Raw genomic sequence first — 120,766 nt, forward strand, 5'->3', positions numbered from 1 at the left:
GGAGCCGAACTCGATCCCAGGACCCCAGGATCACAACCTGAGCCGAAGGCAGACGCTCAACCACTGAGCCACCCAGGCACCCCAAATCTTAACTTTTTAAAATGTGATCTTTACAACTGCTCTGTAAGATTCCTGGCACATAATGTGCCCAATAAATGCTGGGTATTTCTCTGTTTTATAGAGACTGGAGCCTCAGCGAGATTAACTGCTTGTCAAGCAGTTCAAACCCACATCTTCTTCCATCTGCAAAACTCTTCCCACCAGTCCTCAACTGCTGTTTACTTTTCTAGGTCGTAAATAATCTCCTCCTCCTTACCCCAACTTTTTATTTAAACTTCTTCCTCTTTTAAAGTATGTAGCTACAGTCTAATGCTAATGGATTAATAAACATTAGTATATTAATAAATATTATATTAGCAATGTGCTAAAAAAAAGGACTTAAAATATGAAACAAAACCAACCAATTTCCCAAACTCTCCTCTCATTTCTCACTCTTCTTAAATAAATGGCCCAATTCCTCACCACCCCAGAAGTATCCACACACCTTAAAAAAATATTTATAGCTCTTAAAAGCCTTTCCCAGCCCATCTTTCCTTTCCCGCTGGGCACTCTTAATATGACTGCTGGTAGCATCTTTAAATTATCCCATTGAGATATTATTACTTATTAAACGCTAGTGGTGTTTATGCCAGAGAGAGAGAGGGCAATTGGCAGATGGTCAGATGGTTGATTATTTCTGTTCTTGCTGAGATTCCTGTGGTGTTTAATTGGGATGTCTATCAGAAGGAGCCCCCCAAATGTGGGGTGACAATCAGGTGGAAGCCCTCAGCACAGAAGGTGAAAGAATTCACCAGAGGCGGAACAGAGGAGACAGAAGTTTATTGAATCGGGACGCCTAGTGGCTCAGTGGTTAAGCATCTGCCTTCGGCTCAGGGAAGTCAGAGTCCCGGGATCAAGTCCCACATCAGGCTCCCTGCATGGAGCCTGCTTCTCCCCCTGCCTGTATCTCTGCTTCTCTCTCTCTTTCTCTCTCTCTGATGAATAAATAAATAAAATCTTTAAAAAGTAATAAAAATTAAAAAAGAAGTTTATTGAGTATGCCACAAGGGAGCAGGTGGGTAGGACAGCAGAGGAGAGGCAATGAGTGAGGGCTGTTTTTAAAGGGGGAAGATGAGGAGTTATGGCAATATATGGAATTACCCCTTTTTTGATACCTGTGCCTGGTTGGTTAGGGCCTATGAATATTTTGAGGTGGGTCGCGTGATAGACCTGTCTGTGTTCAGCCAGGGGGTCACTGTGGCCCTGTCTACCTTCCATCACTCAAGACTGTTTCCCTAAAAGCAGCTTCTATGATTCCCTTTCTTCTGGATTTCATATGCAAGAGTTATTGAGGGAGTCCCTTCCTTCCCCCACCCACCACCACTGTAATGCCAGTCACTCATACTGGATGTGGACAAAGATTCACGCGAACTCAGAACAGTGGAACTCTTGCCATCTGAGATATATATTAAATGGCTCGAATCTTAAAAGACTCCAGTTGCATTTTGAGGAGGGGCAGCATTACACAGCAACCAGTCACATGAGGTCATTACTGCCTTGGGCAACTCTTCCTCTTGATCACAGCATATTAACATTCATTCCTAGTGGTAGAACAACACTCAAGAAGGTAAATACACATACCTCTACCTATGCCTATAAAATACAAAATGATCTAATTAAAAAATTAAACTCAAAACACCAATGGACACATTTGAAAGGGTTTTTTGCTTTTGCTTCTCTTTTCGTTTTTGTCTCCTGTGGTCTGAAATAAATGTATTAAAATAAAAGCCAAACACCATTTGTCACATGCTTTGTGACACCATGTCTTAAGAGTGTTAAGCCTAATAACAGCCTTTTGAGTGCTATTACTACCACCTTTTTAAAGGTGAGGAAATTGGCTTTTGGGGAGATTCATGAACCAGCTCAAGGCCAGAGTTTTTATTTATTTTTTATTTTTATTTTTTTAAAAGATTTATTTATATATTTATTCATGATAGAGAGAGAGAGAGAGAGAGAGAGAGAGAGAGAGGCAGAGACACAGGAGGAGGGAGAAGCAGGCTCCATGCCAGAAGCCCAATGTGGGACTCGATCCCGGGACTCCAGGATCGCGCCCTGGGCCAAAGGCAGGTGCTAAACCGCTGAGCCACCCAGGGATCCCCAAGGTCAGAGTTTTCAAACCAGGAATTTAGATCCAGGCTGTTGGACTCGAGGCCAACTATTCTTTTATACTATTTCCCAAGATTCCCAGATGTTGTTTGCCTATGAGAACTTAAATATAGACCTACAGCCTCTTTCAATGTGAGAAAGAAAAAGAAACTCCTGTTCAAAGCAGTTTAAATAAAAGGGGGAATTTAATGGCTTCTATGAGTAAGCTGGAGAATGGGCTGGATCAGGGACTCGAACACAGGATTCTCTGTGTTTGTGATGAATGTCAATCTTATTCTTTCAGACTGCCTTGTGGGGGACCACATGTTGGGAACTTCATTGGGGAAGCTTCAGTTTCATACTCTAAGATACGCCCAGAGAGGAAAAAATTCATCCCTGATGGCCACAGTACGAAAAACTACTGCAAAAGATTCTGATTGGCCCAATTTAGGTCATTTACTCATCTCTGGGTCAATTCCAGTGGCAAGGGAAAGAGACGACTGTAATTTGCCCAGTCTGGGCCACTTGACTACCCCTGTGGCCTGGAGGGCTGGGACTATACCCGGAGAGGAAGTTGCTAGAGAGAAAATATAAAATAGCTACTATATTACATAACAAGGGTATACCTCTTTGGAGTTTACAAAGTGCTCTCACAATTTAACCACCTGTCAAGAGGGCACATCAAGTATTACTAAAATAATGGTGATTAATTAAAGATGTCCACAAGTTTTTTGTTACCCTCTCCATTGAGAGATGGAGTTCATTTCCCTTCACCTGAATCTGGGCTTGCCCTATGATATTTAATAAAATGTGGCTGGTCTTACTATAACTGCTTATTAGTTTTGTCTTTAAAAGGCCCTCCACCTTCCACTTTCTTTCTCTGGGAATGCTCACACTTAGAGTACTCCCTCTTAAACTCAACTACTGAGAAGTCAACCCACAAGGAAAGGCCAGATGAAAGCATTCTACTCAACAGTTCCAGCTAAGCTTTGAACTGATAGCCAGAGTCAACTGCCAGCCACAAAGAGTGAGCCATTGTGGACATTCTAGGGTCATTTGGTTGGCAACAATAGAGAACCAAAACAGAAACTAGGGCTCATTGGCTTAGTGTCCTACAGTTAGAAAGGCTCAGCGTTGTAATGCTAAACCAGATGCTCTGACTCTAAGCCCACTGGGCTTGCTTTGATTCCTTACTGCCTTCTATTAAAAACAGAACAAGCCTTAATTCAAAATCTCCAGTTGTAAAATTTCTGTCCAGGGTGCAGGTTGGGGAAGTGGAGCATATCATCCACTCAGCAAACATTTAAGATTTATGTGGTCAGCAACTGAACAAAATGTACTACTAGTTCTTGAGGAACTCAGAGTCTAATCAATAGCGAGCCTCATAAATTATAGTTCATTGCAATAAGAACTGCTAAATGCCATGATGGAAAATGTGCAAGGTGCTTTTGAAAAACATGGTGGGCACTAAACCTAGCCCACAGCATGAAATAATGGGCACATCTTTTGTTGGGTTTAAGAGGGTATCTCTGAGTCTATGTTGAGGATGTTGAAGACTGAGTATATGAATGAATGAATGCAATTCATCAAGATAAACGTGACAGGAAATGGGAAGGGGGGGAGGGAGGAAAAATTCTAGTATTTAGGATAAGGACATGAATTCTAGTCCTAGTTCCAGCCTTCACTTACATGCGCTTTTGGCCAAGTCCCTGAAATTCCCTTAACTTAGCTTCCTCGTTTGCAAAGCTGGGGGTGGGGTGGGGAATCACATTATCTCTTCATGTACTGGTTGGACAGTTCCTTTCTCCTATTTCCTTTAAGTTTTGATGTTCCTTAGAGTTTGGTCCTTAGTCATTGCTCTTCTCACTCTGCAAATCCTTGCTAAATGATCTTATCTACGATAGCTTTGGTTGTCAATTATATGGAAATGAAACCCAAGTCTAAATGCTAGCACGATTCTGTGGGCTGTCTACCATTGTAGTCATCCACTTATTGCAATCACACAATGCAAGAAAAATTCAACACGTCCAGAGCTGAGCTCATCACCTTGCCCACTTCACTGACTTCTGATTTCTCCCTTGGTTGATGGCACCACCATTAACATTGTTGGTGGCCTATGAAGTTACCTTCACTCTCAACTTTTCCTTCAACTTCACATGCAATCTTTAGCCAGCACTACTAATTTTGCCCCCTAAATATTCTACAATTCCTTTGTCTAGATGTCCCATAAATAGCTCAAATTCCAAATATTCAAAGCTTGACTCATTACTTCCCCCCTTGAACCTGCTCCTCTTCCTGAGTTCTAGCAGGACGTTACCCCCATCCACTCAGCGGCCAAACATAAAACTTAGGCGTCATGGTTGATCTCTCCCTCTCCTTTGCTTTCCATAACCAGGTAACCACCAATTTCTGATGTTTGGCCTTCTTTGCCTCTTAAATATACCCACTTGTCTCCATTTCTCGTTGCGATCACCTTTTACTTCCTGTAGTAGTTCCTAATTGGTTTCCCTGCCTTGAGTGTTCAGCCTTCACTCCCTCTGGCCTCTTCTCCACCACGAAGCCAAATCTGATCATGTCAGCAACTTCTGTCTTCCCTACTCCCCATATTCTAATTTTTTTTATTTTTGTTATGTTTTACCTCCAGGCTACAAAATCTACGATAGGGCTTGGATAATCCATTTACCCTCGTCTCCCCTGCACTTCCCACACCGTGCTTGGCACATGATAATTGTTCAATAAATATGAACTTGCACTCATCCCCTTCTGATGCCAGGTTATTTGTAGCAAGTAAACCTGGGACATGTTCTAGATGTACCGGCTCTCCGGAGGCACAGAGTGCCACGATCTGATTCACCGGTGTGCGAGCTGGACCCTTCCTGAGGGCCATGGGACACTAAGTACAGGATAACGGCCCCGAATGAATTGTAGAGTCGGTGCACAAAGGGATACACATGCCGAGGCATCTTCCTAATAGGGCTTAAAATCAAAGGCGTCGCCAACGCTCTGGGCCAATATCCCCCCTTTCTGGACCTCGTCTCCCGATCCGTAACGGAGCACAGCTGAGGCACGGCAGGCAGCACCGCAGCACACCTGAGAGCCCAGCCGGGGAGCTGCGAGGAATAATGGGCCCGCACGTAGGGGTTGGCGCATGCGCGGGTTCCCCCCTCCCCCCCCCCCGGCGCGGCCTTCCCGGCGGCCCTCGCGGGAGGCGGGACCAGGCCGATGCCCGCGGCTCGGCCCCGCCATTGGCGGGCCGTTTGAATGGCGGAAGTGACGGGCGCTCGGCGATGGCTGCCCCGCAGGCGCACAGACGGCGGTTGGGGAGCTGCAGGGCCGCGGGCGCAGGGGCCTTCTCCGTGTGAGCTGCGGTTCCTGACTCCCGGCCCTTGGTACTCGGGTGAGTGGCGGACGCCGGCTGCCAGCGCCGGGGCGTGCACAGGTCCCCGGAGCCAGGAGCTGGGGCTGTGCTCCTCAGGCAGCGGTGCCGAGAGGCCCGCGGTTCTGAGGCCCCGGCCGGCCCCGGCGGGCTGCGGTCGGGGAAGCGTGCGGGGAGGGGAGGCGAGCGCGGACGCACACCGGCCGCTTGCTGCGAGGGGCTGCTCCCGGGCGCAGGCGCGTGTGGCCGTCCGCGCCCTCCCGGGGCGGGGGTGGGGGTCGCGCGAGGCCCTCGCGCTTCCTGACCCGGGGCGGCCCCGCGGGCCTCGGAGGGAGCTCGGCCGCAGGCGCTTCTCGATGCTTCCTGCCTGCCCTTCCCCCGGGACCCCCGCAGACGTGGCCTGAAAGCTGGGAGCCCTTGGAGAGCACTGCCTGGAATTGTTTCTTGCAGAGAGCGTGCTCTTTTTTTGCTGTCTCTCACCTTTAATTTGTCCGGTAGTTAGCCCTGCCGCAAACTGAGCTTTTAAAACATCGGGGTACACTCTGAGTCCTTAATACTTAGAGAGTATTTGGCAGTTTCACATTAAGCCACGTGATCATCAGGACAACCTGTTGGGGACGGTGTTATGATTCCCATTATGTAGTTTAAGAAAATGAGGCCATAGTAATTTGAGACTTCTCCAGTGTCTTCCTGCTTGTCGGTGGTCATGATGAGTCTTGAACACACATCTTCTTAGTATTTTGTGGTTACGAAATGCCAAGTGCCATTTAATCCTCAGGACAAAAAATCTTGAAAGATAAGTTAGTATTCTCTGTTATTGGATAATATTAATACACGGAACTTAAAATGATTTAACAAATAAGAGAGGAGCCGGGGAAATGCTTCCCTAACAGTAGGATTCCAGTTGATAAATGTAAAAGGGATAATGGAAATAGAAAATGCTTTTTTTTTTTTTTTTAAGAAAATGCTTTTTGGTAAACGCTGTAGTTAATGCTTCAGACAACCCTCAGTGGATACGAAGGAGCAAAGGTATAATCAGAAACATGATATTTATATATAGCCTCAACTGTCTCTCTGGGTACTTATAAAAGTGGAGAGAACTGTGGACACCACTTAACCACGGTTCAAAATAAACATCACCAGTGTAGTAAGACACCTTAACATAATTTAATGTGCCGAGAAAGGGTGCATCATCACATCTTCACTTCTGTGGTGTTTTTGCCAAAAATGTGTAATCTTAGTCTAACCATGTGAAAAGATTAAGCAAATCCCAGTGGAGGGACATTCTACAAAATAACTGGGTGACAATTTCAACAACCATGAGAATGTAATTCACAGACCTCAGCTTCTGTATATTCTGAAACCCATTTGCATGGATGCTTCCCAAAGGCTGTTTCTGGCCAATGACTGAGAATGGCATGGGCACTGAGGCGGACCTCTTCCTGAGAAGCAAGGGACTTTCCTTTAAGAACTCCGCCATCTTACCGAATCTTCTTTAGACTGCATGGCAGTCATCTACCCAACCTTCCCTGACATTGACATTCAGTGACTGAATGACACTGACATTCATTCAGTGTCAGATTTGCATGGAAATCTGAAAAGCTTCCAGCGTTTATTCCCTCCCATTTTCCCTCACACAGACCTTTCTCTTAATAAAATTTTTGTAGGCTTAATCCTATCTTGTCTTCTGCTTCTTGGAAGACCCAGAGTAATACAGCAGTGGAAAGCAATGGATTGTCCTTGGATGGATCTTAGTTCAGAAAATGGGTGTTAGTGGGATACTTAAAATCTGAATAAGGTCTGTAGATTAGTTAAACTATTGAGCTCGTGTCCATTTCTTGGTTTTGATCATTGTGCTGTGATTGTCGTCTAGAGAAGCTAGGGAGAGTATGTGGGAATTCTAAGTCTGAAATTATTTCCAAATAAGTTTAACAATTAAGAAAGTTATATGCAAGAGAAAAGTTACTCTACCGCATCTCAGGAGGTAAAAGTAACAAATGTGTGTTTTTGTATCATCCTCAAGCTAATGAGATGATAGATACTCAAAACAATATGAAATTTTTTCCCCTTTTTTATTGACTGTAACTTTAAAATACACAACTCTCTGGCAGCCTGCGTGGCTCAGCGGTTTAGCGCCTCCTTTAGCGCCTCCTTTGGCCTGGGGTGTGTGATCCTGGAGACCCAGGATCGAGTCCCGTGTCGGGCTCCCTGCATGGAGCCTGCTTTTCCCTCTGCCTGTGTCTCTGCCTCTCTCTCTCTCTGTCATGGATAAATAAATAAAATCTTAAATAAATAAAATAAAATACACAACTCTAGGGGTGCCTGGGTGGCTCCGTCGATTCAGCATCTGCCTTTGGCTCAGGTCATGGTCCTGGGATCAAGCCCCACATCAGACTCCCTGATCAATGAGGAGCCTGCTTCTCCCTCTGCTGCTCCCCCTACTTGTGCTCTCACTCTCTCTTTCTCTCTCAAATAAATAAAATCTTTAAAAAAGTTCACAAATCTATCATTTGAAGAATATTTACATATGTATATACCTGTGTAATCATTACACAGATCAAAATACAGGCCATCTCTAGCATCCCTGCAGGCTCCTTTGTGCTGCCTCCTAGTCATTAACCTACAGAAAAGTGAGCCCTGTTTTAATGTCTGTCATCATGGAGTAATCTTGCTTGTTTTTGAACTTCATATAAATGGAATTTTACAGTATGTTCTTATTTTTCCTTTTTTCCCCCATGACATTTGGTCTATGAGATTTATCAGGAATTAGTTTTGATAGTCTGAATATGAATTTTCAGAGACCGTCAGAAAAACTGTGAAGACTGAATTTAATCTTGCTCATTTTTTCTCCTTTGTTCAGTCCTTCCTTATTCATCAGTCCCGACTAGCAAAAAATAGCAATTTAAACAAAAATTTCCTCATTCCACATGTTTTAGCATATCAGAAAGTTAGGAGCCATATGGAACAAGGAAACCAGATTCTTCCTTTGGATCTACTAGTAGATCCTATTAGGTTAAGACCTATAACCCAAAAGGCCTTTGATTCTTCATTTATAAAATGAGGAAGACAGTCAGCACTTGACCTACTGTTACTTTACCTACTGGAAAATATTTTCAAATGCAAGCAATTGCATTTCTGTTTGGCATCAGAGACCTGTAGTCCCCATTAGATTACTTTAAATGCTCCTAGCCCAAAACAGTATCCATCCATAGTATGTGGACAACTATACTGCCCAATAGTTGTCATTTGTTAAATTAATTTGAGTTTAAAGTAAAACTATAACCTCTGTCCTTCAGTTATTAGGAATCTAGCTAGAAAAGGCATGCTGTAATTGATGAAAAACTAGAGGAAGGTAATAACAAGACATTAGATTCGTCCCTCTTTGAGTGTAAAGGTTAACACATTATAGGTGGGCAAGTCAGGAATGAGGTGGTGGAACGTAAACAAAGATTAGTAGAGGACAGTTTCATGAAGAAGTGGGGTTTAAACTAACTTCAGAAAGATGTATCCATGTTACAGCCTAGGGAGGAGAGAGAACACCAGAATGTCAATGGCATTAAAAGAATAAATCTAAGAACCTAAACACCTGACTCATACAAACAACAGAATTGTTCTCAGAGAAATTTTTTCAAGTCATTGACTTTAAAAAATCACACCATTGTAATTGTTAAAGAATTGTTGAGGAAAAAAAAAAAAAAAAAAAAAGTTGAGGAGTTGGTGTGATTCCATATTATACGGTGACCACTTGGTGACCAAGTGTTACACAACAGACTGGGAATTGAAACTAGGTTCCAGGAGGCTTTTGCAATGACAGCAGCCCTGCTGGTTATGAACAAGTTATCAGAGTTCTAAAGTGTAAAATTGTAAACATTTATTCTCTGCTAACACTTAAAAAAAAATTTATTTGAGAGAGCATGAGCAGAAGGGAGGACAGAAGGAGAGGGAGAAGCAGACTCTCCACTGAGCAGGAAACCTGATGTGGGGCTCCATCCCAGGACCCTGAGATCATGACCTAATCTGACGTCTTTGTACCTTTTTACATTTAAGCTGGGTAAATTCTGGAAATCCCAATCAGAAATAAGCCAGGTTCCAAATACCCTAGGTAAGCAACACTGCTCTCATGTGGCGGGCGACTTCTGATTCACCCTCTACTTAACCCCTTCTCTCCATTCAAGAGTCACTGATTTAAGTGTTGAATTTAATTGCTATTTGTAAATATAAGTTGGATTCAGTTTACCCACATTATTTGTGCGTATATAACCTTTTAAATGCCATGTTAAATGTATTTTAAAAATTGCTCTAATCTTTGCTGCTAGTTTTAATAGACATTTTTCTTGTCTTTCTCTTTTTAAATTCAGAACCTTTATATTTAAAGTATCCAGAAATGAAAAGAAAGGTAGTGAACGCTGGCAAGCTGAGATTGAGTCCTAATGAGGAAGCTCACGTTTTAAAGGAAGATTATGAAAGACGACGAAAACTAAGATTGTTGCAGGTAAGATTCATCTGGAACAAGGTTTCATATTTTTCGTCTTCCCCAAATTATTAGTGTTTTTTACAGTAGAATTTTAAAACCCTTTTCTGGCTCTATAAGAATCCTGGTTCTTGTATATTAACTAGTTTAGGAAAATTTGAAAAATAAGTTGAAAATAGGCTGAAATGGTAAATAGATGAATAATTTGAGAATAGGGATTAGTTGACTGTATAATTATTGGAAAATGGTTTTTTAAACATTTTTCAAACTATGCTGTATAACTGATGAAGATTAGATTAGAAAGATTCAAATGGGGCAGCCCCAGTGGCTCAGCGGTTTAGCGCCGCCTTTGGCCTGGGGCATGGTCCTGGAGATCCGGGATTGAGTCCCGCATCGGGCACCGTGCATGGAGCCTGCTTCTCCCTCTGCCTATGTCTCTGCCTCTTTCTGTGTATCTGTCATGAATGAATGGATGGAATCGTTAAAAAAAAAAAAAAAAAAAAAAAGAAAGAAAGATTAAAATGGCTTTGAAGAAAACTTACTGGAATTAGCTGCTGAAACAAATTTATTTAGCAGTTGTAGATTATTTTCTAGAAGTCTTTTCAGAGTAAGATAATTAAGCCCTTGTGAAGTGTGTTTTAGGTGCCATTCTGTCTAGAATTGGGGATGATGTATCACATATATGAACTTCTCATCTAATGCTATCTATATACAACTGGGCTATAAATTTTACTGATCTCCTTAATATCTTAATGTCATAGGTTATTAAAATGATAATGGTAGTCCTGTTAATGCTTGGGTTGGGGAGGAGAAGATAATAGCTAATAAGTTAAAGAACTTTAGAAGTAGTCTTGAGGTTTTGACTTTTTTACTATGTAGACCTCATCTAATACCTGAATATTCAGGAGAATTGATCTACCTGAGGAGAATTCACTTAAGTTTCTATTTACAAAAAGCTTTTCAAAAAACTTGAAGTAAGCTTCTTTTCATATAATTTGTTAAATATGCATTCCTTAGGTTCGAGAACAAGAAAGAGATATTGCTTTACAGATAAGAGAGGATATAAAACAGAGGAGAAGTCAGCAATTAACTCGTTTGGCAGAGGAACTAAGGACAGAATGGAAAGAATCACAAACTCAGAAAATAAAGAACTTGGAAAGACTGTATTTGGCAAGTTTAAGAACTATGGGTGAAGGACACCAACAGGCCAAAGAAAATGTAAGTGAATGCTTATTTGACTACCTGTCTGGTAGTGGCATTGGTAAAAAGTAAATTACATTTATTAAATGTATATTTAGTATACATGCATGTATAGAACTTGTTTTGGCCAGCCTGAACTTCTTTTTGTTTTCTACAGTTATTTTTTTTAAATTAAAGTATAGTTGACATACATAATATTAGTTTCAGGTATACAACATAGTGATTTAACAATTACATACATTATGCAGTGCTCGACCTGATAGGTGTAGTTACCATCTGTCAGCATACAAAGTTACTATAATAATATTGACTATATTCCCTATGCTATACTTTTCATTCCCACGACTTATTTATTTTATGAGAAGTTTGTATCTCTTAATCCCCTTCACCTTTTTCCCTTGTCTCACACCAACTCACGTGGGCAACCACCAATTTATTCTGTTTATTAGTTGGTTTACTAGATGATTTCTATTTTTTGAATGTTCATGTTTTGCTTTTTAGATTACACATACAAGTCTTTGAATTATTTTAGCACATTATGCATAAGTTCCATCCATACTGCTACAGATGGCAGGATATTATTATTATTATTATTATTGTTAATGATTGAGTGATACTCCATTGTGTATATACACCATATCTTTACCCATGTATCTGTCAGTGAATACTTGGGCTGCTTCCATACATTGGCTATTGTAAATAATGATGCAGTAAACATGGGGTTGCTTATATCTTTTTGAATTGGAGTTTTCATTTTCTTTGAGTGAATATCCAGCAGTTGAATTACTGGATTGCTTGGTATTTTTATTTTGAATTTTTTCAAGAACCTCTGTACTGTTTTCCACAGTGGCTATACCAGTTTACATTTCCATCAACAGTGCATTAGGATTCCCTTTTTCCTATAACCTCATTTCTTTTTGATACTAGCCATTATGACTGTGTGAGATGGTAGCTCATTGTGGTTCTGTTTTGCTTTCCTCTAATTAGTGATGTTGAGCATCTTTTCATGCGTCTGTTGGCCAGCTATGTCTTCTTTGGAAAACTGTCTATTCAGGTCCTCTGCCTATTTTTAAATTGGATTATTTGATTTTTGTTGTTTTGAGTTGTATGAGTTACTTATATATTTTGGATAATAATGCTTTATCTGATGGATCATTTGCAGATATTTTCTCCCATTCAGTAGGTTGCCTTTTCATCTTATTGTTGGTTTCCTTTGCTATGACAAAACTTTTTAGTTTGATGTAATCCCAGTTGTCTTATTTTTGCTTTGTTTCTCTTGCCTGAGGAGACAAATCCAGAAAAACAATGCCAAGGCTGATTCCCAAGAAATTACTACTTATGTTTTCTTTTACAAGTTTAATGGTTTCAGGGCTTACACTTAGGTCTTTAATTCATCTTGGTTTAATTTTGTGTGTGGTATAAGAAAGTGGTCCAGTTTTATTCTTTTGCATATAGCTGTCCAATTTTTCTGACACTATTTATTGAAGAGCCTATCTTTTCTCCATTGAATATTCTTCCTCCTTTGTCGCAGATTAATTGACCATATAAATGTTGCAGTTTATTTCTTGGCTCTATTCTGTTCCATTGATCTATCTGTTTTTGTGCTGGTACCATACTGTTTTGATTACTGTAGTTTTTTAGTATAGTTTGAAATGTGTAATGCCTCCAGTTTTTTTGTTCTTTCTTAAGATTGTTTTGGCTATTTGGGGTCTTTGTGGTTCCATGCAGATTTTAGGATTATTTGTTCTAGTTCTGTGGAAAATACTACTGATATTTTGATAGGGATTGTATTGACTGTGTAGATTGCTTTATTTTATTTTATTTTTTTAATTTTTATTTATTTATGATAGAGAGAGAGAGGCAGAGACACAGGCAGAGAGAGAAGCAGGCTCCATGCAGGGAGCCCGACGCGGGACTTGATCCCGGGTCTCCAGGATCACACCCCGAGCTGCAGGCGGCACTAAACCGCTGCGCCACCGGGGCTGCCCTGTAGGTTGCTTTAGATAGTATGGACATTTTAACAATATTCCAATCTGTGAACATTTGATTATCTTTCCATTTATTTGTATCATCTTCAATTTCTTTCATCGGTGTTTTTTAATTTTCAGAGTACAGGTCTTTTCGCCTTGGGTAAATTTATTCCTGAGTATTTTTATTCCTTGTGGTGTAATTGTAAATGGGATTGTTTCTTAATTTCTCTTTCTGCTTTGTTATTAATGTATAGAAGTGCTACAGATTTCTTCTGCATATTAATTTTGTGTCTGCAACTTTACTGAATTTATTGTAATAGCTTTTTGGTTGAGTCTTCAGGGTTTTCTGTATGTAAAGCCATGTCGTCTGCAAATAGTAACAGTTTTACCTCTTCCTTTCCAGTTTGGATGCCTTTTATTTCTTGTGTGATTTGTTGCTAGGAATTCCAGTACTATGTTGAATAATAGAGGAGACGTCCTTGTCTTGTTTCTGATCTCAGGGGAAGAGCTTTCAACTTTTCACCATTGAGTATGATGTTAACTGTGGGTTTCTCATAAATGCCTAATTTTTTTGAGATATGTTCCCTCTGCACTCATTTTGTTGAGGGTTTTTATCATGAATGGTTGTTGTTGAGTCAAATGCTTTTCCTTCATCTGTTGAAATCGATCATATGGTTTTTGCCCTTCGTTTTGTTAATGTGTGTCTCATTAATTGAGTTGTGGTTTCTGAACCATCCTTGCATTCGTAGACTAAATTGTAGTTGATTGTGGTAAGTGATCCTTTTAATATATTGTTGAATTCAGTTTGCTCACTATTTTGTTGAGGATTTTTGCATCTATGTTCATCAGGGATATTGGCCTGTGATTTTCCTTTTTTTTTTTTTTTTGATTTTCTTTTTCTGCAATTTCTCTATGGTTGTGGTATCAGGGTTATTATGGCCTTGTAGAATGAATTTAGAAACATTCCTCCCTCTTCTATTTTATGAGATAGCTTAAGAAAGGGTCAGTATTAACTTTTTTTTTAATGTTTGGTAGAATTCACTGGAAGCCATCTGGTCCTGGACCTCTATTTGTTGGGAGTTTTTTTTATTATTGACTCAATTTTATTATGAGTAATCAATCTGTTCATATTTTCTATTTCTTCCTGATTCAGTCTTGGACAATTGATTGTTTCTGGGAATTTATCCATTTTTTCTAGGTTGCCCAGTTTGTTGGTGTATCATTTTTCATAGCAATCTCTTCTAATCCTTTGTTTTTCTGTGGTGTAACTTCTCTTTCAAATTTTATTTGAATGATCTTTCTTTTTTCTTGATGAGTCTACCAAGCTGTTTTTCAAAGAACCTGCTTGGTTCATTGATACAGGTTTTTTTTTTTTTTTTTTAATCTCTATTTCATTTATTTCCACTCTGATCTTTATTTCTTTTACTAACTTTGGGCTTTGCTGCTTTTGGTTTTTTAGTTCTTTAGGTGTAAAATTGGTTATTTATATGAAATTTTTCTTGTTTCTTTTTTTTTTTTTTTTTTTTATTTTTCTTGTTTCTTGATAGAGGCCTATATTGCTATAAACTTTCCTTTTAGAACTGCTTTTGCTGCATCCCAAAGAATTTGAACCATTGTTTCCATTTTCATTTGTTTCTAGTATTTTTTTTATTTCTTCTTTGATTTCTTTGTTACCCACTTGTTGTTGATAGCATGTTGTTTTTCCATGTGTTTGTTTTTTGTCATTTTTTCTCTTGTAATTGATTTCTAGTTTCATACTGTTGTGGTCAGAAAAGCTCTTGATATGGTTTGACTTACTGTGTTTATTGAAACTGTTTTGTGGCCTAACATGTAATCTATCCTGGGGGATGTTCCATGTGCACTCAAAAAGAATGTATTCTGCTTTTGTTTTCTGTTTTTTTGTTTTGTTTTGGTTTGGTTTTTTTGATGGAATGTAATCACTGTATATTTTGAGTCCATCTATCTGAATGATCTGTGGATGTAAGTGGCTGTTAGAGTCCCCTACTGTTATTGTATTAGTGTCACTTTCTCCCCATATGTCTGTTAATATTTGCTTTATATATTTAGGTGTTCCTATGTTAGGTGCCTCGATATTTACCATTGTTATAGCCTCTTGTCAGATTGATCCCTTTCTATCATGTAGTGCCTTTGTCTCTTGGTATAGTCTGTTTTAAGGTCTGTTTTGTTTGATAATAGATATTGTTACCCTGGCTTAGACACATTCTAATTCTGTGTCTTGGGGTGAGCCTCCTTGGTTTCATGGTGTTAGGTCCTCCCTGTCCTTCCTGGACCGGGAAGTCTGTTTACTTTCCTAGGTTAGGAAAGTTTTCAGCTGTTGTTTCTTCACATTTTCTGCGCCTTTATTCTTCTCTGGGATCCCTATAACACGAATGCTATTAAACTTGGTAGTGTCTTAGGTCCCTTAATCTATTCGTTTTTAAAATTATTATCGGGGGATCCCTGGGTGGCTCCGCAGTTTGGCACCTGCCTTTGGCCCAGGGAGCAATCCTGGAGTCCCAGGATCGAGTCCTGTGTCGGGCTCCCGGCATGGAGCCTGCTTCTCCATCTGCCTGTGTCTCTGCCTCTCTCTCTCTCTTTCTCTCTCTCTGTCTCTCTATGTCTATGAATAAATAATAAATAAAAATCTTTAAAAAAAATAAAAAATAAAATAAAATAAAATTATTATCATTATATTTTATTTTTGCTGTTTAGCTTGGGTGCTTTCCACCACCCTGTTTTCCAGCTCAGTAATTCATTCTTCTGTATCCTTCCACTTACTATTGACTCCCTCTAGTGTAGTTTTCATTTCAGTTATTGTATTCTTCAACTCTGACTGGTTCTTTTTTATATTTTCTCTCTCTTTGTCTTAGTTCTAACTGAATTCATCCACTCTTAAATTTGGTGAGCATCTTTCTCATCATTACTTATAACTCTTTACCAGATATATTGCCTAACTCCATTTTGTTTAGTTCCTTTACTGTGGTTTTGCCTTGTTCTTTCATTTGGAACATATTCCTCTGTCTCCTCATTTTGTCTGACTTTCTATGTTTATTTCTGAGAGTTAAGTGGAACAGCTCCCTCTCCTGGTCTTGAGGGAGTGGCCTTATGTAGGAATGTCCCTATTGTAGACTGAGTGTGCCTGGTAGCTTTGGCTAGCCAGCAGGGGCTGGTACAGTTGTGGGACAGGACCCTGGTGTGCTACACTAAGGGATCACCCTGGTGGGACAACCAGATTGGGCTTGGGCATGGACCAGAGGTCTCAGATGTCTCTGCTGGGGCCATATTGGCAAGATGACTAAACTGGAACAGGCTGGAGTTCAGGGATGCTCCAAGTCAGGATTGTCTGGCAGACCTGCCTCAATTTTTTTTGTATATTAATATAATTCAATAGTGCTGCTAGATGTATTTCCTAGTAAGAGTCATGTCAGGTAAAATCTGCGTTCATATGGTGTTTAAACTGCAGTTATTCTCTTCCAGTCCTTAACTATCTGGGTAAATAAAATAACCTTCTGAATCAGAAGTTGATTGTTTTGGGCAAGCTGGGTGGCTCGGCGGTTTAGCACTGCCTTCAGCGCAGGGCGTGATCCTGGAGACCTAGTATCGAGTCCCATGTCAGGCTTCCTGCATGAAGCCTGCTCCTCCCTCTGCCTATGTCTCTGCCTCTTTCTCTCTGTGTTTCTCATGAATGAATAAATAAAGTATTTTTTTAAAAAGTTGATTGTTTCAAGCATTTTGGACAGGTCCATTGGGGTGAATCACTATCTGGGTAAATAAAATAATTTTCTGAATTAGAAGTTGTTTGTTTCAAGCATTTGGGACAGATCCATTGGGGTGAATTCAGATTTCCCATTTTATTATAATTCCTCATAACTCTAAAACATGTATAGTTGAATGTGTATATATTTGGACTTTGTTCACAAATAGTAAAAATTCTTTGATGACTTTCAGAGAGACAAAATAGAACTTTAAGACTGTTCACTGACCATGTGTTGTTTATTGTGAATTATGTTTGGAAAAGACTAGATTGTGGACCCAGGGATAGTCGCACAAAACAAATAACCTGGTTCCAGAGAAGGCAGGTCTTTGATATCAACAATTAGTGAGGAAAATAAATATTTTTAAAGTATGTGACAATGAAATATGTTCCTTGATTCCTGGGTTTAATCTGTATTTTTAGTAATAGCCTTAGGTTGTGACATTTGATTTTTTATGCCACCATTAACTTTATGCTTTAATGCAGCTTTTCCCAAACCTGTCATTTGAATATCTTCATGATTGTGCCTTGACTGGAGAGGCACATTTTATTATTTCTATGTTAGGCATTTTAATCTTGTTTAATATAACATTTTAAATAATATGCATTTTTAGGAACCTGATTTGAATGCTCTGGCCCGACGGGCAGCAGAAAGAAAAAGAAAAGCCGAAATGAGGCACAAAGAGGCTCTGAAATTACAGAAAAATAAAAAAGAAGAACTAATGAAACAAAAAACCTGGTAAAGTCATAATGATTTTTTACCACATTTTCCACTGAAATTTGATATGGCTAGAAGTAGAGAGTACATTGGATTCTGTTTAAGCAGGTTTAAATATAAGTCATATGGTATATCCATTGGTTTGTTAAACTTGGTTTAGTAATAATGTGGTAGAGGTGTGGTTTACCTAGGTGCACAAAGTAACACATAAACTTTCTCTTCTCCTATGACTTCAGCAATTACTTAGTTTCTGTAGAAATATATGGCTAGTTCAAAATGCACGTCCCCCCCAAATCTGTCTGCCTTAGGTGTGAAAAAAAAGAAAGAATAATCAGTGCAATTAAGAACATGAAAAGAGGTTTAGGCTCTTGGCAAATCATTTTTGCATGTTGTAAAGATGATGGAGCCTGTTACTAGTCAGCAGTGCTCATTCTGTACAGTGGCCCATCTTTATCAACATTTCTAGTTTTTTACCTATACTATTCTAAATAAAGAAATGTTAGTGTTGGGTCAATTTCACTGTAGGGCTTTATGTCTTTAAAGATATACTTCTTTTACTTGGTAAACATTTTCTTTTGTGTTCAGTGTATGTAGACTGTTATTAAACAGCATTTTGAGCTTGTGGGATCAAACTGGAGCATTTCTTAGATCCTGTGGCTTCTGTATTTCAGACCCTGAGGGTTGTGCTATAATATTACTTGAGGGACTAATTTAGGACATCTCTTGTTTTTCAAGGCATATAGCAGCTCGAAAGGAAGCACTGATTGTGGAAAAAAAGAGATCTGCCAAAATTACAAGTCTGCCACCACCACCTCCAAGTCTTTTTGAGGTGAATTTCTTTGAGTGTTGAGAAGAACTAGATTGTAATAATTCCTCTTTACTATTAGAATTCAGAGTGCAGGTCAAAATATCATTTGTTTAAACTTAATTTTTAAGTTTATAGGTAACACATGAATATGTCTGGAGTACTTAAAAATAATGCTAGAAAAAAAAATAATGCTAGGTATCATTTTGCCCATTCTTTAATATGTATTTTTGATGTATAAGTACTTTTTCTTTAAAGCCCAGCACTAATATTCCTGATGTCTAATAGTCTATTTTCAGTTTTCACCAATTGTCTTAGTGTTTTTTAGGTTCAAAAACTATGTTTTTTATTTTTAAAAAATTAGAAATGGCCTTTTTTATCTTTATCTCTTGGGGGAAAAAAATCTAGTTTATTTGCCCTATCAACTTTTTCCACTTTCAAGATTTGAGTGTTGTAAATTGTTACTATTTTGTAGGTAAAGAAGTTAGGTTCAGATAAATTTATACCAGGTTATACATAAAGTGTATGAGAAATCTATTTCTCTATGTGAGTAATTTGTGTGCTTTTGTGACCTGGGGCTTATTTTTTGGGAAAACATTAAGTAAAGTGGAAATTATTTTTAAAAGGTGTTCTTTTGTTTTACAGTAGCTTGTTGTAGTTATTGAAATGGCTGTTTGGGTGATTATCACAATTACATAATTGTTTTATTTATTTTATTTTTAAAAATTTTTTTTTAATTGTTTTAATCTAAAAAGTAGAAGTGAAAAAAAAACCATAAACAGGGGATATCTAATTTCATTATATATACAAGTATATTTTATGTATGTAAGATCAACATAAGTACCAGATATTGCCCTCTTAAGCCTTTGATTTTATCAGCCTTCCCTTTTATGTGGAGCCATCTGCCACGCCACATTTGATCCAACAAGATTCAAATGGGAGAGTCAGATTTCAGTCAGTCCCTCACTATGGTGTTAAAAGGCAAGCAGTAGTTTATCCATGATGCTTTTTGGTGACCTTTATTGTAATTCCTAATGTTCCTAACAAGTCAAGTCAAATATTTACATAAAGCAGAGTATTATCTGTGTAAGTGATTTGGCAAATATGAATTATGTGCAAATGTGTAGTTGTAGGTTTTTTATTGTGAAGAATTTTAAAATACAGAGAAGTTAAAAGGAAAGTACAATGAGTAGCTGCTTACATCTCTACATGTGTATAGATTTCAAATAGTTATATGACTGTATATATTTGAATGTAAATTGTAGAGATGACATTTCATCCTGAGTGCTTCATTATGCTCCTTATAAGGATTTTCTCTTATGCAACCACAGTACCACACTAAGGAAATTAACATTGGTTTCTTTATATACAGTCCATAATCAAGATTCCCCAGTTGTCCCTAAACTGTTTTATTTTACAACTTCTTTCTTTTTTAAACCAGAATCCAGTCGGGCTTCACCCATTGTGTCTGCTTGTTTTTGTCTTACTCTCTCTCAGTATAGAACGATGTAATAAACTGTACAGCATCACGGAGTTAGTATTCTTGTATACTCTAGCTTTTAAACCTGTATTCCAGAGTAATGGGAATATAACATGTGATGCTGTAGAGAAAAATGAATAAGGATAATTGATTAAATACAAAATTCCTTTTTTTATCCGGTCAAGCTTTAATTGAAAATTAATACTGTTAACCTAATAATCCATTGTCTATATCCTTTTTCAGAACATTGATCTAAAGACAACATCTAATGTGAAAACTGGTAGTTCCACCTATCATCATCTTTGCACTTTTGTGAATAGAGAGATGGACACAAAGCAGGTGATTGACTTACTGTTGTTCACAATCCTCACTTTATTTCTCTGTTCATTGAAGTCAGTTATATCTATACGTGTTCTTTGTGAAAAATTTAAAACTATACACATAAACTATAGGAAAAACAACTAAAGTTCCATCACCAAAAAGTAATGTGATTAATCCATTAATGAATTCATTATAGCCTTTATATGTAAAAATATATGCATAATTTTCAAAGCATAATTTTTTATAGGCACTTAATATTTCATCATAGATTTAACCATTGTTATCTTGTTCATTTCTTTTTTCTTCTGTAAATAATGCAAACATGATAATCTTGTACATTTTTGTCTGCAACTCTGAGGTATGTTTAGAGTGGACTTCTAGAAGAGAAAGTACTGGTTCCAGACTATGTAACATTCGATACAGATACTTGATATGGATTGTTAAATTGCCTTTAAAAAGTATCGGAAACTGTGGAAGGAACCTCGGTGTCCATCGAAAGATGAATGGATAAAGAAGATGTGGTTTATGTATACAATGGAATATTACTCAGCCATTAGAAATGACAAATACCCACCATTTGCTTCAACGTGGATGGAACTGGAGGGTATTATGCTGAGTGAAATAAGTCAATCGGAGAAGGACAAACATTATATGGTCTCATTCATTTGGGGAATATAAAAAATAGTGAAAGGGAATAAAGGGAAAGGGAATAAAGAAAAAATTAGTCGGAAATATCAGAAAGGGAGACAGAACATGAGAGACTCCTAACTCTGGGGAACGAACTAGGGGTGGTAGAAGGGGAGGTGGGCGGGGGGTGGGGGTGACTGGGTGACAGGCACTGAGGGGGGCACTTGACGGGATGAGCACTGGGTGTTATTCTATATGTTGGCAGATTGAACACCAATAAAAAATAAATTTATAAAAAATAAAATAAAATAAGAATTCTCCAAAAAAATAAAAAGTATCGGCAACATATGAGAATGGCCATCTTATTATACCCTTATCCATTCCCTTGTATGGATTATTATGGTTTAGAAATTACTGCCAGTCTCAAGAGTGATAAATGATCTTTGTTATTGAAGTTGCTATTTCTTTGTAATTGGATTTTAATTTCTTTTCATATTGGGTATATTTGACTACTAGGAAAACAAACAATATAGTTTTCCTGTGGAGTTTAGAATGCAGCAAATACACATTTTTGTTAACTGCTTAATGGCAGTTGTTAAAATCACTCTTCAGTCAAGACCTAAGATGAGTATTCTTAACCGTAGAATTAACTTCTAAGAAATAAGAATAAATCTTGATTTGTTTAAAATTGTAAATTATTATTACAAATTATTATTATAACATACAAATAATAACTTCAGTCTGTGGCTAACTTGCTTTTGTGGTTACTGCACTATAGTTTGCACTACCAAACAGATGTTCTCTCTCAAGTAACATTGGTGAACAAAAACTTGTTTTTACCTAGCCATAGTATAGGGTACCACGCATGGTCCTATAGTAAGATATTAAACTTTTATCTTTGATAGTAACTGAAGACCTCTCTCCTCTTCTGTCTCTGAAATGAAGATTAGATCAGTTGTCAGAATGCAGTTTTATAAAAACAGTCCCACAAACTAAAGCATTTTGGTATTTTCTTTATACTATTACTTAAGAAAAATCTGCCCCTTTTAAGCCTCAGGTTTAAAATGTGACAGTGGAGCAATGTGTTTGGTTTCCAGATAACAAAATTACCTCTGAATTTTAATCTGCATCTAGGCTTATATCACGTGCACAATAATTTAGCTTCTTTTCTGCGTAGAACGATAGGATCTTTACAGCAGGTATTATATAAAAAATACTTGCACACTTGGCATACATGGTTGGTGATTTCTTTAGCAGCTTTCTGCAAATGAACTATCTTTACGTTTCGGTCAGCCTTTTTAACGTGTACAAGTACTGTCGTGTTTTGCTTGAATATCTTGATAAAGTAGTTCTAAAATCTCATAAAATTTGTCTTTGGCTGAAGGATAATCAGTCAGCCTGCTATATCCCCACTTAGAGCCACTTATTCTCTGAATTATGTTTAGTTATGTTTACTTTCTAAACACAACTAATAGACTATGCTTGCAATTTCTAGATTACTCATGGCCTTCTTTGTGTTTGTTCCTTTGTCAATGACAGTTGCATAGAACTTGTTAAAATGGATTTTTTGGGGATCCCTGGGTGGCTCAGTGGTTTGGTACCTGCCTTTGGCCCAGGGCGTGATCCTGGAGTCCCAGGATCGAGTCCCACATCGGGCTCCCGGCATGGAGCCTGCTTCTCTCTCTGCCTGTGTCTCTGCCTCTCTCTCTCTCTCTCTCTCTCTATCATGAATAAATAAAAAATTAAAATCTTTTTAAAAAATGGATTTTTTATCCTAGATATATTTTTCCAATCAGATGCACTGTATTGTTTGCTGTGAGACCCACTGAAGTAGACAAGTAAAGCAGAAACTTTACTGTAGACAAGTAAAGCAGAAACTTTACTGTAGACAAGTAAAGGAGAAACAGTTCATCAGTTTACTCTGCTGTCATACTTAAAAAGATTTCTGTCCAAATGTCTGATGTACAGGATGCAGAAATAGCATATTTAATAATATCACTTACTGTTTCATGAACTGCAGAGTGTAATTCATGGAAAAGTTTTTTTAGAAACATGTTTTCTAAAAAGAATTTTTGCTTGGGATTGATTCACAGTTTTTGCAAATTTCATATACCTTTTGAGTTCAACTATAAAATATAACATTTAACAACATAATAAATATAACATTTATTTCAACTAGATTTTTATCTGAATTTTTAGATAAACACAAATCTATGAAGGGTTGTCTTCCTAAAAAATTCTTGTAAAATCTTGTTTTCAAGTTTGGGCAGTCATTCTAACCCTTTACCTTCTTCATATCCTTAATATACATCATTGTGTTTGAAGTGAATATGTTTATTGTGAATTATATTTTGAAGTTTTTCTCTTCTTTAAAATTTTGGTTAAGCAGAGTTGACATTCTGCTATTACTTCACCCTAAAATGATGTGACGAATTTCTAAACAATTTTTTTCTTAAAAATTTCATGGCATAAATGAAATATTGTTCCTAAGAGTTATTTCATTTATAAATATTTTGGAGACCATAGTATTGATTTAATCTAGCTTTTGTTTTTCTGCCTGGTGTTACGTAGATTTGCATAAATATTGGCTCAACAGGGATATAATATTGAAGGTGTTGAAGTGGTCTACCTGCTCCCAAACACAACGTCTCTAATTTAGCCTCCAGATCAAGGGCCATAAGGTACTACGTGACATGAGGGACAAAGCACCTATAGAACCAATCTAGAAAAAGGGTTCTAGTTGTCCAGGCCTTCTTGTACAACCAAAGGACTGGCAGCTGAGGTTTATCGTTTCCCTTCTGAGGGCTCGAGGGTTACAGCTTTATAGATAAGGTCAGTCTTGATCATAAATCTGTGTGCGTGTGCACAAAACAAGAGTTAACCCATCCCTCTGCCTTAAACCCCTGGTGCTCGTCTCTTTTCCTTACTAATAAATGCCTTTTGTGGCTGCCCCCACCCCGACCCTATAGAGTATTTTCCTCTGCAGTAGAAACCTATTCAGGCTGCTATCTATCCTTTCCCTTCATTGATTTTCTTAATTACACCTCAGAAACTGCTGCTGTTTGGTCAGCAGAAGCTGTAGCTCCTGTTATCTTGATGTTTTTTAAGCTAAATCTCTTAAAATTGTCAAGCCATCTTATACTTGTTTTAAATTTTCCAGCTTTAAATCTTTCACCTTCCTTTTGCTTTAAGGCTTCCTTTTTCTTGAATCATATTAGAGTTTATACGTGTCTGTCTTGTAGCAATTGTGCACCGACAGAAAAGCTGGGTTTTCAGTATGAGATAAAAACTTATTTTGTAAAAAGTGCAAAGTTTTCATATCTGTTGTTGTAACTACAGCTATAAATGTCTTTTTTTTTTTTTTTAATTTCCTTAACACTGGATTCATGTATCTTGAAATGGCAGGCAATCACAGCTGCCAACCACAATCCATAGTATATAACAAGCAATGCAACTTTTTCTTGTATTGTAATGACTTATTTCTGCTTCTTGGGAGCACTTCCAGCATTGCTAGTGGTACTTTGTATGGGTCCCATGATGTCATTCAGAGTATTGCACTAACACAATGAAAAATACACAAGAACCACAAGACACCACTTTTTACCACTATATGCAATTTATGGAGAGATGAATTGTGACACTAGGCTGATGAAATACTTGTGCTCACTGCAATAGCAACAAGACATGGCTAAAAGATTTTAACAGTAGTACAGTAGGTACTATAGTGAATTTTATGGAGTTATGACTTTGAATCTTTGTGCTTGTGTAAGTTTTGATCAATTTTAACTTTATAATTTCTATGTATTTATGGCAGTAAATGATAAAATAGGTTAATAACTTACATATATTTTATGCATTCATGACATATCCAACTTTTCTTAATTTTTTTCAATATAGTTTTAAAGACTTCATTTATTCATTTGAGAGAGAGAGCACAAGCAGGGGGAGGGGCAGGGGAAGAAGCAGGATCTCCACTGAGCAGGGAGCCTGATGTGGGGCTCAATCACAGGACCTTGGAATCATGACCTGAGCTGAAGGCAGACACTTAACCAACTGAGTCACCCAGGCACCCTAATATTTTTCAATATTTCCAGGCTACATGATTCATCTGTGAGTTTTTTCAGATTGTTGCAAATCTCCAAATATTTCCCAATGTATTTATTGGAGAAAAAAAAATGTATAAGTGGATTCACAGTTTAAACCCATATTCAGGGTCAACTATGATAGCTTTCATAGTCATCATTATTTCACCTAAGAATTTCAACATATAAAGTACATAAGAAGAAGTTTACTTAAAGTTACTTTTGGAATGCTTACTCACATTTGAAAGTGAACATTCAGGCATAATAGGAAATCTAGGTTATGTGCCCTTCTCCCGCTTACTTGCTATTATTAGCTTGGTGAAATGACAGCTGACCGTACAGCCACTAATTGTTGATTATGCACAAGTTTTAGAAGTCATAAATTGTATTAAAGTAGTTGGTGATTTGGCCTTCCTGAATTTGAAGTCAAAAAGCAGCAGATGTTGACTGAAAACCAAAGACAAATCTCACTGCTTCCCTGAATGACCTTTGATGTCTGTGGTTTCTTAAACTACAAGCTTTGTGCTTATGGCACTGTTGTTTTACTGAGGTTTCTTAAAACGATGGAGAAATGTGACTGGGTATGAATAATCTGGTATAAAATGAACTAACTTCTCAAACTTCCACTAACAGTTTGATATTTTTCATAATATCTGCATTTGGTAATTGTGGGCATTTACAAATACAACTCTTCTTATTTAATTTTATAGAAGTAGGAAAGCATGATTTTAAAGTCGTTTCTTAGTTAACCACATTGTTTCACAATTTTTAAAACTGTCTAAAATGTTATTAATTGACTGCTAGCCAGATCCTCATTTGGCTGCTGAAGAAGAAGCGAAAAGAAGAGAAGAATGGCAAAAACAAGTGGCGCAGGAGAGAATGGAACAGCATGAAAAGGCACACACACGGGGTTTCCAAGCAATGAAGAAGATACATTTGGCTCAAGTAAGAATTCTGGCTGGGACCACTATTGGTAGATGGAGTGATAGACTTTAGAACTTACTGATGAGTAACTAGTTTCAAAGTACAGAGGTTACAAAGAATGTGAAAATAACAGTCTTTGACTCATGCCATTTCAAATTTCCTAACTTTTACTTCCAGTTTCAAATTCAGACTGAGTGAATCAGTTCTCACATTGTCTGTTACTGTTCTAAAAGTTTTTATAGTGATGAATTTGTTAAAAGTTAGATATCTTAATCAGCCAGAAATGACCTGAAAAGAAATTACTTCTCTCTTTTAATGAATTGCATTTCTGGGCAGCCCCAATGGCGCAGCGGTTTAGCGCCGCCTACAGCCCAGGGTGTGATCCTGGAGACCCTGGATCAAGTCCCACGTCAGGCTCTCTGCATGGAGCCTGCTTCTCCCTCTGCCTGTGTCTCTGCCTCTCATTCTCTCTGCGTTTCTATGAATAAATAAATAAAATCTTTTGAAAAAAATGAATTGCATTTGTGCTCTGCAAATTTTAGGATTCTGTTTATTAAATATTTACTAAGCAGAGCATTTGTTGGCTTTGCAGAGTCTTGATTCAAAGGTAGAGTCATGATCCTAGCTCTCAGGAAGCTTTGAAAAACTGTCCCAGAGCTATACAATGTATATGGCTTTATACTTTTAGCTTCATTTCTCTCATGTTTATCCTGAAAGATAACATAAAAATGATTCATTTTTGAAGTCAAATTATTTCTTCTGTATTTTACTAATACATGTGAATGTTTCAAACACTCATGTGAAGAGTGAGCTTTTAAGTATTTCTGTGGGAATTTAAAAGCCTTAAAGTTCCTTGGTATAGTTTTAACTAATTTATACATGACCTCCCTTAAAGTTTTAGATTTTATAAACTGGGAGTAAATTATGACTAAAATAGCTGATTGTCTGAATTATTACCAGTAATTCTTACCTAAGACTTAAATTGATAGGAAAAAAATGTGAAAAGCAATCATAAACTGAACACATTGTTCCATAAATCAGTATGTGTAGTGGTTAAGAAGGTAGACTCCACAAGCTGCCTGGTATTTTCTCCCTTCCTCACTGCTTAACTGATTGATCTCAGGCAATTTACCTAACATCTCTGAATTCTGTTTTATAGTCTGTTTTTGAGGACAAACGAATTTAATAAAGCCCTTAGAATTATGCCTGGAATTACATAAACTAACAGCAAATGTCAATGGTGATAGTAGTTGTTATTATAAAATAATTTAAGTAGAATAATATGTCATACTTTCAGTGAGCCAGAAATAGTATATTTATTCAAATAACTTTGAAGTAAATTCAGTGAAATCATTTGAATCTTATTGTAAAAGAAATGACTTTGTAAAACTTAACAGAAGACTAAGTAATGTGTGTATTATCACTTGGCAAACACTATTACACAGGCTTTCTGCCCTTTTTGTAGACTTAGTGTCTCTTACATGAGAATGGTAATCAAAACCTGCAGTCTCACCACTGGTAGGGGATTTCCTTTTCCCTGTGGAGCCTTTTTGCTACAGACCCCATTGTGCCTTGGGATCTTATTTCCTGCTAGTGTCTGTTGTAACTAGTATTTGGCCTCTACCTGCTTCTCCAGTAATATCTTTTTTTCTTAATCATCCTCCGCACCCTTTCTACCCGTATCCTAGAGCAGTGTACTCTTCTCAGTGCCCCATGCCTTCATCTCCATGCCTCTTGCTCCAGTTATTGTTTCTTACTTGAACTCCATCCTCTTCACCCCCGTCTATCTCATCCTCAATTCAGGAGAGGAGAGGTCTTCTCTTATCTTCCTTCACTATCCTGCACCACCAGAATTTAATTAGATAACCTCACTAAAACACTGTACTTATTAAACTTTCATATTAACCAGACTTTTTAAGCTTAAAGAGGTACATACAGATCCCTTTTCATCATGGGGAATTCATAAGAGTGTGAAGTAACAAGAAATATCTGTTAAGCCACAGTCACTCTGGGTCTTGGTGCTTACCTGGGACTGTTACATACTGGTGGCTGCAGAGAGAACTGGAACAGAGAACATTGCAGGAGCCCCAGCAGCTTATATAGACTGTCACTTCACAACCATCCTGAGAAGGGAGATTTGTAAGCAGCAGACAATTTTGAAGCTTTGTGGTTTAAACATACTATCCTTTTGTAATACTAATACTTTTGTAATTAGTATTTTACTAATTACCTGTTTGTTGATCTCTAGGCTAGGAGTGAGACCGTGTTCTTAGCATCTCACATGGCATCTGGCTTTCAATTCATTTTTTTTGAACATATAATTAATGTCTTTATGACAGAATACGGGGGAGGGGCTGGGAGGGAACTCTAGTCCCTGTTTCTCATGATTTCCCCACTTCTCCCTTACTGTAAATGTTACTGTCTGCAGTCTGTGACTGAACTGTTGTTGACTAAGTCCCTCTCTTCTTGAAGACTCAGGAGAAACTAATGAAAGAACTCCAACGGCTACAACAAGAGGACCTAGCTCATCGGAGGCAGAATGTAGCACAGATGCCACCACAACTAGTTGAACTTCCGTACAAACGCAGTGAGATGAAAGAAGATTGGCAGAGAGAGCTGGAATTTGCCTTTGAAGACATGTACAATGCAGACAGGAGTAAGACACTTTTAATAAACTTTCAACAATGCTTTTAAGTGTTTTTGTGGGAAAATACATTTGTATTGATGAAGCCGTTTCTATGTTGGGATAAGTTCCCAGGTTGAAAGTGGTCCTAATATTTTAGACTTAGAAATTGTAATGGCCTTTAAAATCTTATGCTGAAGTTCTTTTTAGTCATTTCAGAATGGAAACCTATCTCTGTTTCTTTATTGAAAAGTGAAAGGAAACCTGATTTTGCGTCTTGAACCAGAACCTTTGCCCACTGTGACTGATCAGATCCAAGATGAAGAACTGGACCTTTCAATGGAACAAGAAAAGTTAGGAGAAACTGAAAGCATTCCGGTGACAGAAGCCGAAACAATATGTTCTAGTGAAGCAGACGGTAAAAACTCCTCCTGACCTGAATATTACCATATTTCATAGAAAAATGCTAGTAATTTGCCAATAGGAAAATCTGATCTAATTTAATCCAAACAAATGACTAATACTAGGGGGAGTGATGGAAGAAAAAAAGCCATGTTTTTAGATTTCCATCATTAAAATCCTTTTCATATACATAGGAGGAAAGTCATTTGTTTTTTTTTTTTTTTTATTTTGGTTGTTTTTTTTGTTAAGATTTTATTTATTCATGAGAGGCAGAGACACAGGCAGAGGGAGAAGCAGGCTCCATGCAGAGAGCTCGATGTAGGCCTCGATCCCGGGCCTCCAGGATCACACCCTGAGCCAAAGGCAGGCGCTTAACCGCCAAGCCACCCAGTTGTCCCAGAAAAGTCATTTTGTTCACATGAACATATAATTGAAGGTTTTTAGGCTGAGTTAGATGCTCAATTCTGAATTCCTGTGAAGGCTCAGCATTATCTTTAGACTTTAATCAAATCACCAAAGATACTTTTACTGTTTCACCCACCTTTTTTAATTTTTTAATTGGGAATATTATTCAAATCTCTAGTTTGTCAGAATTGCAATTCTTGCCTTATCCAAAGGAACAGTTACTTTCTGGCTCCTGCTGATCCCATTTGGAATTGTTCGCTTGATCTTGCCAGCTCTCTTGATTTTTCAAAAGAATCTAAGAATCCCATTGATTTTTAAAAATCCTTTTTTTAAAATATTGGCAACAAATTTCTTAAATATGAGTGAGTCACAGACTAATGATGATTGAAAGAAGCCAGGCAGAAAAGAATACCTAAGTATAATCCCATATTTATATGAAGTTTAAAAAAAAGTAAATAGACAAAACTAAACTGGTTTTGAGATTAGAACAGTGGTTATCTTTAGGGGTGTATTGAGTAGGAAGGGGCCTGAGGGAGCCTAGTAGGTGCTGGTAATGTTCTACATAATGATCTGGATGGTGTTACGTAGGTATATGTAAAATTTTTCAAGCTGTACACTTAGATTTTGTGTATTTTATTGTTTGTAAGTTAAAATTAGAAAGTATTTTTTAAGAAGTATGTCAGACAAAACTAGAATTTACCAGTTTTCAACTTAAGTGGATTTCTTAAATTTTATTCCTTGATTAAACCAGAGAACTATGTATTTTCAACACAGTTTTTGTCCTTTTAGAGAGTTGTTTGTACTATGCTGAATTTTGGTGTTGTATTATCAACCCATGGTGGGGGATGTTTGGGAAATAACTTAAAAGATTTTTTTTTAACTGAAGATATCTCTTTATGGAGATAGGTGGGAGAAATTTTTTCCAGATAGAATAATTTGGGAGTACCTGACTGGCTTTAAGGTTATAACTAGTAATGTTTTCCTCTGTAGCCTACTAAGAAGTGCAGAACCATATTTGGGACCCCTTTCTAGGATAGAGTATAAAACCTTACAGAACATATTTTGTTTGTTTGTTTAAGATTTTATTTATTTATTCATGAGTGATACACAGAGGCAGAGACACAGGCAAAGGGAGAAGCAGGCTCCATGCAGGGAGCCTGATGTGGGACTCGATCCCGGGACTCCATGATCACGCCCTGGGCTGAAGGCAGGCACTAAACAGCTGAGCCACCCAAGGACCAGAACATATTTTGAATGCTAATCTTGCATCAGTTAATTATGTGATATGCATTCTGTCATCATTAGCAAGCAGAATAAACATTCTCTGTGATAAATTTTTAAGCTTGAAATTGGTGTTGCATATTGTTGAGAAATAGTTGAATTTTGGTGCCTTTATTTAAATTTAAATTGAAAATTATTCCTAGTTGTAAAATTGCAGTTGGGGTCAAATATAATTGTATGTGCTGTTAAATTATAAGTGAAAAATAGAGAGATATAAAGTGCTTTTATCTTAACTAGTGTTTGTGGTGGTTACTAAGTATAATAGAATAATTTGCTTAGTATACAACAGGTCCTAAATAAGGTTTTTTTTCTTTTCTTTTAGTTCCCTTGGCAGTAAAGACCCACCAAGTCCCTTCAAAAATTCTTTTTAAAAAATTACTAAATAAGATCCGAAGCCAAAAATCTCTCTGGACTATTAAATCCATGTCTGAGGATGAAAGTGAAGTGACTACAACTGTTAGTGAAACAGAGAGTAAAGCACCAACAGTCGAATCAGGAGCGACTTTTGGCGAAGAGAGAACATTATCCTCTGTGCAGGAACAAGGTGGTTCTCTCCAAGAGTCTCATAACACACAGACCCTTTCTGAGTTGTTAAAAAATACGTTCATTCCTGAAAAATCAAAGAATGGTGGTCAAAAGGAAGAAAATGCTTAAAGCCCATAGTGCTGCTACTTCAAAGGCAGTAAATGTTAAAAACCTTCATTAACCTTCTTCCAGACACTTTAACATAGTAGTATTTTGTATATATGATTGACCCTTGAACAAAATGAGTTTGAACTACATAGGTCCAATTATAGGCAGGATTTTCTGCATAAATAGAAGATTTTTGGAGCTTGTGACAATTTGAAAAAACAGAGAAACTGCATAGCCTAGAATTACAGAAAAAATTAAAAAGTAACGTATTTTAAGAGTATCATATGTAATACATATAAGATACAAAATATGTATTAATCAACTGACATTGTCATTGGTAAGGCTCCTAGCCAGCCATAGGCTATTAGTTTTTGTTTTTTAAAGATTTTTATTTATTTACTCATGAGAAACAGAGGCAGAGACACAGGCAGAGGGAGAAGCAGGTTCCTCACAGGGAGCCCGATGCGGGACTCAATCCCAGAACCCCGGATCACGCCCTGAGCCAAAGACAAACGCTCAACCGCTGAGCCACCCAGGCGTCCCACCATAGGCTATTAGTAGTTAAGTGGGGAGTTAAAAGTCGTAAGTGCGGGGTTTGGCTTCTAACTGACATTTTCCAAGGGTCGGCTATATAAAGTCCAATGTAACTGAGGAACCAAAATTAACCAGTTTTAGTTTATTTTTTGTGCTATAGTGAGCATCCATTTAGCAGTCAGCCTACATCTTTATTTCCTTAAGAAGAACTCTTAAAAGAATTACTGAATCAAAGAATAGGAACATGTTAACAGCTTTTGAATACATTGTATTATTTGTTTCTTTCACAATACCACCAGATATTTGGTTTCTTTGTTACTCTTAAAGAAGGTTTTTTTGGGTAGACAAAAAAGCTGTTAAATAAATTTCCAGAAGTTATAAAGGTCAAGGCAGAACATTATCTGGAGGTACAGACTAACAAATGAGTTGTGATGACATAATTCCTCTTTGATTTTTCTTTTTAGAGTTTTGTTCTCTGTATTTTTTTTTTTTTTTTTAATGTGATTGGACTTGTATGGAAGTATTTTGCTACCAGCTTCTGAAAGAAGTGACTTATAGTCTGTGTCCAGTTTCTGGACTCTATCCTAAGTACAACAGGAAACCTTCTGGAACTAATTTCTTCACTTGACATCTTGACACCACCCTCAGTTTTCCTGACTTAATGGCTCCTCCTTCATGATTTCCTTTGCTGCTATTCTCATCTCTATAACCACTAGTCATTGTACCCTGAGCTTGTTTCTCAGATCTTTTCACTCTCCCTAGTTAAATGCTCATGTCATGACTTTACATTACCATCTTTATTTTGATGACCTCAGGTGTTTATAGCCTTGACCTATTTGAACTCCACTCATTTAGATTTCTATTTGACACCTTCCCTTGTAGTTACATCTTAAACTTTTCCAAAAGTGGACTCTTAATATCCCTCCCCTACCCCACTTTTCCCACATCCTTCCACATTTCAGCAAGTGGCAATAACATTCTCTTGCTCAAGTCAAAAAGCTTGTCATTTTAGTTCCCCTTTTTTATATCCTACATCCAAATCATCACAAATCATGTTGGCCTCACCCTTAAAACCTATCCACATTCCAACTAATTCTCAACACCTACCATCCTAGCTTAAGCTACGTTTCTTGTCCAGTGTAGACCCTTGCAGTAACCTCCTGACTGGTCTGTCTTCAGATTTTTTTTTTAAGATTTTATTTATTTATACATGAGAGACACACAGAGAGAGAGAGAGACATAGGCAGAGGGAGTAGCAGGCTCCATGCAGGGAGCCTGACATGGGACTCGATCCTAGCTCCCCAGGATCACAACCTGGGCTGAAGGTGGCGCTAAACTGCTGAGCCAACCAAGGCTGCCCCTATCTTCAGATTTTGCACCTCCCTGCTGCATTCTAATCCCAGAGTCATCCTATTAATCCCTCATGTCATTCCTCTGGGGGAAGCCCTCCAACAACTACCCAATTCATTTGGTTAAAACCAAAGTGCTTATGGGGCATCAAAGCCTTATATAATCTATGCCCACACACACTGCCTCCCACCATTTCTTTCAACTTCCGTTTCCCTAACTTCATTTTGATTTTTTTTTTTTTTAAGATTTTATTTATTTGAGAGAAAGCATGTATAAATGAGAGGACACAAGCCGAGGGAGAGGGAGCAGCAGGCTCCCCACTGAGCAGGGAGTCCCAGTGCAGGGCTAGCAGAGCTTGATCTCAGGACCTGAGGTCATGACCTGAGTCAAAGGCAGCCATTTAACTGACTGAACCATCCGGGTGCCTCTCTGACTTCATTTTCAACCACACCTTCCTCCCAAACCTCTCTCCATAGGCGCTGGCTTCCTGGCTATTCCTCAAACATAGCAAACGTGACTTACATGATTTTACAAATTGCTGGTCTTTTTGGCCTGAATGCTCTTGCATATTTCTATGCAGTACTCCCACTTCCTTCAGATACTTGCTGAGACCTAGCTTTCTAAGCAAAGCCTTCTCTATTCACTCTGTATAAAATGGCAAGTTTCTGCACTCCCCTTCTCCCATACCCCTCACTCCCCATCCCTTTTACCCTTCTTTTTCTCCATTGCTCTTAACGTCCACTCCTTCCATAGCTCTTACCAGCATCTCCTGGACCGTAAATTTACTTTCTTGGCTTATTTGCTGCTTGTCTTGACACGACACTGTATATCCTCTAATTCCAGTATAATTGCCATTGAAGTTAGGAATTAGGCTTTGTTCATTGCTGTATCCCCAGGGCCTGGACCAGTGCTTTATACATAACAGATGCTCAGTTAGTATTTGTTGGATTGAGTAGCTTAAAACAAGAGAGGTAAGTTAGGAACTCAGATGTAAATATGATATTTAAAGCCATGAACATAGAAGAACTCTTAGGGGGAAGAATTTGGTGAGAGAGGGCTTATGAGACCATTTGAAAGACTCCAGTATTTAGAAGATGACTAAAGAAGGAGCAGACAGCAAAGGCAGTATAAAAGGAGTGGCCAACAAAGTAGGAGAGAATATGGTTTCAGAATTCAGTAAAACAAGGCTCTTTCATTGTCAATCCATAACCAAGTCTTTTTTTTTTTTTTTTTTTTTTTAAGTCTCTGTATGAATAGGCTTTCTCCAGCTTCATCTTGCTTCATTCATTCTCTCCCTTGTCTGGCCACACCTCATACTCATTCCTGTGCATCCCCACATTCTTTACCTGGCTGATTCCTCCTTGCCTTTCAGATGTCTGCCTAAATGTCATTTCCTGAAACAAATCTCACCTGAGCCCTTAGTCTAATTCAGATTCTCCTGTGATACTCTACTGTCTAATCCTTTATTTCTTTTATATAGCACTTAGCAGTTTCTTGTTTTGTAATTTTTTCTTAAGATGATTATTTAATGTTTCTGTCATCCCACTTGCCCTGTAAAACCTCCTTTTAGGGCTTTTTAAAATTTGTCAGTGTATCCCCGGTGTGTACCACATAAGTAGAATAAGTGAGTGAGTGAGTGAGTGAATGCTTGATGCAGAGTTCCTGACTACCCTGATACGATCCAAGAAACTGTTTTAACTTCCTTCTCTGATCTCAGAAATAAGAAAAATCCTTATATCCAAAAATGGCAGGGATGCATTGCCAGTCCTTAAGCTTCTCTTTTTGAACTTAGGTACCTTGTTTATTCTATTCCTCTGTGCTTTTCCCTTGTGTTTGAAACTATCAGTAAACCTTTTTAATCAATTCTTCATTTTTTTCCTTTTGGTTCACAATTTTAGTCTCCCATCTGTCTTCTTAAATGAGGCTTAAGTTTAATGGATAAGTATGTGGTCATCTGGAACATGACTGGATCTTAACTACATGACTGGATCTTAACTAAATGTGACAGATGGACCAAAATTGAATTGTTAATCTGAATGCAGGTTTTTGTTGCTTTGTTCACATTTAAGGTTACAGTGATAATATGTTTGTAATAATGTATCCATTACAGTTGCTGAAAGTGATACTTTAACAGTTGATTCTGGACCACTTACTAGTGAAGAGAAACCACTTTCATTGGATACAGACTCTGAAAGGGAACAAGGTATTTCTTTTTATCACATTTTTAAATTAAGCTTGCTTACCTTAACATTTTTTTCCTAATAAAATTACATTTGTGATAAATGAGTAAAGAGAATTATGGCAGTGTCAGAATTCTAAATTATTTAATTTTTGATTTGGGAATTCTCTTAGAAATAAAGGAAGTTCAGCCTATCCCAGCTGTAGCTCAGAGTTCAATTCTACTTCATCCTCAAGAAGAAGCAGTCAGAATTAGAATGGCAGCAAGGCAGAAACAGGTAATCTGAAATTCTTATTTTTAGAGATTTCTTTCTTCTAGGTTCTATAATTTTGTTTGATCAGTGAAATTTGTCTTACTGTCTGGCTACTTTTGGTACTACTTATTCTGTCTTGTCTTATGCATTCAGCTGATAGAGAATACTTCATCTTTGCTTACACTATTCATTTGATCCTTACTGCATTTTGTTTTGTATTTGTATTTGTATATACTTTTTGTTAAAGACAGACGGTCTTTTCGAAAATTCTGTTTACGTAGGTTCTGGTGCAATGCTTTATACATACTAAGGGCTCTATAAATATTTGGTGAAATCAGCTAGACTTTATAAACTCAAAAGCTTTTTTTTTTTTTTTAAATATTATTTCAGAAGAAAAATTGTTGATTCAGCCTTCTTAACTGTAATTATGGTCTGCTTTTTTTTTTTTTTTTTTTTTTTTTTTTTTTTTTTATGGTCTGCTTTAATACCAGACTTTTTTTTTTTTTTTTTTAACACAGATTACCTTGAAAGAGGTTAATTGCTACTAAGCCAGTCGATTTATAGTCCTAGTTTTTATGAAAAAACAGCTCGGGAGTAAGAATTCTATAGACCAGTATTTCTTCTCAGATAAGTTGTTTTCTAATCTGTATTCTAAAGTAGTATTATCCAATAGAGCTTTCACTGGTTATGGAAATGTTCCATATTTATGTCCAGTATGGTAACTGCTAGCTGCATGGGCTATTGAATACTTGAAATATGACTAGTGCAACTGAGTGACTGAGTTTTCAGTTTTATTTAATTTTAATTCATTTGAGTTTTATTTTTTTATTTTTTATTTATTTTTTTATTTTTTAATTTTTATTTATTTATGATAGTCACAGAGAGAGAAAGAGAGGCAGAGAGAAGCAGGCTCCATGCACCGGGAGCCCGACGTGGGAATCGATCCTGGGTCTCCAGGATCGTGCCCTAGGCCAAAGGCAGGCGCCAAACCGCTGCGCCACCCAGGGATCCCTCATTTGAGTTTTAATAGTCACATGCAGCTATTGACTATTAACATTGTAGTTCTAGAGATAATACAGAACTGTAAATGGTCTAAGTTCAGTGGCTCCTATGAGTAAGGCAAAGTAAGGAAGTTGCAGACAAGAACTCAGCTGTAGCCACTCTTGCTTGATTAGAAATAGGTAAAATACCAGATTGAGACATTTTTTTATTTTAAAAACAAGATCGTTCTTCATTATCTCTTGTAGAAGTGTTCCTCTTAATAAAACTTCTATACATTCTTTGGTCTACTTACTCAGTAAATATTTATGTGTTGTTATGTATGTTCCAGGGATTGTACTAGGTGCTGGATTTAGCACGTAACCAGTCAGACTCAATCCTGTCCTCACGAAACTTGGAGCTCTTCTGACATATTCTAATACTTGGTTGGATCTCTGTGTGTGTGTGTGTGTGTGTAATACTAGAGTTTATGTGTCATCCCTGTGCCATTGTCTTCCCGTCAGTTTCACACCTGACAGAAGATGCAGAATGTTGCTCATGTATTATTTGGCCTCTAGATAACCACACCTCTTGATGGGTATTCCTAAGAAGTCAAAATATTTGTAAGGCCTTGAGAGTTTAATTTATTCAGTCAATTTTTCTTACTGAGAACTCTGTAAAATTAAAGATGAGAGCATAGGATTTGGCTGAGCATCATCTGCTGCTTCTCTGGAGGTGGGAGTCTTCAGTGCTGAGCAAGCTTTCTCTGTGCTCTCACAAGAAGCAGTGTTTGTTTTCTCCTTCCCTTTCTCTCCTTTCCCCTTTTCCCCCTTTCCCCTTTTCCCATCTCACCCTCTTCCTCCCTCTGGTAGTGGCAATAACATAAAACATTACTACCTCCTTCTCAGATAACTGGCATTCTTGGTGAGGAGATCTGTTTCTTTTCAATGTTATACATAAAAACTTTTCTTTGTATGAGTTTATTGATAATAGAGTGGTAGTACTTTTTTTACTTAGATAATGGAAATAGAAGAGCAGAAGCAAAAGCAGTTGGAGTTACTTGAACAGATTGAACAACAGAAGTTACGATTAGAAACTGATCGCTTCAGGGCTCAGCTGGAAGAAGAAAAAAGGAGAATGCAACAGACTGGGGTAGGATACAGGAAATCTCATTCCTACATAGATTGTCGGGGGATACGAACATATGAGCAGTCATAGCATTCAGGAAAGTAAAATGTATTTCTAATTTTTCTTTGGTAATTTTTTTCTGTATGTGTGTATGTGTGTATCTGTATAGATACACTGTAACACTGTGTGTATCTGTATAGATAGACATAGGTATATGTATATACCTTATAAGCTTATACAAATCTAATGGCTTTCATCTTTCAGTTTCTGGAGGGTCCCAGGTCTCCAGGATCATGCCCCGGGCTGAAGGCGGCACTAAACCGCTGAGCCACCAGGGCTGCCTGATCACTTCATTTCTGAATAATGGATGTACCAGTCTTTCTTGTAAAAAAAAAATAAAGCTATACAAAAGTTTATAATTATAGAACTTCAGTTTGCACAAAATACTTTAGTACTTGTTTCTGGATTTGCCTTTTAATTAGTAGCTTTGTCTTTTAGGTTGGTATTGCTCCAGGACCATGCACTATAAATTCCGATGAAGAGAATCATAGGCAGATGATTCGTAACTATCAACATCAGCTTTTACAACAAAACAGGTAATTGCTAGGATATAATTTATATGTGATACAGAGTGTGACTGCATCTTCCAGAAATCACTATGAATGTTGTTCCTTTTGCATCATGATAATGGCCAATCCTAAATTGCTGTTTGTTAATTTTAATGCATAGACACTTGAGAATATAGGGCATTTTTTCCATCAAGAAAGAATAATGGTTTTTTTTTTTTATGTTTGTTTTTGGTAGGTTTCATAGACAATCTGTTGAAACAGCCAGGAAACGATTACTCGAATATCAGACCATGTTAAAAGGAAAGTACCCATCTGTGTTAGCTACTTCATCAATAACTGATTCTCTTATATCAGTATTACCACGGAAACCTGAAAGACCCACTGTTACATCAGAGCATTGGGATCAAGATCAGAGACCCAAGTTGAGTCCTAATAAATATCAACCTATACCATCCTCACAGATCTCCGAATTAGAACCAGATTATTTTCAGGTTCCAAGACAGAGTCTCTTTCCACAAAGACAGGCAGAAACAACAACAGACACATTAATCACTTCAGATGTTTTAGCCAAGCAGTCTTTGGAATCACAGGAACAGCCTAAGCAAAGTACCGTTTCTATAAGTCATTCTGTATTCAGCCAAATGCAGGATAAATCCTTGCCATCTTCAGAGAGTATTATAGCCCAGCAGGGTAATTTGAAGGCTCTCCAAGAACAGTTAGACCTACAAAAGGAAGTTCTTCAGTCAAGACTGGAAGCCCAGGAACAATTGCTTTTGTACAAACAGAAAGAACTGGAAGGACAGACTGGCCTCTCTATATCCCTTCCAGTAAGATCTCTGGATTCATTTGCTACACTACCTTCTGCCAGAGCTGAATCAGGGAGAATCCAGGCATCTTCTCCAACCTGGGGTGATACTGCAGTTCCCGCAGGCCATCTTGGGGTCCCACAACTTCCAGATAGGCTTTTGAGTTTTTCACAGCCGGTCTTATCACAGCAAGATAATTTTACATTTCTCCAAGGACAGTTAAATACTCAGAGAGATAGCCTTCAGGCTAGGCGAGAAGCCCAGGAAGTATTACATGTACATAAACAGAGTGAACTGGGTAGAAGAATAGGGTCTGGACAGACTGAACCCCCTTCTCTCCCTTCTCAGGTAGCTCAGCACCTATTTACTTCACTACCTTCTGCTGGCACTCATTCTGGAAAGATCCAGGAGCAGTATTCATCCGAGAGTGAGAAGGGACTTCTCTCAAGCCAGTCTGAAAACCAAAAATCTCAGGATGGGTCTTTGAGTTTCCTACAGCACTTCCTACCTTTGCATGATAGTTTGAAGTTGCTCCAAGAACAGCTGACTACACAGAGGGATGCTCTTCAGGCTAGGCATGAACCCAAGACAGAATTGCTTTTGCATAGACAAAGGGATTTGGGAAACGGTAAGTCTGGACAGAGGAGTTTGTTATTTTCACCAGTGGTTGCTCAGCGTTTAGTTGCTTCACAAACTCCTGCTAAAACTGAGCCTAGAAGAATTCAGAACTTTTATTTATCTGAAAAGGAGAGTGTTACTCCCTCCAGTCATCCAGTAACCCCGGCATTTCAGAATGTTTCTCATAGTTTTCCACAGCATAACCTGCCACAGCAAGAAAATTTGACACTTCAAGAACAGTCACACATGCAGAGGGTAATGCTTGGTGAACAAGAAACTCAGGAATTTGTACACAAACAACAACATGAATTAGAAAAAATAATTTCTCCTGAACAGACTGGCACCTCTTTATCCCTGTCCCAGGTAGCTGAGTCTGAAAGATGCCAGGAATTTATGTCAGTCAATAGTGATGGTACAGTCCCCTTAAGCCATTTAAAGATCCTGAGATTTCAGGAAAGACTTCTGGGATATTCACCACATACTCGACCTCTACAAGATAGCTTGGAGGGACACCAAGAATGGCCAGACAGAGTGAAGGCGGCACTTCATTTTAGCCAGAACACCCAAGGAAATATATCTTCGGAACAAACTGACTCCTCATTCGGACCCCAGTTAGGACAGCCTTCATTTACTTCGTTCCCTTCTGCTGAGTCTGGTACAACACAGGAACCTCTTTCAACAGAGAGTGATAGTAAAAGCCATCTTCAGATCCCACAGTTGCAGGATAGGCTTTTGAGGTTATCCCAACTTATCCAGCCTCAACAAGACAATTTGAAGGCGCTTGGAGAAAGATTAGCTACACAGAGAGAAGCTATCATTCAATCTAGACAGGAAGCTCAGGAGGAATTACTTTTGCACAAACGGAAGGAAGGAATATCTCCTGAGCAGGTTGGCACCTCTTCCTTCCTACCCTCAGTTGTACAGCATTCATTTGCTTCATTACGTCTTAGTGAATCTGGAAGAATCCAAGAACCTTGTTCAACTAAGAGTGATAATACAGCTTCCTCAAGACATTCTGAGATACCAAGATTAACTGATAGAGGTTTATCACAGCCTGTTTTACCTCAAAGAGATTACCTGATTGCACTCCAACAAGAACACTTGGATCCAAAAGGAAATGCCCTTCCGTGTGGCAAGAATACCCAAAAAGAATTGGTTTTGCCCAGCCAATATAAATTTGAGGAAGAGTTACCTTCTGAGCATTTTATCCAACCTCACCATGATGATTTGAAGGTACTTCAACAGCAGTTAGAGATACAGAGGAAAACTATTCGATCTAGACAGGAAGTCCAAGAAGAATTAATTATGCAAAGACTAAGTCAATTGGAGAAAAGGGTATCATCTGCGCCGACTGGCTCTTCATCATTATCCCAGGTAGCACTGCCTGTTGCTGACTCTGAAAGAATCCAAAAGCCTCTTACAGCCAGAAGTAACAATACTGTTCCCTCGAGTCATCCTGAGACCCCAATATCCCAGGATAGACTTTCGAGTTTATCACAGACTGTTCTGCCTCAGCAAGATATTTTGACAGCACAATTGGATTTGCAGAGGGAAGTGATACAGTCTAATGAGAAGAGTGGGGAAGAACTGTCAGACAGACAAACACAGTTGACTGAAAGTGAATCTTCTGAGCATGCTATTCCCTCTTTGTTTTTACCCATGGAAAGAGACCATTCATTTATTCCACTGCCTTTTGCTGAAGTTAAATCTAAAAACAATTGTGAATTGTATTCATCTAAGAGTGAACATGCAGCTCCTTCAAGCAATTCTGGGATCCCCAAATTTCAAGATAGACTCCTGTGTCTTTCACAACCTGTCTTAACTCAGCAAGATAATATAGAACTTCAGAAGCAGTTGGATCTACAGAAGAAAGTTCTGCAGTATAGCCAGAAAGCCCAAGAAGAATTGCTTGTACAGAGACAAGCAGCACTACAGCAGCAGATACAGAAACATCAACAGACTTTGAAAGAGTTCTTTAAATCCAGTCAGGTATGTGTTAAATTTAAATACCTAGGAATTAAATAATGGAGATAACATGACTCAGACAAACTAGATGTTTGTTTTTTTAATATTGAGACTAAGTGGTTTGACCTTAACTGCTTTAATTTTCTACCTTAAACAATGTAAATTAAAATATAAAAATTGGTCTGCCTTACCTTGTGTTTATAAGGTTAATACTTGCTTGAAGCTCAACTGATTTTGAGCAGTAGTTTGACATAGCCAAATGCAAACACCATCGAAAACGTAGATTATCAAGGCACCTGGGTGGCTCAGTCCATGAAGTGTCTTCCTTCGGCTCAAGTCATGATCCCAGGGACCTGGGGTCGAGCCCCAAAATCGGCTCTCTGCTCAGCAGGGTAGCCTGCTTGTGCATACTCTCTCCCCCCCCCCACCCCCCGTCGAATAAATAAATAAAATCTTAAAAAAAACCACATAGATTATCATTTGAAGTTTTATTATAAGGGGTTGTGAGCTTACCATACCGTAAAATGAAATTGCAAAATGACTAGTTAGCAGAATTTCTTTTATGCAAATAGCACATCTTGTGCTTTCTGTTACCACTTGCTTGACGTTTGTATTTGAATCAAAATTAGTCCCATCTTTTTCCTTAAGTAACAGTATCACCCACCTTTTCTGAACAACTGGCATGATTTTAGACTGATGGGCAGTTAGACCTGCTGTTTGTTACTGAATTGATAAGAAGACTCTGGCTCGGTCACATTGACATTCATGGTTTCATTGTAGGGGAGAGGCATATATTCTGAATATGAATGTGTCCATTTTATTTTAAAAGGCCCACTTCCTAAATCTCAGATTTAGCCTAAATAAAATTCTGTAAATCCTTTGGCTTTCAAGAGAAGCTTGAGTTGAACTCAGAGAACTTAAGTTCTAGGGATTTCCTGGTCTTTTTATGGAAAAGTAATGGGGAAAGAAAAGCGGGGGGAAACGGGGTGTACCCAAGTGTAATGTCTTTTTTTTTTTTTCTTCATTACTTTTTAGACAAGTGTAATGTCTTACTGAAAGATACAGTGGAGGCTAAGTTTTCAAGTTCAATCCCTGTGAAAGGTTATACTTTTCTTTTTTTTTTTTTTAATGTTTTATTTTTGTTTATTTATTTAATTTTTATTTATTTGTGATAGTCACACAGAGAGAGAGAGAGAGAGGGGCAGAGACACAGGCAGAGGGAGAAGCAGGCTCCATGCACCGGGAGCCCGATGTGGGATTCGATCCCAGGTCCCCAGGATCGCGCCCTGGGCCAAAGGCAGGCGCCAAACCGCTGCGCCACCCAGGGATCCCTATACTTTTCAATGGAAGTATCACTTTCAGTATTAGAAGCATTTCTCATTTTTTAATCTCTAAAGTTGTAATAGTGTGATTGATGGAACTGTTTATTTGGTTGAGGTTCTAATTTAAGAAGAGCAATACACATCTAATGAATTCTTCACATGATCCTTGTCCTATGCCATCCCCACCCTTAATTGTCCACTTTTTCAGATAAGTAAGCCCAAAGCCGAAAATGACACAGAAACTCAGAAGCTCAGAGAGTGGCTTCCTCAACTCCAAGACCTAGCAGAAGGTGATCAGGGAAGCATTAGTCCTGCAAGTAGGAGCAACTCTGGTGATAATCAGCTGCTTTCAGGAGAGAGTGATACCAAGCAGAGTGGTAAGATAATTGCATACTATTGTAACTATCCTGATTATTTTTTTGCTTTCGCCTCCCTCAACTTGCTGCCTGAGGAAAAGTTTGTAGTATGTTAACAGATTTGTACTATGCCTGACTTTGTCACTGACTTGATAGGCGAGCTTCTGGACAAGCAACTGGGCAGGAGATCCTCAAAGCCCCCTGTAGCAAAAGTTAAATGTGGATTGGACTTGAACCAACATGAACTTAGTGCTATACCAGAGGTAGAATCACCAGCAAGTGGCAGAACTTCTGTACTAGGTAATATATGGTTTGATAAAATTTTTTCACGATGTTAATTTTTTTGTCTTGAAGAAACAGGCTGTGAGTATTCAGGAAAGAAAAAAATGGTTTACATGAATAGTATTTAAACTTTGGACTTAAATGTGACATTAGGTAACTAGTTTCTCGTAGATGGTGAAAACCTGTTTCCTGTAGACAAAAGTTCTTCAGTATCCTCTGCTTCTGACACTTTTGCTTCCCTCTACTTCCTTTCATATCTGCCTCCTAAACCTGTTTCTTGGGGCACCTGGGTGGCTCAGTAGGTTAAGCATCTGCCTGGAGTCCCAGGATCCAGCCCCAGGTCAGGCTTTCTGCTCAGCAAGGAGCCTGCTTCTCCTACACTCTCTGTAGGCCGCCTATCTGCCCTCCCCAATCATGTTCACATGCTCTCTCTCTCTCTCTCTCTCTCTAATAAATAAAATATTTATAAATAAACCTGTTTCTTTAGGAGGAACTTTGTATTTTCTTTCCTGCTTTTCAACTTGAATACCTTCACTGCTCTTGTATCTTTTATAGGATGATTATGCTTTAAGGATAGTTATAAGCAGGAATATTTCTTCTCTGTACTTCTCCCTGAATGTAGTTATCTAGGAAAATTCTTCCCTGCGATCTTTAGTAAATATCTCCATTTGAATTTCATAATTATTTTTAGGTTTCAGACTCAAGTAAATAACTCATCAAATTTATCAAAGCAATTTTTTTAAAGATTTTATGTATTTATTCATGAGAGATACAAAGAGAGAGAGAGAGAGATAGGCAGAGACACAGGCAGGGGGAGAAGCAGGATCCATGCAGGAGCCCGACGTGGGACTTGATCCCAGGTCTCCAGGATCAGGCCCTGGGCTGAAGGCGGCGCTAAACCATTGAGCCACCTGGGCTGCCCCAAAGCAAATTTTTTTAAGGGGGAGAATTAGTTTTGTCACTAGAAAGGTATCTAGAAGTGTATTATTAACAGCTGCTTTGGTCTTACGCCATAAAATATTGTGCCTTTGTTTCTGACTGAAAAAATTAAGAAAGGTAGATTCAGAGTAACTCTTAAGAATCAGTCCCCTTTCTTATCTTATGGAGGTTATAATAATTTTATTTATTACTCAGCTTTGATAGCTTTTCTCCTATTTTGCATTTTTTGGCAAACCACAGCTGTATGGGAATTAGTCCTTTTCCCTGCTTTAGAATATGCGTTGGGAAATTCTCAGCATTGATTCCTATGATTTATCGAATCATGTTTGAGATTGCAAAAATGTCATCTTGTCTAAAAGGAAAAGCTATATATTCGCTCACCACTTTATCCTTGAGCCTTTTTTCAGGGACAAGCAATTACATGTAAATCTTAACATTCCCCTTGTCTTTCTCTCTCTGACACCCCATAAAAATCACCAATTCTTAGTTCTCCTTGTTCAGTTCTGTCATCTGTCTGCTTGTTGCCACTCCTACTCATTAATGCAGGCTATCATTTCTCTCTCGAGTGGCTACTATAGCTTCCCAAGTCTTCCTGCTTCTAGTCTAGCTGTACTCTCCTTTCTCCATGGTACATTCGGAGTAATCTCCCTAATCTCCCTTGCATCTCCCTGTTTGAGACTCTTCATTGGTCTTCTCTTTGATTTGAGGAATAAGTCTGCATTAAGTCTCAGTCTCCAGCTTCACCTTCCAGGCCTTTCATGATCTTAAGAGTGAGGTTCAGTGTCCCTTTTCTGGTGAACGTGGCCTGAATGATCAAGTGTCCCTCTCATGAGCCTTTGGAGCTTTTATCCTAGCCCTTATCACACGTTGGGTAAAACTTTTAGTCAAAATATTACAGGCAAGTAGTTTTAAAAGACAAACAGTGCTAAAAGGTTATTCCTGCCCCTTCCCACCCATTACCCCTGAACCTTACCAGCCACTTTTCAGTCTTTTATGTGTTTCGTATATTTACCGTAGTGCTTGGCAATGAGTTTTTAAAAATCAAGTTAAATTACCCTCATGCTAATGTGTAATTATTTTTCACTGCTAAAAAAAATTAGTGTACTATAATACTCTTTCTGTTTTGTAAAACTTCTTTTCTATAGTAAATTCTCTCCTTTTTTTATTAGCTTAAAGTTTCTGTTGGATGTTTTCTCACACTAATACTTCTATCACATACCTCTAATAGAAGGTGAGATCACACCAGTTTCTCTGAAACATCTTCCTGTTAAAATTGGGGGACCTATGTCAGTTCTTGGGGCGGTGAAAAAGTCTTTCTTTATATATTAAAGCACAGGTATACATAAAAAGATAAACAGTATATCTGTGGTTATTAAAATTTCATAGAGGTAGGAGGCATTTAGACCAAAAATAATGGCTACAGACTCCTTAGGCAGCTGATGATAAAGCCATGTTGAAAGGCACTGATCTGTGGCTAGGTGGAGCCTGGTGGCCCAGTCAGTTAAAGCATCTGCCTTCAGCTCAGGTCATGATCCCAGGGTGCTGGGGTGGAGCTCCCTGTTGGGCTCCCTGCTCAGTGGGGAGTCTGCTTCTTGTTCTCCCTCTCCCCCTCCCCCTGCTCATTTTCTCTCCTCTCTCTCTCTCAAATAAATAAAATCTTAGGGATCCCTGGGTGGCGCAGCGGTTTGGCGCCTGCCTTTGGCCCAGGGCGCGATCCTGGAGACCCGGGATCGAATCCCACGTCGGGCTCCCGGTGCATGGAGCCTGCTTCTCCCTCTGCCTATGTCTCTGCCTCTCTCTCTCTCTCTGTGACTATCATAAATAAATAAAGAAAAAAATATTTAAAAAAATAAATAAAATCTTAAAAAAAAAAAAAAAAGACACGGATCTATATTGATCCTCCGATTTTCTTCTCTAGTTTCTTTTGTTTTTGGTTTTTATTCTGGAAGAATTTCCTCAATTTTTTTCTAACTTACGCATTTTCAATTTGACTATCAAATTGTGTTTTCTAAAAGCTTACTCTTTTCCTGTTTGGGGATTTTTTTTTTTTCTTTTTCATAGCATCCTGCTGTTGTCTCACAAATACAACATATTACCTACCCTGAATATATATAGTATTTTGTTTGGGTTCCTATATTTCTCCATTTGTCTGAATTCTTTTGTTCCTTTTTTGTTTCCCATTTTTAAGGAGCATTTCTCTAATGTCTTGCATATTTGAGTGGGATGCTAAAGGCGAATTAGAAATTCTGTAAGGGGCGGGACCTGTTTCCTGCTGAATTTCATTAGGAAAGGGGGTTTCTCATTGGGTACCCTCCATTTAGTATCTGGGATTCTTTTCCTGGAGTCTGTTCACAGTTTAGTTTCTTTAAGAGAAGATCCTCACAAGCTTGATCCAAGTCTGGCTGTTGCTATGTTGAGGTGCAGACTTGAGAACCCTTGATTTCCTTCTGGCATTTTCACTTCCTCCCACCCTTGCTTCCTTTCAGTTCCAAGGCCCCTATTTTCAGAGTGTATTAGGTTCCATTTCTCCAGAGAATAAATAAACCTTTAGTATCCTGTAGGGATGATGTTGAGGGACAGGGACCTTTGGAGATGGGATGGATGTGTTCCACGTACATATTTCTAAACATTCTCCCTGTTTTCAATTCCCTGTTGCACACTTTCCTTATGTAATACCTGGTATCCTAAGTGTTATATTTCAGTGATTACCACTATAATAGCCATCCCCATGTTGCCACCACTCGGGTCAAGAACTAAAACCTTAGAGAACTCCACATACATGTCCTCCTAATTCCTGTCTCTCCATTCTCTCAGGATAAACCTCTATCTTGATTTCTTATACCACAGATTAGCTCTGGCTATTTTTTACTTTATTGTGTGAACACATTATACCTTACAGTACTATTAATGGTTAGTGAATTCTCCAGGCATTTTTTTCCTGTGCTTGGTCAATACTGAAGTATTATTTGGTGTTGGAAGTGGGACTATCATTAAAAAGTTAGTAAAATCAAAATGAAATAATTTAAAGGCCTGAGTGAAAGATAAGTGGTTATTATTTTTCTTGCTACATAGATTTTTACCTGTGATCTAAATTGCTATTTTCATTTGAACTAACTCTAGAAACATAAGTGAAAATCTAATGAGTCCATATTTTCTTTCTCCCAGGTAAACCAGATTTTTATCAAGACAGGGACCCCCTAAGGGTCTCAATAAGCCGAGAACAAAGTTTATTTGGCAGCCCACTGGACTGTGATGCATTTGGTTGTCTTTACCCAATTGCCCAGGAGAACATCTGTGGTGATGACCCCAATGAAGCAGGTGAGAGAAATAGGAAGTAGAATTGCTGTGTGCAAGGAGATGTAGACAAAAGATATTTATTATAGTGTAATTTGTAATAAGAAATGGTGAATAACTCTAGTGATGGTTGGTAATAGAATCATTATAGTGTATCTATACTGTGTAGTCCTTTGTACTTTTTAAATGAAGGTGGTAAAACTGTCTTTATGCATTGAGAATTGTCTGGAATGATAATCACCAAAGGTACAGTACCTTTGTTGGAGTCTGGATTTCACTTTCTCGTTCATATGTTCATGTATTATAGGTTTTTTTGTTTTGGGGTTTTGTTTTGTTTGTATGTTTTTTACAAAAAGCATGTATTTCTTTACACAAATAGTAGAATGAGGTAAGTGAAGACTAGTAATTTATTTAGAGACTAGTAATTTGGTTTTAAATTATTTTACTAAATAAATGCTAGTAGGAAATATAGGAGAGTATGAGGTTTTCAGTTGGCAACCTCTACAAATTATGTATTTAATCTATTTGTAACAGTCCATATTTAATACTACTAAATATTATGTTTAAAATATTCTGTGGCATTCTAAATGGCATGCTTTGTGTTTAAAATATTTGGAAAAGAGTTATAAGGGAAAAAATGTTAAATCACTTAATCCTGCCTCCCAAGCACGACCAGTATTAATTTTTTAATCTCTTTGAATTTCTGCATGTGTAAAACTTTTATATGTGTAATATTGCTTACCCTACAAAGCGTAGTTCTAGTTCATACTGCCGCATTAGTTCCAAGGTATCTTAAGTAGTTATCTTTTCTAACCAGAGTTTTTTATTTTAGCTGTCACTATAGTTCAATAGAATGAGAGATGAGAGAGAGCCAACATTTTAAAATAAAACTGTTAACTTTCTTTTAGATTTAGCCAATGAATACCTTTATTTCCTTTTTACTCTACCTGTCATTGTCTACTAGCTAAAGGGGATAGGAACATACCTATAGTTGAACAAAGCTGAGTGTTCTGACTTGGTGCAGTGAGGTAGAATGCTTGGGACAGGGAGCTCTGAAGTGTCTTGGTACAGGTATTAGAAGATTTGGGCTTGTATTAGGTGATTTGGGGGAGGCTTCAAGGAGGTGGGGCATTGCTTATGAGTAACGGAACAGGGGCAGTTCCATTACTGGAATTATCCAGGAGGTAGGAATAATGGAATGAACTTTATGAAAGCTATAACTGGTAAAGAAGCAGCCATTACTCTTACCAAAAAAGGCAAGAAAAACACCAAAGTGCAATAAGTGGTTGGTTATGAATAGCAGGAAAAGAAGGAATTTTCCTTCTTTCTAATTTTTGGTGCTTTCTGAAATGCTAATGAGTACATACTGCTTTTATTATAAATTATCATTCTTTGGGTGCCTGGGTGGTGCAGTCAGTTAAGCATTCAACTCTTGGGGCAGCCCAGGTGGCTCAGCGGTTTAGCACCGCCTTCAGCCCAGGGCGTGATCCTGGAGTCCCAGGATCGAGTCCCACGTCAGGCTCCCTACATGGAGCCTGCTTCTCCCTCTGCCTGTATCTCTGCCTCTCTCTCTCAACCTCTCTCTCCCTGTGTGTGTGTGTGTGTGTGTGTGTGTCTCATGAATAAATAAATAAAATCTTTTAAAAAAATAATATAAAAAATAAAGCGTTCAACTCTTGGATTGGGCTCAGGTCATGATTTTGGGGTCACGGGATCAAGCCCTGCATTGGACTCCCTGCTTAGCACAGAATCTGCTTGGAATTCTCTCTCACTTTCTCTTTCTCTCAAATAAATCATCTTTTTTGAAAATTATTATCCTTAATTATATTTGACATATTAAAAATATATAAAAATTAAACTTTCTGTCTCAGTTCAGGCCAGGATAAGGAGACGCTTGGTCATTTTTGTGATAATACTCATCGTTTTGTCTACAATCAGACATGAGTACTGGTAGCCTGATTTCCATCTTGATCCATCATGGTCACAAAATAACCTTTTAGGTATTGGTATTTTGTGAAATTTTCATGTTTAATGGGAGAACACCAAGGACAGGTCAGCTCTTAGCTCTCAGGCTGCTTTTCTCTTTCTTATAATCATCCCTACATTCATATTATCTCGTATTTAAAAGGAAGGTATCAGCTTTGTTACTTCTCTGTTCCCTTCCTTCCTCTTTATTCAGGTCCTCATTACCTCACCTTGATTTCTTAGTAGCTTTATAAAGGTGGTATCACTAAATTCAAGCTCTGTACCCTTTGCTTTTGTAGGAAGGCAGGAAATGGTGCTTTGCTTCTGAAGGAAAGCAGGAAATTCTTCAATATCATAGGAAGATGGCTGTTCAAGGCTTTGCTTTCATGACACTGCTTCCCCTTTTCAGTAATCTCATACTGGTGATACTTGTTTCTCTTTCAGCAACCTCTCCACTGAATTCTGCAACGTTTTAAATAACTCTGACCTTATTCCTTTCTCATTTTTATTTTTCACCTCTTACTCTACCCAAATCCTCCCCCTGGGAGGGTATCTGTTACAGATAACAGTATAGTTATGATTATTAATTGATAAACCCTAGATTAGCTTCTTATCTCCCAACTAGCTTTTGGAATGAACTGCCTAAAAAAAATAACTACTGTAAAATTGCACCATATCTTAGTTTCTTTACTGAAAATTTTAGCATGTATAGAAGAAACCAAGTAACAGTTTATTGGTTATATCAGGTCAGAATAATATATTTTTAATGAAAAAGAAGATAGTAAAAAAAACGTTTAAAAACAAGTTGTACTTATAATATTCAGTATTACTTTTATTTCTGCCTCATTATCCATAATATAGATATTATTTTATAAATACAGATACATTATGTGTGTGTCCTGGGTTATCTTTGAAAAAACATTTCTTACAAAAACATTTAAAAAACATACTTCTAATGTGTGTGATATCTCTTAAAGTCATGGTGATAATGAGACACATGTTTTTAGTTTATATATTTGGTGGCACAGTTTTAATTTTATTCTATCTCAGAGCCACAGATAGCTATACACTTTGACCAGCTTTCTCTCATAAATGTTGGCTCTTGGAGTAAGGGAAAAATTAACTCAGATACCTGAATTATTATTAAGTGAGACAAAATAATTTCTATATATTGTGGTTTTTGGTCTTTTTTTATATGCATTTTTCTCAACTTTGAGATCATACTGTATTAATAGAATATTCTTGCTTCACTTAATAGCAAAAGCATTTCCCATCATACTGGTAATTTTCTATTTGTAGAGTAATAAGTACAGTTTTTCCAGGGAAAAGCATATTGTGCTGACTAGGACATTTTAATGAATAATAAAATGAATGTTTTTGTTTCTTTTTTGGTCTAGGATAAGGCAATTCTACAAAGCAAAATATGAAAGAAAATAGAAATGATACCCTCTGGTGCTAGGAATTTGACTTGTAATAATCTAAACTCTTCCCCCCTCCCTCCAATTTCAGTCAGGGTCAAGGAGACTGTGGCTGAGAATCATGCTGTATTAAGTTATGCTGTGGAGGAAGAACATACATATCTGAGTCCAGCTGTGAAGCCAGATAATGTTAGTAGTGTCTTAATGTGTACTCCATGGTTAGAGCTGTTTGGTTTCATGTTTTAGTTTATAGAAGTTGTAAAATATTGAAGTCTGTGTTCTCTGAGATCTGCTCTTACTGTAGTGGATCAATGATGAAAATAGCCAAATCTGAGCATCAGAAGACCTTCCAGTCTACCTGATGCATGATCTCTCTAGTTCTGAGAAGCAAAAGTAATTTAGAACAATAAGGGCTTATGTCTGGAGGTGTGTATGTGCGTACGTGCATGCGTGCGTGTGTGTGTGTGTGTGTGTGTGTATGTGTTTAAAGGTGACCGTGTATAACTGAGGACTTGATGAATGAGATTGGGGGGTGGGGAGGGAATCTGTGTGTAGATTTCTGAGCAATGATGAAAAGGTTTTACTACTGATCTTTACAACTATGAAGGTTTCTACACTTGATCTGAGCTCAGAGTTCATCATTACTAATGTCGCTGATTTGGGTTTTTTCTAGCTATTACTTCTTACATTGTGGTGTAACGTTCCTCTTCATTTTTAGGCTGAAACAGAAGAGATTTATCATGAGCCATTATTGTCAATAACTATTTCTACTGGAAGCTTTTTAAGTTATGAGAACACAGATCTGAGCCTTACAGATCCAGGTAATAACATCAGCATGCTTGTAAATAAATTGAAAGGCCAGCATCAGCTGAGATCAATACAGTGGTGAGCAAACACTGAGAGCTTGTCACAGTATGCTGAAAAATTGTTTCTTTAAATCTCAGAAATAAACTGTTCATGCCTGAGAGAATAGTGGACAGTATGATACTCCGTAAACATGACTGGACGTCACAGGCCTGTAGACCCACAGGGATGCTCTGTGGATCTCCAGCAACATTTTGAAAATTATCTGCTATTATCACCTTTTCCCATTCAGTGGGAATCTTTCTGAGCAGATTTCTTAGTTCCTCTGATCCCTCGTCAGTGTATCTTGGCTCTGCCTCTCTGCCAAAGTGTGTCTCTAAGGAACTTTGTGGCCAGCCATTAAGTATTTTCATTAAACTGAATTTTCAGGGTCATTTTCAGAGCATGTGGACCACAGGGAACAAGAATCTGCCACTGGTAAAGAAAAGGAAACCAATATTTTAAGTTCTATAGTTCCCTCATCACAAGTTATTTATCAACGGCAGGACTCTGGGGAAGTTCATCAACCTGTGCTGCCTGCATTGGAAAAATTTACATCTGGTAAGACACACATGCAGCAGATGATGGACAAGCACATAAATGAAGCAAATTTGATGACTGAAAAAACAGACCTGTGGGCTAAAATTATTTTGAACAGTACTTTTGTATAACTTTCCATCCTTTTAGTTCTAAAGAGTGTTTGAGCTTCGTGTTTTTATGGACTGCTGCAGCAATTATGACATAGAAAGTGGAAGACAGTTGAGGGCATTTGTGAGAGAGGGGATCTGGAACCAATTAGACTGAAGAACCTGTAGAAGAGATGAGAAAATCTTCCTCTACCAGTGCAAACTTAACTCTGACAACCAAGGCAGTATTGCCAATAGAGAATAAGAGTTCACAGATCAGACCTTGAGGCCCTAGTTTGATCATTGATTAGCTGTGAGACCATGGGCAGGTTACTTACTCCATCTTCTATTAAAAGGGGGATGTTGGAGATTAAATGAGATAATACACATGAAGCACAATTCCTGGCCCATTATAACATCCTATACAGTGAACTTTTCTTCTTTTTTTCTCCTCTGAAATCATTGATCCTAAAATGAAATAAGTAAGAATAACAAAGCTTATAGTAAAGCAGTGATCATATAGCTTCTTCTAATTAACCTCATAAGATTTTGGAGCTAGTAAAAATGGAAACTTTGTCAAAGGTTTTGGTCACTGAGAGTAGCCTTATTTTTTGAATGTGGGGTGTAATGATAGGACTTAATTGAAAGGATCTGCTGGCAGTGAAAAAATAGAAGTAATTTTGTTAAATTGCAGTTACCTAAAATTAAATTTTTTCTTTTTTTCTCAAAATTACAACAGTTGACCTTGACTTTCCAGAATTGGAACACACTTTTCCAAATTTGCATCGTCAGCTATTTAAACCCTTAGAACCACATCCAGATTTTGACATATCATCATCATACTCTGGGATTTCTCAAGACAGCAGAGACTTTTACCAGGTATATTAATGTAGATGCTTCATTGCTGTGAATTTTCAAAAATACTTTATCTTTCCTTCTGTTAGAACAGAACAATGGTTCTTAACCTTCACTGCTAATTAGAATCATGTGGAAAGCTTTTAAAACTCCCAATGTCCAGGCGGTGCCCAGGCTGTACCCAGGCCAGTTAAATCAGAGTCTCAGGCAGCCCGAGAAGGTTTAGCACCACCTTCAGCCCAGGGCGTGATGCTGGAGACCCAAGATTGAGTCCCACGTTGGGCTCCCTGCATGGAGCTTGCTTCTCCCTCTGCCTGTGTCTCTGCCTCTCTCTCTCTCTCTTTCTGTCTCTAACGAATAAATAAATAAAATCTTTAAAAAAAAAAAAAAATCAAGGTCTCTAGGAGTGCCTAGGTTATCAGGAATTTTTTTTAAGCTCCCCAAGCAATTCTAATGTGGAACCAAGATTGAAAACCAGCTGTACTAGAATTTTATCCTGTAAGCCGTATCTCCAGCGGCTTACAGGCTCATTGTATCTCCATATACAAGGAGTATAATCCATAAAAGGCTTGAGAACATTTTTATTATTATTAATTTTATGAAATTTAAAGCCTCTTCCTGTATCAGGCAGCTGATATTCAAACCTGGGTCTTTCTGCTTCCATAGCCTAACATCTCAGGCTGTCGTACATAATAGTTCCCGCTTTTCAAAAATGATCTCCTCATATTCTAAACTATCTGATTAATTTGCAGTTTGTTTTCTAAATAATTTTTTAATTTTTAAAATCCATCTATATATATCTGTGTATTTTTAAAGATTTATTTGAGAGAGAGCAGGATCCCAAGGGAAGGGGCAGAGGGAAAGGCAGATTCCTTGCTGAGCAATGAGTCTGATGCCTCGATCCCAGGACCCCAGGATCATGACCTGAGCTGAAGGCAGACAGTTAACCAAATGAGCCACCCACACCCCTAAATAATTTTTTTTTTTAATTTTTTTTTTTTTTTTTTTTTTTATGATAGTCACAGAGAGAGAGAGAGGCAGAGACATAGGCAGAGGGAGAAGCAGGCTCCATGTACCGGGAGCCCGACGTGGGATTCGATCCTGGATCTCCAGGATCGGCCCTGAGCCAAAGGCAGGCGCTAAACCGCTGCACCACCCAGGGATCCCAATTTTTTTAAGTCTCTTTCATATTAACTGAAATGGAAGAATTGGGTTTAAATAGCAAATTATTGTGAAAGTTATGTGGTTATTAAGGTATCATAGGAACAGGATTATTGACTCAATTGATAATACATAATCCATATTCTCTATTGTTTTTCCATCAGAACTCAGATTCTTCATGTGAAAGCCACCATGCTGTTCTATCATCCAAAAGTACTGTTTCCTTTACAGCACTGAGGAGAACCAGCCTGAATTCTTCTAATATAAGCTTGAACCAGCAGCCTGATCCTCACTTGGCTCATGCTGCAGCTCAGATTTTTGCTACAGATACTGAGGGTATGATTAAGTTTATAATCTATTTTCCTTGGAAATTGTGCCTATCAGCTCCTGGTGTGTCTCTGCTCCTGTCCTCACCCATCTCCAGTGTTACAACTTCTGTCTCTCTGTGTATTCATCTCGATAACAGAAATAATAATGCTGTTTGCATCTTACAGTTCTGAACTTGATAAAATAAAAAGCAAAAGTGCTGCCTCTTGTTACTCAACTTCCTTACCTCAACCCTTATGGTTAAGTTTTAAGTATCCTTCTAAAACTTCTTGTACAGATTTTATATATACACACATATATGTACATATTTTTCGAAACATGTACATTTTAGTTTAAGTTCTATTATTAAAATCAAAATTCTTAGGGAAGAATCCTCATCATGTCTAACAACTATATTTTCTTTATTAGACTAGGAGAAGATAACATGGTGGGAGCGGTAGTTATTTGAAAATCACTGTGACCATCCTCTTAGTTTTTTATTCATGTATACATACATCAGCTTTCACTCCTCAAATTGTAGGAAGTAATCTTATTTCATTACTTGCAATTTAGTCAACTATCAGAGATTGTATCTGTATCCAGATTTCACATCCTGTAATTATGATTATTTCTTGCAGGATCTGAACAATCTTTTCAACAGCTTCTGCCAGAATTTTCTTCACAGGAGGGGAGTCAGCATGCTGATCTACCAGTTATTTTTAGCATTGAAGCAAGAGATTCTTCCCAAAGCATGGAAAATCACTACTCTGAAATAATGCAAAATAAGAAAAAAAGTGTTCATTTCCAGCTTTCTGTAGGAAATGTGCAGAATTCAGTCTTCAGTTCCTCTGATGAAGTTAATGTATTTCTTCCCTTAAGTCAACAGCATAGCACTCCATGTGGGTCTACCTCTAGTGAGTGCTCAATAAAAACCCAACCAGAAGGCAGAAAAGAAAGACTGGATTTTGAAGAACTATCAGAAAGAGGGATTGATACAATGTTAGAAAGTCGGGGATTCAGTGGAAACAAAAATGAACCCCATGAGGTTTTAAATATAAAATCACATGTGGAAGAAATTGATTGTCCCTACAGAACAGTGGAGATGGGAACTTCAGTCCAGGCACCATATTCTATTCAGAATGAAAAATATTTTGAGAACTCAACTAAGGCAGAAACTCCAAAAATCAAAAATCTTTCTCAAGTAGCACAATCAGAGCTTGCTTTAAGTTCTGGATCATTACAGAGCTCTATTCCAGTGTGGGTAAGTGAAATCTGTTGTATGTAAATAAATTCATTTCCAGGAAAGACTTTTGAAACAAAATTCAAGGGAAGCAATAAAGCAACTTGTTAACACTCCTGCTCCCAGTGGACACACCCATCTTCAAGCAGCTTGGCCTGTGCTTCAGCCTCTTTGCACTGCATTGGATTAATGTGCTTGGTTTCAACTAGTCGCCTGAATATGCTTTTTACCTTCTAGTATTGTTTGCCCTTTCACAGATAAACAGAGGATAGAAATTATATTGAGACCAACAAGAGTGACCTCTAGGCCACAGAGGTGGCCTTTTTGCAGTTTTTGTTCAGTAATTAAATTCCCTCTAAAAATGTAGTCTTGCAGCAGTGGCCTCTGTGTGGCTGCAGCCCACCAGCTACTGCTCTCATTAGATAGGTTACCCTCACAGGTTCTGCAGAGCCCCACCAATCTGCATTTGTAGTATCTGCATAGCCCTACAGTAAAGCATTTGGGCTTATAATAATCATTGCACGTATCCCCAAAGTCTTAATTATTTCTAAAAAGGGGGTGGGAGAGGCACCACCTTGGTCTTCAGAGACCTTCCTCTGTAACCTGTATTTTTACATTTCTAATGTCTTAAGGCTGTTTTTGGATACGGTTTCCTTTTGAATTTTATTGCACAGGAGACAGAGTCTGGCCATGGTATAATGGAAGAACCAGAGCTTACATTAGTAAGCACCAGTGATATCAGTATTGCTGAAATGGATTTTGCAAACTTAACCCTTGAAGAAAAGGAAGGAAATGAGGCAAAAAGCAATTCTCAGGTAAATTTTAGAGCTCCCTTTAATATGAACACACCTCATTTATACAGCAACCTATAGCTGAGAATAAGGAAACAAGTTTTTTCCACATGGCATTTTTTACATTTTTGCTTGCAGACAGTATCTTTCCCTTATTAAGTGCAAATGCAATCAACTACAAAGTGAACAGGAAAAGGGGACAGGCTCTTAAACTGCCCAATAGCACTGTTCTGTGCCACTTAATAATAGTCCTAAAGACATTTATCTTATGCTATAGACTTCATCTCAGAACTTGGAAGGGTTGGGACTCATGAATGAACGGATTCAATAAAAGATGAATTTGTTCCAAAAATGTTCTAAGGCAGCAGAGCTCTGGAAGATAGGCAGTGAAGGCAGTAGAACAGGAGATAAAGTCTGTTGGACATGGGATTAAGAGTAGGCACTCATCTACCTCCCCCTAAGACCTCATCTTTGTCTACCAAAGGGAACCAGGGGTTTGAAACTATTAAAGGTCTAGAACCTATGCTTGTGATTCTGTTCAATGAGGTGAACAGTGCTAAATTTATCTACAATTTTTTTGCAATTAGGTGAGTACAGCAACCTCAGATTACCCAGACTTATCAGAACACCACTTGGAGGAGCCAGTAATCCTGTGCGCAGGTATGCCTTAGGGGGTCTGAGATGCTTAGTGTTAACAGAGGGGCCAGCGGGAGTTCCCTATTCAGTTCCAGTGTCCACATTGCCCACAATCTTTTTTTTAAAACAGAAACCCCTCCAAACATCACAGCTCTTCCTGGGAGCTTACAAGAAGCATTTTTAAAGAGGAAAAAGCCATTTATGGAGAGATCCTCCCAGAGACAGAAAGAAATAAAGAATAAATTTCGTGTTTCTGAAAATTCTCAAATCAAAACAGTTAAGGAGAAACCTATAGGTATGTTCCACACCACCTCCATCAGTTCTCAAGAGAATGTAGCATTGCAATGTTTGCCAAGTCCCTTGTTCTCTGCTCAGGCTCAGCTGTGAGTCGCCTGAAGGGTGTGAATAAGATTAAGGTTAGAGTGTCACTTCCTGAAGACAGAAAGACTGCACAAGCCCTCATGCATCAAAGAGCCCTAAGGTAGAGGTGTATGTATGTGTGTATGAATAGTAATTCACATTCCTAAGGTGTGTGTCCTAAATTTGTGAACTTTTTACAGTCAGTTAGCTGAAGTCAAACAGAAAAGGGAAGAGAAAGCAAAGCAAGATGCATATGCCCAAAACAGAGCAAGGGCAAAAGAATTTCATAAGGTGAGCTAGGTCCTCTACAGGTATTTTTCCACGTCTAGGGTATACTGCAGCTGTTAACTGCATTTAATTTTTGTTCCTCTACAGAAAACACTAGAGAGACTTCGAGCCAAAAATACGTGCTGACTTTCTACTAAAGGTGTAAAGTTTTTTTTTAAATTATGTATGGTATAGGCAAAATTATTTAAAATTAATAAATTTTTATTTAAGATATTTGACAAAGTTAATAAAATTTTTATTTAAGATATTTGACATGTGATTCCTTCTGCCGCCAATCACCATAGTTCCACCAAAGCCAGAGTGATGATCTTCAAAATAGCACTGAGGACGAAAGCAGACACTGGTTAAATTTGGGAGTCATTTCTTAATCCCACTTGACTAGTCATAGAAGCAGCTAAATCCTGTATCTCCTCAGGAAAAAACATAGCACTATTGAGTAACTATTACATCCTATGGAGAACTCCAATATTTGGTCACAGCGTTAAGAGCTCTTGGTTTTAGTCCCACAAGCCCTCTTTGAAATGACCTACTGCAAGGTATTTTTTCAAATGTGCACATACCTTTTAAAACAAACTTTTGTTCAATCCACAGCTGTCACTGTCCTATGTAACAGGAACATGCATGATTGTTAACAGAAGGATTAAGCAAAAGACATCTGCAAGAGTAGAGATCTAGGCATGCACTGTTCAATAAACTAGCCATGTAATCAGATGAGAATTTGAAATATAGCTACTACCAAATCACATTATGGCCTGTGTTAATTTGTACTGGACAATGCTGATCTAGGCAGTGGAAACAGAATGAGGTTGGTAAAAATGTTCCCAATAGGCTGAATGCTAGCAAACTAGCAAAAAGGAAGAAAACCTAACGGGAAAATTTTTTTATGGTCATGTCCACAGCAAATGAGAAACTGCATTCTCAAAGCCTTGGTAATGACCATTATATGGTTAAAATACAGAATAAACTTGCCAGAGGTCTTCTCGGATCTCCACTTGAATATGGACATACTTCAAAAACTCCCCACTATGGAAAATTTTAAAGTTTAAATTTTTCAAAATGCAGTTAATTACATACAGGTTCCAAAGTATCCCAAAACTCAGTTCTGTATTACTTATGTGCTGAAAATTCCACACTAAAAATTACAGTTGGAATAATTGTTTAATTCAGTTCATTTAAATGTGGGAACAAATTAAGACTATCTACATCTGCATTCATACCCTGACACAAAACGCCCTGTAATAATTAACACCAAAAGTAGCTATTCATGGTTAACTTTTACATTTAGATGGATGTTCAGAAAGGCTACTTTCATTCAGCCCATTCAGAGCAGTTGAACATTTTGCCTGTCATCATAACATCACAAATCACTGGTAACCATATAAACACTCACTGTGTCCTTTTAATAACATCTAGGTTTTGTTTTGTTTTTTTTTTAAAGTGGTGAGATAATGAACCACTAGAATTAGCTGCTGCAAAATTAAGTAAGTAAATGGATTCCATCTCCTATAACAAAGGGCTTTTGAAGGGAAATCTCACCTGTAATCTTTGAGGTCCAATTTCTTTAGAGCCCTAGAAAATTGCAGACGTACAGATTGCTATTTTGGCAAATGACCTAAAATACTGAAAGGTCTCACTTCTACTCTACCCCATGAGCCTAACAAAATGTTACAGGCCTCATTGTCACCACAGCAATAAACTTACTGTGATGGAAGCATAACCTGTGTCTCAATGTAGCCACATTAACAATTTCTGGACACCATGAAGGACAGTGCCCATTACCATCTAGAATGAGGCTTTATAAAAATTCTCAAGTTTATAATCTATACAAAGGCTTCTACATCTTTATAGAAGTCCTGCTGTTTTCCCAACCAAAAGAAAGCAGCCACTAGAAGCAAGAGATAGAAAGCCTTACCCATTTAGGGTCTAAATAGATAAATGATCTTCCTGGTTCTCAAACATCCTAGAAAAAGAGAAGCATTAGTTCCTCTTGAAGAGTACCTCAAAACTGAACATAATGAAAAACTATAGGAATACTGTTTCAATAAAAATACCAGGTTTAACATGCACGAAGCCAAGAAAACCAACGATGCCAGATACTGAATTTCTATTGCACTGTCTTTTGAACACCCAGCAGGACCTGAGCTGCTAAGTGCAGATACCATGCAGTGCAATCCTGACTAAACTGTAAACCCCTCTACCTCAAGACTGCAATGCTACTACCTGAGAAACTTCAAGAAACTTTAGTTCTTATAAAGTATTTTGACCTTTATTCCTAATTATCATTCCATCTTATGTGCATCTTAATTTGTAAACCTAGTTCCTGTTATCTTTCCTATCTTTATATAATGTACATACAGAACTATTAAGTCAAATCACTAGAAGAAATCATGCATTAGAAATCAGGATCACAGTTGCTCAGATTGCTATTAGGCAAAATAAGAAAATCCAATATATCCCTATTTGCAACGTATCCAGATATTCATTATTAGGATGAACCACAAAACTTGCTTAATAAAGATTCAAAGAGAGGGGCATTTTCATGTTATTCTCTATACATAAGCAGTCTTTTCAGTTTGTCCAATTCTGTATAAGATCTAGATACTTCTGTTGCATATCAAATTAACTCCTGCATAACACTAGACTATGCTACTCACTTGTTACTTTTTCAGAACTTTTGGATCCTTAATAAACTTCAACAGAAAAAAAAATTTCAACAGAAATTATACATTCCACCTACCTCTAAACATGAATGAGTTCAAATCGTATTCACCCCTAAAGATAAAATACCAAATAAAAGATTAAAGACAATTTAAGTTTGATTAAAATCTAAAAATATGTTAGTATCCAAATTATTTTTTTAGCTATGATCAGCTCTGTCAGAATTAAGTTTTAGTTCATGTCTGTATCATTCAGCAGTTGAACAGTTAAATTCATCATGTGAACTGTAATGGTACCCCAAAGATTACACTGTCCCCAATGAAAACTTACCTAAACTATCACACCCTAGAACTGTACAGATTGTTGGGATACGCCAATACCTAAGATTTAAAAGATGCGATTAGGTCTTTCACAGAGTTTTAGCAGATAGATGTCTTGTAGTTCTTTCCCACAGATCTAACATATAGTTCTGTGAATAAAGGAAACCACACATATACTCTATGAGGCGTTTCCAACGATGTAGGTCTACAGAAAAAGCCCCATCGGGATAGACCTCAAACCCTTTACATTTTTTAAAGATTCTACAACAAAAATAACTGTGATCTGCTCTGAGTTCGAAATTGTACAAGAAGCCAAGCACCATCCACTGATGACAAATTTAAAGAAATCATTCCATAAACTAATTACATAAGGATTTTTTTAAATGTTTACAGAAAGGAGTCTGAGTCTGTACGGAGATGGAACACCAAGTACTAAAGGTGAAGTACCAAGTAGTTACTATAGAGAACCAACAAAGGAAAAAGATTTCCACATCTTAAAGTCTTGATTTTGCAAACTCTACTAACATCATGTTTTATCTAGAACATTCCAGATTATACCAATTTAATTTTCTGCCTCATCTGAGAGCTATAGTTATTTGATATCACTTATTAAAAATACAGGAAAATATTAATGTGGCTGTATTTATGTTTTTCCCATTTAGGAAGTTATTGGAAGATAAATTGAGTGCTTTCTAATTAACCTTTGCATCATTCAGATTTAGGAAATCTTGTGTCCTCTATCATTTCTAACATCACACTATTAAATCCTACACTTCATTTTAGATGATGCATTAGTTTTATTTTTTTGATGCATTAGTTTTAAAATAAAATAAATGCATAAAACAGGTATCCAGTATTCTGATTTCTATAAACTTAATTCATAGACACCTTTTCCTGCAAGTAAACTGAAGCTTGCACTTATCACTAGAAAATGTGTGAACCCTAAAATTCATTTTTCTGGAATCATGTTATAAACAGAAATTTAAAACTGGAAAAATGTCTTTCAGGAATGAAACCTGTGGAAGGGGGATCCCTGGGTAGCTCAGCGGTTTAGCACCTGCTTTCAGCCCAGAGCGTGATCCTGGAGTCCGGGGATCGAATCCCACATCAGGCTCCCTGCATGGAGCCTGCTTCTCCCTATGCCTATGTCTCTCATGAATAAATAAAATATTAAAAAAAAAAAAAAAAAAACTGTGGAGGTTTTAGGTTGTCTGACAAAGTACATTTAAACAAATGCGATACAAAAGCTCACCTAAAGCATAAGACATACCTTTAAGTCCAGACACTGTTTTCAAGTGAAAAGCCTAAAAAAAGAAGGCATCTTTGTTTCATGTCAATGTTAAAATTAGAATACCAATTCAACATAGTTGACATTAACCTTTTATCTATGCCATTAGTAGTTCTACAGCCTAGGAACTACCTTCAGTTTGTCAATACCCCTACCATCACTTTAATCTGTTTGAGGGATGTTGTTCCTTCTTATCTGTATCAAAACTCATACTGAGCCATGAGTTCTGGGTTGCAAAAGAGGATTTATTTTTTGCACTTAGTCTAAGTCTTTGTTCACAGCTAAACAAAAACATGTACAAGTGCGATCCTAAAATACCTAGACATTTAGTGGCATAATTTAATTAGCAATATACAGTAGTGATAAGAAAGTAGTAGTTGAGATAGTCTAACTAGTTCTTATAAGTTAAGTGCTTATTACAGTACTATACATTCGACTCTAAAGGTCTCTGTTGTCTGAATAACCGTGATCAAAATGGTCTCAGTCGTGCCTGCCTGGCTCAGGTCATGATCCTGGGAGTCCTGGGATTGGACCCTGTGTCAGATTCCCTGCTCGGTAAGGAATCTGCTTCTCCCCACGTTCATGCTCTTACTCTAATAAGTAAAATGTTAAAACAAACAAACAAAACATAAAAGGCTTTAAGTACTTGGAGGAATCGATTGTTGTGGTTGTTTGTCCATCATTAGTGATTACCATAATAAAGGTTTCCAGGATTACAGTCTCTAATTTCTTTAATTTGAATGCTCAAATATCCTTCCATTTACAACAGATTGAAAGAAGTCACTGTAAATTATAAGAATTTTTAAAATGCTTACAAAGAATGAGTCTGTATGGAGATAAAGACCAAGTATTAAAGTAGCAAGTAGCTACTATAGAACCACAAAGGAAAAAACTTCCATATCTTAAAGTCTGGATTTTTGCAAACTCTGAAATAAATAAATATAGACAAAACAGTAAGATCTTCTACTTATTATTTGGTGCTAGGCAAGTCTCAATTTTTTCTACATGTATAATTTCACTGTTTTAAAATATTTTTTCTAATAATTCTTTTGTAGGAGTTTCATAAACTTGTTCAGAGATTTTTTTCTCCTTAACCAGGTTCTATCACTACACCAACATAGGTAATTTGCATCTATCACCTTTACTTTCTATGAAAAGTTGTTTCCCATTTACCTTAATATTCATATTCCTATCTCTTCCTTTTCAGACCATTCTATCCTCTGTCCCATGTTTTTGGATTTTGATGCTCTCTTTTTAGACGAAGCAGCTTCTTCAGTATATTCCTCTTGTCCTAAATACAGACTCATTTTCTTTGGTATTTCAGAACTTACTATGAATTCATTATTGTCCTGCATAAAAAAGATCAGTATTAATTACTAAATTTTACTGCTTTAGTAGTTACACATTAACAACTCTAGGTGACTTAAATCACTTGGTGACTAAGACCTGATGTTAAAAACCTAAATTCAGCTTATTTTTTCATTAGAAAATCCTAATTAGACATCCTAACAGCAAAACTTAACCTATTAACTTATTAACACTACTGAAAAGCCTGTGTTCTCATCAAGTATCCAAATAACCCCTATTTTTATTTTTACATTCCCTGCAACAAATCCATGGCACCTTTCAAGAACTAAATTCAGACAATAATGGATTAGATTATTCCCACAGAACTGCTATCCTCCAAAAATGAAATGGGACAAAAATGTCACTTACCACCAATTTGATATCACATCCATCATCATGTTCAAGAGTTGTTGCAGCCTCTTCCACTGTTCTGTAACATTAAAATATATCTTCACTCATCTGACAAAATATTCTACAACCCAATTAGTAGTATACAGTCCTAATATACAATTGAAGCAGCAATACTAGTAAGGAGAATAATTATGTTGTCATGTATATAACATCCCAAAATAGATGGCTCAAGCACCAAGCTCAACTACAGCCCACATGGCTTACTGTATGTGCTCACATCACGATTCAAGTACAGACAAATCCCTAACAGTATGGAACAATTAGCATTCAAATTTATTTTTCTTTTTAAAGATTTTATGTATTCATGACACAGAGAGACAGGCACAGACATAGGCCGAGGGAAAAGCAGGCTCCCCACAGGAACCGAATGTGGGGCTCAATCCCCAGACCCCAGGATCAGAATCTGAGCCAAAGGCAGATGCTCAACCACTGAGTCACCCAGGTGCGCCAACATTCAAATTTAAAAACAGATTTAATTCAATAAAATCTAGACCAACAAAATATGTCACATGATTAAACTTACTCTGACTCTTCAATAGGAGAGAGAGATCCATCATCATCCAAGTATTTGTATCTACGACTGTCAAAATCTTCCCTTTCTAAATCTTCACCAACATTCATTTGTTTCAAGGATTCCTTGAGATAGTATTCATACTTCAATTTTTCAAGGTAGTTGAAAAATCCTCTTGCCACCGCTTGCTGAATATCAAACAGTTTTAATAGTCTTACAAAATATAAAATTTTCTCTCATGTCTCAAGATCACCAAACTCTGTAAGTGATCTTAATTTACTCGCTCTTCCATATGTGGGTCACATATACCAGATGCTGGTTGTAAAAGGAATCCACTATCTACCCAGCACATTACCAAATTTATCTAAATTGGTATACCAAGAAAAACTAAGCACAAATCTGGTTTGGGAATTTCTAAAAACATTTTCAATGCAAACAAATCTTTAATGTTCATATAATCAGCTTAAAACATAAAAGGCTAGAGAGTATTCTTTGAAATCACCAATTCTAGAGCAAATGTTATAAACTATGCAAGCATTTAACTCAAATACTTGAATTTACTGCTAAGTTATGAGGCAATTCTGTCAAAAATCGAATATTCAGTATAAGATGACCTCTACTAAAGCCACTGCACATGGAAGATATGGGTGGGTTTGACTTAGGTTACTATAGAACACCTGGAATCACTTGAGTTTGAGGGATGTTTATAATGACCTGATGAGACCAAGGGATTTTATATAAACAGCCTTGAGGCACCTCATATATGGGTATATTCACTGAATATACCAGCTAACAATCCACCCAGAAACCCAGGTGAAGTCTGTGCTAAAGGATGGGTTGGTCTTGAAGTGGCAGTTAAGTCACTACAGAAGAATATTATCAAAGTCACAGATTCAATTTTTGGCATACCTAAACTCTTAAAGTGGCCAACAAGTCAGATTAGACTTTTAGCTATGTGTATCTACATATAAAATACTGACTCACCTCAAAGCTTAAAATCTTTCTCCATGGTAATGGCTTTTTTACATTCTCAGATTCTAAAAATGGGAACCCAGATCCTTTGTCTTTAACTTGTTTCTTATTTATTTGGGAGCGTCTAGTGGTTTTTCTTCCTTCTGGTCTTCCCCTTGGTCTTTCTTTTGGCTTATATTTCCTCTTTTTACGTTTCTTTTTTTTGAATCTTTCAAAAATAGCTTTTAAAGTCAGTGGTCTTGGTTCAAAAGAGGAGTCACTAGATGAATCCCTTGCTTCAACACCTCCAGATGAACGAACAAACTTTCTAATAGGGTTTCTTTGCCCCTGTTTTGGTGAGTAAGGGACACACTGAGTCTTAAATAAGCTGCTACCAGAAGAATTATCACTAGGAAAAAAAAGGGGGAAAATTAATTGCACCCTTTTATATTACCAAATGCTTATTACCATAATGTAGTTTTCTCCCACAGACCAAAAGCAGGAAAACATGTTCAGAATAATTTTTAAAAATATGGGCTCAGTACTAACTAAGCCAACTCCTTAGTTCTGGCTACTTAAAATAGTAACACCATGTGCCATATGCCATAGCACTTACCAAAAAATGATCTTCCAAGAGAAATAATGTTAACTTTAATTTCCAAAGACAGTCTTGTTTACTGCTAGAGCTTGCTTGATATAATGCAAGAGTAGCCTAGCAGATAGATTCTGACTTGAAAACAGGAGGAATGCTGATTTGATTTCCCAGTAACTAGGTATTTCCATCATGTATATATTACCTGCGACCACTATTATAATGTGCATTATCACCAGTTGATTTTTAAGCAATATTCCCCACTGATGTCCATTTTCCTGTTTTAAGATTAGGAGTGATTTAGTCAGAAAGAGAGATCAAATTAGCCCAGAGAATATTCTTCTGTTTCCCTGGGTTAAGAACGTGTCCTACTGTTAACTATATAAATAAACTGAAGACCTGTGTAAAACTGAAGACCTTCCTTTTCTTTCCTAATTCTTGAAAAACATCTTTACTGCTTACCCAGTAATACAAAGGTTATCGTCAAATTTAGTCAGTTTTGCAGTAAAAAAATCTAGTGGTGGTGGTGAATTAAAAAAAAAAGGCACTTACCTTTCATTGTCAATTTCTACAGCTGAATTAGATGCCATTATAGGTTGAGAAAATTCGTTACTTATTCTCCCAAGTCCTCTCCAAATTGTATTCACCACTTGTTTGCTTCAGAGTTCTGAAAATTCAGTAAATGTAGTCTCTGAACAAATGCCAACAGAATCAGCTAGCATCCCAGTAATACAAAATTTAATGTAGTTGTATTATGCCATTTTATGTAAATTAAGGCAAAATTATATACAAAGCCCATAACATTTTTACATAAGAATTATCATTTTGCAATCAAATTCTAAAATCTGGAAATTGAATTGCTTCCCTATTTCAGTTGTCTTCTAAATCTATCCAGTGGATTAAGATTCCAGAACGATACTGTCATTTCCATAAAGAGTATTAAACATCTTCTCATAAAACAAAATGTAATTTTACTAACCATGTATGTACAAGTATTCACGTACAATTAATGGCCAAAGGCAGCAGCAGACGTAAACTCCTTGGAATAACTCAAAGCCAGAAGGCAGTGTTGCCTCAGCATACCAGGAAAAATAATTACGATTTACCACCTCAATCAAAAATCCTGGATATCCATTTGTAGCCTCTTCTCATTCACCCTATGCACGATTCATCAATGTCACCGTGCAACCTCTTCCTTGGCATATTACTTTTTAAGTCCTGAATTCTCAAACTTTTCAGTGTAATGCTCACAGACCACACAATGGTGCCCTATGTTTCCCTTTTCAAAATCTCCTTGGGAGATCTTAAGAGTAATGGGCAAAAAAAACCCCAAAGAAGTCTTGTTTCACTACCGCATCTCCCTTATAGAGGATGCCGGCGTTCTTCCGTTTTTGTGTTTAGTCTTTAGTACGCTTGAGAAGGACAAGTGAGTGATGAAGAAAGAAACCCTAGGATAAAAGGGCAAAATACCTCAAATACGGAAAAACATCAAGGTCAACGCAAATCTTGGAGATTTGCAAACTGTCCGACGGACTCACAGTAATCTTAGGATTGGTTGGTAGTGTTTTAAAATGCAAAGATCTAAGAATTAATGAGATAAATGCTCAAACACGAAATTTAACAAATATCGGGGGCAATGGCACTGATGGTATACTGGAGGTTAGATCTGTCTTCCTATTGCTGATCTTTAAGACAGATCGCATTATTACAACACAGTTGACTCAAAAACCGTTTTCCCGGAAACCGTTCACAAAACATTCCCCAAGAAACGCGCCTTATTCCAAGACCCGGCAGGAGGCCACGTGTACCTGTCCGTAGTCCCGACCACCTGCATCCCGACCCTAGGCAGCACGCCCATCACCCTGGGGCCTGCCCTCGGCGGCTCCAGCGTCCGGAGCAGCGCAGGGCCCCTGCCTAGCTCACCAGCCCGACGGTCGGGTCTTCCTCCCCACCCACCCCGGCCAACGGCCTGCGCCTCAAGCGCCGGCGCAGCACGGGCCTCTGCGGCGTAGTCGCGCCTCGCAACCCTGGCCTCGGAGGCCCGCATTCAGCACCCCCAACCCGTCCCGAGCACCCCAACGCGCCACGACCGCCTACCTCAACGACCACGCGGAAGGAAAGGAAGGCCTTCCCCGCGACCCAGCTAATAGTGGGCCCGAAATCTCGCGAGAACAATCGGACGCCGCGAGGATCGTGAAAAATGGGAGGAGGCGAGGCCCGGGGCGCCATTTTGGCGTTGCGGGGGCGGGGCGAGCGGCGGGGGGCGGGGCCTGAGCGCCGTCAGGAGGAGGGGCCCGCTCCGCGGCTCCAAGGGTTCGGGGGCGTGGCCACGCCCGTCTCCGCAGGTGACCGGAACACGCGCGGGGCCGAGTCAGCTGGGTGGGCGAGAGCTGCGGGGAGACGGCGACTGAGCTGTTGCCCGGGTCTCACGTCTGCCGAGCCGGCGGGTTTTCGGAGCCTTCGGGCGCGGCGTGCGCGGCGGGGAGTGCGGCGCCGGCTGGGTCTCGCGGCGGCTACGTCGCCCTCCCTCTAGTGTGCGCGTCGGTGGCGGCGTCCGGCGTGCGCTGACTGGACGCCGGCGTCTCCGTGGCTCACCGCACGCCCCCCGCCCCCGTGCGCGTCGTGCTCGCTCGCTCGCTCGCTCTCCCCACCGGAGCCTGTGGCGAGGCACCGGCGGAGGGCTTTTTTTCCCTCAGAGTTTTTGACTCCGTAGTCCCCTGAATGGCTGCCGGGCGTTGAAACGGCTTAAACGAGGTTAGTTTGGGTGGGTGTTTACCCTGCAGGACTTAAAAAGGAACGAGCTGGTTCGCTGTGTCCACTCTCAGACCTCGGGTCAGTGGTAGGCCTGGAAAGCTGCCTCCCCCTGCGTGGTCGGTCTCCATCCCAGGATTGAAGGAACCTTCAAAGTGATCTGGTCTCTTCACTCCGTTTCACTCTAAATATTGAAAACATTCCAGGCATAAAGGTCGAGTCCTCTGGGCATCTGCACAGTCTGTGAAACACTTGGAAGCGCCTGGCCCGGGAGGGCATGTCTGACGCCTGCCCTATGAGGGAGCAGGCCTGGCTCTGTTATTTCTGAGCCTCAGTACGAAATGAAAATCCAGGCCCTCAAATAGGTCCTAATCCCTAAAGGTCCTAAAATGAAGCTACCTCCTTTCTTCTCTAGGATCTCCTTTGACTTGTCATGGTGTTTCAACCAATAACACTATTGATTTATTATTATGCTATTATTAATAGAAACTTGCTATTTATTTTTTTTAAGATTTTATTTATTTATTCATAGAGACACACACAGAGAGGGGCAGAGACACAGACAGAGGGAGAAGCAGGCTCCATGCTGGGACCCCGACGTGGGACCGGATCCTGGGTGTCCAGGATCACGCCCTGGGCTGAAGGCGGCACTAAGCCGCTGCTCCACCGGGGCTGCCCCATGTATTTTGTTCTTACTAGGACAATGGAAACTGCACAAAACCAAATCATCTCTCCTTTTTTTTTTTTCTTCTTGATGTATTCACGTTCTACCAACACTATGGAATCTCTGGCCTTTGAGTCTCACAGAACTCCCACAGATGGTGGGTCCACCAGATTCCTGTGCTTATGGGGTTTCACAAATGCTTTATGTGAATGAGGTAGCAAGGGATAGTAGTGGACATGCACTTTGCCCCCCTGGCCTCTGATCCTGCACATCCTCCCTTATCCCATTTGGTCCTAAAAGTTCAATATAGGAGTGCCTGGGTGGCTCAGACTGTTAAGCCTCTGCCTTCTGCTCAGATCATGGTCAGAGTCCTTGGATCAAACCCTGAATTGGGCTCCCTGCTCCACGGGGTGGGGGCCTGCTTCTCCCTCTGCCTCTACCTGCTTGTTCTCTCTGTCAAATTAATAATGTCTTTTTTTTTAATTCATATATAAAGTTAAGAATTTCAGGGTGGTGACAACATTAAACCAAATGGCATTCTGAGCACATTATGCTACTTGCATACCCCTGAAGCCAGTCCTATCCCAGAGACTTATGAGTCTGATAAATTGTAAATTTTCGATAAATAATTAAGGCTGCACTGGTGCCCACTAGGAAGGCACTTGGAAGACAGAACCACAGTCCTGTCTTCAAAGAGATCACAGCCTAGGTGAAAGAAACAAAGTGAACAGATGATAACTCTGAGAGCTCTAAGATGGTACTGTACAAATTCTGTCTTCTAGGAGTTGAAATGTGTCATTTTATCACAGGCTAACCCACAGATAATAATGTATAATGTGAGGAGTTCTGGATTTAGAGTGGGCTACGTTTGGTTTTTAATTATTCCTGCCACTTTTAACAGCTGAAGGATCTCAAGTAAATAGTATATTCTCTCTGGCCTATTTCTCTTTTGTAAAAGAAATATAATATCTATTCAGTGCGAGAGGTTCTGAGAGAATGTAAAATGCCTAACATAGTATGGGTTATATAGCGTGCTGTCAGTAGTTATCAGCTTGGTTGCTACAGTTGGTCTACCCATTAGGCATTGTCTATTCAGCTCCACTTATCCAACTGCGTCCCATTTATATTCTTCCATTCTCCAGACCCAACTTCTGGGCCACTGACTCCCAGTAACTGAAGCTGGAGGGTGAATATCCTGTACCTCCTTACAGCCCAAAGCCGTCCTCCTAGAGCCACTTTTGAGTTTACATTAGAACTTTTTTTTAAGGTTTTACTTATATATTTATTACTTACTTGAGAGAGAGAGAGTGAGCTTGAGCAAAGGCAGAGGGAGAAGCAGGCTCCTCACCAAGCAGGAAGCCCAATGCTGAGCTTGATCCCAGGATGCTGGGATCATGACCTGAGCGGAAGACAGACGCTTAACCAACTGAACCACCCAGGTGCCCCATATAGTAGAACCTTCTACTAACTCCCTTCTCTCATCACTCCAACTCCAACCTCCTTCCCTCCCTCCTACATAAACACATTTATACACACATTACCACACTGCCTTCTGGGATGTTGGCTTGCCTGAAGGTCTACATTTCCAAACCAGTTCTCCAAATGTAGCCTCCCAGGTTTGGACTTTGTTTCTATTTTCGTGGGGGAAAAACCAAACAAACAAACAAATCTAACCTTTAAAAATGGCAAAGAATTGTATTTAACTTAAACTTGTCTTTATTATTTCTACTAGAAACAGAAATACCTAGAGTGCTTTTATTTTCCTTATATATATAGTATTGAGCAGATGTTGACATGTTCTTAATTAGTACCTTTTTATAAAGAAAATATAAGATGCTAACATTTGGAAAATCTAGGTGAAGAATATGTAAGAATATTTATATTTTCTGTCCATCTGAAACTAATTTCAAAAAAATTAAAATGTTTCATTCCTGAACAGTTATAGATTATTTAACTGAAAGATATACTTGAGATCATTGAAATATGATTATATAGGACTTGGGACCCATTATCAACAGTAGATATTTTATTTGGGAGACTAGATTGTGCATATCATGTAATTAAAAGTTGGTATTTGGTGAAGTTCTTACGTAAATGTTAAGTCCTAAATGTATAGGTAGTATGTTTGTGGAGGATGTGTTTAAAATTGTCATCAAAACCAGAAAACCAGTTTCTAAGAAACCTGTGAATCTTTGGAAAATTAAAAAAAGCCGGGGTGGGGGGACTTTCTAAGTGATATTGAAAGACCACCTTTCAGTTGGTAAATAAGCTTGTATCAGAGACTATTGAAATTAATAATTAATTTTTTGGGTTAAAATATTTATTTATTTTTGTATATTTTTTTATTAGAGTTCGATTTGCCAACATATAGTATAACACCCAATGCTCATCCTGTCAAGTGCCTCCCTCAGTGCCCATCACCCAGTCACCCCATCCCCTGCCCACCTCCCCTTCCACTACCCCATGTTCGTTTTTTTATAAATTTATTTATTTATTCATGAGAGACAGAGAGAAGGAGGGGGGGGCAGAGACATAAGCAGAGGGAGAAGCAGGCTCTCTGCAAGAGCCTGACGATCCCAGACTGCATTATCATGCCCGGAGTCAAAGGTATGCATGCTCAAACTCTGAGCCACCCAGGTGTCCCTAGATTAATAATTAATAAGGTATTCCATTAACAATGTTAATGAGAATCAGAATAATGCTCTTAGAAACACTCTTAAAAAAGTTTTACCTGCAGTTTTTGTTGCAGTTTATTGAGTGGGATTCCCTGCCCATCTCACATTATTTTTGCGTGAGTTTTTTTTTTTTTTTTAAGATTTTTTTTTTTTTTTAATTCACGATAGAGAGAGAGGCAGAGACACAGGCAGAGGGAGAAGCAGGCTCCATGCAGGGAGCCCAACGCGGGACTAGATCCCAGGACTTCAGGATCGTGCCATGGGCCAAAGGCAGGCGCTAAACCGCTGAGCCACCCAGGGATCCCCCTGAGTTTTTTTTTTTCTTCATTTTATTTACTTCTCTCTGCTTGCATATCTTCTCACCTGAACACTTAAGGTAAGGTACTAATCTCTGTGTATATATGTCTACTTATTGTAAAATATGCTTAGCCTATATTTTTGACACTATAATTGGTTAGGTTATCAGAATAATTGGACGTGAAAGCTGCTTACCAAGAAAGTATATTTATTTATTTGTAAATAAAAGTAATAATTTAAATTTCAATAGCTATTCATTTGTAGAAGTGTGCATTTCTGTTAGTCATTTAAATTTTCTTTTGTAAAATATATAGTCTAAGAAACTTGTGTGTTAGCCCAAATGTCATATATAGAAGAGAAAACACAAATTATCTATGAGCGAATTATTTGAGTGTCCTATACTACTATCAACAACCATTTAAACAGTTACTTATAAACCCTTAAAACTATCTTTTGCTTCAGGACCTACATTCCTTAGACCAACCATCAGACAACTGCATGTTCAATCCACATATACCACCAAAGAAAATGAATTGTGCCTTCTTAGCTTGACGTTTCCTTTTGTCTGTTTGAAGTGTTGACTTTAAAATATCAGTATTAAAAAAGGTTACTTGGGCATTTCTCACTTAGAATATTAAATACAGGAAACACTGGTTGCCTTTCCATGAGGAAAGAAAAGTAAATGCCCTTTTGCCCTTTTTATATAACTAAACTCTCAGTGTTCCTTTCCAGAGAAACAACTGTTCATGCATGGTGCACGACCAACTCTTGTGATCACTGACCTGCCATAGCTTTATGGGTATAGTCTTGCACCTAAAGAAGAAAGAAATGGCTTGTGTTGAGTATTCTTTTCATGTGCCAAGTCTTGAGGAGCTTGTCGTAGGTAAATAAATTATTAACTTTAAGTATTTTGAGATTGTTCTAAGGAAAAAATTTAAAAATATAAACATTCTAAGATATGATTTGTGCAATAATATTTTCAATGCAGAACTCACTTTCCTGAGGCACTCGGGTGGCTTCGGTTAAGCGTCTGCCTTTGGTTCAGGTCAGGATCCCAGGATAAAGCCCTGCTTTGGGCTCCCTGCTCAGTGGGGAGTCTGCTTCTCCCTCTCCCTCTGCCCTTGCTCTTTCTCGCTCTAGCTCATTCTCACTCAAAAAAATAAAATCTTTTTTTTTTAAGAACTCATTTTCCTTTTCCTCTTTGTCCTTTTTTAAAAAAAAAAAAAAGTTTATTCATTTATTTCAGAGAGAGAGAAAAAGAGAATATGAGTAGGTCTCCACCTGGAAGAGGAAAAGAATCCCAAGCTGACTCTGCCTTAAGTGGCGCTGAGCCTCAGGCGCCATCCCATGACCCATGAGATCCTGACCTGAGCCAAAACCAAGATCAGATGCCCAACTGTCAGAGCCACACATGTGCCCCTCTTTGTACTATTTTTGTTCAGAGTCCAAAATTATCCCCCCCAAAAAAACTAAACTCACCATTTGAAGATTCTTGTTAAGATACCAACTTTACAGAATGAAAATGAATATAGTAATCGAAGATTTAAGTATATGTGATGCCCAAAAAGTCACACAATTTTAACTTCTTACCAGTCACAGTATTCTTTAAATATATAATCTACTGTGGCATATTAATCATTTTCCTAACATTACTACTTTTTCTCTATGATAGACTGTCTCTGATAGACTGCCAGTGAACTTGCTTAGATTTCTCTGTGTATATTTTTATGCATTTCCCCTTGTTCAAACAAGAACTTAAGGCAGCTTCACAAAATTAGTTAGAGGGGTGATAGATAAGAAAAAGTAAATAAAAATAGGAATATGAAATGAAACCAGGATACTTTGGGTTAGTACTAACCCAAAACTATGTATGTAGCCCGTCAGAAAGCTAACATTTGTTTGACAACCTTTTGGTTCTATTCTGACGGTAACTATAAAACCCACCCTTTGCAAAGTGCACCCATCCTGACAGTTCATCTGTATGTCTGATAGGTCAAGAAGTATACTCAGGTTTTGCTTGGTTATGGCTCTCTGCTTCTGACCTTCCTATTTTTTCTTTAATTTGGATGGCAGCTCAACAATCTGTATTACTAGTATTCTTTGCCTGTATCTCTTTTTTGTCTTTCTGTTTTCCCTGATATGACAGGACAGCTAGGAATCATTTCTTTGAGGGCCTTTCTACATCTATCTTCTCTTAAGTGTTTATGTTTTATGTTCCTTCTATATGTACAGGACATATTCAGAACAAAGTAGAAACGGAATCTGAGTTTCTTGGCTTAAAATTTATTTTCAGTTTTACAGAAAATACTATAGCTAGAATTTTGTCTCTTTGTAACTGATTAAAAAAATAGATTTTACTGTATTTCTACATGCTGAAATCTTTATATATTCATAAGTTTGCAGTCATCAGTTTAGGGAGGAGAATTTTCCAGGCAACTTGGTTTCTGTTTTCGTGTAGATAATGTTTTAACTCAAACATCTGGAATGGGATGTCTACATGGCTAGATTTAGGACGGCTTCATGTTTTGGAGAATCTGATTCTATAAAACCTAAACTAATGGCTAACTACTCTCAGAGAAATTTTTGTGAAAACTTATCACCCTTAGAAATACATTGCTCTGGGCAGCCCCGGTGGCGCAGCGGTTTGGCGCCGCCTGCAGCCTGGGTTGTGATCCTGGAGACCCCGGGATCAAGTCCCACGTCAGGCTCCCTGCATGGAGCCTGCTTCTCCCTTTGCCTGTGTCTCTGCCTCTCTCTCTCTCTCTCTCTCTCTGTCTCTATGAATGAATGAATGAATGAATGAATGAATGAATGAAATCTTAAAAAGAAATACATTGCTCTTAGGGGCTTCTGGGTGGCTCAGTTAAGCATCTAACTCTTGGTTTCTGCTCTGATCATGATCTCAGGGTCATGAGATAGAGTCCTATGTTGGCCTCTGCACTGGGTTGGAGCCTGCTTAAGATTCTCTTTCCTCCTCCTCCTCTCTCCATCTCAAAAAAGAAAGAGAGAAGTTCATTGCTCCTAGATTTATAACTTTGAAATATGTTTGCTTTTTCTGCTTTTTTTTAATTGAGTTATAACATATCTCCAATAACACAAACTGATCTTTAAGTGTACAGCTTGATGAATTTTAACATGTTCATACCCATGTCACTGCCATCCAGATTGAGATATAAAATATTTCCAGCATCCCAGAAGACTCCTTCCTGTATTTACTTTTCCAGTCAATATCTCTACCCTAAGAGGTAACACTGTTCTGACTTTTATCACCTTAGATTAGTTGCCTGATTTTGAAGCACATATAAGTGAAGTCATATATATTCTTTTGTGTCTTACTCCTTTTGCTCAACATTTCGTCTTCAAGTGTCAGTGAAGTTGTTACATGTAATTGCTTACTTTCTAACAGTTTATTTTTTTAAAAGATTTATTTATTTATTTATTTATTTATTCATGAGAGACGCAGAGAGAGAGAAGCAGAGACATAGGCAGAGGGAGAAGCAGGCTCTCTCCTGGGAGCCCAGATCCCAAGGATCACGCCCTGAGCCAAAGGCAGCCACTGAGCCACCAGGGTCCCTCTAACAGTTTAAATATATACATTTCTGTAGGTCTTTGGAATTCTCTCCCCAAAAGGGAGGTAATACCCACTTTACTGTTTATCTTCAGTGGTTTAAATCTCTACAGATTTACAGAGATTTTTATGGAGGTATTGTATGGAGGTATTTGATATAACACATGTGATTAATTGTTTATCTAATGTTTAATTCTATTCATTAAGAAGACCATTTCCCCCTCTCTCTCCTTTTTTTAAAATATTTTATCTATTTATTCATGAGAGAGAGAGAAAGAGAGAGAGGCAGAGACACAGGCAGAAGGAGAAGCAGGCACCATGCAGGAAGCCTGATATGGGGCTTGATCCCAGGTCTCCAAGATTACACCCCAGGCTGAAGGTGGCGCTAAACCGCTGGGCCACAGGGGCTGCCCTCTCTTTTGTTTTTTGTTTTTTTTTTAAAGTAAGCTCTACATTCAACTTGGGGCTTGAACCAAGATAAGTGAGTCTCTTGCTCTACCAACTGAGCTAGCTAGATGCACATCACCCCCACCCCAACATTTATAAATACAAGTTTAGATTGGGAGCATGATACCCAAAATGTTGAGGGAAGATTTGATATATGGTGGCAAATTTTCACCTAATTTTTTTTTTTTTTTAATTTATGATAGTCACAGAGAGAGAGAGAGAGAGAGAGAGAGAGAGGCAGAGACATAGGCAGAGGGAGAAGCAGGCTCCATGCACCGGGAGCCCGATGTGGGATTCGATTCCGGGTCTCCAGGATCGCGCCCTGGGCCAAAGGCAGGCGCCAAACCGCTGCGCCACCCAGGGATCCCTTAAGATTTTATTTATTCATGAGAGACACACAGAAAGCAGAGACATGGGCAGCATGTCTCCTGCAGGGAGCCCGATGTGGAACTTGATCCTGGAACTCCAGGGCATGGCCTGAGCCCAAGGCAGACGCCCAACCGCTGAGCCACTCAGGTGTCCCTCACCTAATGTTTAATAACCTTTTTCCTTGTCTTTACCAGTTCTGCAGAAGGGGCTAAAGGGTAACTTTGCTGATGTCCAGGTCTCTGTGGTTGATTGCCCTGATCTGACTAAGGAGCCATTTACCTTTCCTGTAAAAGGTAAACGATTTTTGCAGTTTACTGTTTTTGGTCCTAATCTCTTTCTGAAAACCAATTATAAAAGTAACCTATTCTCCTCACTAAATAACTAATAAATTAGTTAAAATTAAGAAATCAGAAAACACAGTAGAAGGCAAAAAAAGGTTAATCTTAATTCTTGTCATCCAAAGAGTTTTCTAATAAATAATTTGTAAGCCTTTAAATTGCAACACTAAGGAAGCTATATATGTATGTTTATATATGAATGATGTCTTATAAATGTTGTTAGGTAGCTTCTAAATGAACTGGTATTATTGAAGTCACCAACGATTTTGGTTTGTTTACTAGTATTATCTGATCTCTAACATATTACATAGTATCTGGCTGTTGCTGCCTGACATTCTCTCTCCTTGGTTCTTTTGCCTGTACTTCCTGGGTACCTTTCCTACTTCTATGTTCTTCATTTTCCTTGATTCCTTTTCTTTCTGGCAGGCTCTGAAATCCTGACATTTTCTAGAATCTTTGCTCAGCCTCTTCTTACTCTACAATCTCTGCATTTTTTCATATAATCCGCTGGTTTTAAATTACTATTTGGCTACAAGAATTTGAAATCTGCACATCTCACCTAGGTCTCTCATTTTCTTAGTTACAGATCAGTAATTCCAGCTGTCCACAGGACATTTCCATCTATATATTCCTCCCTGCGGGGAACCCAATGCAGGACTCGATCCCAGGACCCCGGGATCACGACCTGAGCCAAAGGCAGATGCTTAACCACTGAGCCACCCAGGCACCCCTAAAAGCACAGATTTTTAAAGGAATAGGTCATTATAGACTAATTCTGGAAATTTCATCCTATCCAAACTTTGGCTTCAATTCTAGCCTTGCTCTATTATCAACTTTCTATTGCCTTTATGCTACCAACTATATCAAGCCAGGCTTGGTTATGACAATATTGGAAACACAAGTAATTAGAATAGGATAGGGATCATAACTACTTTCATCTTCCAATCTCTGCTATTTGTAAAACCGAGGGAATGGAGAAGTTACATACTCTTAATAAATTAAATTAGTGTCTCTTGACATTTTATACTTAAGTTAGATGTTTGCCTATTTTTAAGATGACTTCTTTTTTTTTAGGCATCTGTGGGAAAACTAGAATTGCAGAAGTAGGAGGTGTGCCTTACTTATTGCCTCTTGTAAATAAAGAAAAAGTAAGTATACTTTAACTCCTCACATTCACATGAAGATTATAAGAAGTTGGGTTGATTCTCTTTACATTATTAGAAGATCCATTGACCAGTGTGTCAAGGAAGGGTTAGTGGACTCATTCAAAAATAATAAACCAAGAGATTTAAGTTATTTAAATAATATTTTTTCTTCTTATATAGGTTTATGATCTAAATAAGATTGCAAAAGAAATCAAGCTTCCTGGAGCTTTTATTCTTGGAGCAGGAGCAGGCCCATTTCAGACTCTTGGGTTCAACGCTGAGGTCCGCATTCATATAATTATTTTATTTTATTGATTTGACATTTGGTTTATCTTTTTTCTTTTATTGCCCTATCAGAAAGTCTGCTTTCTGAATGTATTATAAATGGTCGATGTCATCTTTCTTTACAGATTCAGTACTGTGTGATACAGATTTTGACTATAGCATAGCACTAACCTCTAATTTCACATTTTCTCAGGGTATGCACTCAGTGTTAAATGAGACCTAATATAGTCTGCTGAGAACCCTGGATTGTGAAAAATTTTAATCCTTACACATCAGAGAATTCCTAGCTTCACTATAGTTCTTTTTCTTTTGATACAAGAGGAGCTTTTGATGAAATGAATGGAATAATTAATGATCTCATCAGTTCCCTCTTTCAGACTTAGTAAAGCCCTACCCCAGTGGTATGATGATTATTTACAAAAGGTACTATCTATTACTCTGTATGTTAGTATGTTTACAACATAAAAAAAAAGTTTCTTCACATCTCTTAAATAGAAGAATGAAGGACCTCTTCATTCTGCCTATCCCCTCACCTCTTCTGATGTAACCATTAGTCAATAATCATACAAGTTCTTTTGTAGAAAGATGAATATAATTTACCCAGTGTTCAATATAGAAAAAAAAGTTTAAAATCTAAAGACAGACATTTTAAAGCACAATTTACAATGTTCTAGAAACTAAGAAATACTGTGAACATTTTATAAGATATTTTTTCAATTTTTTGTTGTTTATAAATCTTTAACATCTTGAATCTAAAATTAAATATTTCATGCTTCATGCTTTCTTACTAGATTCTGATATAAAATATCTAAAGTCAAGGATAAGATCCTTTGTTATGTTACTCAATATACTCTCTTTGCATATTGATGCCAGGGTTGACCAATTTACTTTCTTATTTTACTTTTCAGTTTATGCCAGTTATTCAAATAGGAAGTGAACATAAACCTGCAATGAATGGAAGTTACTTTGCCCATATTAACCCTGCAGATGGAGGGTGCCTGCTAGAGAAATACAGTGAGAAATACCATGATTTTGGGTGTGCATTACTGGCTAATCTTTTTGCCAGTGAGGGCCAACCTGGAAAGGTGACTTTTTTTGTTGTTGTTCACAAAACACAGTATTCTCCAGAAGTTCTCAGATAGCTAAAAAAAAGTTGAATTTTTATTGGCACAAATATGGTTTTCTTAATTCAAAACTAGCTAAGTCAAATTTCTTTAACCCAGTTATGAAAGATTACTATAGTACTACAGGCAAGGTGGAAGTCTTATTTAAAACTGAGGTTAGGAATACTTAGTAAGCAATACCTTTTTTTCTGAGGAATAAAAGGTAACAATATTCATGGGGGAGTGAGTCAAACATATGAGCTGTGCAGTTGAAGTAAATAGATAATGCCAGTCCCTAGTTAGTCTGTAGGTAGTTTGTCATTCCTGATGGATCGGATGTTGGTTGATCTAGACTGAAATGGTGGTAGCAAAATATAGCAAGGAGCTTAGGAAACTTCGTATTTACTTCCTATTAGAACACCAAAAGATGATAACAGTGTTAGCAATTGTGAGAACTCTCAGATTTTTAAATAGAGTAGCTACTTTAGCTACTTTGAGAAATGAGGTAGTGAATTAAAAAGATATGTTTAAGGGGTACCTGGGTAGCTCAGTTGGTTAAACATCTGATTCTTGATCTCAGCTCAGGTCTTGATTATATGCTTCACTTTGATAGTTATCCACATAATATTTTGCAGCTTAGAACAATGGTGTGCATATTTATATCCTCTCTAGGTCATTGAGGTGAAAGCCAAAAGAAGAACTGGAAAACTTAACTTCGTGACTTGTATGAGACAGACTCTTGAAAAACATTATGGAGATAAACCTGTAGGGATGGGAGGGACTTTTGTAATTGAGAAGGGAAAAGCAAAGACTCACATAATGGTAAGGGCCTTCGTGTCTATCCTTGCATGCGTATGTGGGTATGTATGTGCACATACTTAAGATCTTAGGATTTATAATAGAATTTAGTAGAATGGAGAATTCTACCCTTAAAGACACCCTGAATACTTTTCTTATTGTATTACTTTAAAACTTAAATAACAAACAATACTGTAAATCATATTGTGAGATAATGTCTAACTAGGCCCCTTTTTCATGTTAATATATTAGAAGTTTCTTTTCACTGTGTTTGCTTTTAAGATCTAGATAGACTTGAATATAAGCCTTAGAAATGGATAATCATTTTTATTGCCAGAATCCCAAACTCCATACATAGACTTTGCTATTAAGATGGTTGTGGTGGGGTGCCTGGTGGCTCAGTCATTTGGATGTCCGACTCTTGTTATCGGCTCAGGTTGCGATCTGAGGGTTGTGAGATCAAGCCCAGCATCAGGCTTTGTGCTGGGTGGAGCCTGTTTGGGATTCTCTCTCTCTCCACCCCTCTCCCCCTCTCCCCCTCTCCTCCTCTCCCCCTCTCCTCCTCTCCTCCCTCTCTTTCTCATTCTCCTTGCACTCAAAAAACAAAACAAACAAAAAAACATGATGGTTTTGGGGAAAGGACTCATTATGAAAATTATAATCTTACAGGCTGATTATACAAGTTTATAAGACATCAAGGATGGAATACTATATGAAGCAAGACCTAGGGCATTCAGGTTTTAAAATCATTTTTTTGGAGGTGAATAAATGAATAGTATAAAAGTAATTACAACTCAATTTCCTTTTCATTTTATCAATAAAATCATCAAAAAAGTGATTTTAATGTTTTTTATCCTGATAATTTGATTTTTTATTGTATTTTTTAAAAGATTTTATTTATTTATTTTAGAGAGAGAAAGTGAGAGACAGTGTGTTCATGAGCAGGGGGAGGGGCAGAGGGAGAAGGAGAGAGAGAATCCCTAGCAGACTCTGTCCTGAGTGTGGAGCCCAACATGGGGCTCAGTCCTATGACCTGAGATCAGGTCAGATGCTTAACTGACTGAGCCACCCTGATGCCCCATCCTGATAATTCTAAATGGCAAGCCAGCTAATTTTGCAAAGAAAAACACAACATTGTGAAAATACTTAATTTTCCAAATTATTAAAAACAGAATTATAGATAAATTTATTTGTAAATACCAAATAATTATAGGATTTTTTTTAAATGCGAGTACATAATATTTCATTACTAACCATGGGCATATCTTGTTTTATTGTGTTTCACATTATTGCATTCCACAAATACTGCATTTTTTTTTTATAAATTGAAGGTTTGTGGCAACACTGCATCATGTAAGCCTTTTGCCACCAATTTTCCAACAACTTTTGCTCCCTTCCTGTCTCTGTATTACATTTTGGTAATTCTTGCAATATTTGAAACTTTTCCATTATTATATTTGTTATAGTGGTCTGTGATCAGTGATCTTTGATGTAACTATCATAATTGTTTTGGGGCACCATAAACTGTGTCCATATCAGATGAATAATTTAATGAGTAAATGTTGGTATGTTTTGACAGTTCCACCAACTGGCCATTCCCCTATCTCTCTCCCTCTCCTTGGGCCTCTCTATTCCCTAAGACACAACAATATTGAAATTAGGCCAGTTAATAATGCTACAATGGCCTCTAAATGTTCAAGGGAGAGGAAGAGTCAACTTCTCTCACTTTAAATTAAAACCTAGAAATTACTAAGTTTAGTGAGGAAGGCATGTCAAAAGTCAAGTAAGGCCAAAAACTAGACTTCCTTCCAAATAGTGAAGTTATAAAGACAAAGGAAAAAGTTCTTAAAGGAAAATTAGACATGTTAGTCCAGTGAATACCCAAATGATAAGAAAGCAAAAACAGCCTTATTGATGATTTGGGTAAAGTTTTAGTGGCCTGAATAGAAGATCAAATTAGCCACAACGTTCCCTTAAACCAAAGCCTAATCCAGAGCAATTCCATGAAGGCTGTAAGAGGTGAGGAAGCTGCAGAAGAATAGTTCATGGGTTTGAAGGAAAAAGCTATCTCCCTAACATACAATTAATTGCAAGAGGAAGCAGAGCGTGTTGTGGAAGCTGTGACAAGTGATCCAGAGGTCGAGCTAAGATAATTAATGAAGGTGGCTACACTAAACAACAGATTTTCAATGTAGACAAAAGAGCCTGCTATTAGAAAAAGATATCATGTAGGACTTTCACAGGTAAAGAGAAGTTAGTGCCTACCTTCAAAGCTTCAAAGGACAGGGTGACTTTCTTGTTAGGGGTTAATGCAACTGGTATCTTTCAGTTGAAGCCAGTGCTCATTTACCATGCTGAAAATCTTAGGGCCCTTAAAAATTATGCTAAATCTACGCTCCCTGTGTTCTATCAATGGACCAACAAAGCCTGGATGGTAGCACATCTGTTTACAACATGGTTTACTGAATATTTTTGGCACACTGTTGAGACCTACTGCTCAGAAAAAAATATTCCTTTCATGCGCATGGACAATGCACCTGGTCACCCAAGAGCTCTGATGGAGATGTGCAATGAGATGAATGTTTTCATGCCCACTAACACAGCATGCATTCTGCAGCCCATGGCTCAAGGAGTAATTTCAACTTTGAAGTCTTACTATTTAAGAAATATATTTCATAAGGTTATAGCTGGCTATAGCTATATGGCAGCTCAGGGCGAAGTCAATTGAAAACATTCTGGAAGAGGATTCACCATTCTAGATGCTGTTAAAAACATTTGTGATTCATGAGAAGTCAAAATAACAAGTAGAAGTTTGGAAGTTAACTCTCATGGATAACTTTAAGGGGTTCAAGACTTGAGTGGAGGAAGTCATTTCAGATGTGGTGGAAACAGTGAGAGAACTAGAATTAGAAGTGGAGCTTGAAGATGGGACTGGATTGCTGCCATCTCATGATAAAACTTTAATGGATGAGGAGTTGTTTCTTATGGATGAGCAAAGAAAGTGGTTTCTTAAGATGAAATCTGCTCCTAGTGAAGATGCTATGGAGATTATTGAAATGACAACAAGGGATTTAGAATATTATATAAATGTAGTTGCTAAAGCAGCTATAAGGGTTTGAGAGGATTGAATCCAATTTTGAAAGTTCTACTATGGGTAAAATGCTATCAAACAGCATTGCATGCAACAGAGAAATCATTCATGAAAGGAAGAGTCAATTGGTATGGCCGACTTCACTGTGCCTTATTTTTAGACATTACCAGAGCCATCCCAATTTTCAGCAACCACCACCCTGAGCACCCAGCAGCCATCAACACTGAGGTAAGACCCTCCACCAGCAAAAAGTTTATGATTCACTGAAAGTTCAGATGATTGCTTGCATTTCTTAGCAATAAAGAGTTTTTAAATAAGGTGTGTACTTTTTTTAGACATAATGCTACTGCACACTTAAAAGTCTACAGTATAATGTAAACATCACTTTTACATGCACTAGGAAACCAAAAAAATTGTTTGACTTGCTCTATTACAATATTCACTTTATTGCAATGGTCTGGAACTGAACCTAAAGTATCTCCAAGGTATGCCTGTAGTTACCATAATGTACATTATATCTCTGAAACTTATCCACCTTATAACTGAAAAGTTTTTGTACCCTTTGACCAACACCTCATCTTCCCCACTCTCAGCCCCTGGCAACCATTCTAGTCTCTGTTTCTCTAAGTTGGCCTCTTTAGATTACAATAAATGATGTAATGCAGTATTTATCTACGTGTGGTTTATTTCACCTTAGCATAAAGTCCTCCAAGTTCGTCCATGTTGTCACAAACTGTGGGATTTCCTTCCTTTTCAAGCCTGAATAACATTAGTTATATATATATATATATATATATCTCACAATTTTATATACATGCACACACAATTATATATATATTAAATCACACGCAAGGTGTGTGTGTGTATGTTCTTAAGAGTTAGGTCTGATTCATTTTAAGTTACTTTTTGTATACATGTATAATTTGTATATATATATTTTGTATATATATATTATATATAAATTAAGAGTCCAGTTTCATTCTTTTATACATCAGCACCATTTTTTGAAAAGACTATCCTTTTTCCACTGAATGGTCTTGATACCCTTATTGAAAATTATTTGACTGTCTATGCAAGGGTTTATTTCTGGGATCTCTATTCCACTGATCTTTATGTCTGTCTTTATGCCAGTGTCACTGTTTTGATTTCTTGTAATCAGTTTGATATCAGGGAGTATTAGACTTTGAACTTCCTTTTTTCCCCAAAAATTGGTTTGGCTCTTTGGGGTCCTGTGTGATTCCATATGAAATTTACAATGGATTCTTCTACTTCTGTAAAACACTTTATTGAGATTTTGATAGGGATAGTGTTGAATCTTTACATCACTTTTGGTAGTATTAACATCTTAACAATATCAAGTTCAATCCATAAACAGGATATTTTTCCATTTATTGGAATTTTTATTTTTTAATCTTTTTTTTTTAAGATTAATTTTAGAGAGTGCACATGTGTGTGCATGCACATGAGCGGGAGCTGGGGGCAAAGGGAGAGGGGGAGAAGGAGACTCCTTGCTGTTCCTCAGGGCTCCTTGTGGCACTCTGCAGAGCCCTCCTTGTGGGGCTCCATGGGGGAAGATCAAGGAGGGGTGTTGATGGGGAGCTGCATGTGGGTTTGAATTCCAGACCCTGAGATCATGACCTTAGCCGAAATCCAGTTGGTTGCCCAACGGACTAGGCCACCCAGGTGCTCCTATTGGAGTCTTTAAATTTTTCAGTAATGCTTTGTAGTATAAGTTTTTTGCCTCCTTGATTAAGTTTATTCCTTACTATTTTATTCTTTTTGATGCTTCTGCCAATTTCAAATGCCTTGCTTCTCCCTCCCCCTACCCATCTACCAGTAGTAGTAATGAGACTTAAAATTAGGATGAGGATGTATTTCCAATAAAACTAAGAAGCTATGAAAAATTAAAAGATAGTAATATACCCATTCCTTCGTTTATTCATTCATACATTTTAGCTTATACACTTAGTTGATGATCATTTTGAAAACTAGGATGTGTAACTTGTTTTGATTCTAAAAATAACCAAATCTATGGGAAGGCTTAAATTTTTAACTTCATGAAGTTATATATAATTTAAAATTTTAACTCTCCATAATATTCTATATATTTCAAATGATCTTTTTTTGTAGCCTGCAGAATTTTCTTCCTGCCCATTGAACTCTGATGAAGAGGTGAATAAATGGTTGCACTTTTATGAGATGAGAGCGCCTTTGGTTTGTCTGCCAGTTTTTGTCTCCAAAGACCCGGTAAGTTTATGTCCATCTTTTATATTGCAGTATAATAGAGTGATAATGCTTAATTTTTAGGATATTCTTTTAAAATAAGGTACTTTTTGTGTTCTTGTTTAAGAACTAGGGCAGTCTCTAGGATTATCTTGGAAGATAAGACAGCAGGTGGCTAACGACCCTATGAGTTAGGGCAGGGTTGATTCTACCTTTGAGCAAATGAAAGTACATGTATTTTAACTAACACCCAAAGTCATGTTATTAAACAGTAGAATTAGGACCAGGATTCATGTCTTCTATCCTATTTGTTGCTTATTATACTATTCATTATATTTTAATACTACATACTAGAAAAAGATATGATATAGACCAATTCATAGAAAGTATCTACCAGAATAATGACTAGTCATATTTTTTTATCTAGCAATTACAGATATGTCTAGGACTTTGTTCTTAAATATATGCATAAGTATGTAAAATTATTAGTTAAAACATTAGTCATGATAGCATTAATGTGATAGAATTGGAAATAATCTAAACGTCAGTTGGGAAGTGGTGTGTACATAAAATAGAATGCCATGCAGGTATAAAAGAAAAAGGAAGCTCTTTTATAATCTGATCTCAAGCTATATTGTTAAATGAAAAAAAAAAATACTTGCACAGTACATACAAGGTGCTACCATTTGAGTAAAAATGATAAAAGTAAATATTTCTGGAAGGATACATAAGAAACTGTTTACATTGGTTGCCTGCAAGGAAAGGGAGTAAGTAGTAAAGGCAGGAGATGGATAGACACATTTTAAGGTGTTAATATCCCTTTCCACCCTCTGAATTTTGAATTAAGTGAATATATTATTTACTTAAAAATAAAATATAAACCATGGTAATATTAATAAAAAGGTCTCCCTCCCCCTTAAATGAATCCTATCCAAAATATTTTGAAAACTGACCAATAGCTTGTCTGTTGTCCTAGGGGTTTGATTTGCGTTTGGAGCACACTCACTGTTTTAGTCATCATGGGGAAGGTGGACACTACCATCAAGATACAACCCCAGACACAGTGGAATATCTTGGATACTTCTTGCCTGCAGAGTTTCTGTATCGCATTGATCAACCAAAAGAGACTCATTTATTTGGGCGAGATTAAATCAAATGAAAGAGAAATAATTCACTAAGGTTAACTTATTACTCACCAATTGATGCTAATATAAAACTCGATAGAAATTATCTCACTACTGAAATTCCATTTTTCTGGCCTTTAACTGGAAGGTATGTTGACATTTATACTCTGTATTATTTCATGGATATATCTTAGAAGTTATTGGGAACAAAGATACATAATGAAAATGTTCTTCGTTTTTATTCTTTAATAACAGCAAAATCAGTTTTATGTTTATACCTTAAATAAAAACATAGTCAGGAATTGTGATTATTCCTACCATCTACTGGTAATCACTTACATTATTAAATTCTTCAAATTAGTCTCAAACTCCCAAGTGGATGTTTCTGGGTATTAGAAAAATCAGGGTTGCAAATGTTGATAGTTGTTGAATCTTAGTACTGAACTTTAAAAAATCCATTTCAGAAATCAGAGTATACTCTTTTTCATGGAATAAGGTGGGCAAAGGAAGCAACTTTACCCCTTTTGGTGGGGTTGAATCATACTCAGAAGTTTGCAGTTTGCCTTTCACAAACATTGGCAACTAGGGAGTTAGCCATGATGCCTCCTTTGTTCGGCTTACCAATTGGAAGCATTGTACCATATCAATTATTTGCCAGAAGTAAAGGGAAAAGAAACAGCATCAAAATACAGCACTGAAGTGAGTATACTTTAATTTATAAGTGAGGTTATTGCTAAACATAATCGTCCTTTGTAAAATAAAAAGTTATGTTCTTTTACTGATGGTAATTGTTGAAATTTTCCTGAATATTTGTCTATAATAATCATTAGCCAGAAATCTACTGTCTAATCTTAATCTTGCTAATGCCAACCTTGTGTAGATTTAGTAACAAAATTTAGTTTTAATACTAAACATATACTAAATCTTCAAAAAAATGTGTTTTGATTATCTTCTTTGGATATTACCTATAACAGGACCTGTGAATATAAATTCCTAAATGTTATTTTTAAATAAGCCTCAATTTGAAAATAAAAATTTTATATGCACAGTGATGTTTCTTTTTAATATCTTACCTCCAGACAGAAAAAAATATTACTGTTTATTGGTTTAACAAAAGCGTATTGAACACCTCCCCTGCCCACTGGAATGTAAGCTCCATAAGGGTAAGGGCTTTGTTTACTAGTGTAGTACTAATGCCTTTAACAGTGCCTGGACAAAGTAAAAACTCAATAAATAATTGTTGAATGAATGAGTGTGTAGAAGATAATGCCAGACACTTCACCAGATGCTGAGCTCTATCATTCAGACATTTATATAGTGGGGGGAAAACTAACAATCAACAAATATATAATATGACAGGTCGTATTAAGTCCTGTGAAGAAAAAGCACAGGACAGGCTGTAAAGGAGGAGACTCTTTTGTTGTTTCCATCTCACATGAAACAGGATGGACTTACCACCCAAAACTCAATTTGGATGTCAAGATGGATAAAGGCACACCCTGCAGGGTGTCTGAAAGGGATTACTGCTCAAATAATGAGGCTTTCTGGGGAAAGCAGGACAGCTACCAAGTAGGTCCAAAAATGGCTTGAGAAAACAGGGAAAGGAGACTGGTTTGAGGTTTTTATGGTGGTGAAGGATTAGGGCTAGGGTTATGGTTCCACATGGAGTTTAAGTTTCCCACAAGTGTCAGAGAAGGAGCAGCTGGCTTATCAGCTTGCTCATCAAACATGGAACAGAATGGGAAAAGGGAGGAATGAGGCTTAAAAGATGTCCACAGTCAAACGTAAAAAATGGAATCCGACTCTTTATTACACCTTTTATATTAGGAAGATCAGGAAAAGACTCTGATAAAGAGACATTTTAGCAGAGACCTAAAAGAAATGAAAGTGAGCCATGAAGTTATTTGGAGAAACATCTCTCCTGGCAGATTTAAAAGTGCACAGGCAGGAGGAGATTTAGTATGTTGATGAAACAAGAAGGAGGTTGTTTTGAACAAAATACGATCACCTGACTCTATGCAGCTAACACCTAGTGCATGCTCTAAGAAGCAGTTTTGTTGATGCTATATGTATTTACAGTCCTATGTTAATGCCATATTCACTTTAAAATTAGAAATGTGATAGGGCTCCTGGCTGGTTTGGTTGGTAGAGCATGTAACTCTTGATCTTGGAGTTGTAAGTTTGAGCCCCATGTTGGGTGTACAGATTACTTGAAAAAATAAAATCTTAAAAAAATATAACAAGTATGCCTAATAACATCAACTATTGGAGGTTCTAGCCAGGAAAAGGAAGCAAGAAAGAATTATAACTGAAAAGGAAGAAAAACACAATTTTTTGGCAGAAAACATGACTGATTCTTTGAAAACCCGAGAGAAATTATAGTGAAATTACTAGACTGAATTTAAGAAGATTCCAAAATCTAAATCAATGTATAATAATGAGTTGCATTTCTTCATACCAGTAAGAAATTGTTAAAAATGTAAATCTTAAAAAAATATCAATTACAATGTTATCAAAAGTACATAGCAGGGACGCATAACTGCGTAAGTAGCTCAGTGGTTGAGCATCTGCCTTTGGCTCAGGGCGTGATCCTAGAGTCGCAGGATGGAGTCCCACATCAGATCAGGATCGGTGCATGGAGCCTGCTTCTCCCTCTGCCTGTGTCTCTGCCTCTGTGTGTGTGTGTGTGTGTGTGTGTGTGTGTGTGTGTGTGTGTGTGTCTTTCATGAATAAACAAAAATTAAAAAAAAAAAAAGTACATAGCAATATTTTCATTTAACAAAGATTATAGGGGCAGCCCCGGTGGCTCAGCGCTTTAGCGCCACCTTCAGCCCAGGGCATGATCCTGGAGACCCAGGCTGGAGTCCTATGTCGGGCTCCCTGCATGGAGCCTGCTTCTCCCTCTGCCTGTGTCTCTGCCTCTCTCTCTGTGTGTCTCTCACGAATAAATAAATAAAATCTTTATTTAAAATCTTTTTAAAAAAAAAAGATAAAAAGTCACTATTTTTGCCAGATTTCCCTGGTGCTTATCAATCAGCTTGATATTAACTATGAGTGAAACGTAAAGGCAGTCAACAGGACCCTTTCAGAATGTAGGAGCCAGCATCTATTTGATGCTCACAGAGCTATGGAGGCTGTTAAGTCAGCGTCCCAGCCTGAAGGTGAAACTTTTTGTTTCTATCTCTCATCAATGATAAATTCTATACGTAAGTCCTTAAATTAGAGTTTTGTAATATAAAATAACGTATCCTCCTCTGTGAAATTAAGACCAATAACATCCTTTCAGGGACTCAGACTGAAACTATTTCCCTGCTTCTTAATCTTTTAAAGTATGACCTATTCTCCGTTACTCAGGCATGAAATACAAACTAAGCCCATATTACCCGCCAGTGTCTATTATGCTTGCCGGAGATCGTCGCTGTCCAGGAGTTCACCACTAGCGGGAACTCCTAATAAACCAGCCATGCACTACAATTTTAAGTAGTGATAAGCACGATTTACTGCTTTCCTCAAATTACGTCCTTATTTTACAACTCTTCAGGCATGTTTCTTTAGGTGTAGATCCTCAGATCTCAGCATCCCCAGAGGGATTCATCCGCTGCCTTTTCTCTACTTGCTTTGGCCTTCCCGGCTTTCCACCCCGCAGCCCTGCGAGCACACTTGACAGAGAGACGGACAGTACGGACCGGCCAATCCACGCCCGGAGCGTGGGTCCCGGAGGCGTTCCTCCCGCCCCCCGCCGCAGGCCACGCCCCCCGCGGGCCGGGAAGTCTTTTCCGCAGCTGCGCGGGGAGAGCCGGAAACGCTCCTCCGGAAGCCGGGAGCGCCGGCCCTGCGGGGCGGGGAGCTCCGGGGCCTTCCGGGAACGTCGCGAGGAACCTCGGCTTTGTCTCCCGCCCCACCGCGGCGCGGGGATTCCGGGGTCCGCGGAGGCGCCTCTGCTCCGCGCCTCGGGCTTCGGGCCGCCGCCGCCAGCATGTCTGGAGTCCGCGCCGTGCGCATCAGCATCGAGTCGGCCTGCGAGAAGCAGGTCCAGGAGGTGGGCCTGGATGGCACCGAGACGTACCTGCAGCCGCTGTCCATGTCGCAGAACCTGGCGCGCCTGGCGCAGCGGATCGACTTCAGCCAGGGCTCGGGCTCCGAGGAGGAGGAGGCGGCGGGCGCCGACGGCGACGCGCAGGACTGGGCGGCCGGCGGCTCCAGCGCGGACCAGGACGACGAGGAAGGTGAGGCCCGAGCGTGCGGCCGCTGCGGTCGGCGGCGGGTCCGGGCGCCCGCCCGGGAGGTGCGGGACGTGAGCGAATTCTGGAAACACCCGTGCTGGGGTGTTTGTACGGGGGCTTTGTACGGCTGGACAGTTAGGGCGCTGCCCGCCCCTTAATTCTCCTGCACGGCTTCTGGAGCTGAGGCATTAGAGACACTGCCACTGATGGGGCGTCCGGGGCTGTAACGGGGCACACTCGGTTAAGAGCCCTGCGGTTCCTGGCGCTGCCCTGCCGCTTAGTGTCGAGTTGCTTTGCTTCCTTCTGCAATTGGAGGGTGCTAACAACACCCACTGAGGAGAGAGAGCTCGGTATTGAGTGGAATACGAGGCAAGGGCTAACAGGTAGGCGGGGTCGAGCCGGTAGGTCGAGATTAACGACGTCTGAGGGGCACCTGGGTGGTTCGTGTTGAGCGTCTGCCTTCGGCTCAGGGCGTGACCCTGGGGTCCTGGGATCGAGCCCCGCATCGGGCTCCTCGCCCGGAACCTGCTTCTCCCTCTGCCTGTGTCTCTGCCCCCTCTCTGTGTCTCTCATGAATAAATAAACTAAAAAAAAATTTTTTAAAGGACAACTGAACATTTTGGAAGGATTTTAAGTAGACAGATGATTGTTAAAAAGATTACTGGATTCCACGTAGCAAATGGGTTACAGGGAAAACACAACAGAAGGGAGGTTGGTTAGCAGAGAATAGTAGAAAAAGTATGAGTGGGGTTTGGATTCTCGTTATGGTCAGGGATTAAAAAATACAATTCTGTGTTTGGGTATGTGCAACAGACCGCCTGTAAGTAGGAATTTAAAGATGGCATTTCGAGCCACTGGTGTTAGGACAGCTGGGGGTCCATTTGGAAGTAAAAAGTAAATACTGTCCCATACTTCACACTCGGATTACCTCCACAAGGATTGAAACACAAATGAAGAAAATAAAAGAAAAATTGGAAGCAAGTTATAGAACTTTGGGAGCAGAAAAGACCTTAAGCAAGATAGGGAGCACAGAAATTATAAAGCCAAAGAGAGATTAATGAGTGACATAACTTTTTAAAGTAATAATGGAAAAAGGTGCCACAAAGTAAGAAAATAAATGAGAGACTGGAAAGTTTTTGTAGCATATAGGGCGCACAATGGTTGCTATCTCTGACATTCCCTGCAAACTGGGGGGAAAAAGGACAACTCACTGAAAAATAGCCCAAAGGTATAAACAGCTCACAGAAAAAGACTTCAGATCTTACTAGTAGGGAGAGGCAAATTAAAACATCATTAAAACACTATTCTCGTGCATGACATTAGCAGCAACTTAAAAGACCTAGTATCCAGTGTTGGGAATGTGAATTGGAAAAACCTTTTGGAAGATGGCTTAGCAGTTCACGATGTGTCAAAACTGTTAAATGTGCATCTCCTTTGACCCACTAAATCACAGCTAGGAATTTAACCTACAGAAAAAGTTGTACACGTACACAGATGTGTGTTTAGTTGTTTACCGCTACTGGCAGTGAAACCAGCATACGTATCCATTACATAGGAATGGTTAAACTTACTGTACATCCATGCTCCAGAATACCAAACAGTGTTGAAAGAATGAAATAGAGCTATATGTGCTGGTGTGGAAGTATCTCTAGGACATAATAATTGGAGAAAAACACAAGTAATAGAAAATGGAAGTAAATATATGTAAGTGCATTGAAAAACATTTGGACATTTATGCCTCAGCTGTTAATATTGATTACCTCTGAGGAGGGGAGAGAATTAGGGGTGGGGAATAAGGGAAAACTTTTACTTTTTTACTCTCTCCCTTTGAACTCTCTGTAGTGAGCATGTATTGGTGAAATTTAACAAAATGATATAAAAGGTTGGAAGCGATGTTAACATTGTTTAATATGTGAATACTGCCACTTATAGGTCATTTTTACTTTTGTACTGTAATGTATTTTGAAAGTTCTCTCCAATTATTCAAGTTTTAAAAGCTGGAAGAAAAAGGTTATTTCAAAGGGTTGCATAAATCTTAAAAAATACTGAAATACCTCCCTATAATGTTGGAATGGAATGTTAGATTTAACCGTGTTTGTTTTGCCGTTATAGGAGTGCTAACTTAAATATTAAGGGAGATTCAAGAAAAGGTGGACGGAATGGGATAAAACAGGAAACTATTTGAAATAAAGTCATTGTTTCTTCTTTTAGTACTTAACATCATCTAAATGAGATTTCTGTCTTCTAGTCAGTGTAACTCATACCTGTGAATTTCTTTTTTTCTTTCTCTTTTTAGGATTGGTGAAATTTCAACCTTCCCTTTGGCCTTGGGACTCAGTGAGGAACAATTTGAGAAGTGCCCTGACAGAGATGTGTGTTCTCTACGATGTCCTCAGTATTGTGAGGGATAAAAAATTTATGACTCTTGATCCTGTCTCTCAGGATGCACTTCCTCCAAAACAGGTATGTGTGGGCTTCAGTTGAATAATGGTACCATTTTATGAAGTCCCAGGACCACCTCTCAGGATGTGTGCCTATTGTCTCCTTTTCCTTTCATGCAAAATTAAGTCCAGATGAAGATCTAAAAGACAAAACCGGTTTAAAACAGCATCTCTTTTATCATTTTATTAATGGCCTTGTGACCCTTGGAAGAGTTAAGTTTCATTAATAATGTAATAAAGTTTTCTAGATTTTTTAAAGAGATTTATTTATTTGAGAGAGAGAGAGAGAGAGCAGGAGCATTGGGAGGAGCAGAGGGGGAGGGACAAGCAGACTCTGCTGAGTGCAGAGCCTGACATGGGGCCTCGATCTCATGACCCTGAGATCACAACCTGAGCAGAAACTAAGAGCCAGCTGCCCAAGCGACTGAGCCCCAAGGCACCCCTAAAGTTTCCCAGAGCGTAACAGATTTTTACGGCCTGGATCACTGGTCTGTAGCGCATTACACAAAAACGTGATGGTAAAATGGCTTTGGAGGCAGACCGACCTGGGTTCAAATCCTGCCTCTGCCCTCACTAGCCCTGGGTCCTTCAACAAGTGATTTTCTCAGAGCCTCGGTTTTCCCCTTCAACCTCTTTTTAGGGCCTGGTTAGAAAAGCTAGGCCAAATTATGGAAGCTACTGAAAGGTAGGTAAAATTGTTGAAGTTTGATGAAGACCATGTTCAGTTTTTGAATATTAGAAGACAAAAGGGAAAATGGATGAATTGGTGAATGAAGAGCCTGAAACTAGGGAGGCCACTTAGGCCACATCAGCACTTAAGCCTGATGCTTAAAACAAGCATCAGGTCAGTGACCAGGTTAGTGGCAAGGAGAGGAAGTAATGGTTGTTTTTACCCATTTGTAAGTGAAGTGAATTGAATATAATGACTCGTGGTAATAGTTTCAGAATCTAGAAATGTTATGCTGAAAGACTTCCTAGAGACCAGTCTGGTTCCTTTGTTTTACAGAGAGAAAGCTGAGGCCAAGAGAGATGTGTGATGTGTTCAGATGCAGTAAAGCCAGTGGTTAAAGAGCTAAGATGAGAACTCTAACACCTTATTCCTAGCTCACAGCCTTTATTACCTTCCTGTGCTCTTCCCGCATGGGAGTCTTCAGGAGACTAATATGGTCAGAAGATTACTGTGACATTTTATGAAACTTGGTGATTTTGACTCACGCAGTCAGAAGACTTTGTTTTATTAAACTTGGCTTCTTGGAAGTGTATCTGGTTACCACAGTACAGATTCGTGGTGATTACGGATATTTATGTATGTATATATAACATATATAGTATGATTTTTCATTAGTTTTTGAAAAATCAGCCTTTGGTGAAGTGCATCAGTTTTAATGCTGTGTGGCTTTAGTCTTTATTCCAAAGGCACATTAGTAGCTTGTCACAATAGAAAATAATTTTACAACTCTACTCATTGGGGTCACTTATTTATTCCAGAAATCAAGTATTATGTGCCAGGCATTGTTCTAGGGTCTGTAGACATAGTAGGTTTTACCATCATGTGGATGACATTCTAGCAGGGATTACAGACTTCCATGAGAAGTCTGAGTGCCACAAAAGGGTATACACGTGGATGGGGGTGGGCATTCGCACAACTTGACAGGAGAATCCCATCTAAGCTGGGCAGAGTTGGTATAAGTTCTGATCTGTAGTCCAGTGTGGTGTTTGTGGTTTGGCATAAGTTTGAGTGGACCAGAGAAATAGGTTAAGGTTGTTATTTTTCAAAAAACAATGTAATCTGCTTTTCTTTAATTTCTGAATTTTCTCTTCAGTAGGTATCTTAAGAGAATGTTGAAATCACTTAAAATTACAGAACTACACGCTTGTTTTTGACAGAATCCTCAGACACTGCAGTTGATTTCTAAAAAGAAGTCACTCGCTGGAGCAGCGCAGATCCTGCTAAAAGGGGCAGAAAGACTGACCAAATCAGTTACTGAAAACCAAGAAAATAAGCTGCAAAGAGACTTCAACTCTGAGCTTTTGCGATTACGGCAACATTGGAAACTCAGAAAAGTGGGGGATAAAATTCTTGGAGATCTGAGCTACAGAAGTGCAGGTATAGATCACTGTTAAAAAACTATGCTTTAAAACTATAGTTTGTCAAAACTATAGGATTGATCGAAATGTTATATGTTCTGTAGTATGTTGCTTCTTAGTTATACATTACATTTTGAAGTTTTAATTTCTGTGCACAAAACTTGATAAGCTAAAATTACTTTTATCATAGCCTTATATAAATATATTTACATAATTGTATCTAAACTATTTATATAGGTGCCTTTAGGTATAATTAGCAGAATGTTTATTTTTATACGGATTTTTTTTCCCCAAATTTTTATTTAGATTCTAGTTAGTTAACATACAGTGCAATATTGGTCTCAGGAGTAGAATTCAGTGATTCATCACTTACATACAACACCTAGCACTCATCACAACAAATGCCCTCTTTAATCCCCATCACCATCTAGGCCATCCCCCACCCGCTTCCCTCATCAGTCCATCAATCCTCCATGCAGAATCTGTTATGGTTTGTTTCTCTTTGTTTCCATCGTCCTGTATATTCATCTGTTTTGTTTCTTAAATCCTCATATGAGTGAAATTCTATGGTATTTGTCTTTCTCTGACCAGCTTATTTTGCTTAACATAATGCACTCTAGTTCCACAAGTGGTTGCAAATGGCAAGATTGCATTCTTTTTGATGGCTGAATAATATTCTGTTCATACACACGCACGGATGCACGCTTGCACCATATCTTCTCTATCCATTAGTTGGTAGACATTTGGGCTCTCTTCGTAGTTTGGCTATTCTTGATAATGCTGCTATAAACATCATGGTGCATGTACCTTTTCAAATCTGTATTTTTGTACCCTTTGGGTAAATACCTAGCAGTGCAATTGCTAGATTATAGGGTAGCTCTATTTTTAACTTTTTGAGGAACCTCCATATTGTTTTCCAGAGTGGCTGTACCAGTTTTCATTCCCACCAATACTGCAAGAGGGTTCTTTTCTCCACATCTTTGCTAACATCTGTTGTTCCCTTTGTTGTTAATTTTAGCCATCCTGAGAGGTGTGAGGTGGTATCTCATCATGGTTTTGATTTGCATTTCTGTGATGATAAGTGATGGTGAACATTTTTTCCTGTCACTTTGCCATATGGATGTCTTCTTTGGAAAAATGCCTATTCATGTCTTTTGCCCATTTCTTAATGGGATTATTTATTTTTTGTGTGTTGAGTTTGATAAGTTCTTTATAAATTTTGGAAACTAACCGTTTATCAGATATGTCATTTGCAAGTATCTTCTCATATTACATGGGTTGCCTTCTAGTTTTTTTTATTGTTTCCTTCATGGTCCAGGAGTTTTTTATCTTGATGAAGTTCCAATAGTTCATTTTTGCTTTTGTTGAAGAGCAGTAATGGGGAGAGTGGACATCCCTGTCTTGTTCCTGATGGTAGTGGAAAATCTCTGAGTTTTCCCCATTGCAGGTGATAGTAGTTGTGGGTCTTTTGTATATGGCTTTTATGACACTGAGGTATGTTCCATCTGTTTCTGAGGGTTTTTATCAAGAATGAATGCCTCATTTTGTCAAATGCTTTTTCTGCATTTTTTTTTAAAGATTTTATTTATTCATGAAAGACAGAGAGAGAGGCAGAGACACAGGCAGAGAGAGAAGCAGTCTCCATGCAGGGACCCCGACGTGGGACTCGATCCCAGGACTCCAAGATCATGCCCTGGGCTGAAGGCAGATGCTTAACCGCTGAGCCACCCAGGTGTCCCTTTTTCTGCATTTTTTAAGAGGATCATATGTTTCTTACCTTTTTTCTAATGTGGTGTATCATTTCAATTGATTTGCAAATATTGAACCACCCCTGCAGCCCAGAATAAATCCCACTTGATCATGGTGAATAATGATACATTTAGCAGAAGGTTTAAAGAATGAGTATATAGATTTACACACCCAGAACCATACTTGACATTTAGTCTCAATCGGGCTTATCTGTAACCCTTAAAAACTAAGCATAAAAGGAAAAAAAGAAACGTTTTTATTCTCCCTTATTCTTTTTTCTCCCTTAAGTCATCTAAGCTGTTTTCACATCCTAGGTAAAGAGAGAAGGCCGTGAAAACACTGCCGCCTTTTTTTTTTTTCCCATTCAACCAAGGCTGCAGGAATGGATTGTGTTGGCATATGCCAAAATTTGATGATCTTGAATTCGCATCTTTTTGTATAAATTCTATGTTGATCTGTAATAGGTTTCTGGAGATTATCATAGTAGTATCTTGTAAACTGCTAAGGTATATTCAGGAGGAGCTACATAGTAAAAGTTTACAAGTTTCACAGCTCAGTAGAGTAAAAGTTTTGAATGTCAAAGGATGAGGCAAGGAGTCCTGGCTGTGATCATTGTGATAACAGTAGTAGAGTGATACTTTAAAAGGACTCATTTGCCAAAGTAAGCCATCATTGTCCCACAGTTAATAGCAGGCAGGTTTAAATCAATACTGAAGCCCCTGTCTCCGCATTGATGTGAATTGAGGAATTCTGAACTTTGAAGGTAATATCCCACTACAAAGATGAATTCAGATGGCAAAGGCTTTTTTCTTTTCTTTTTTTAACATTTAATGGGTGGTCTGTAGAAGTAGTTCTTTCTGGCTCTGGACATTTTAAGTTCTTTTCAACAAATAGTTATATGCAGGTACTTTACCCACTTTCTCTTTATGGGACTATTACTTATGATTATAAAAGGACTTGATTACATTCTGTTTTTTGTTTGTTTGTTTGTTTGTTTTTTTAAGATTATATTGGGCAGCCCCGGTGGCGCAGCAGTTTGGCACCGCCTGCGGCCCGGGGTGTGATCCTGGAGATCCAGGATCGAGTCCCGCGTCAGGTTCCCTGCATGGAGCCTGCTTCTCCCTCTGCCTGTGTCTCTTCCTTCCTCTCTCTCTCTCTCTCTCTCTCTCTGTGTGTCTCAATAAATAAATATTTTAAAAATTAAAAAAAAATAAAGATTGTATTTATTCATGAGAGACGCACAGAGAGAGGCAGAGACACAGGCAGAGAGAGAAGCAGGCTCCCCAAAGGGAGCCCAATGGGGGACTTGACCCCAGGACCCTGAGATCATGCCCTGGGCTGAAGGCAGGCACTCAACCGCTGAGCCACCTAGGCGTCCCTACATTCTGTTTTAATTGCAAGATCTTGAACGTCTTCCTATGTTACAAAACAGCAGGTACATATAACCACCTGCTCTTCACATCATTCAGCAGCCCAGAATAACTTACTCAGGCTTCTGAACTACACAGAAAAGTATCACATAACAATCTAGGAACTAGTTGAAAAAAAGGCGATATTTTGTTCTTCTGGCTGGATTCAGAACACTTAATTTGCAACCTTATTACAGAGGCTTAGCTCCAGAAGTGTTTAATCGCTAAGGCATAAATCTGAGGAAGTACTTTCTAGAAGTACATCCATTTTATCAGTTTTATCAGCCAAATCCCATTAGAATAAAACAGTTTGATGGCCCATGAAGTTCATAGTATGATACCATTAAACCAAGAAGTCTTTCTTTCTTTTTTTTTTTTTTTTGAGGTTAACAAAACTTTATTTCCGCCTCCTTTCTTCCCTTTGCTTACTCCCCCCACCCCTTTCCCCCAAAACACATTTTTGGTGGGGTTTAATTTATGATTCAGTGATACAATATTCAGTGAAATATTATTATACACTTAATGTATGTTAAAATAATGTGTTGACTGGTTCCTGTGTTTAATACCCGATTAGGATCTCTCTTTCCCCATCATGGTACATTTGAAGTAATAAAGAATACAGATATTGATCTGGATAAGAAGATACCTGAAGATTACTGTCCCCTTGATGTTCAAATTCCTAGTGATTTAGAAGGGTCTGCCTATATCAAGGTATTTGTCAAGTATTTAAAATACTTAATTTCTTATTAGCCCAGAAGCTAATTTGCTAACACTTTTTCATGTTTTTATTGTCTCATAGGTTTCAATACAAAAACAGGCTCCGGACATAGGTGATCTGGGCACAGTCAACCTCTTCAAACGACCTTTTCCCAAATCCAAACCAGGTGGTGTGGTTATGCTCTATCCTATAGCTTCTGGTTCTGTCTGAGTTTACACTCCCAAGTAAAACTGATAATAAATGTAGAGAGGAAAATAGGTACTTTGGAGTAAGAACATTTGGAAATTTATTATTTATAATCTGTTAACATTAATGGACACCCGTGCAGTTTTTTTTTTTTTTAAGATTGAACATCTTCACCAATTTCCTCTGTGTAAAAAAAAGGAAAATTTTTGTATTTTAGAAAGGATATGCTCTAATGTAGTATTTTCTGAACTTTTCATTATACGAATTCAGATTGCGATTTAAGCCAATTCTTGCATAATATATTTAGACAATTGATACATCCAAATATTCCCTTTCTTTCAGGTTCCCCACATTGGCAGACAAAATTAGAAGCAGCACAAAATGTTCTCTTGTGTAAAGAAATTTTTGCCCAGCTCTCCCGAGAAGCTGTTCAAATTAAGTCACAGATCCCTCACATTGTGGTGAAAAACCAGATTATCTCTCAACCCTTCCCAAGTAAGAGCAACCAGCCCTTTTGGGTTTATAAGTAGGACTTTGTGGTTTGGGGAACAGAAAAGGGGGTAACTATGTATTTGGCTGTGTAGGGGGAACAGTAAGAGCAAAGAGGTGGCATTCTATCCACAATGGCAGCTCATAAAGCATGCAGAACAAACCACATTGCTAATTCTATTCTGTGTCCTAAATAGTGTGACTCTTGGATTTTGAATAGTATATATTAAACATTTGTACTAGCAGTGCTCTTATTCAGCAACAATAGTTTCAGGTGTCTATGCTAACAACGTTTGTAGAAGATTTTCATGGATCCTGTCTTACTGTCTAAATGAGATGTCAGTCAGACAGTGATTATTCAGTACCCATAAAATTCCTAACTTTGGAGGCATTGGGATTTTAATTATATTACTCGAGCAGTAGTTAGGGGCAACCCCAGTGGCTCAGCGATTTAGTGCCGCCTTCAGCCCAGGGTGTGATTCTGGAGACCCGGGATCGAGTCCCACGTTGGGCTCCCTGCATGGAGCCCACTTCTCCCTCTGCCTGTCTCTCTCTCTCTCTCTCTCTCCCCCTGTCTCATGAATAAATAAATCTAAAAAAAAAAAACAGCAGTAGTTAGCTGTGCATTTGTTTTTTATATAAGTTCTGAGACGTATCTTCTTGGGTCTTGTCAAAGGAATGGGTTTTTAGAAGTGAAAAATTGCATCCTGGTTTTCATGGCAGCAAGGAAGAGTATCTGTCTTCTGAACGTCAGTAAGACCAGATACCAACTCTGTGTTTGTTTTTCTCAAAAACAGTGTTGGGTTTTGTTTTGTTTTTTGTTTTGTTTTGTTTTTTTAATTTCAAGGCAAGAAGAAACTAAATATACAGCTTCTGTTCACCTGTCTTTCACTACAGCTGAAGGTGAACAGCCACATTGTAGGTCAATAGAATTTGAAGTGTTAAAATACATAGTAGTTTACTCACAAATAGTCATTTTGGCCTGGAAATGTTAATCATGAAGCCTGATCTTCAGGTTTAGAATAGGTCTTTTGAGAATGGACTGTGATTATACTTTATGAAGACAATTGTGTTTTTCCATGTCTTAGGTTATCTGCATCTGTTTTATTCCTTTTTATAAATAGGCTTACAGTTACTGATTTCTTTGTGCCATTCCTCAAATGATAAGAAATCCCAAAAATCTGCTACTGAGAAGCAAAGTCCAGAGGACCATCTTTATGTCTTAGAGCATAATTTGCATCTACTAATTAGAGAGGTAAAGACAGAAATGTTTCTTTTTGCATTGTGGTAAGGCTATTTGGTGCAGTGAATATGCACAGTTCCTTTCTGCGAAGTCCTCATTAGTCTCATGGTAATGACATTCACTGTCTGTGATGTGAGAGATCCTTGCTCAATGCTGGAGGAATACACGGATAATCAGATTTATCAGTCTCTGTCCCCAAGCGTAGCTTGTAGTGGTAGAAATATACCACAGGTTCTATATAGGCATGTAAAAAAAGCATGCAGGGTGCAGAGGGAAGAGTGATTCTGATAGTGTGATGGGGAAGATGTCTTGCCAGAGCCTGTGAATAGGATAGTTGTGTTATTTCAGGATGCATTCTACTTACAGGTTATCTAGTTCTGTGTTTCCAGAGAGCTGGTTCACAGTTTAGGCTAATTTCAAAAGAATCCCATGAGAAACTTAATAGAAGTGTGTATTCCAGCCTCCCCTGCCTTTAATATATAAGTATTAGTTGTTTTAAAAAAATGTTTTTAAAATTTGTAACTTTATGGTGACTGATATTAGCTAGACTTGTTACGAATCATTTTACAATAAATACTAACATCAAATCATGTTATGTGCCTTAAAGTAATATAAATTATATGTCAATTATACTTCAATTAAAAATTAATAAAAAATGGCTATTCTTGTTACAGTTTCATAAACAGACCTTGAGTTCCATCATGATGCCCCATCCAGCAAGCGCACCTTTTGGTCACAAGAGAATGAGACTTTCAGGTCCTCAAGCTTTTGATAAAAATGAAATTAATTCACTACAATCCAGTGAAGGGCTTCTGGAAAAAATAATTAAACAAGCAAAGCATATTTTCCTGAGGAGCAGGTAAGGATGAACAAAGTCACTGTTTTTCTTTGAAACTACAGTCCTTTTCCTTTATTGTTAAAATCATACATGCTCTTTTTGGCACACAGTAACTTTTTTCTGGGAGAAGGAGGGTGGCTGCAAGGTGAGAGTTTGTAGCTGGGGATGGTCTGTCAGGTTTGGGGAAGAGGCCCATGTGACCTTTCCAGATGGTTTTTAATGCTGGCTACAGTTCTGTTGTGTTTTTCTTGTTTTGTTTTGTTTTGTTTTAAGATTTTATTTATTCATGAGAGACACAGAGGCAGAGACATAGGCAGAGGGAGAAGCAGGCTCCATGCAGAGAGCCCGATGTGGGACTTGATCCCGGGACTCCAGGATCACACCCTGAACTGAAGGCAGAAACTCAACCGCTGAGCCACCCAGGCATCCCCTGGCTACAGTTTTGAAAGACACCTGACTAGGAATATGCCCTAGAACTGCTCACCTTTGTCAGTGACCCATCCACCAGATACTTGTTCCTGAACTGATTTTAATCTTCTTTTGCAGTTTCCCAATTTTTGGCTGCCCCACATTTCAGGACTCTGGAAGGCACTTTCCTGTGTGTTGACTTATCTAGCTCTTGTTCTCTGGCAGAGATGGTGGTAGCCCATTTTCAATGATGAGAGGTTGAAGTCTACAGACATGTGTAGCTTGCTCAAACAGGCTAACGAGTAGCAAAATCAGGATCTGTGCCCAGGTCTGTGTAGCTCTGAAGCTCATCTCACTTCTGTACACATTTACAAAAGAACTGTGCATGATTGGACCTCAGTGTATCTTTTTCAAAAGCTAGAAGTGCTCTTGATTTTATTTTTGGTCCTTGGTGAAGAGGGCTGTTGGTAACTTCATTCAGAATTGTGCTTTGCTAGAACAACAGACTTTCACGTATGGGCTCACTCTCCTATCGGTGATAGTTTTTTGGGCTCACTCTCCTATCGGTGATAGTTTTGTTTTGTTTTTGTTTTTTTTTTGATTTTTAGTTTTTCCCTGCTAATACAAGTCATGATTTTAATAGCACATTAGTTTATAGTCTTCAAGTGAAAACTTAAATCTGAAGCTTTTAGTAAAATGAATTAGGAAGGCATGTTAGAGAAGACAGCATGGTGCCTTTGGGGTAAAGAATGTGTCTAAGCCAGGGCTTAGTCACTTGCTAACTAACTTCGTTTTCATGTCTGTGGCCCTCCACCTTTTTCTCTTTCAATTAAGAATACAGGAGGCTGGTCTTAGGATCAAGTTAAATAAAGTATGCAGAAGTTCCTTATAAACAATAAAATAGGGCAGGCCTGGGTGGCTCAGCGGTTTAGTGCCTTCAGCCCAGGTGTGATTCTGGAGACCCAGGATCAAGTCCCACGTCGAGCTCCCTTATGGAACCTGCTTCTCCCTCGCCTGTGTCTTCTGCCTCTCTCTCTCTCTTTCTGTATCTCATGAATAAATAAATAAAATCTTTTAAAAAAAATAAACAATAAACAATAAAATATGATAGGTTACTGTTGTTACTTTCATTTGTGCATTTTAATTATAACCAAAAGGGGCATGAAAGTAGCTGTTTTTAGAACCATTACACATTTCAGAGTTACAGTTACAGTCTTGGAAGCAGACCTTTTAAAATGTTCCCATTTCACCCCATTATAAAGATAATGTTCCAGTGTATCAGCTTCATTCGTATAAATACCATGCACAATAAGACCTACTATTAACATGCTTCTGTGTTTTGATATATATGCGTCAGAGTGTGTATCTTTAAAAAAAAAAATATGCAATCATAAAATTTTATAGCCTGCTATCACTTAATCTTGTAAATCTTTTTCATCTTTTGTTAAATGTTTTTCAGAGATACTTTACTAGCTATGTAATAACCCATTATGTGAATATTCTCTGATTTCTTTACCAATTCTTAATTGCCAGATACTTTATATTTCCAGTTCGTTGAAACATAATACTAAGATGAGCAGTCTCCTATACATATCTATGTGCTGTAGGGATATTTTTTTTTCTAGATTTTTTTTTTTTCATGCATCATGCTCCTGCAGGAGCCTGATGTAAGACTCGATCCCAGGACCCCAGGATCATGACCTGAGGCAAAGGCAGACGCTCAACCACTGAGCCACCCAGGCATCCCCACTGTAGGGATTTTTGAAACACTCAAGGAAACAAATCACAGAAAAGGAAGAGAAAGTTAAGGGATCGAAAGAAACCAGTATTAGAGCAGAAGCATAAAAGAACATATCCCAAGCCCGTTTATGTAAGTGCCCCTTGTCCTCAGTGGCTGTTTGCATTTCTTCCTGCTTTTCCTTCTCTTTCCAGTCAAGTGCTAGAATCATGTAACTGGAAACCAAGAACCTCCATAGTTGGTTGACTTTCATGATTTGTGCTTTGGTGCTGGGCAGTGGCTGTTAATTAGTGTGGATAAGATAAGGAAAGAAGGATTACTGGCTCTAGGGTTACACTCCAAGGTTTTTGGCTGTGGAGTTAGACTGCCAGTTTTGTGCCCAGCTCCCAGCTGTATGACCTTAAGGAAATTACTAAGCATTGCTAGACTGAAAAATAGGGATGAAGGTGGTATGTACTCGACAGGGTCATTAATGAGATGAAAAGATAGGACTCATCAAAGCACTTATTCCAGTCTTTGGTGCATAAAAAGGACTGGAATCATAACCTGTCATGTGTACATAGCATATTTATCTTTCTTGGAGTACAAGGTTTTTGTTGTGCAGAAACTCTGGCTTCTCAGGAAAAGGGTTTGTCATTCTGCGACTCTAATGGGCCTCAGCTGTGAGCATGTCACATGTTACTAGGGACCAAGCACTGCCATCTGGGAGTGACTTGCATTCTTTTCAGAGCTGAGGTTTGTCCCCTAAGCGTGCCCTTCTGATAAGCTTTCCTGAAAGAAAACAAACTGGAGTTCATAGGAAGGTGAGCACATACTGTAGTGTGGCCCTGAGCATCCTCGTGGTGGGCGCCCCAAGGAGGCTTTCATCGCCTCTGACCTCCTCTGACTTTTCTTTTTTTTTTTTTTTTTTAAGGAAAAACTCTTTGCTTTTCAAATGTAGTACTTTTGAAAAGTAGTCCTCTCATTTTCACATAACTATAACACTGATAAGTGGTTTATAAACTATTTTATATGGTGACTTTTTAAAAATGTCAACCTCTCTTCTTTAAAAAAAGGACTGCTGCGACCATTGACAGCTTAGCAAGTCGCATTGAGGACCCTCAGATACAGGCACACTGGTCGAATATTAATGATGTTTATGAGTCTAGTGTGAAGGTTTTAATCACATCACAAGGTTATGAACAGATATGCAAGTAAGTATCAAAAATAAGTTATTTAAAATGTTTAGTTGCTTTTTATATGTTGATTGCTGAGTGATTTCATTGAGATTTTTGGATTTTATTTGCTATGGTGGCATAACATTTCGGTAAATTGTATTAACTGTAGAGTATAAGAATAAGAGATCAGAATGTCTAGAATAATCTCTGTTAGGTAAATGTCACTCGTTTGAGTTGTGGTAAAAAAAAAAAAAAAATTTTTTTTTACCTGGTCATTGAAGAGGAAGCTGCCACACCTCAGAGTGATCTGCTTTAGATGTTGCCTAGAGGCTGTGGTGGTGAGTCTGGGGTATTTGTGAAGTGAATAGGGCTGTTTAGATTACAGCCTATATTCCATATATTGGCCTAAAACAGCCTCAGTTTTGTAGATTTTTCATGGTGTGAGGCTATACCTATGTCTAACCTAGTTCATGATTATGCCCTTAAAATAGGATTGAGAGGGGGGTGAAATGACTTTTGACCCCACCATTCACAGAGAAGCATTCTGTTTGATTTACATTCACAAATCACAAGCTGATATACAGAGAACAAATTGTTGGTTGCCAGAGGTGGTGGAGGTGGGGTGAGGGTCAGAGACAGAATGGGTAAAGGTGTTCAAAAGGTACAAACTTCTAGTTATAACATTACAAGTTCTGGGATGCAGTGTACAACGCAGTGACTAGTTGAGAATACTATGTTGTATATTTGAAAGTACCAAAAGAGTAGGTCTTAGAAGTTCTTATCACAAGAAGAAAAGAAAAATGGGGAAGCGTGTGAGGTGATAGGGGTCAACTGAACATACTGTGATGGTCATTTCACAATATATATAATAAATTACAATATATATAAATCATTATGATACTCATGTACCTTAAGCTAATCAATGGTATATATCAGTTACATCTTAATAAAATGGGGGGCGGGGCATGGTAAACAAAGTTAGTAAAATTAGGAAGTAGCCATGAATGGCATTTTTTTGCCTCCATCTGAGCCTCTTGGAAATTTGACAATTGGCATGATACAGTTTTAGTGTCCTTCCCCAGGTCAGTCTGAGAGAACCACTAGCAAACATTTATCAAGGTCCATGAGTACCTGTTATTTTTCAAACTTCAGTGTTTATTTTAGGCAGACTGACTAGCTGCAGTGGTCTCTAGTGAGCAAAACACACCAGAAACAAAATCACTACCCTTAAGTGTAGGGGGGTATAATACCCTTAAATTGCTCCTTTTTTTTTTTTTTTTTTTTTTTTAAGATTTTATTTTTTTATTCATGAGAGACACAGAGAGAGGCAGAAACATAGGCAGAGGGAGAAGCAGGCTCCCTGCGGGGAGTCTGACGTGGGACTCGATCCTGGGACTCCAGGATCATGCCCTGGGCCAAAGGCAGACGCTCAACCACTGGGCCACTCAGGCATCCCAAATTATTCTAATATCAAGGCTTTAATTCACTATTTTTTAAAAATGAAAAATAGTCCATGAGCATGATTTAAAAGATGGGACATAGAAAAGAATACACAATGGAAATAAGTCTGGAAAAGATGGTGGGTAAAGGTGGATTATGGTTTTCTTCCCCTATACCTAAAGAAATAATTGGGGTGATTTGGGGCATGGTGGGAGAGTAGCTGTTGAGTAAAATAAAACAAGTTTGGCATGCATTTTAACCGTTACAGCTGGGTGATGGGGCCATTGGCTTTCATTATATTAACTTTCGTGTATACTACTGTTTATATAGAGTCCTATAGTACTATATACTTTGTGTTTTAAAATTTCCATAATAAAATGTTAAGAGAGTGAGCACAAAGGAGTGGAAAAGGAAAGAATCATCAATTTTGAGTTATTTACATTTAGGACTAAGACCAAACAAATGTGAGATTATGGCTATAGGACCCAGTGGTTCTAAACTTCTGTGAAGAAGAGTTAGTGATAATGTGGTCTTGACAGCATCAGGAGGGAAAGAAAATCCTAGAACACCCCTTTCTTCATCTTTTATACCTGAGGTCAACTTACTCTCCTTAAAGTTGAAAGTAATTCTCTTGGAACTTCTCAGGAGTAATCACATTTCTTTTTTTCTTTTTTTAATTTGAGAGAACATGAGCCATGGGGTGGGGGTGGGGCACAGAAGGGGCAGAGGAGAGGGAGAAGACTAACCCACTGAGTGAGGAGCCTGATGCAGGGCTCCGAGATCATGACCTGAGCCAAAGTCAGGCACTTAATGGACTTGAGCCACCCAGGCACCCCCAGAAGCAAGCACTTAAAATATTTTTCTATGCCTTCTTCCAGGAAAGTCTACATTTACAAGCATATATAACCTGCTTTTAAAACTACAATATTGTGTGCTTTAAAACATTGAGACATAACTTGATGGGATGAGCACTGGGTGTTATACTATGTGTTGGCAAATTGAATTTAAATTTAAAAGATGTAAAAAATAAAATTTTTTTAAAAATAAATAAAATAAAATATTGAGACATAATCCACATAACCAAAAATTCAATATTTTAAAGTATATAGTTGAGGGGTGCCTGGCTGATATAGTCAGTAGAGCATATGACTTTTTTTTTTTTTTTTTTTTTTTTTAAGATTTATTCATGAGAAACACAGAGAGAGAGAGAGAGAGAGGCAGAGACACAGGCAGAGGGAGAAGCAGGCTCCATGCAAGGAGCCCGATGTGGGACTCCATCCTCGGTCTCCAGGATCACACCCTGGGCTGCAGGCGGCGCTAAACCACTGCGCCACCAGGGATGCTGGAGCATATGACTCTTAATCTCTAAATCTCAGGGGCATGAATTCAAGCTCCATGTTAGGTGTGGAGCCTACTTAAAAAAAATAAAAAACATTTTACAGTTCAATGGTTTTGAGTATATTCCTTATGTTATATAACCGTCATCACTATCTAATTCCAGAACATTTCCATTGTCCCAAAAAAAAACCCTATACCTATCAACAGTCATTTCCAATTTGTGTGTGTGGGTGTTTTAGTAGTATTGGTGAATACTACTAAATACTCCTTATCACTATATCAGATTTACTTCATTCTTTAAGCTTTATTGTGTTTCATTATATGTACCATGAGGTTTTTTTTAATATTTTATTTATTTACTCATGAGACACACACAGGGAGAGAGAGAGAGCGCGCGAGAGAGAGCCAGAGACACAGGCAGAGGGAGAAGCAGGCTACCTGCGGGGAGCCTGACATGGGACTCGATCCCGGGTCTCCAGGATCATGCCCTGGGCCAAAGGCAGGCACTAAACCACTGAGCCACCCAGGGATCCCCGACCATGACTTCTAATCAGCCTTTTGCTTCTGAAAATTTTAGTTGGATGCCAGCACAACTTTTGCATGTTTAGATATATCTGTAGGGTGAAGTCCTACAAGTGTAATTGCTGGGTCAAAAGATAAGAACCTTTAAAATTTTTATTAATGTTACCAAATTGCTTTTCAGAGTGGCTGCCACAACTATGCTCCTACCAATAGTAATCAGAATTTTTTAAATTTGGTTAAGTTTATGAGTTTTGTCTTTTGAAGCTTCTGAATTCTGTGGTTTTCTTTGAAAGAAATGTGTAAACTTTTACTGTGTCAAAATTATAATTTTATAGGGATAATTGCCAAAATGTTTTATCCCTAAATGTTCACTGTAAAGTCTAAAAAACAGGTACTCTCAAATGTGGAAAGATAAGCATTGTTCATCTAGGTGGTTAGATTTGAGGAATTTCACATTTCTTGTACATGTCATATACTAATGCTAAAAATTTGTGATTGGTTTGGAAGAATGTCATTGTCATGTTATTTTATGGGTTTCTTTGTTTGATGTAAGCCAATTTAATGTAGTACTACCTCTTCTGACTTGTTTGCTGATTATTTCAAGAGAGGCCATAGACATAGAATTAACAAAAAGCTTTTCCCTTTAAGCTTTTCCCTTTTTTTTTCTTTTTTTCTTTTTTTCTTTTTTTTGCTTTTCCCTTTCTATATGAGAATTTGCTCCTTGGTTAATTCTCTAGCTGTTGTCCCCTAGTAACCTGAGAAGAAAGGATGCCATCTGGGTTACTAGGCAACATTACTTTTCACAAAAATGATCCCAAACTGGTAAAATAGATTTGGACTGGAAGAGATTAGAAATGCCTGACAGAGATGCTTTTCGATTTCCCCAGATGAGGTGACTTCTGAAACTGGGCAGTATTTTTTGTGGAGCCCCAGGAAACTGTGCCTATGGAGTTGTTATGAGAACATGTGGCTCCTACAGGGAATGAGGTTTCTAAGTCAGTGTGGGCCCCATATGTGCCCAGCATAGATCTCCTCTCACTGCAACAAAGGTGGAAGGACTGCCAGAGAAGAGGAGCAGTGGATGATGGTTGGCTGGCAGGCTGTGCTTCTTCTCCTGCATCTTTCTAAGCAGACCAGAGCTCAGTGGCCCAGGGGAGGCTGTGGGATTCTGAGGGGTACGTTGACCCTAAGAAGACTCCTTTCCCCCTTAGGTGTTTGCACAGGTTCTCAAAATTAGTATTTTCTGTGTCTTTGATGTTAAGGTTTAATGTTTGTGGCTCAGTATAAGGTAATTTTGAACATTTCTGATTTTTAGTATGTGTGTCTATAAAGGTCCATTCAGCTGCAGTTAAATGTCGGAATTGAGCAGATCCGAGTGGTACACAGAGATGGAAGAGTGATTGCATTGTCTCATCAGGAGCAGGAGCTCCAGGATTTCCTTCTGTCCCAGGTAAGAGTTATGGATGGCAAGTCCTAAGTCCCTGCTGTTCATCACCGTTTAAAGAACAGAGTTCAAGTATATTAAATTTATAAAAAGAAAGCCAGTTTTTTTCTGCCATTTATCTAATATCTACATGTTACAGCCTCTGGGTTAATTGAAAAATGTTGATAAACTATCCTAGATTTATTTCCAGTTAGTTTAAGATGAAGGACCAGCTCTGAGATTACAAACTTCCTCTCATGTTAGCCAAACTTTACAACCCCTTTGGGACCACATAAAAGTGAAGAAGTATTAACCCCAGAAAACCAGAGAAGTGGAGATCAGATACAAAAATATAATGACCATTCTCCATGATAAGTGGACTATTTTACTTAAGCCCTACGAAAGAGTTCTTCAGTGTTCAGGGGCAGCATGGAAGGTGCTGGGTTCTAGTCCCAGCTCCACCACAAATTTGCTTTGCGACAGTAGACAAACTTTTGGACCTTTCTTTCCTGATCTAAAAAATGAAGAAGAGTATTTTTCCTACATTCTTCATGGAGTTGTGATAATCTAATGAAAAACTGAGTTGTGGGAGAAAGGGGGTAAGTTCAGAAATGCTAATAATATACCTTTCACAACATACACCTTTATATTTCACATAAAATTAAAAAAAAAATACTGATGCCCTCCATCCTGAAAGCAGTAATCTTTTATACTGATTAGCTTCTTTGGCGTCACGTAAATAAAATGCATTTGTGAGGTTTGGCAGCTCTTGGTTGGTTACACCTAAAATGACTTTGGTCACCCTAAGCATGAAAATATATTGGAAATATATTGGAAGGGTAGAATCAATGGGAAGGCTCGCAAATGGGCAGGGATCAAAGGAAGCCTCCTGGTGAGAACCACAGCCAGGGCAACGCCACCATTGCCGTCCTGACCCTACTGCCTTCAGCACTGGTGGCGGACTGCACTCCACATTGCCCCAGTGTATCATTCAGGATTATAACAGGAGCTAGGGGGCACGCTCAGTCATTTCACTAAGGATTTACAAAAGTGTGGGTGTAGGTGAACACCAGGGAAAGCTTGGTAACCTAATGCTAGTCATAACCGGGTAACCAGGCCTGGGGGACTCAGTGGTCAGCAGTCCTAAGCCAAAGAGATAAGAGGAGGGCTTGTGGGTACCCTGAAGGAGAGTCATGTGGAACACACCACTTTGAGAAAACCACACCTTCTGTCACAGGATACAACCTCACAGGGGAGGGGCACCAGGGGAATAAATGCCTGACCTTACTCCTATTATCTGAACCCCACCCAAAGCCCACTAATGTAACTATATGGGTGATCCTCCCTGGGCAGAGAAGGGTGGCGAGTAGATTTGAAGGGGAAACTGCAAGATAATCACACCCTGCTACTTTTGATGCTGCTCCACATGCTGTGATCCAGGTAGGAGTCGCCAGTCAGCCAACTCTAGATCCTGTTCCTGCAGTCATGCTGCCGATGGGCCTGGAGAATGAGTATCAGGCTCTTCTAGCCTCCACAGTGGAAGGCGGGATCCTCCCCACAGTAGTCACGGAGGAAGATTCCTGTACCAGGCAGTGAGCACCCCAACAAGAGTTTCCAGTCCTGCCATCAAGTTGCTGCAAAGTCAGTCTCCATGGTAGTTGTGCGTAAAGTTTCCTTTTTCATTCACAGATGTCACAGCATCAGGTGCATGCAGTTCAGCAGCTCGCCAAGGTTATGGGCTGGCAGGTGCTCAGCTTCAGTAACCATGTGGGACTTGGGCCCATAGAGAGCATCGGCAATGCGTCTGCCATCACGGTGGCTTCCCCGAGTGGCGACTATGCTATTTCAGGTACCAGCTGCTGCTTTGAATGGGAGGACACCTTTGGGAGTCTGGCCTTAGTCTTCACCTGTACTAGTTAGACGTACTTCAGAGTAATTTCTCTCTGCAGCGAGTTCATATAGGAGTTTGAACATTTATTTGATCACGGTCCTTATTCAGAGCAACAGATAATTACTTCTCTTTCTAGTGATGATAAAAAATGTTTTGCTTGGTGACACATTCTCCCAAGAGCTCTGAAAACTGCCATCAGCATTGTTACTCCTGCAGTTCAAAATCTTTGATGGATAAATGCTTTGGGAAAAATGTACAGCTGCAAATAGGCAAGAGTCACATCTGATCCTAAAGATCCATCTGATGTAAAGGGATGGAATAGAGAGGAGAGGTGATTTTTAAGCACCCACAATGACTAGGGCACTTGAGTAAACAGACACATTATCTAGTAGAAAATTATGTGTGGAGTATTTGCAGGTTTAGTGTGGTCTTTTCTAATACCTGCTCTGTAAATACTTGAAAGAGTAATTTGAAAGTTTTCCCCACAGAATCACAGCTTGTGAATCTGCAGGCTTGATCATTGCTAGGTCCTTATCCATAAGAGTTTCAAAATACCCATTTCTTCTTTGCTGAGTAATGAAGCCTCGTTAAAACCTGAAGTTCTTTTTTTTATTATTTTTTAGATTTTATTTATTTATTTATTTATTTATTTATTTATTTATTTATTTATTCATTCATTCATGAGAGACACAGAAAGAGAGAGGCAGAGACACAGGCAGAGGGAGAAGTAGGCTCCCTATGGGGAGCCCAATGTGGAACTCAATCCCGGGTCTCCAGGATCACGCCCTGAGCTGGAGGTGGCACTAAACTGCTGAGCCACCTGGGCTGCCCAAAACCTGAGGTTCTTAATTCAGAATAATCTTGCCTTCATCTCTCCTAGTACTGATTCTGAATATTTGGGTTTCCTTATATATTGAGTGTGTATCAGATGTTTTAGAAAGAAATCAATTGGTTTTCTGAAAACACATAGGACATTTGACTTTCCTAAGCCAGAATTCATCTTGCTGTATTTTTATGGTACAAACAGTAATTCATGAATATTTATACCAACCTAGTCTATTATAAAAAGGCTTTTGGGGTTTTGGGGGGGGCTGGGTGACAAGCACTTTCAAATGAGATTTCAAGTTGGTAGAAAATTGTGGGATCTTTGTTTTCTAGTTTGGAAATTGACTGTATTATTTTTGTGTTGTTCCACAGTTCGTAACGGCCCTGAAAGTGGCAGCAAGATCATGGTTCAGTTTCCCCGTAACCAGTGTAAAGATCTTCCCAAAAGTGATGTTTTACAAGATAGCAAATGGAATCATCTTCGTGGACCATTCAAAGAAGTTCAGTGGAATAAAATGGAAGGTCGAAACTTTGTTTATAAAATGGAGCTGCTTATGTCTGCACTTAGCCCTTGCCTGCTATGATTTTTGTTTCCAGAACAGTTTCTAGATTATTTTTTTCCAGAGAATTTTCCAGAAATGGACATGCAAAGATGAACTTTAAGCACAAGGAGAAATTTTCCAAAGGAGTATTGTTTTAAAAAAAAATAATGAGCAAATGTTTACCTGGCATTTTGAAAGCTTTCACTTTATAAGTGACAAGTGCTTTGAAATGCAGAGGCTTATGTACAGATATATATGGTGTGGGAAGACACAAAGCAACTTTTTTATGCAATTAACTTGAAATGTTACTAATTTATGGGTTTGAATTCAACTTTTTAAATATTCCTTTGATGTTGACATCAAATAAAGCATATGGTTAAAAATTCCAGATACTCTCTGAACTCTTAGCAACCTAAATGAATGGTCTTTAATCAACTTGTCTCATTTCACTATTTGTTAAAAAGATTGCATAAGAATATTTAAGTACTCTTGTGACTCAGCATTCCTGCAGGCCTGCACTCACTGTAAGCAGCCAACCAGTTCCGCAAAAGGTAACAGACCACATGCCTGCAGGCGGGCCCATCCTCCCCTCTCTACCAGAGAGCCTGCACTGGTCTTAGCAAATCAGGTACCTCTTCCTCCAGTTGCTTAACGTGTGCTCTCAGCAGGTACTTGAGAGCTTCCTAGAAGGTGCCAGCAGAAGGTATAGAGGGCAAAACGAATCTTTAGGGTTCCCTTGGGTCCCTTTTCAGTGTATTCCCTCACTTGAATGATCTCCGCCCATGATGACTGGATGTGCTCACACTTTGCCCCACCTGCCCCTGCAATTCTTTGAGCCTCCAGCCAGGAACCCTGGATTCTTCTTCCAGTGAGAGTCTCGTCCTGTCTTACTTATTCCATTATCTTTCTTTTCTTTTATCTGTGTTTCTTCTCCAAGGGGAAACGGATTGGTGGATTGAGGATATTTTGCAAATAACATGTTTGAATTTCCTGGAAATAGTCCCCAGTCCTAAAGTGTGTCCGAGGAACTTCCCTTATAAAGGTCTTTTGGAACCACTGTAAATAATACATAAGTAGTGTTTTCCTTATGAGGAAGGCTTTCAGTTTTTTAAAGGATACCCTTTTAATCATTTATAAGATGACTATGAGGTAACTTTAAAAGGTTTCTGTATTTCTCCCCTTTTCTTTTAATTCTCCAGTATTTAAGCCACAAAATACTGTAACATCTTTGTGTTCTTGCTTTTTTATCTCCCTCTGATCAAGATACTGCATCTTTCTATCCATGGAAATTTTTCAAAAATTGGTATGACTCTAAATTCTAAATCTTTTCATGGTGGCCCACACAAGTTGCCTTAGCTAATTATCCTAAGCTCATCTGTACAGCTCTACTCCCATGAGGAGCCTTACGTGATATTTGAAGGCTCACACTCTAATAACCGTGAATCTCGGGACTTTTGCCAGAGGACTGCTTTGTGTTTTTAATTTCTATCCACTGTAGATTGATACTTCAGTAAACATAATAAAAATGAATTAGAAAAATTAAATTTTAAAGAGATACAAAATAAAAGCTGCCTCCTTTTATTATAATAAACATAAGATGGCTCTCAAATAGAGAACTTTCTGAATGCTTTGTCATGTCTCTTGTCATGGCCAGTACAACAGGACAGCACTGGAGCAGAGAGCACACGCACAGATCTAACCACCTGTTCTCGTAAGCTTCAGCTGGGGAAAGTGGGACAGCTTAAGACTGATGATCTTCAGGTCTTCCTATCCCCATTATTTTGAATCACTGGGTAGTGAATAAGCCGTCACCTAGTATGGAAACAGGTAAAGGTGGCAGAGGGATAGGAAATGGCAGCTCAGCCACTGTGCCAACAGCTCCTGTGCCTTGTATTGATTTGCATTTTCCTGTCTAATGTTGCAACCCCAAATGACATGGTGTTGGAAAGATGTGCTGCAAAACCTGGGAGGCCAATTGGAGAAAACTAATTAGGCCCTCACCCAGTTTCACAGGCTGGCGAGAGCTGTGTTCAGATGTTGGCTCTCCCTCTGCTTAGCTGTATCTGTTTGGCAAGGCTATCCTCTCTGAACCTGTTACCCTCTGTGTACAATGACAACAAGGAGGCCCATGCTCAGCTCTGGTGGTTCAGAGGTCTCAGTCTGTTTATGGTAATGGGGGTGAAATTCTAAAGTGCTATACAGATAGGAAACATCAAGTGACTGTTTTCTAAAAGTCAAGCCTTTTAGATTTCAGTAAGTGGTTAAGACACCAGCTTTATTTTTGTTTATCAGTAGGAGAAAGCATTTTAGAATGTCCTGCATTATTCAGATTTACAGATTATAAAGACATCTCATCTGTGGCCATGAAGATTTTCATTTTCTCCAGCTCATTTTGAAAGCCATGCTCTGTGGCTGATCTCTTTCTACACCTTTGTTCTCTTGCACTCCCTACTCTAGTTCCTTGCTGCCTTATGTACTTGGGACCAAAGGCTCTTTGACTCTCATGTCGGGATGGGAACAGACGTAATAGTTCACCCCTGAAAAACCCTGTTTCCAAAATAGCAAGCACCATGACACGAGTGCTGCTCAGACTGTCACTGATCAGAGCTCGGTGTTTGTTCTAAAGTTTGTGGTTTCCTAGCTACAAGTCTACTTCTGGAAATTCATCCCGTGGGCATACTTGACAAAGCACAGATTCACAAAGATTGCTGTGTAAGGACTGTTGAGGATCTTACTTTGTAGAAGTGAAAAATTGAGACCAATCTGAATATCCAAAAGAGGAGGACTAGATTACTGGTACAGGAGCCCCAAATACCGGCACTCATTTTTACTTGCCTAAAAGTTGAATTCAAAAGGCCAATGAGTTTTTCTCTCAATATTCTGGCACCCTTGATTAGGAACCAGAAAAACTTCCATATTATATACTGTATTTGTTTCCCTATTTACTGATTATAAAACATTTGTTCTAGAACAGACTATATTTGGCTTGAAATGATGGATGAGAGAGAAGTTTGAGGTAAAAAAGTAGCATATATGGAACAGGGTAGAGCCCAGAAATAAGCTCACACTTGCATGATCAATTAATCTATGACAAAGGCAGCAAGAGTATATGGGGAAAAGATGGTCTTTTCAATAAATTGTCTTTCTTAAAGGATACACAAAATAAACCATAAAACTGAAAACCTAGGCCATAATCTCTTGGATGTCAGCCTTAGCAACATTTCTGGATATGTCTTTTCAGGCAATGGAAACAAAAGCAAAAATAAACTATTGGGGCTTCATCAGAATAAAAACCTGTAAAGCAAAGGAAATGATCAACAAAACAGAAATGCAGCCTGCTGAAGATATTTGCAAATGATAGAGCCAATAAGGGGTTAATATCCAAAATATATGAAGAATTGATAAATATCCACACCAAAAACAAAACACCTGGCTAAAAAATGGGCAGAGGCTCTGAATAGTCATTTTTCCAAACAAGAAAAACAGATGGACAATAGTCACATGAAAGGATAATCATTACTGATCATCAGGAATGCAAATCAAAACCACAATGAGATAGCGCCTCATACCAGTCAGAATGGCTAAAATAAAGATAAGAACTAAAGCGTTGGGCAAATGTGGAGAAAAAGGAGCCCTCATGCACTGCTGGTGGGAATGCAAACTGGTGCAGCCACTGTGGAAAACATATGGAGGTTCCTCAAAAAATTAAAAACAAACACCATGTGATCCAGTAATTCCCCTGCTTGGATATTTACGAAAAGGAAGTAAAAAGATATGTACCCCTGTGTTTACTGCAGCACTCTTTACAACAGCCAAGGTATGGAGGCAGCCCAAGTGTTCAATAGATGAATGGATAAAGATGTAGTATATATACACAATGGAATATTAGCCATAAAAAAGAATGAGATCTTGGCATTTGTGACAACACAGATGGACCTCGAAGGTATAATGCTAGGTGAATTAAGTCAGAGAAAGAGAAATACCATAGGATCTCACTTATATGTATGTGGAATCTAAACTCACAGGAACAGAAACAAACTCTTAAGTACAGAGAACAAACTAGTGGTTGCCAGAGGGGAGGTGGGTCGGGGATGGGTGAAAAAGAAGATTAAAAGGTACACACTTCAAGTTATAAAGTAAATCACAGAGATTAAAAGTACAGCATAGGGAACACAGTCAATATTGGAGTAACAGTACATGGGGACTATCCTTCCTGGAGTGAGCAGTAATATATAGAATTGTTGCATCAGTGTTGGACACCTGAAACTAACATAACATTACATGTTGATTATACTTCAACTAAAACAAAAACCAATGCTTTCTGAAGTTAAAAATGTACACTTCTCTTAAAGTCTTGGCTATATTTATGTGATTTTAAAAAAAAGATTAAATACATCTGATTTTAAAAAATCAGCGGTTTAGCACCGCTTTCAGCTCAGGCCATGATCCTGGGGACCCGGGATCGAGTCCCACATCGGGCTCCCTGCTTCTCCCTGTGTCTCTGCCTCTCTCTCTCTCTCTCTCTCTGTCTCAATAAATAAATAAAAATCTTTTTAAAAACTGTACAATACATTCGATTAGTAAAATATTCTTGCAAACCATGAGAAGCCTAAAGGAAAAGAGCATTTTAGGGCCAGAGCCACCTGCAGAGTCACCAATCTGTTGCATCAAAGGAATTCAACCTACCTGTGTGTCTGCTTCATAAGGTCAAATCTACACCTAAACCTTTAGATTTTACATGAACAATGTGCTTTCCCCCTCCCCTAAATGGCCTCTGATAAGCTTTACAATAAAACCCACCAACATGGGACACCTGGGTGGCTCAGTGGTTGAGTGTCTGCCTTCTGATCAGGTCGTGATCCCAGGGTCCTGGAATCAAGTCCCGCATCAGGCTTCTTGCGTTTCAGAGGGAGCCTGCTTCTCCCTCTGCCTGTGTCTCTGCCTCTCTCTCTCTCATGAATAAGTAAAATCTTTAGAAAATAAATAAACCCCACCAATATTATAAAACATTGGCTCTGAAGTCCTGAAAGAGGGAAGGATTGCAAGGAACAGAGCTGAATGTATTTTTTTTAATTTTTATTTATTTATGATAGTCACAGAGAGAGAGAGAGAGAGAGGCAGAGACATAGGCAGAGGGAGAAGCAGGCTCCATGCACCGGGAGCCCGACGTGGGATTCGATTCCGGGACTCCAGGATCGTGCCCTGGGCCAAAGGCAGGTGCCAAACCGCTGCGCCACCCAGGAATCCCCAGAGCTGAATGTAGTTAACCAGAGGAAGCTATCCTGGTCAAAGGAACGAGTCTGCCCTTAAAGAGAGATTGCTGTCAAAGAAAGATGTATTGTTGTACATGTCATTTGGAAGAAAAGTAATTTTTCATTGAATGACTGTAATTTATCCATGTTAGGGATTGCACTGTGTAGGCAGTAAGAATGAAGTTTCAGAAAGGAGGGAGAACTTTACTTTTGACTTTATATACAGACTCCAGTATCATTTTCTTTAAAGATTTTATTTATTAATTCTGGAGACACACACACACAGAGAGAGAGAGAAAGAGAGAGAGAGAGAGGGAGGCAGACACAGGCAGACGGAGAAGCAGGCTCCATGCAGGGAGCCCAATGTGGGACTCGATCCCAGGTCTCCAGGATTACTCCATGGGCCGAAGGCAAGTGCCAAACAGCTGAGCCACCTGGGCTGCCCTCATTTTATTTTTTTAAAATAAGATTTCTTCATTGGAAAGAAGGAAAGAAGAAAGAAAGAAGAAAAAGAAAAGAAAAAGAAAAGAAAAGAAAAGAAAAGAAAGAAAAGAAAAGAAAAGAAAAGAAAAAGAAAAGAAAAGAAAAGAAAAGAAAAGAAAAGAAAAGAAAAAGAAAAGAAAAGAAAAGAAAAGAAAAGAAAAAGAAAAGAAAAGAAAAGAAAAGAAAAGAAAAGAAAAGAAAAGAAAAGAAAAGAAAAGAAAAGAAAAGAGAGGGCAAGTGGGGGGACAGAGGGACAAGCAAACTCGTGATGAGCACAGAGCCTGATATCATGACCTGAGCCCAAATCAAGAAAGGGTCTGACACTTCACCAACGGAGCCACTCAGGTGTCCCAATATCAATTTTAAAGAAAGATCTCTCAGGACACCTGGGCAGCTCCGTGGATTAAGCCTCTGCCTTCAGGTCATGATCCCAGGGTCCTGGGATAGAGCCCCGTGTGGGGCTCCCTGCTCAGTGGGGAGCCTGCTTCTCCCTCTGCCTGTGCCCCTGCTTGTGCTCTTGCTCTCTCGCAAATGAATCAGTTCTTATTAAAAAAAATAAAAAAGCATTTCTCACCTCTGCAATGAAACCAAGCCAAAACACCCACCCAAGTTTTAAAGGAAGGGCAGTGGAAGTCAAGCACAGAGCATGTCGCCAGGGCTGGAAAGGTGCCACCGCCAAGGGAAGCTGTGTTGTGGACAGATGGGCCACCAGTAGCTACGGGGCTGCCACTGCTCCCTAGACCCGAGGTGCGTCCTGTGTCCCCACCAGCGGCCCAAGACACCTGGGCTGGGATATGAAACCGATGACAGGAGAGGGCTTCCCCTCCCCCAGGCCCTGCGGTCTCCCAGCAGGCTTCTGCTGGGGGCGGGGGGGGGGGGGGGGGGGGGGGCGGGGGGGGGCTGGTCTCCGCACTCCCGCCTTGGCCACACATCCATCACCTGGTTATCCCGAGGGAGCCTGGAGTGAGCCCACGAGGGGTATGCCACCCCCCACCCCCGCACAGCCTTCCTCCCTCCTTCCCTACCCAGGACACCGTGAAATGAGAAAGGACAGTAAATACCTTTTTGATTTCTTAGACTGCAATCTGA

General features: G+C 38.6%; 4 protein-coding genes, 1 long non-coding RNA gene and 10 other non-coding genes across 71 annotated transcripts; 5 read left to right on the forward strand and 10 right to left on the reverse strand.

Annotated features, from left to right (window-relative positions):
* The first annotated feature begins 5,413 nt into the window (after positions 1-5,413).
* Positions 5,414-58,565, forward strand: CEP295 (centrosomal protein 295). Of its 6 annotated transcripts, XM_072795006.1 has the most exons (30): positions 5,414-5,581; positions 9,919-10,052; positions 11,049-11,249; positions 17,570-17,694; positions 18,409-18,502; positions 20,202-20,297; positions 25,793-25,933; positions 28,385-28,568; positions 28,789-28,953; positions 30,946-31,167; positions 35,251-35,343; positions 35,493-35,596; positions 37,568-37,702; positions 38,177-38,274; positions 38,483-41,660; positions 43,167-43,335; positions 43,471-43,614; positions 47,701-47,853; positions 51,304-51,401; positions 51,931-52,033; positions 52,446-52,616; positions 53,421-53,560; positions 54,862-55,033; positions 55,642-56,264; positions 56,918-57,058; positions 57,622-57,694; positions 57,801-57,965; positions 58,046-58,151; positions 58,231-58,321; positions 58,406-58,565. In XM_072795006.1, exons 1-30 carry the CDS (start codon positions 5,446-5,448, stop codon positions 58,442-58,444), a joined length of 7,494 nt encoding a protein of 2,497 aa, XP_072651107.1. In that variant the 5' UTR covers positions 5,414-5,445; the 3' UTR covers positions 58,445-58,565. The 6 variants fall into 6 exon arrangements, 5 of the variants coding, with proteins under 5 accessions (XP_072651107.1, XP_072651108.1, XP_072651109.1 ...); XM_072795007.1 differs by lacking the exon at positions 52,446-52,616; XM_072795009.1 differs by lacking the exon at positions 18,409-18,502 and having other exon boundaries at positions 5,435-5,581.
* On the reverse strand, positions 26,508-28,205 carry LOC140615162 (uncharacterized). The gene is made up of 3 exons (XR_012015911.1): positions 28,143-28,205; positions 27,939-28,035; positions 26,508-26,622 (listed from the first exon to the last, which is right to left on the reverse strand). It is a non-coding gene; the product is annotated as an uncharacterized lncRNA (long non-coding RNA).
* On the forward strand, positions 51,519-51,598 carry LOC140615641 (small nucleolar RNA U2-19). Its single transcript, XR_012016136.1, has one exon. It is a non-coding gene; the product is annotated as a small nucleolar RNA U2-19 (small nucleolar RNA).
* LOC140615640 (small nucleolar RNA U2-30) lies at positions 51,774-51,843 on the forward strand. The gene has a single exon (XR_012016135.1). It is a non-coding gene; the product is annotated as a small nucleolar RNA U2-30 (small nucleolar RNA).
* Positions 58,532-68,642, reverse strand: TAF1D (TATA-box binding protein associated factor, RNA polymerase I subunit D). 50 transcript variants are annotated; one of them, XR_012015909.1, is made up of 14 exons: positions 68,494-68,642; positions 66,949-67,063; positions 65,838-66,213; positions 64,866-65,041; positions 64,301-64,361; positions 63,758-63,933; positions 62,567-62,600; positions 61,307-61,356; positions 61,056-61,090; positions 60,231-60,278; positions 59,855-59,887; positions 59,288-59,341; positions 58,879-58,920; positions 58,532-58,639 (listed from the first exon to the last, which is right to left on the reverse strand). XR_012015909.1 is itself a non-coding variant. In XM_072795015.1 (8 exons), exons 2-6 carry the CDS (start codon positions 66,984-66,986, stop codon positions 63,766-63,768), a joined length of 819 nt encoding a protein of 272 aa, XP_072651116.1. In that variant the 5' UTR covers positions 66,987-67,063; positions 68,494-68,642; the 3' UTR covers positions 58,532-61,356; positions 62,567-62,600; positions 63,758-63,765. The 50 variants fall into 50 exon arrangements, 1 of the variants encoding a protein (XP_072651116.1); XR_012015908.1 differs by lacking the exon at positions 59,288-59,341; XR_012015906.1 differs by having other exon boundaries at positions 62,567-63,933.
* On the reverse strand, positions 58,718-58,846 carry LOC140615633 (small nucleolar RNA SNORA25). The gene has a single exon (XR_012016128.1). It is a non-coding gene; the product is annotated as a small nucleolar RNA SNORA25 (small nucleolar RNA).
* LOC140615638 (small nucleolar RNA SNORA32) lies at positions 59,132-59,257 on the reverse strand. Its single transcript, XR_012016133.1, has one exon. It is a non-coding gene; the product is annotated as a small nucleolar RNA SNORA32 (small nucleolar RNA).
* On the reverse strand, positions 59,606-59,678 carry LOC140615631 (small nucleolar RNA Z40). Its single transcript, XR_012016126.1, has one exon. It is a non-coding gene; the product is annotated as a small nucleolar RNA Z40 (small nucleolar RNA).
* LOC140615634 (small nucleolar RNA SNORA1) lies at positions 59,979-60,113 on the reverse strand. Its single transcript, XR_012016129.1, has one exon. It is a non-coding gene; the product is annotated as a small nucleolar RNA SNORA1 (small nucleolar RNA).
* Positions 60,350-60,488, reverse strand: LOC140615632 (small nucleolar RNA SNORA8). Its single transcript, XR_012016127.1, has one exon. It is a non-coding gene; the product is annotated as a small nucleolar RNA SNORA8 (small nucleolar RNA).
* LOC140615644 (small nucleolar RNA SNORD5) lies at positions 61,190-61,261 on the reverse strand. Its single transcript, XR_012016139.1, has one exon. It is a non-coding gene; the product is annotated as a small nucleolar RNA SNORD5 (small nucleolar RNA).
* Positions 61,405-61,535, reverse strand: LOC140615639 (small nucleolar RNA SNORA18). Its single transcript, XR_012016134.1, has one exon. It is a non-coding gene; the product is annotated as a small nucleolar RNA SNORA18 (small nucleolar RNA).
* On the reverse strand, positions 62,765-62,890 carry LOC140615642 (small nucleolar RNA SNORA40). Its single transcript, XR_012016137.1, has one exon. It is a non-coding gene; the product is annotated as a small nucleolar RNA SNORA40 (small nucleolar RNA).
* A 121-nt stretch (positions 68,643-68,763) lies between the features above and the next one.
* On the forward strand, positions 68,764-88,322 carry C23H11orf54 (chromosome 23 C11orf54 homolog). Of its 3 annotated transcripts, XM_072795012.1 has the most exons (10): positions 68,764-69,150; positions 72,655-72,862; positions 73,516-73,666; positions 77,362-77,460; positions 78,580-78,653; positions 78,831-78,932; positions 79,844-80,020; positions 80,711-80,860; positions 86,058-86,174; positions 87,127-88,322. In XM_072795012.1, the coding sequence occupies exons 3-10, from the start codon at positions 73,579-73,581 to the stop codon at positions 87,298-87,300; spliced, it is 981 nt and encodes a 326-aa protein (XP_072651113.1). In that variant the 5' UTR covers positions 68,764-69,150; positions 72,655-72,862; positions 73,516-73,578; the 3' UTR covers positions 87,301-88,322. The 3 variants fall into 3 exon arrangements, with proteins under 3 accessions (XP_072651113.1, XP_072651115.1, XP_072651114.1); XM_072795014.1 differs by lacking the exon at positions 79,844-80,020; XM_072795013.1 differs by lacking the exon at positions 72,655-72,862 and having other exon boundaries at positions 68,776-69,150.
* A 2,746-nt stretch (positions 88,323-91,068) lies between these two features.
* MED17 (mediator complex subunit 17) lies at positions 91,069-114,330 on the forward strand. Its single transcript, XM_072795018.1, has 12 exons — positions 91,069-91,500; positions 93,794-93,960; positions 95,826-96,045; positions 99,759-99,895; positions 99,984-100,068; positions 100,431-100,583; positions 101,702-101,832; positions 102,495-102,679; positions 105,860-105,997; positions 110,594-110,711; positions 112,374-112,533; positions 113,773-114,330. The coding sequence occupies exons 1-12, from the start codon at positions 91,251-91,253 to the stop codon at positions 113,982-113,984; spliced, it is 1,956 nt and encodes a 651-aa protein (XP_072651119.1). The 5' UTR covers positions 91,069-91,250; the 3' UTR covers positions 113,985-114,330.
* The last annotated feature ends 6,436 nt before the right edge of the window (positions 114,331-120,766 follow it).

This window comes from Canis lupus, chromosome 23 (assembly GCF_048164855.1).
Source record: "Canis lupus baileyi chromosome 23, mCanLup2.hap1, whole genome shotgun sequence".
NCBI lineage: Eukaryota > Metazoa > Chordata > Mammalia > Carnivora > Canidae > Canis > Canis lupus.

What these genes read in the sequence shown, in the direction of transcription:
- CEP295 (XM_072795006.1), top strand. Translation starts at nt 5,446, where the DNA reads ATGGCGGAAGTGACGGGCGCTCGGCGATGGCTGCCCCGCAGGCGCACA. An exon ending in AGAGCTCTATTCCAGTGTGG is followed by an intron (nt 56,265 to 56,917) that starts GTAAGTGAAATC and finishes TTTATTGCACAG; the next exon opens with GAGACAGAGTCTGGCCATGG. An exon ending in AGGCAAAAAGCAATTCTCAG is followed by an intron (nt 57,059 to 57,621) that starts GTAAATTTTAGA and finishes TTTTGCAATTAG; the next exon opens with GTGAGTACAGCAACCTCAGA.
- TAF1D (XM_072795015.1), bottom strand. Translation starts at nt 66,986, where the DNA reads ATGGCATCTAATTCAGCTGTAGAAATTGACAATGAAAG. An exon ending in GTAGAAATTGACAATGAAAG is followed by an intron (nt 66,214 to 66,948) that starts GTAAGTGCCTTT and finishes TTTTTTTCCTAG; the next exon opens with TGATAATTCTTCTGGTAGCA. An exon ending in GATGTGATATCAAATTGGTG is followed by an intron (nt 63,934 to 64,300) that starts GTAAGTGACATT and finishes TTTTTTATGCAG; the next exon opens with GACAATAATGAATTCATAGT.
- C23H11orf54 (XM_072795012.1), top strand. Translation starts at nt 73,579, where the DNA reads ATGGGTATAGTCTTGCACCTAAAGAAGAAAGAAATGGCTTGTGTTGAG. An exon ending in CTCTTGTAAATAAAGAAAAA is followed by an intron (nt 78,654 to 78,830) that starts GTAAGTATACTT and finishes CTTCTTATATAG; the next exon opens with GTTTATGATCTAAATAAGAT. An exon ending in AAGCAAAGACTCACATAATG is followed by an intron (nt 80,861 to 86,057) that starts GTAAGGGCCTTC and finishes CTTTTTTTGTAG; the next exon opens with CCTGCAGAATTTTCTTCCTG.
- MED17 (XM_072795018.1), top strand. Translation starts at nt 91,251, where the DNA reads ATGTCTGGAGTCCGCGCCGTGCGCATCAGCATCGAGTCGGCCTGCGAG. An exon ending in TTTTCCCAAATCCAAACCAG is followed by an intron (nt 100,069 to 100,430) that starts GTGGTGTGGTTA and finishes CCTTTCTTTCAG; the next exon opens with GTTCCCCACATTGGCAGACA. An exon ending in CATATTTTCCTGAGGAGCAG is followed by an intron (nt 102,680 to 105,859) that starts GTAAGGATGAAC and finishes CTTTAAAAAAAG; the next exon opens with GACTGCTGCGACCATTGACA.